The sequence below is a fragment of the Perca flavescens genome, chromosome 15, assembly GCF_004354835.1.
Source record: "Perca flavescens isolate YP-PL-M2 chromosome 15, PFLA_1.0, whole genome shotgun sequence".
NCBI classification, from domain to species: Eukaryota; Metazoa; Chordata; class Actinopteri; order Perciformes; family Percidae; genus Perca; species Perca flavescens.
Genome location: NC_041345.1, coordinates 21847985 through 21985713, shown reverse-complemented (window position 1 = coordinate 21985713; position 137729 = coordinate 21847985). Strand labels below are relative to the sequence as shown.

General features: G+C 39.8%; 2 protein-coding genes across 3 annotated transcripts; both read right to left on the bottom strand.

Annotated features, from left to right (window-relative positions):
- Positions 1–8586: 8586 nt before the first annotated feature.
- pirt (phosphoinositide interacting regulator of transient receptor potential channels) lies at positions 8587–8994 on the bottom strand. Its single transcript, XM_028600440.1, has one exon. It carries the CDS (start codon positions 8992–8994, stop codon positions 8587–8589), a length of 408 nt encoding a protein of 135 aa, XP_028456241.1.
- Positions 8995–45006: 36012 nt separating this feature from the next.
- LOC114570352 (shisa family member 6) lies at positions 45007–126557 on the bottom strand. Of its 2 annotated transcripts, XM_028600641.1 has the most exons (7): positions 126001–126557; positions 121478–121635; positions 113828–113923; positions 53803–53961; positions 49556–49563; positions 45638–45718; positions 45007–45604 (listed from the first exon to the last, which is right to left on the bottom strand). In XM_028600641.1, the coding sequence occupies exons 1-7, from the start codon at positions 126555–126557 to the stop codon at positions 45095–45097; spliced, it is 1569 nt and encodes a 522-aa protein (XP_028456442.1). In that variant the 3' UTR covers positions 45007–45094. The 2 variants fall into 2 exon arrangements, with proteins under 2 accessions (XP_028456442.1, XP_028456443.1); XM_028600642.1 differs by lacking the exon at positions 113828–113923.
- Positions 126558–137729: the final 11172 nt, after the last annotated feature.

Sequence of the window (137729 nt, the reverse complement as noted above, 5' to 3'; positions counted from 1 at the left end):
TTAGGTCCCGGAGCTTCATTGTTTTGTGAAAGGAACAGGTTTTCCGTCTCGCTACATATCTCAGTTGTTTTGCCTGCATGAGAGTGATGCATATTCTTCCTGTTGAACTCTGCACTGGGTGGATCTTACTAAAATAACCCACAGTACCTGTTTGGCCAGTTTTCTATTGAGGCTTCACAAAGAACACAACAAGAGTCATTTTAAAACATGTTTAGTCACTTATTTCAAAAGCGTTTCCATCTTTACACAAATGTGCATGGACATGTTGAAACAAAAATAACAACTCATAATGTCCATGTGTGATAATAATGATTTAAATAAGGCTTACAGTATTATGATGGTGCTTTTATTTTTTAAAAGCTTCCTCCAAATTAAAGTGCTGAGAAATACATTTTCCACTTCAACAACATCCAGGAATCACTGCTGTCCATACACAACATGACAAGTTGTTTTCACCCTGGGTGGAAGGGTGGAAAAGTGTTTTTTTTTTTATCTCCTAGGATTAGTCAAATGTGTTCCTGGTCGTGCCCGGATTTGGTCTTATCGCATATCCGTCACTGAGGCAAAACCCCAAGGAGAGCCACAGGTTCACAAATTCATGATTTTTGATGAAGCTTCTGCTTCAATCTGTCCTGCCAGTCCCCTCCCCATCACCATGTTGCTGGGTTGAAGGAGTCCAGTAGCTCGGCCAAGCGCTGACTCCAGTCCAGCTTCCCTCATACTGTAGTTACAGTATGTCATGTTTGGTCAGGTTCAGCTCCTCCTCAGGCACAACGAGGTTCCCCATGTACCAGAATATCCAGAACACCAGGCTGAAGAAAATCAGCAAAGGTCCGGACAGCACAAAAAAGTCCCAGAAACTCAAAGGTGCGAAGATCCCGAGGAAGAAGAGGATGAGGCCGACGATGTCAAAAACCACAGCCAGCGTCAGGAAGACGATGGTGTTCTTCCTTTGCTCCATAGTTGGGGCTGGGTAAGACGGACAGGTGGCTGTCGGCTGAAGGTCTGACAGGATTGGCAGCAAGTCTCTCCAGAAAAGTGATTCCTGTCTTCTGGATAATTGTGTGTTTCACCTCAGCACACCTTACATTTCTTTCATAGCACACGACTTTGTGGAAAGACTGGTATCCAACCACAACAATGGGTTGTCCTGCTCATTAGCAGCAGCTGAAAAACCCCACAGTCCATCTTCATTCCTTTGCACAGCTGACTGGTTCTGCAACTTCCATGCCATTAATGTGACACATCAACCCATTGTCTATGCACATATACTTCATAATCAGCCGACACTGAGCACACACAACAATAAGCCTGCTATAATTAATTGACTGTGAATGTGATTTGGGGCTGATTCAGTGTGTTGCATCTTCTGTCAGATTATTTAAAGCTTCCTCTTGACTTCAGAGATTTACCCCATTCACCCTTCATATTTAACTTGGGAGCAGCTCTTTAGGCCTTTAGTTTAAGTTTATTATAAGGATCCCCATTAGCTGACACGTTGACGACCAGCTAGTCTTCCTGGGGTCCGAAACAACATTAAATTGGACAATATTAAATCAGACAAAATTACAACATTTCATGACACATACAGGAAAATAAAATAAACATAACACACTCTAACAAGTATAAAACAAAACAAGGAAACAAAAGCCAAGAACAAAAAATATCTAGAAAATAAAATTACATTACACTATATTACAAAGCTAACATCCAGGTATCTCACAAAAAGGTGGATACATCGCATTCAAGCCTACCCTAAATATTTGATAATGCACAGTTCGTGCATCTCTATGATAATGACACCTATTGTAAGAGCGAATGTCCCAAAGAGGAAATACATGCAATGGAATATTCTTAGTGAGCAGCTTGTTTGACCAGTCATGCTGCCACTATTTGTCTCTGCTCTGCGGCTTTAAAGCACTGTCTGGCCTGTCACATAGCAGGTGTACACAGCACAGGATGAAGGATGTTTTATTGACTGTAACATTGTCGTGAGTTTGATTAAATGGCTTTAAGCTGTCAGTCATTCATTCAAATGCTGTTTCAGTTTAAAAAAAATAAAACCGTTCCGAGCCGTGACATTTGCATAAGGTGTGCCATTATTGGGACTCCAAGTTGTGGATCAGTCCCTGAGGCTAATGTTTACCAAATGAGGTTAGTAGACACTATGTACATCTCTTTGGATATGTAGTATGTTACACAGGGTCCCCAGTCACACACAATCCTCTGTTAAGGATTTTCAGGTTTGTTTAACCAACACCACACCACTAAGACAAACCAGTTTGACCGGTATTTATGTTGCTTTGACAGCAAATCACTTTACTCTAGTAGCAGCTACAACTTGTATACAATATAAAGTTAAATGTCTTTGGAACATGTGGCAAAAATACATAAAGCTCAAAATAATGGCGGACAATTAACACAGGGACATTTCACCTTTTTGGATGGACAAAAGAGACTTTCTGAAAAGGCAAACTATTTAGTTGATTCATTATATATCAATATATGTTTGGACCCAAGAAAAATGAAATAAAAGCGACAGTATGTGGAATTATATTCCTGCAGCATGGCCGGATCAACCTAGCCTGGTCCTACCAGACTCTGGTACATTTCATTTGTACAGAGAGTCTGGCCTTTCTCCATTGACAAGTGTTAACTTCCTTGAAGGCGGCTACTCTGTTGAAGTTTAAAACTATTGGCTCTGCCCAGAGCCACTCTGGTAGCCTGGCTCCGCCCTCCTACGTACTGTCTGGTAGGACCAGGCTAACAAGACGGGAGACGACAACAACTATCGGTTTAGCATCGCTAGCATTAGCCTTAGCCAAATCCTTCACCACTAACGGAGCGAGCTAGAAAATCAAACTGTTCCTGAACCCCGTGAGGAGGAAGGCCACAACATCATGGCCACCAATACAAGTCAGCAAAGATTGTTCTTGTTTGGGCTTTAACTTCTGGATTTTCGGCAGCGTTGCTACAACGGACCGCATCTTTCTCCGCCGCCATTACAGAACTACAACTCAAACTAGCGCACGTCACAACCTCAACGTCATCGTTCTCAGCCACTCCCTCTGTTCGCTGATTGGACCGCCAAATATTTGGTCGGAGAAAACCCAAGAATATACCGCAAACCCAGACGGAGTACTGAAGGAAAATTTAAATTGAGCAGAAGTACGTAGGAGGGCGGAGCCAGGCTAGGATCAACCAGCCCTGCACTGACAAAAAGCTGTTGACCCCCATTTTTCTCCCATTCTCGTTGTTTGGGTTTGTATTTAGAAATTATTTAAGTTACATGCACCACATAAGCACAATACAAACTGAAACAATTTAAGCCGTGAAACTAGGTTTTAACCTGGGACTCCTTTAAAATATGACCTCATGTTTAGGTAGTAATGAAGGTGTTGCCTTTAGCTCCTTCTCATTAAAGTTTAGAATGTGCTTCAGTGGAAAGTACTATATTTACTGTATTTGCAATTAATGAAATAACCTGGACATTTAAGAGTCTGGGGCTCCAATCGCCCACTTTGGTAATCTGGTTGGTAACCCAGCCTTGAAATAATTTGGAAATTGATGTTTAGAAATAAAATATTCATAAAATACAACTAAATAGTTCAATAAATAAAATAAAATACAAAAAATAGTGATGCTTTTTTTCAGGTGCAGACTTTCTAAAGTTTCTTAGAGAGAACTATGAAATGTAGTTGTAATTTAAGGGAAAAGAGGAATTTCCTCAACTGCTCCATTTAAAACAGTAAATATTCATTCAAATATAATTGTTAATGGAAACGTATTAAAATTGTTAATGTGTGTTGCATTGTATGTTTGTCTGTGGACCAATTTCACATTTTTGCATGCTTAGGTGACCTGCTGCGCACTGACTAACACTAACACTTAATAGGAAATGAGTCATTGAGATAGAGAGAACTCTCTATTTGTTTTTCCTATCAGTAGTCTACCACACTTTCCAAGAAATGTACAGATCTGTGAGACAAAGTGTTACTGAAAATGAAAACAATTACAGAAATGTAGAGAGCTATTTTTCGTGTCAGCTCCAAATGTCCTGAGGGGTGTGGGGAGTGCATTAAGGTGCCTTGGATCTCAGTATTATACAGTCTACAGCACGTGTCAAACTCAAGGCCTGCGGGCCAAACCAGGCACCTGTTGTGAGTCGGCTGTGTGGTAGCCTGCTTTAAAGAAAATGTAATCATTATTTTGCTTGATTTGCTCAACTCTTTGATGGGCTTTATGTCGACCAATCTGTAAGTGAGGAGACTATATGAGACATACAGTAATACAGTCAAAGATATTTTACTTTTTGCTTAGATAAAAGCATGTCAATAAACTATACACATTGTATACACTATACGTTGTGATTTTCATTTGAGTTTGAAACCCCTGGTCTCCAGCCTATGAACACCTTTTCTAACGTTATATCAGAGTGCACTTCTTTATCTATTTAGTTTTGGCCGAGAAAGCTGCCCACACCCATAATATTATTTGCAGTATATCATCCATAAAGTCCCTGCTGCAGCAAATAATCAAATATATCACAGCTGACATGACCACATTTTAAACTATTTTTTTTTATACTAAGGTATCCATTCATGGCATCAGATGGAAGTTCACATCTCTGTTTTTTCCTCTGGTCCTATCTTCACTTTCTTCTCCCTAGAAGGAGGGTTCCAGGCAGTCTTCATAGCCTTTATTGTGGTATTCTACCCACAACCCAAAATGTACTACTTAAATGAATGTGCTAACTTAAAACAATTAAAAATGATTACAGTGGTCATAACCTAATTTTAATAGAGATATACATATTTTCTCCACATAAAAAAAACGTTCAAATTTACTTTAAATATGATGGGTTTAGTTTGTTGATATTGACTGTGCAGGCTCATGCACACCTCCAATTTCTGAAATGTATCACAGAAGACATGACCACAAAACTATTTGTTTAGGGTACCCATTCGTGGCATCAGGTGGAAGTTCACATCTCTGTTTTTTCCTCTGGTTCTAGCTCCACTTTCTTCTCCATAGAAGGGGAGTCCAGGCAGTCGTCGTAGCCTTTATTATGGTATGCTGTGGACCGGCCCCATGTCACCCGGCTGGCCTTGTGCGGTCCCACCTGGCTGCCGTCTTCATCATCCTCAACACATTTTACGCGTGGCTCTCCTTTCAGTTTCTGGCTTAACCTCTCGGATAGTTTCCTGGCCAGCTGCACGATACTGCTGCTCTTCTTCAAGTTGCCCTCGTCGTCCTCCGACACCTGGACGTTCCCCACGTACCACATTAACCAGAAGGCCAGGCTGAAGAAAATGATCAGAGAGCCGGAGTAGATCAAGAAGTCGCCGTAAAAGCGGTCGCCGATGCGCACGTTGGCGAATATGCCGACGAAAACCAGAATCAGACCGAGGACATCAAATAGAAAGGCGATGAGAAATGGAGTCACGCATCCTCCTATACACCTTTTCAGCTCCATGGTGGGAACATTACAGCTGCTTGCTTTAAGCTTGTATAACGGGAGGATGATACTTTATTCTTTGTAGGCTACCTGAGCTGAGGCAGCGCACCTGGAGAGAAACGCCCCACCCCTAAAGTGAAGATAAACAATGTCGCCTATTTCCCCAGGCGTGGTATCCAGTGTAGGCTACAGTATACAGTGTACACACCCTGACTGTCGTGTCATTATTGTGTTGTCCTTCTTTAAAAACAACCGGACCGTCCCACAACTCAAGCTAAAGTCCACCGTAATGCTCTGGCTGCCATAATGCAAAGGATACAGAACTTGCAGGATCTTTTAACATATCATTTGCCATTCAAATTGATATTTAGGTGAACAGAGCTCAGCTCATCATGACTCAGCCTTTTTTTATGTGATGCATTTATTCTGTTTGTTCAGACAAATATAGGCTCTTATAAACAACTCTTTATTTGTTAATTGATGGTTATTTGGGAGCTTAACCGTTTTATTTTCCACTTTCTTTCTTTTATTTCTTCTTTCTATTTTTCAATTGAGGCTTAATCAACATTTCTACATAAACTTGTGTCTTTATTACATGTTTTCCTTTTTTTGCATGCCCACTCAAATGGATGTTTTGACTGAGGCTGTCACATGTCTTAAGGGGAGACAGAACAGGCAAAAACATAACTTTTCAATTTTGAGGTTTTGGATTTTGCTTTCAGACTAGTGAAAACATTTTGGATGTTCTGGATGTTATTTTATAGTTTATTTTACTACTCTTTGTCTATTTGCGTCTGTAGATTGGTCCTAAATTTAGATGATGCCTCATTTGCATTAATAGACATACACATTTCTAGAATAATTGTCTTAATGTAATGTCTAGCAAAGTGTACGGAATTTTACAATTCATGTATTTATAGGCTGTTTTCAAACGTTTTTTCCTCATACTTTCTCATACTCTGAGCCAGAAATCTCCACTTCAGTAGCACTTACATACAACACACCTTCCAGTTTCATTCCTATCTATATTCTGAACGTTTTTGCAGCAGGCTTTGTTCATATATCATTCACAGCCTGATTTATGTAACATTCTATACCTAAAAAGGGGGCATTGTTTCATATTTTCAATATTAACTTAAACATGAATTTGAATATTGACTTGAAATAATCTAACATTTGTATTTCATGTTAAAAAAAACTAACTTTAAACATTAAAACAGATTACAGTTGTCATAAGCCAATTTTATATCCTAATGTCCATGGGGATGGACATTCAATTTAAAAAAATAATCCTTAGTTCTCCACATAAAACATTTTTAATATGATGGATTTAGTGAGTTGATATTGACTGTGCATGCTCATGCACACCTTCAATTTCTTGTAGGCTACAGTAGACAAGTGCGTATAGGAGGAAATGTCCATAGACAAGAGAAGAGAGAATTCACACACACTGTCCTTGTACTTGCAATAAATGTTTTATTTCTCAATAAAGTTAATGCAAGTAAAAGGACAGTGTGCAGTAACTTTCTCTTCTCCTGCCTACAGTTTGTTGATATGAAGGTTAAAAAGTTGCTGGTGTTGTGTCACCTCACTACTTTACATTTACTTAGTCTCGCATTGCCAGACCTTCCTCCACAGCGCTGCGGAGGAGGGTCTGGCTAATCCACACAGCATTCCGGGATGGGAGAAAAACATGCTCAGGTTTATTGGCATTTCTTTAAACCAATCACAATTGGTATTGACTGTGCATGCTAAGCGCCGAGTGGAGCCACGGAGATGCTGCAAAATAAGGAAGGAACTTGTACGTAAAGGTGTTTTTAGTCGTGCAACAGAAAACTCAGATTTGACAGATAGTCTAGCTAGCTGTCTGGATTTACCCTGCAGAGATCTGAGGAGCAGTTAACCACAGTCCTCATAAATCCACCAGAGTTTAGAATGCCAACACAAAGGAAGCGGAAGGTAACGGGACATCCGAAAACGAACATAGGGCAAAATTTCCAGCAGAACGAGAGCAATCCCAGAAGTGGAACATGGATATAGACTAACATTTACATAAATCTGCATTAACTTTTTTTTTTTGGCCACTTGGGGGCAGGAGAAACAAGCTTTAAACACCAACACTGACATATTAAGTTGACAGTTGCCTAATTACACATCTAGCAGATACAGAGCAACATTTGCATTGATTTAGCATCATGTTTGTGTCTACCTGATGCATGTAAGTCAAATAACTCTCCTTTTAGCTCTGCTTTGTTCTGTTATTTTGTTTTCTTGTGTAAAACGTAATAATCCAACAATATGTAGTCTAATTCAACAATAATCTTTCATTAACTTTAACATTCATGCGAATAAAGCTTATTTGAATTTGAGACACAAGTTCATGTGATCCATTACATATTGATTATTTTAGCTGCTTTAACTTTAAATACAAGCTGCTTAGTTGCTCGGCCAAAGTCTAATTTTAATTGCATATTAAATGGCAATAAATATTTCCTTTCCATTTTAATATAGACGCTGGGTCTGAAGGGGTGAATTAAAAATGTTGTGCCACATAATATTTAAATCCTATGAAAATGTGTTTTCAGGTCACAGCAGTCAAATGTTTGTTCTTTACATATATTTGAGGATGAATGCAGATTCAAAGTCTCCTTCCACATGCAGGACTTCAGCAAATGCAACGAAACAAAGTAAACCCCGGGAACTGACAATTATAAGCTTTCACAACCTTTAATTATTCATGAATTGGCATATACTGTACCACACAGCATTAGGAAATCCCCCTTGTCTACTTAACCCTCATGAACATTCATGAGGACAGTTTGCTTTCTAGTATCCTTCTTGCAAAATTGTGTGTGGATAATTGCAATTTATACAGCACATTGTTGTCCTTGTGCTCTCACCTTCTTTTTCCACAGCCATGGCCATAAATGCAAATGTCGTCATGCACACTTGAGACTGAGATAAGAGCTTAGTGTTGCCAATCCTCGTAAAAACAAAAATAAATGTCACCACGCAGAGTCTTTTTAATAATTCACTCCCATGCTGAAAAGGTTCCTTTCAATCCAGTGTGCTCTGAAAACTTAAAAATTTCTCAAGATAAATTACTTCCAAACAATGACGATTTGTGATCACAGGTTGAACATCGGAGGCCTGTAGTTGCTGAGAGGCTTCTTCTTATTCGACTGCTGCCTGTTCTCCTTGGTGATGGGGACCAGGACCAAGCCCACCACAAAAACCATCAGCCCAATGGACACTAGGGCCGGTCCCAGGATGTTGGTCCACATCCTGCAGTGGCCCGCGAAGTACATGCCGCTGATGATGATGCCGCATGCCAGGAAGCTGCCCCCGGTGGACATGAGGTGGATGGCGAACCAGAATTCTTCACACTTGCTGCGAGGGGTCTCTGCGGTCCAGAGGGACTCGCTGCGGGACAGGCTGAACACGGTGCTCTCTGTGCGGCTCGGGGGCGTCAGCTGGTCCCTGGACTGGGAGAGGGTGCACTCTCCCAGGGGGATGTTCTCTGGGCTGCCGTGCATGGCCGGGATGACTCTGTGAAAGCAACGCAGAATAATAATCTATCATAGAAGACATGGCTCTCTGAGGTCTCTATTTCTAATCCAGAAAGTACTAATGGATACAATCCTTTTCTGTAAATAGAGTGAACTATGTCATAAAAAGTGCAAAACTGTGGTCAGGAAGACAATTTTTAACACTTTAGTCATACTGATGTTAGAAGGACAACAAATATTTCCAAATTAGTGTTTTTAAAATGGGGACTTTTTCCCCTCAAATCAGCATTATGGAATAACACATTTTCTATCTGATAAAGTCAGGGCTGCATTTGTTAGTTTTCTTGAAGCACCTGGCTCCAACAGAAATTGCTGCTACTTCCACTGGAAAACCATTCAAACCAGACAAATAGAAGTAAACAAGTAGACAAACACCCACCTTTGAATCTGGATCAAGTTTCTGTCTGAATTTTTGAAGAGAATCAACAATAAGTTTACATCTAACCATCAGAAAACATCCAGAAATCTGAAAGAGACGCTGACAAAGATTTCCGCCCACTGTGCGACCAGAGAAACCACTCAAATGCAGTGCTACAGATTCCCACTAAACAACCATCTACCCACCCTCCTTTTCTATCTCCACCTCCTCAAGAGAATCCTGTGACCACCACCATTCCCTTACCATCATCTACCATCGCAGGCGCTCACTCCTGATGTTGCATCCATGGCGAGAAGCTTGCCTTCCGGTCCCCAGAGGATAACCAACAGCCCAAACCACTCAGGCTGAAGCCTTCATTGGCCTGTGAAATGATTTTCAAAAAACTTCTACCAACAGCTCGGGTGTTGCCTTTTGTTTAAAAAATGCCTGAAAGGACTGGACAATGAAAGGGAAATTTCTGCCTCAATTGGCTCGTACTCTTCCCACACAAAGAGCAGCAGGGCAGGGCAGCAACTAGGAAATGGCTCTCTGTTATAGCCGGATTGATGTAGCAAGCAATCACCCATACAGAGACTTTCCAATACAGCCTGATATGTTGGAACAGTATTGATCCCAAAGTACCCCAGAGCAATTATCTGCAAGTTGTAGTTTTGTCCGCTGAACATGAGATCAATGAAATGCGTGCAGCATTATTAACCCTCAGAAAGTGAAGGAAGTCATATAGAATTTTGGTCAAATTGTATTTTGTTATTCAGATTCTAAAATGTCATGCTTCAGATTCACAGGGGTGGGGGGGATGTTTCTGCAACGTGACACTCCTGCTTCCATTAAACAGCCTTGATATTACATTTGTGTCTTGTGTTGCTTTGTGTGCTCTTTGGGGAAGACACAAGTGTCAGTATGTCGCCATTGATCTGAACATGATCTCACCCTTTAACACAATTACACTCGGCACGTCAGCACTGCCACTTGTACTTACTTAGTAAACACTCAAGATCTTGCATGAAGTCATTACCTTATACGGCAGTATATGTTTAAAATGCACCACTGTACCATCCTGTGGTCAGCGGCGGACTGTAACTATAAATACATTTACCCAAGTACTGTGGCATACTTAAGTACAATTTTGCATTTACTTGAGTATTTTCATTTTATGCTACTTCTACTCCACTGCATTTTGGAGGCAAATATTTTACTTTTTACTCCAATAAATTTGTGTGACAGTTTAAGTTACTTTGCAGATTCAGATTAATAATACAACTAATACAATCATGATATATTATTATGGGTTAAGTTACCCAGCAGTATATAAACTAATTAAATTAGCTCCACCTTTACAAGCACACATTAATGCATCAATAATTATAATCCAATAATATAGGCTAATATACTTTCTGAAATGGGCCCTTCTGCATAATGAGTACTTGGACTTTTTGTAAGTAAATTGTGATACTAATACTTTTATACTTTCACTTGAATAAGTAGTAATAATAAGTACTTCTACTTAAGTAAAATATCTGAGTACCTCTGCCTGTGGTGCAACACTGATATGATGAAAACCTGTTATTGCCTGCGAGGAGTCACTCAATCCAACAGAGGGCAGTACCAGCATGTGTTTTGGTGCATGGGGCAAACGATTGACTTCAGTTAAATTGTATCATTATCTTTTGCTGAAATATTTCCGGATTAGTTAATTAATCTGTTACTTCAGTATTTTTGTAATCACCATAGACTTCATTTCATTCTGACGTGCCTCATGGATTAAAGTATTTTTATTTTACATCCACATGTGAGAAATTAATTAACCATTCCATGTAATGTGCTGCAGTATCTTGCGATTATGATGTGCCTAATTCTCTTTAATGATCCATTTAAGTGAGTTGTATCCCATTCACTTGATCATAGTCATCTGAGGGTATTTAATACTGCTGAGTAAACCCGCCAAAGGATGAGGTGGAGCTGCAGAACTCCATATAAATGTGTGTTTGATCCAGATCAGACATAGACATCAGACATCAAGGGTGTTACATCAGGGGAAAGACTTATAAACACATTGAAGTGTTTTTGGTAACATGCAGGACGCCATTTTGTAGGCTACCTTAAACATGACACATGCACTATAAGGTTTGATTGATATGGCGATTTAAAGAAGAGCTCAAACAATGTGTCGATTAAGTGACCAGACAATGGACAGCAAAGGTGCGTGAAAAGCCAAATATTTCCACGTTTCATCTACTCAATTATGAAGATTTGACACTTTTCTGTCTTCTGTCTGTGATTATAAAATACTCATGACTAAACATTGTGCTTTAGCAAACTGTGACTGATACCTATAGTTTAAGTGACCAAAAGATGAATCAAATAATTGTGAAAACAATCTGCAGATTAATCAATAATGAAAACAAAAATGTTATTGCTGCCCTAATAAGAAGACTGATGCTAATATTGATATTTTTGAAGCCATCTCATTGTTGATATTTTATGCTCATTTATTCAATTCACTATCCAATATCATCTACTAAATGGTCAGGACAAAGTCTAACATACAATAAGTCTTTAAGAAAAGAATTCAAAAATGTAAAATCTATGTGCAAAGTCAATTAAAATGCAGTTGCATGTTTCACAGATGTAGTCAAAGAGAAAAAAAAGCTTTTACATCACAGGTGGATTATTTGACTTGTCGGAGTTATAAAGTTAAAAGTGAAGCCAATATATTGGTAAATGAACATACACGTATCAGTTTAATCCTATTTGATAATACAAACACAGAGGGTTGCCAAGGATTAGAGCTAATAAGCCTCGTCTTGAGTCGGCATGCTGAGTTTGTTGGGTTGGCAGGGGTTTAGGACCGGATTCAAATGAACTGTGGACTTTGAGGTGCAGTGAGCACACCCTCCGGTTAAAGCCACCAGAACTAAGATGCTCTAACAACTCCAACCTTTGCGGTTTTTCGAGGCGGTGGATTAAACAGAAATACTTTTTGGCCAAATGAAGCCTCGCACAGAGCCTCGTTAACTCCTGAGCAAATATCAATACAATCCGTGCAGCAACTCATCTGCAGATATTCACCCGTCTGCAGACAAATCACATATTAACGCATGGAGCCCTTTTCTGTACAGGTGACTTTGAGAAACTAATTAATCTGCTTTGCATATTTACAGCTTTTTTGTTGAGTAATCCCAGGGGGAAAATCATGCAATCAACCATAGCATAAAGGTTCTTTGACCCATGGAAATGCAGAGAGATGTGTGATGTTCATAGTTCTCTTTTAGCCCTCAAACTATAACTCTAAGAGGAAAACATTGATACTTTTACTCTGCTCAATACCATTGGTCGGTCAGTTTTTCCTAAGGTTACTTTCACGATTTGGAAATATCAGGTTTGGACCCAAAATGCAGACTGTAGAGATGAGGAGGCAGCAGAAAGAACTTCAAGATTTATTAACAAAAAAATGGCTTCAACAGAAGGTATCCTGAGGCAAGCAGGTAATCATGCAAAAGTAACTAGGAGATCTATCAGAAAATCCAACACTGGAAACACTAGAAAAGCTAAACCACAAGAAAGAGATTACACAGAGAGAGATGGTGATCTGACACTAGACAAAGGGAGCACACAGACTAAATCCACAGGCAGTGAGGGTAGTAACTAGGAACACACAAGGCAGGAACAGAGACTTCAAAATATAACAGGAAACTAAACAAAACCCAGGATCGTGACAGTGGTAACAAGACAACACAAAGGCAGGCTGGCGAGACACAAAACAGGTGTACAAGGGAAGACGTACAGGGCAAGGCTACTGGGACACATAACGTAAGCACAAGCACAGAAAACTCAAACAATGAATGAAACAAGGAACAGAAAACCCCAAAACACCAAATCATCAAGAAACTAAAGAAATACTGTCACATGGTCTAAAATAGTTACATAAACAGCAAAAAGTCTGAAGGCTTCTGGCCATAGTGCAGGTCCGTGAAAGTTAATACTTTGTGAGTGTTTCCACTTGCCCTTAACAAACACCTACTTTTCTTTGACTATGTTTTCATGTGCTCATCATTAAATATGAGACATCATCCTCCTTTTCAAAGGGCATGTATGACAAAAATAGCTACAGTCAAACTGGGGCATGTCTGTGCCAAAAGGTATCCGCCAGTGTTGTAGTACCCGAGATCAGGTCTTGGTCTCAACACCTTAAGACTTAAAAAAAAAACATGACCAAATGACGGGAGGATGTCAGGGTGGATGGCTGGGTCATAACGGGCTTTCAAACAGTGGAGTACTACTTAAGGGGACCGGTGTTTTAACCCAAACCTAAATCTTTTTTCTAATCTTAACAACCTTTTGTTCCCTAAACTTTACTGCAATGGCCGCTTAAACGAGCGGGTCCTCACGGTGCTCCGTGCCCAGCTCAAAGTCGCCTTTTGTCAGCTAAACTTAACGGCAACGGGCGCTAAAAATGGCAAATATTCACCAATTTTTTTTTCCCCGCTTGCCGTTCAGCATTGCTATATTTACGTTTTTCGGTGTAGTATCCACCATTTTCTTAGCTTCCCCTTGGATGTGTGCTTACAACACCTGATCACTACGTTTTTTTTTTTTTTTTTTTAGAGATCGATGCCAGAACACAGCAAAATAAGAAATGCAGGCAGAGTGCAGGGTCTCTGCAGATACACACACCGCCATAGACTTCTAGTGGGTCATAAGTGATGAATAAGAGGGATTACTTTTTGTATTAGTCTATACATTGTTTTTTAGAAATATCCTTCATATTATACCTTTTAACTAAAAAGGAAGGGGGCAGAGTAATAACAATACTATTATGGTCTATGGACTTTGGAATAAATAATGTGGAATTATAAGGTGCCTTACATGAAGTGTGAGAAACAGAACATTCATTGATTTTTCTGGCAGAGAGAATATGTTAAGGTGGATGTTTCAGCCATGCTTTCACCTCGTGCATTTCCCTACTTTGATGATCACGTCTGCATTTATTAATATACATGTCCTCAGCACACTGGAATAAAAACAGAGCATATAATATATGCTTTCAGCAGGTAGAGCAAAGTTGTCTATAGTCCGCTGGTGATGGCCCTTGGTCTTTCATGACGTCAATGGCCTGCACTGCTCCAGCGTTGCTATGACATGTCAAAGACAGAGAAAAACAGAGAAAAGCAGGCAGTGCTAATAGATGCTGCTGGAGAAGGAAAAGATGTGGATTGCGTAAACAGATCAATAACTAAGCCACATCTCGTTTCTGACATATTTGTTTATAATTGGGCAAATAACAAAGTGTGCCACACTGCTGTGTATGTGATGGTTCACCGTCTCTGTATTGCTGTATCTTTGTCAACATGGGGTTGATAGGAGGTGTTAATAGACTGAAACTGAGCAGTGGACACACAGGTAAGAGTTTTGCCAAATATTGCCCTGACTATTGTTGGGTATTGGGGAAAGTATTTTTTCCCCTCCACAATTAATTGGAAATCCTCTTTCATAGACATGGGCGGAGCTAGATGTTGTCGTGGCTCAGCTCAAACCTAGGAGGGTCTGTGGGCATTTATTTCCCGTTTACGGCAGCTATTTGAACTATTTTTTCAAGCCATTTGAAAACAGAATGCCTAAAAATCTGTACATCCTTTGGGAAAATCATGATAACTGCCGAGTAAAAACTGCATGGGATTATCATACAGTGGGTATGTCTGTAATGAGGAGACTCGTAGGTAGCCATAGAACCCTTTTCTTTCAGATATCTGGAGGTGGGAGGTCAAGGAACCCCTTTGAAAATGACCATGCCAGTTTTTCCCTCAACATAATTTAGCCTAACTTTAGAGCGTTATTTAGCCCCCTTCCCAACAAGCTAGCATGACATGGTTGGTACTAATGGATACCTTAGATTGTCTAGTTTTATATGATACCAATATCTTCTTTGTCTTCTTTCTAGCTTCAAAACGGACCCGCTACAGCTTCTGAAAGACAATATAGGTGTAAAAGATTCAGGGCTTTTTAAGTAAACATTCTGGGTTGGAGCCCGAAAAAGCCTAACGCTCCGCCCTTGCTCATAGAGTCTGGTCACTGGCTAAATGTCATCCTTAATTGTTCAGCCAGAAGTGTTTATGATTGTCACTCATTCTCCATTTTGTTAGAAGCCCACATGCAGTAAGAAAATGCCTCATACAATGAACCAGATAAATACACACAGTATGGAGATATGTTTAATAGACTCACAGCCTCTCACATAAATAAGCCAACGTGTTCAGATAAATAATGGTTAGCTGGCTAGTTCCTTCTGATTGGTTGAAACACAAGCATTTGAAATTATTCATGTAAAATGTAAGTTTGAGGAGGCTGGTGCTGCCTCCCAGTTACATTAATTATGGCAGAGTTGTGTTTCCCAAGTTTCCTAAAGAGTATTGTGAGTTTATAGTTAACATGCATAGTCAGAATGGCCATATTTATAAGAATGAGACCCAAAAAATCCTGGAGTGTTCAATACTGTGAGGTTGCTGGCTAATTCGACTTCAGGGAAGTTACTAATACAACTAAGTAATAACTCCATTTAAAACCACAATGTGTCGTTTTAACATTTCTGTTTTTGTACAGATTAAACAAAGAAGATGTATCTTTCAAGTCAGTAAACTTAAGAGGAGCTGCTGGGTGGATATTGTTACTTTTGGACAAAGCAAGGCTAGCTGTTTCCCCCTGCTTCCAGTCTATGTGCTAAGCTAAGCTAACCAGCTGCTGGCTGTAGCTTCATGTTTAACATACAGACATGGGAGTGGTATCAATCTTTTCATTTTAGTCTGTGGAAGAAAGCAAATTAGCTTATTTCCCAAAATCTTGAACTTTTTCTTTAAACTGGAGCAGTGTCCAGTGACTTCATGAGCTTTTGGAAAAACTCAAACATATATCTCGCAATCATCTATGGCCTCTAAAGTGCAACAGTGCAGCTTTACCAAATCTCAACTACAAGTGCATCAACATTTTCTTCCCTATCTTACCCGCTGGATTGCATTTTATTTTCAAAAAAGACCAATTGATCAAGCGAGACATGAACCTTAATGCAAACTGTAAAAAGAAAGCTTTGAAAGAATATCTTTGTATTCAGCCAAAAGAAAAAAAATAAGAAATAGCAGGCATTTCAAATAGCCTCTTAGGGTAAAAGTGGGGTATGTGACCGGGAGGTGTCTGCTCCCTTCCAGGACTGTCACTGCAAGTCTGCATGAACACGGTGCTTTAGGTGAGAAATCAGCCAGAATTAACAGGACACTGTCTTTGATGACAGAGCCTGTCTCAGTGGGTGAGCACACTGGCCGGAAGAGTACACTCAAAGGGCAATTTTCACACTTGAAACGAATAATTTGATGGCTTTTCTAAAATGTTATCTAACAATAACAATTAGTCTGTGATGAGTCATGTATTTGGCCCATTTTTGGATTAGAAAAAAGCAGTGAAGAGAGGGCCATCAGCCTTTTGACAGAACCACAGCAGAGAAAAACCCTTTATTCAGGGAATGGGAAGTTTGACATGTTGAGTGCATGGGAACCAAACATATTTTTGTATTTGTGGTTGATTTCTATACATTTGTATCCCACAGATCACTGGGTTATATATATAAAAAAAAAGAAAAAAAGAAAGAAAAAAAACCCCTCTCCATTGCTATTCAGTCTTTCACCTTGAAATCCAGACAACTTTCATGAAAGAGCATCAGATGTGTTTTATGTATGGAAGAGATACAGCACTAAACGTAAAAGTCTTGCTATATGCACTTATAGCTCGAGCCATGGTGTACTCCAGGTGGATTCGCCTTTAATATGGGCTATATGAAGGGTCTTTTTGGTCCTTCTTTTAATATATACAGCTTGAACAATGTCTAAGAGAGCATAAGTGTGGTATAAATTGTGTTGTTGCTCTTTATGAGAGCCTAAATCATGCATACTGCGAGATATATAAGAATTATCAGCATTAAGATAACTTAACACATGGAAAAGTGTGTTTTGCTACTCGTCCTCGACTAATGTAACACAACAGTGATCTAATGGAATATGACATTTACACCCATGGTAGAAGTTTTCTTCAAAAAATACCTGTACTTCATGTACTTTGTACCTGAGCACAAAAACTTGTTGCTACAGCAGTACAATGCACAGGGGCATAACAAGACCCTTTCTTAGTCATTTTTTGCATGCCAACCCTATAAAAAGTGCAATCACGTACACCAAGTTACAAAAATGTACCTATAAATATTCAAGACTAAATTAATTGTTGTTGCTAATGCCCGTTGTGGAGACAAAGGAGATGGTGGGACAGACCAGATATTGAGGTTGTCACTATAGTGCTGTGACAATGATATGATCCCTCACCGACTTCCCACTGTAAACACTGCCTGTGTTTAGTGGCTGTGCATTCCCCCCCAGTCCTGAACGCCCCATATAATTTGCTGCCTTATGGCGTTTTCATGCCACCTCGGAATAAAAGGGACCGCCCCCGTGGTTACGTTGTTTTTCTGACTGGCAGCGATCAAATGGTCGGGATGCGTGTTCTTCTTCTTCTGTTATATTGCCGTTTGGCTTAACAACTTTTTGCATGACTGCCACCAACAGTCGGCCGTAGCCTAGAGCATCAGGTGTGTGAAAACATGGAGGCCACAATAACAAAAGATTTTCTACTGTTTTCCTATGCAAGCATCCAAACAGCACATCGCCAGGTGTTTGTTTGTGTTATCTGCAGGACAACGAACGGGAAAGGACACGGATAAGGTGTTTTTTTTTTTATACATGGGCCTATTTATGAATAAATTTAAACATGTGATGTCTGTGCATGTTTCTTGGCAGAGGCATTTGTCCACAATAAACAGTTTATTATCATTGAAAAATGTTCAGTGAACCAAAGTCGCCTCCATCAAACGTCAGTTGTCAACAACGCGTCACCAACTGGGAAACTCGTTTAGCAAAATCCAGCCCGAGTTTCCCACCTCTGATTCCCACAGGACGTTACGTGAATGGTGACGTTTTCACCCTGGAAAACGTTTTTCCGATGTCCATGAACGCACGGTCAACCAACTACAGTATGGCTGACTTGGTACACAGTTGTACCATAAATTATCGGAAACCAATTTACAATAATGGCTTTAAAGTGTCTATACTCAATATATTTCTATTAACAATAGATCACACACTTGTATGTGAAAGGGTGGCTTGCAGTGACAAACCCACAGAGAATTATCACTCTGCAATTTACAGCTTTATAGCTTCTTTCTTTCATCGTTTTGGTGTTAAGGCCCACAGCTCCAATAACCAATAACATGGTGCCATCTTCAAACGCAGTAAGCAGAAAAGTTCTGCTGCTCAGCAGCAAACAACAGACAGTTAGAGACTAGCTGATAGTGGAGCATTTAGCAGCTAAAGAAAGAGATAATTCCTACAGAAGTTGGTGAAGACCAGAAGCTAAAAGAGAGAGAATATTGGCTTACATTTATCAGGTGGACACAAACACGACTCCAAAGGAATGATCACGTTGCTCTGTAACTGCTGGATGTGTTTGCCGTATCAACTTAAAAGGTGATAACGTGTCAGTGTTGTGTTCACTATGTTTCTGCTGGCCAAAACATCAGTTATTGCAAGTTTAACCGAGCCTGTGTCATGTTTATTTTCTATTCTTGCATTGATGTAAAAAAGAACCCAACATACCCTGTAAATAGATGAGTCAAGGTCAAAAAGGGTGCACTTCTTTTCACTCAAGGCCTGATTATGTCTCTGTTATGGTATATCTGTGAAAGCGTGTAGTTTTCAATAAAAAAATGAACATTATTGAGAGAGCAATAAATTATGCCTTTTACTCTTCAATTCTTTTTTGGTATATGAATGAGATTTAGGTTTAGAATGAGGTAGAAGGTAGTTACCAAGATTTGGAACAGTTTTAGCTGAATGGCTGACCAAGGCTCTGTTCAGACCTGGCACCTCAGGTAATCACACCTGGCAGTGGAATGCGTCTACACATGCCTCTTGAGCGTTTGTGATCAGATCTCACTTCCCTGCTCTTTATACAAAGAAACAGGTACATCATTTCCATTTGCAAAGACCAAATGGGTTGTTGTTTTTAACCGGTGGGACGCAGCAATGCACCTCCGCTGCCTAGTCTGCCAAAAAATGAAAAGAAGAAATCAAAATAATACAGACTGCTTCTATTCCTTGAGGTGTTCCACGCAAACCAAATCACCCAAGATGTCTGACACACTCATAATATCTCTACGGTCTTTTCGAAATGTTAACACATTGTGGACAAAGCCAGCTTATGTGATTTGAGAATTCTACAACTTACACAGTCGGTCCCTCAATGTGGCCCAGGACACATTTGCATACACACAGCTTAAAGAATGTGGCCATACGTGGCCCAGAACATCTCTGAATGTGGTCTGAACAATCGGATCTCAATGCGTGCTAAATACGTACTGGGTATATTCACACCTATACTTGCTATACTTACAAGCTGTCCACTTGTGATCAGATCACCCAAGACGCATGTTAATGCCAGGTCTGAACAGGGCCAAAGACAAAGTAAACGGAGCAGATACAGGAACAAGCGCCACCCACATCAAATCAAACGTCATCAAGAGAAAATTATGACAATTATGTCACAGGTCTGGACAGTAACTGATTCAGAGGTGTCCTCTGCGAACTGGAGGGAGCTACCTAAAGTCTATATAAAGAATTTCAAGTCTGTATGGAAGACTATGAGTGCTACTGGATGTTGTGTGTCAGAAATAAAAAAGGGAATGGCAGCTGACAGGTGAACCTGTGCTGTGAATATCATATTTTCAAGTTGTCATCTAAGATCATGTCAGTTTTTAAGGGTGTGAAAGCTCATTCTCTATCAGCTAGGAGGGATAATGCTATTCAGATGTTTGCCAGGTGACAGCCATCGCTCACTTCAGAATGATTATTGATTAAACACAAAGAAAGAGAAAGAAAAGAAAAGAAACTCCAGTCCATGAACAAAGTTTCAGAAACACCTATGTGATTAACCAATGTTTGTTGTCTAAAAAACATCTAGCGGGCCATCTTCAGTTCTGTGATCCTCTTAGAAGCAATAAAACTCTAATGGTGTCAGCTCTGAAACGAGAGCTTTTGGTCGAGGTTATAAACCAAGTGAAGCAATATACAGAGAGTTATGACTCTGCTTCACAAGAGAGACTGACATCTAATTTCAGATATCAAGAGGGGCCTGGCTTCCTGAACCATGGCAAATAAGAGCATTCTAGCCAGGGTCAAAGGGATAAAGGCATTTTAGCCGCACCACTATTCCTGCCTGTGTATATGACTCAGATTTCACAACCAGTACTCCATAATGCAGAGGTTTCCATGGCGACCAGGCTTTACAGCTGCAGTTTTTGGTACAGCCTGCCTTTGCTAAAGCACAGAACTCTCAGGTCAAGGCTTAGACATCACCTTTGATGGAGAAACCCTGCGGTCGATGTTATTTCACAGTTGTAGCTGAAGTTCCTTTTGAAATGCTAATTCCCCTCAGAGCAGCGGGGGCCAATCAATGATATTGATCCACATGGCCATCAGCAGAGAGAAGAAGATCCTGCAGTCATAAAACTAAGGATATTACATCCTCGCAGACCTCCATATTTTGTGTGTATGAAAACTCACCACAACTCACGCTCAATGACGCTTTGATGGCCGGGGCTGTACAGATGTTCACGCCTAATCAAGATAAATGGGAGCCCTTTGTTACATGTTGCACAAGTCAATATAGTGGTCCCACTGAGTTACCTGGAGAAACTCCCTGTGGAGCTCAGAGGCCAGGCAGACTTTAGATGACTCAGAGGAAACCGTTCAGGACTTTCACAATGAACAAGCAATTAGCAAGTTTCCCTCTCCTGTACTCTAAACTCTGCAGTTTCAGCTTAAAGCCCAAGAATTTAGGACACAATTCAACATTTATAACAATTTATAAGTAATGTGAAGTAAATGTGCATTTGTTCATGTTTGCCCTTTGAGAACTTATTTCACACAAGATCAGTTCTCATGTAGTCTATATCCACGACGATCCACAGTTTCGTAGGTGTTTGGTGTTTTAAGGCCCCAACGTCATCTTCCAGGCAGCGCTGCCTGGAAGGCACTAGGATTAGGCAATGGTTAGGGTTAGGATTAGGTGCCTTGAAGTCGACGTTGGGGGTTTAAAACACCATTGAGCGGTTCCGTAACCCCTAGAGGGTCCTCCAAAGTTAATGCAAGGTGGCCGCCAAATTATTGTTTATTTATTTGAAAGTTTGTTTTCAAAAATGTCTGAAAATATACATTAACATGAATCCAACATATAAAGTGCAAAGATAAATCGGCTTATTAGTGAAAAAACACTGATCATACGCTTACTAAGTAAGGTAAAGTAGCCACCTTACATCCACAGATACTGTTAAGCTTAGGGACTCACTTTGCCATCCACATGTATGTTTAACATTAAAACATGATGTATAATAATATATGAATATCCATCCATTTATTTTCATCCATCTGGCCCAGTTTAATATGCAACTACATTTTTATACAATATATTTAGTAGGGGGTCCCAACTCTGACTCTCTTTCAGCTAAGGGGTCCTTGGCCTAAAAAAAAATTTAAAACCACGTGCTAACACATACACCATGTTGAGAAAACATGTAGTTCATCTACATTCATTCACATTTTTCTGTATTTTGGCCTAAAACAGGAAACCAGGGCTTTGAGTCCTTGTTGTCTCTGCTGCACTTTAGAATAGCTGGCAAGGAAACTCCATCCGTTTAGTGCAACCTCTCACCACCAAGAAATAGAAATAAAAACATTTTCTGTGGATCTTTATGCCATATTATTTATTCCAAACTGCACATTTTGCTGAAAGGGGATGGGTGTGCAGGTCAGATTTAGTTGCATGTGGTTTTCAGATATTTGACATGTGAAATGTAGCCTAAAACATCTCACATGTAAAAACATATTATTCACATGTGCCTTCTAGTAAGTTACAAATACATAATTAATAGTAATTACACATGTAATACATTTTACATGTGATAACTTCAAACAAAGCTAGGCGTTATACGTGAATTCAGATTAGAAAAGTGATGAAAACATTATGATGATTTCACATTTGAAATGTCTGTAAACAGAAAGAAAATTAAAGTTTGTATCGTTTCCCTTTTGTTAAAAAAAGCCCATCACTATTCCACTATTTGAAAAGACGACGGAATAAGCTTTTATTTTCAATTAGGATCAGCTGAGAAACCCAGACATGCACATTGCTTTATAAGTTTGATGCCAAACATTCCTGTGATTTACTACAGATTGCACCTCAACCAAACCTTTGACATGGACTATGCAGCCTACGACTACAACTACAGTGATATGCACAATGTACAATGTACATAGTATGTAAAACTGTGTTCTTAAAAAGGAATACAAAAGCCCGGTTTAGTTTTATAAGCATCTTAGCGCCCAAGATAGACATTTCCTTGGTGAAAGATAATGTTCTGTTGTTGCTGTTTATCACTGAGGGTTTATCTTATACTATACATATCAGGGATCACATTATCCTAATTTTTCAAAGCCATGATGTAAAATCCCCATTTGTTGGTGCGACCACAGGGACGAGCTCTCACAAACACTCAGCATGACGAGCTGCTCCGGCCTCTTGTGCCTTTATGAGGCCATTTCATTACTTTCTCCCTCAGCGTGGAGATGGCACAGTGTTAGATGAAGTTAGACCTCCTGTTCAACTCGGTCCGTTCATGTGTCAGTCTAAGGAATGCATAAATTGCTTTTATGCACGTTTGCTGATTGTGTTGTTATTTCTGTATTGCTTGTTATGCAGGGTAACATTTGGACAAAGCAAGGAGAAATGTTTGTGAGTTTGTGTAACCCTCTCTTTTCCAGAAAGATTGTAAAACAGAAAACCATCTCATTCACTATAAACTGTTAATCAGGCAGACTATCAGAATCTAATTATAATACCTGTCATTGATCATAAAGGGACGTGTTTATGAAATTTATGTGAGCAGAGGTTAGCATTTAATGTTAGTTCAGGACAAATGTATGGATATAACGTTATGATGGCTTCTGAATGTTCATTCTTGGCCTTAGACAGTTTGGCAAAAGAATTCTCAACTAAAGTCCCACTAACACTCCAATATTTTATAATTTTTTTTATGTAAAAAAAACAACCTTTTAAAAAAAATTAAACACTCTTCAAAAATTAAGTTTCACTTTAGTTTCCAACAGAATAGTGAAACATAAAACTGATTAAAGAGTAAATTATAGACTGTTTAGAAAGACACATCTGCTGTTTTTATCCTGTGAAATCCAAAAGGCTTTTCAGCTTAATAGTTGTCTAATAATGTGAATGGCTTGTTACAAATGACACAGAGGAAGAAGATATACCAGGCTATTTGTTAGTTGGATCAACTCACTGTTGGTTTGGGATCTGTAGACAATAATAACAATAAAGAATAACAGTTGACTTTAACATTTGTGTCCTGATGTTTAAATGGCTTAACAAGAAAGCTTCATTTGATTTTTGTACATTTCTTAACCAACCAGAGCATGTGGTAGATCTTTGAATACGAAGTTGGAAAGTGAAATCACTGTCAAGCTGTTTGGTTACCACTGTGACCATTTCATCAGTTTGGATGATGCAATTTGTTGATGGAATTCCCCTCTGATGATAGAAATCTCACTTCCTCTTCGCTGTTTGAGCTTTAAAGATTTCGTTCAGGTTTTAAGATTTCATTCAGCTCTTCTCTGACAAGCCGAAGAACACTAACTCCCTCAGATTATGTCCAAACAATTGATTTCTCCCCCTTCATTTTCATCTCTCCATCGAGACAGCCATTGATTTATTTTACTTCATTTCAAAAGAGGAAGAGGAAAAATAATTACAGCAGCTCCTCAGTGTCTGACGTTTGAAAACAAGCCATTTTTTCCCCTGATTGCTTGGTTGCTTTTCTGAAAACTTTTATCATGCCAAGTTACTCAAAGCGTATATCCGATTGTATTTGTCACCACGTTCACACTTGACATTGTCAGTATCAACACGTTCATGGCAGATTTATTTACTTACACTCATAATTCTTTATAAAGTGGTGTTTGCTGAGAGACTATATAACACTTTGAATTATTCATGAGTGTTTGTGAGTCTTTTTCTCCCGAATCTGTTTTTGTTTACTCCAAACTGTCATGCTGCATTTTAATTATTCCGCTGCCTCCCCAGACTTACAGTATAGAGAGAACACAATGAGGTTTGACCTTAACGGGGCAATCTTTTTACCATTTTAGATCAAAACATGTATGAGTTTCTTTATTTTGTCTTTAGCAGATTACTCGCAGTGGCTGGCAGGACAGTTTAAGGCCAGATAAATGGAATTCACAAAAATCGACTGCTCATTCTCTCACTGTTTCTTTCTCCCTGCAGTTAAGGTCAACAGTGTTTTTTATCAGGCTGGCCCATAAACCACTGAGAGCCACACGTTTAAGAATTTCTTGATGTTATTCCTGCACTCTCGTACACTCAAATCAATACTTGTCACTGAAGGATTCTCCCAAAGCCAGAAACCAAAGACTCAAACTTGTGATAGCATCAGGTATAGTGAGCCTGGAGCCAGCCCACAGACATTGAAGAGAGTGATTTAGAAAAGATAGTGGAGTTGAGTGGTGGTGGAGCTTCCAGGGATAGTTTCTGCTGATATAGGAGTACAGCTGACAATGCAACTTAAGAATGAAGCAGAAGAAGTAAAACCTGAACACACAAAACAATGGGGTCACAAAGTCTTACATTCATTTTCCAATTTTATATGGATCTGATACTTTAAATGTAATTAAAGGTGGGGCACATTAAATCACAATATATTGGGATAGTCTATGTTGTATCATGTGTTAAGCCTTCCTCTAATTGGAACTAAGGGGGATAACCCAAACCATGGAATGTGTCCACATACTTGACCTCAGACAGTCTCACTGTATGTAGATTAAGAATGTGTAGGATTGTTGTTCTGGCCTGTATTATATGCTACAGATGTTTCTGTTACTATTACTGTGTCTACCCCCTTGAAGCCAAATTATCTAAATTAAACCTCATACTACCAAAACTACTGCCTATGGGTCTCTGAAAGTCTTTGCACTCTGAACTGTATAAAGTTGAATGTCAAACAATCTTTTAAAGCCTCATGCTCATTGGATTTTTCCTGGATTTTAAAAAGCAAACTTTACACATAAAATGGACTCTTATCTCAAACTTGCTTCTTCTTAGAAAAAGCACTGGGCATCACTGGAGCATGTCAATAAACACAGCTGTTACTTGATAGCAAGCTAACACTTTTTCTAGGCTTTAGGTAGCTTGTGCATTGCTGGGTGAAATTAGCACTCTCTGATTTGGCAAATCACAGGAGGGAAGCCACGTTAATTAGGTTAGCAGTTAGCCTGGTTTCCACATCCAAGGAATCGAATGTGGCACTTTTCATTTAGCAATTCATGGAGTTTGGTTGTGCCCCTCTCTGAATTGATTTAACACAGTTTTTATGGCATGTGACCTCAGTTTTAGGTCCCAAAATTCTGATGACCCCAGCTGGAGAGATTTATAAAGGCGCCCAATGGCACAGCAGGGGATTGTTGTGAAAAGCTCCACTTTATGCAAATGTCGTCAAACGCAATTCGAGCAGACACAGCCTGGCCAGCCCGGGCAATATTGTTGTTTTAAAACAGATTCAACGACATGTACCACGTTGCAGAGAAACTATTCTGTACATGAGAAACTAAAGCCTCTAAATAACTTGGATTACTAGATCCCCTTTCACACATGAACTGCAACCCTGAACTTATCTAGACATTACCCAGAGGAGCCATATGTGAAAACGCAAATGTCCAAATCAGTTGGACCGGACATTAAACAGACCTTACCCTGCCATCTCCCTAGTGCAAAGTCAGTGTAATGTCAGATTGAGCCCATGTGTGAACAGAGCAGAGCGTTGTCCGGAGAATTCACAGCGAGCGTGTGGGCGTCATGCGGCTGGCACGAAACCGGAAGACCCGGAAGAATACAAATACCCGAGGGTGTAGAAGAAGGGTGATGTACACAACGCCAACAAAAAATTCTAATTTAAGAGACAATGAGATTCGAGAACTTCTGTCGGTAAGGGCCGGCGCCAAATCATCAGACAAATTTAAGGAACTGCAAGAGACTCTGTTGTTTATGACTTAATTATGAACCGGCAATGTGACCGCAATGTAATTACTGTTAAGGTCTGCCTCTTGCACGCTAAATTCAGAATATTCCTGATTTGCCAGACATGATCTGGCATTCAAAAAGAAAACGGTTTAGGTCTGGACTTGGAAAAATTGGTGGTACAGATTTCCCTGAATATCAATCCCAGCTCCCATTCACACATAACCCAATGCAGGAGATGTTAAGACTGCATGTGTGAAAGGGGCTTTACTGTACATTACAAGACATTTACTACGTCCGAACACAACTGTTCAGTCTGCAACGTAAGCGTTTTTACAGCTGAGATTCATTAGGATCCATGCAGAACCATTAGATCCTTCATTTAATCTTACACATACAATTATCACAGTGTTATTTCACTTTCAGAATCCAACACGTGTACTGTCAAAATCACTCCTCCATCACCAGTCTCTTGAACTCGATCACACTGCTCAAACGCAAGGTGCAGTTTTTCCTTTAGGCTTAAGGAAATAAATCAGTGCTCTGTAGGTTTCTCTCCTGTAGAAATCAAGGTCATACATTGTCTTTTAAATCTAGGACAGTCCTCCTCATGAGACAAGTTGTTCATCTACCTCATATTACCGGGGTGGCACAGCAACTGGCTCTACGGAGGCACACACAACTGCACCACAAGAACAAATGTCAGCGAACAGCTAGGCCGGTTTATCGTAATTTAACTGTATAACTACTCCTAAAATAAGTCGATCTAATGATATACTTGAATCCTTTGTACTCATGCAAATGCACATGTGTCTGCACTAACAGGACCTGGTGATCCATGGGCGTCATGTTGTGCACTCTGTAGCATCAGTGCCGTTGATTGATGAATTCGTGATGTGAACAGCCAGCCTGCTAGAAGCCCCTCAGAGCTGTTTACTGCTGAGAAATGTATGGACCGTGGCAAGTATTTTCTTTTCTTCTGTGTGCTTACTCTTTGCCCCTCCAGTAAATTCCTCTGAGAGACTTCAGCCTAGTTGCCCAGATTAAATATTTCTGCCTGTAGATGGTCGGTCTGTTTGAGCCGGCATACAACTTTTAGCGAAGTAGAAAAGTGAGTTTGCCTCACTGCAACTAAAAATATTCAGGCAGTATAAACCCCTCACTTAAAGTCTGAAAACTTGAACAATAGGAAATTCATTGTGAAAAACACACCTTGACACACTCATACAGACAAATGAGCACAGCAAACACATGCGCCCAAACACACACAAACGTCTCTGTAAACCAGCGCTCGTCTCTGTTGGTGGCTCCCTCTGTCAGATAGTTCTCAGCAGGATGCATTCTGATCAGCAGCATCTTGTTGACGGCTTGCGAACATCCTCGTTTCATCATGTTCGAACAGTAGGAAGCCTCACGCCTCACCTCAGCCTCCTCCTCACACAGAGGAAACAGGAGGTCCCACATCATATTCCTGTGTTGCCACTAGAAACCAGACCTAGACCAGCAACATTAAGTCAGTGTAAAGATATACACCATGAAACGTGTGGTTTTACTTAAGTGTCATGAGGTTTCATTACATCCCTCACATTATATATGCTGTCTAAACACAATGTCAACCCTGTCTCCTAAAAAATATCTGCATACCAAATATGTTTTTATAATGTAATTGCTGCCTGGATTAAGTTCACAGCCATGTTTTGTTTAGTCCTGGAAGTCTACATTCTTGCACCACACAGTTGGGTTTGGGGGAATGGTGGGTGAACCAAACCATAGGACTATTGAGGTTGTATATTTCTGCCCTTTAATATGACCCATAGGAGCGGTATATAAATTAACGCTCCCCTAGTGATGGCAAGAAATACGGCCTACAGAAGCGTTTTCCATCCTCCTATCTAAACGAGAACTTAACAGTTGCGGTTTTGAATTATCCCAGTCCCAGTCCACCATATGATTGGAAGTCCAATATTCATTCTCCTTTGTACCAGTTGATGAGAAAATATTTGGCTCTTTAGCTGCTAGCTACCACTTTCTTCACCTGCTAGTTTCTAACTGCGTCTGTCTGCTGTTTACCTCCAAAGCTTGTCCTGCTGCGTCTGCAAACTGGGATTTGAGTGCTGAGACTGAACCAAACAGCAAAACTGTTGGCTGTAAAAGTCAAAACAGTGCGCTAAAAGTGACTTAAAGTGATGGTTCGGAGTAATTTCACCCTAGGCTCCTTTGCAACATGACCTCGAGCCAAACACACCCCCCAGAAGCTTTTTTCAGCAGGGTCGAACATTGGGAGAGTTAGCATAGAGTAACGTTATCAGCTGAATAGCTTAGCGCATGGGCTAATGGACCCAGGTTTGTATTTCGTAAATGACCCCACTAATAATGCCCAAAATGATACCAAACTTCTACAGTAGTACAAATAGGTTATGCATTCATAAAACAATGGATTGGAAAGTTTGTAACTACACCAGAAGTTTATGTAAATAACACTTGCCTGCTGGCTTCTGCTCTCTGCTGTTGTTGTTGCTGCTGCTGCTGCTGCAGGCAGTAAGACAAGTGCTTAGGGACGTCTACAAATTACAACACCGAAAAGAGATATCACAAAAATATTTATTCATTTTTAAAGTAAGTGTTGTAGTATAACTAGCAAGAGACAAGTTATAATTAAGGTAAGTTTGGAGACATAACCTTATTTAATCATTAAATTAATAAATATTTTTGTTGTATCTCTTTTCGGTGTTGTAATTTGTAGACGGCCCTAAGTACGGTGGCCGACTATACAACAAAATAAGTGACCATTCTGTATTCATATTGTGGAGCAATACGTTCTTGAAATACAAAAAATAGACTATTTAAAATAGTCCCTCTCTGTTTAGTAAACCAGCCAATTTACCGTGGGATTTATCAAACTGAATAGCCTAAATCCGGCCTGCACATAAAGACAAAACTGCTTTGCTTGCTCCATTGTGTTGTAAGTAATACATCCCTGAAAAAGTTATTGTATTCATTAGCATGATTGCCGTACTGTTAAGTTCAAAAACATCCAAAACACCAAAGGAAGACGAGCCGACCAAACGCAAGCTTTTATTTTGAAAAGTCGAAGCTCAAGCACGGCACCAGCCTCCCAGCTGAGAGGGAGCAGAGACTGTATATTACTAATATATTATATTATGTTATTAATAAGGGCATGAGACAGGAGTTCTCTTTTTAATATGCAGCCATACCCGACTCTAATAAAAAGGCAGAAAAGGGGTCGAAAATTCAGCTGTTCCCCTTAGCTGCTCCCTCTAGAGGTCTGGAGAACTTCCGTTGTGGAATCTGGATGCAGCGTTTTTTTTTGCATTTGTTTTCGGGGTTTGTGTGCTTTTCTTTTTGCATTGTTTTTTATTTGCATCGCGTTTATGTATTTGGTTGTGTTTTGTGTATTTGCATCGCGTTTGCTGAATGCTGCGCATGTGTTGTCAAATTAAGGAAGTTGTTTTTCTTTTTGCATTGCTTCTTTTTTCGGGGTTTGCTTTTCTTTTTGCATCGTTTTTTTAATTGCAGCGGGTTTGTATATTTGGTTGTGTTGTGTGTATATGCAGCGCGTTTGCTGAATGCTGCACATGTGTTGTCAAATTAATGAAGTTGTTTTCTTTCTTTGCTTGCGTTTTGTCTATTTGCATGTGTTTTCTGAAGTCAATGTTCGACCCAGCTGAAAAAAACTTCTGGGGGAGTGTTTGGCTCGAAGTCATGGTGCAAAGGACCCTAGGGTGAAATTACTCTGAACCATCACTTTAATCTCTTAACTTTTTTGTTGATAATAAGTTGTGAACATATTTTGTTCAGTTATGGCAGAGCAAAATTTCATGTTGCATTCCCTCATTGGAGAGGGTTGAGAGAAAATTCAACAAGTTGACAGTCTTGTGTGGTTATAACCTGAGAGGCAAGTTCAACTTTTAACCAACAAGTCTGCTTAACGCAGAGCTCATGTTTTTACAGCATATAAACTGTAAGAAGTTTGATAAACCCTGGAGCTTTTTCATATTGTGACGAGGTGCGAAATGTGTTCTCTCAGATCTCTCTCTCTATATCTATCTATCTATCTATCTATCTATCTATCTATCTATCTATCTATCTATCTATATATATATATATATATATATTCTACTGGCATTTGATCAAACGAACATGAGGGTCTGATCTCTTGCGTGCTGCACATGGATCGGGTCTGTACCCTGAACCTGTCTGAAGTCTGGAATCTCTGCTTGGCTTCATGACTTACAAGTCCAGACCTGGACAAAAAAAAACTGTGACATTGACCAGAAGATGGAAGAAAAAAGAAAACTCAAGATGAAGAGAGGGAGGAAGGAGGCAGATAGTGACAGAGAGGAGAAAATAAACCAGTGTGTGGAGAATTTAGCTAACCGCTGCCATTGTTATCTTGGTAGCAGACGGAGACTGAATTGGGTGTATGTTCTGTGATTAATGAAAGTGCTTGTCAATAAGGCGATGCAGGCGGGATATTAATTCATCAGTCTGGCAGGAGGCTCGGACTATAATTGAAGAATATTTTCTCTAGATGTCAAGCACATAGAAATAGGACTTTTTTTATAGCTGGAAATATCTGAGAGTTGTGTTCAATGTCATAATGTAACATAGAAAAATTTATTTGACATAAGAATCTCACCTCAAGGTCCATTTAGCAGCTTTCTGTCCTATATAGTGTTCAGCTGTAAAAGGTGTCCCAGTTGACATGGAAGTGTAGAGATTTTCATTTTCTGATCATCAACCTAAAAACCCCAATTCCAATGAAGTTGGGACGTTGTGTAAAACGTGAATAAAAACAGAATACAATGATTTGCAAATCCTTTCAACATATATTCAATTGAATACACTACAAAGACAATATATTTAATGTTCAAACTGATACATTTTATTGTTTTTTTTGTCAAATATTCACTCATTTTGAATTTGATGCCTGAAACATGTTCCAAAAAAGCTGGGATGGTTACGTCACAGCTTCATTGGAATTGGCGTTTGTAATCAAGTCTTTTTTTTAAAGCCTTTTTTGAGTTAATAGCTGCCTGTGTTTAATTTGTGAAATGTGAACAATATGAAATATAGGTCTTAGATAATTTAACGAGAATCTTGAAGTCGTTTATACATTGCATTCATTTGGCAAAATACTTTTAGCATGGCAATGACATGGCAAGTCGGACAATCCTAGTCTATACAATATCTTCATTCATCTAACATTCATAGTTTCCACACAACGTATTCAACTGACGTTGGTGATACCTTGACTTTTACTCTAGCGTCAGCATGAGGTAGACATTTTTGGTTCGGAGTAAAATATTTAAAAAGAATTGGAATGATTGTCGTAAAATTTGGTATAAACATTCACATTAGCAGCCCTGTCTCCTAAGAATTACGTTCCCATACAACAAAACTGCATTCTCAATTACGTTTTGAGGGAAACCTGATTACGTTTGTTTTAGACATCTTTTGTATCACAAATACTATTCTAATCAAAGTCCATGAAAGTCCGCATGGAAAAGTCAAACAAATGAAGGACTTTCTCCCAGGAAACCTTGGTTTGTGTCCCGTCAACGCTGACTTGTTTATGTACATCACGTATGTAAGGTACTTAACGTAACTGATGTACATACATGAAACGCAGGCTACTTTATTTACCCAAACCATGATCTTTTTCTAAACTGAACCAAGTAGTTTTGTTTCACTTCACAACGCCAAGCACGTTTGCAGTCTCACAATCAATAAGAGAGTCCTCATCAAATCTCTAATGCAAAAAAATGGCTAGTCACAACCCAAAGATGTCAACATTGATCCAACTGATATTTTTCATGTTAATTTTGTATGTCTATATATATATATGTTATTTAATTATGTTGATGTTTTTTAAACTACAATGAAATGTGATTTTAGGTGTTGTCAAGACAAGAATGTAATGCGATTTTATCTAGTGTACATGTATTTATATATTTATTTTTAATGTTAAGGTTAGGGGTTCTCCTGTAAGGATGCCTATCATTGCTTTTTAGGGAGACTATTGTAACATCCAGGGACTGCAGATGTAAACTAGCCTTTTGGCTAATTCTGGCATATTTAAATAATTTTTTATTAATATGCACTGTTGCACAGTTTCACTACGTGCGCCGGTCGCTGGAAAATACGTTGCCCTCGAAACTTAATTGAGAATGCAGTTTTGTTGTATGCAAACGTAATTTTGTTTATTTAATTAGACAGGGTTGCCCACAGAATTAATAATTTTGGTGGAAATTCAAAACCAATAACATTCCCATCACCTTGGCTGTTCTTTGTGTTTAGTGCTAATTAGCAAATGTCAGCATGCCAATATGCTAAACTTAGATGGAATACATTGTACCTGCTAAAAATCAGCATGTTAAATTGTCATTGTGAGCAAGTCTATATCCTTCGCGTTCCACTTCCAGGATTGCTCCGGTGCTGCAGGAAATTCCGCCAGATGCATGTATTTTCCGTTTCCATCTGCTTTCTTTGTGTTGGAATTTTAAATTTGGTGGATTTATGAGGACTATGGTTAACTGCTCCTCAGATCTCTGCATAGTAAATTGAGACAGCTAGCTAGACTATCTGTCCAATTTCTCTCGCACGATTATGGCCCTTTTTCACAGCAGACATTTTGACTTGTCATAGTAGGAAAAGCACAGCTGAAATTGATAACCTTAACGATGGCTCAATTCCATCCAGTGTCCCAGTAAGATATTTCAGTGAGTCAGCATGCACAATGCCAGGGCCTCTCCTAAGTGGAATGCAGCCATCATTAATTGTTTTGAATGTGCTTTTCCTAGGACTATGACATGTCAACATGTCTGCTGTGAAAAAGGTCTATTTTGCAGCGGTCTGTGCAGAGTTTAGCACCGCCCATGACGATTCGGATTGGTTTAAAGAAATGCCATTTAACCAGAGCATGTTTTCCTCCCATCCCTGACTGCTGTGTGGAGTAGCCAGACCCTCATTCAGCGCACTTTGGAGGAGGGTCTGGCAAAGCAAAACTATTGAGAGCATAATAGCATACTGAAAAGAGCATTTAGCTCAAAGCACTGCTGTGTCTAAGTACAGTGTGACAGACCTTATGGTTTAGGGCGTACTCACACTTGGTCCAGCTGCCTTGAACCGTGCCCGAGCACAATTGTTCCTCCCTCCCCACTCCCCCGCTGACCTGCACTCACACTGCAAAAAACATTCAAGTCCAGTGCATGCTTACGGCATTACATTGCGGGACTCGCCAACTACAATTCCCGTTCATCTGTAAGGTAACCCGGGCACGTTTAGTGATCACACTGATGCGTAACATGCCCGATTCCAACCGAACCGTTTAGCATGCCATGCCTGGCCACGGTACGGAGCAATCACACTAGTCAAACAAACCGGACTTTGTGGTCAAACCTGCTCGGCTACGGTTTATCTGGGTCAAGTGTGAGTACGCCCTTAGTTTTGTTCCTTTTTTAACAAAATTAAACAGCTGAGGGAGTTTATTCCCAACATTTTAATTTGCTTTTACTTTTTTACTTATTTGTTCTCATTGCAAATACATTTTTCCAAGGAATTTTCTTTGCTTTCTTGGCTCCAGTGTAACAATTGACCTTATTCCGGACACTGAGACTTGCTCGACTGAATGTTCTTTCTTTCTTTCTTTCTTTCTTTCTTTCTGTTCTCAATTTCTTTTGAACGCAGTGTCCATAATGAGGATATGTCCATGATATTTGAAGAGGGATTTAATAATGAATCCTATAATTGTTGTGATTGCAATTATGATGGTGATCATCATCATCATTTCCTGGACAGAGTCCTCGTCCCTGATGCTTTGCATGGCTCAGCGGGCAAGTAACTCCAATCGGTGGGTAAAACTGAGTTGATAGGACCGAGGTGATGAAGCCTGAGCCCATTCAGGGTATTCAGCCGATCATCTGTGCTCCGGTGGTGCTTTGCCAAGCCTCATTAAGAAATTGCTCAAATCATATCCAAGTTATGGATTATTACCTACAGGTAGCCACTTCATAAATCATTAACATCTTAATTCGTAATGGATCTGGGTTATAAAAACAGTGTTAATGTGAGGACTCAGCCTCAGCAATTAGCCATTTTAAAGGAGTATACTGTGAATAATATACAGTATGTGAAGTTTTCCCTTCTCTATCAGTGATTGGTGTCCCCAAACATCCAGCATCTGGTGGGATATTCACTGGTTTGGAGGTGGTGAGTTTAACGTTTCCAGTTTGAATAAAATACAGATCTGAATGGTAGCTCATCAAGACCAACAGCAAGAAAAAAAAAAAAAAGGCTTACTACAATTCCCACTTTATTTCTCAAAGTTAAGAGAACAACACCAAGTGCAATGTCTGATTAATTCCTTTGCCAGTGATGTAAAAAGATGCAGATGACTAGCGTTTGGAAGTCACTGTTTTAAATTTTCTTTCAGAACACTAATAAAACTCCTAAAAGCTTGAGGCGCTCATAAAAACAAAAAACTATTATGTCATTAAAATTGTCAGCGTTTGCAGAATAGAAACAGCAATCAATGCTTGTGGATTTTCCTCTTTAGGCTGTAGTTACACAATTTTCCTCTTTAAAAATAAAAATAGTTCCTTCCATCCTCATTCAACAACTATCCATTCCACTGCAGACACTCAGGGCCATCTCAGAGACAGCTCTGCTATTGACTGCTCTCATTTAAGCAGTGGTGAAGCAGTAAGTTGGAGGGGTCGATACCAGCAGCCTATGTGTGTGTGTGTGTGTGTGTGTGTGTGTGTGTGTGTGTGTGTGTGTGTGTGTGTGTGTGTGTGTGCGTGTGTGTATATATGAGGGTGACTGGTTCAATGAGAACTGCCTCGGCCTATTAGCTAAATTCATCATCACACTCCCCTGGTGGTATGTATGGTCACCGGTGAATGCAGTGATGTTTACACACTCAGACTCCTTAAGCACCCCGCTCTATTAACTCTCTGCATTTACATGATGCCTGCATCCATTCGGTTCTCCCCAGAGGTGAGGAGCTCGAGCTGTGGACCATAAATACCATGAATTGTTCAATTTCTGCTCGGGTTGGACGCTGTTGATATTATTTCAGCTCAGATAATGGTTTCTATTTCTATCCAGGTGGTTGGTCAGCAGTGGAAAGTACATTTACTATTTGACAATTTCCCTTTTTATGTGGAAATGTTATGCTACGTTCAGTCCACTGCATTTATCTGAAAACAATAGGTAATGTTATGACCTGGCTCTTAGACTACAACAAATAGGTGACACACCATAGTAATTATGCTTCTGCCCAAAATCTACGCCGTGGCTATGTACGTAGGTACGTGGAGACACAGACCTATGCCGAACCCTATGCCGTAGCCTGACCTCTCGAAAAATGTAACTAAATTTCGCTTGGCCGTGACTTGGTAGCGTTGCATTTCCCCCCCTGCATTTCGTGGTTCTCCTTCTCCATAAACAACATGAAATCAAGGAGAGGGTTAACTTTCCCTGCTACAGATTTCCCACCGTGGTCAGAAAGCACAGAGGAGACACTTTGTTTCTCCCACTATGCCTCTAGAGTCGGTACTAGCTCTGAAGTTAATCACCGTCACTCTCTCACTCGCACTACCACACACACCCTTCGCACTACCACACGCACCCTTCGCACACACACAAGCCGGCCCTGCTATTCTCTTAAAGAGATCGACGCACACACCAACGCACAAGTAAAAACTTCAGGCACTTACATAGGCTATGGTGAAAGCTTTGCGTGGAGCCTGCTCACAACCATAAATCACGCTTCAGTGTGCATGTGTGAGTGTAATCTGGGAACACTCAGGTGTTCCAGGTTAACCTAACGAGCACCTGCAGAGTCAGCAGAGACAAAGGTGAATCATATAAATAGTGCAGGGATCATCGTTTAGGTTTTACATACAATATATGAGGTATGTTTAATATGATGCATTGCTGTAGATTCAACTTGCAGGGGTTTAGGAAATAATGAATGGGAAAATTAAATAAAAACATGAGAAGATGGATTTAAGTTTAAGAAAACTGCATGAAAGTTTGATAATATTGAATTAAAGAATCCCTTAAAAATTAAGCTATGTTGACAGAAATCTGGTATAGAGAATAAAAGTTAGGGAGTATTGCATGAAAGTATGAAAATATGGGATGACAATTTTAAATTAAACATATTATGAGTTTGTATTAACCATGTTGCAAAAAAATGGGAGAATGTGTGTACATACAGAGTCATTTTTGTCTATGTAAATGTGTGTGTATTTCAATGGTGTGTTAACCATGAAGTAACCAATAATGATAGATTATAAATAAGGATATTGATATTCGGCTGTATAATCAATGTATTTTATTTGCATAAAGTTGCATTAGTGTTTGTTGGCCACATAGGGGTGAAGAACAAGTTGTAAACTTGAACTATCGTCTCGTCATAAATAGCTAATGTCTTATCTTGCCTGGATAGCAGCAATTCTGTCTCCTAAAAAATATGTTCAACTAAACTGCATTCTCAATTACGTTTTGAGGGAAACCTATTTTATCAATACTTCGGTTCCAGCCCCAAGTGCATGTAGTCAAATGGTTGCAGTTTTCACGTGCTTAACGTTCATTGAATAAAAACTACTTGGTAAAGTTTACGAAAAGGTCATGGTTTGAGTTAAAATTAGTATGTTTGTTCCATAACAATAGTAACGTATGTACATTATTTATGTGACACAAGTAAAATAAAGTATGTTGTACGGGACATAAGTTAAGTACCTTTCATAAATTGACCCATCCATCCACCCCAACCTCCTTTCAAATTAGATAAAAAACGCAATCCGTTTCCCATGGAATGTATTTGAGAATGCAGTTTAGTTATATGGGAACGTTTTTTAGGAGACAGGACTGCTAGCAGACAGAGTACCATTAGAGTGCTCTGTTTTTGATCTCTACCAACTCCTGAGGGAATTATCTGTCTCTTTAGCTGCTAAATGCTCCACTATGTTTACCAGCTAGTCTCTAACTGTCTGTCTGTTGTTTGCTGCTGAGCAGGTAGTGTACAGTGGGTTTCTTTTACCGAATAGCCTACTATGAGAGCGGTGAGAGTGAACCATAACTGCAAATGTGTTGGTTGTGATACCAAAATAATGAGCTGAAAGACACATAAAGCTCCTGAGGGGAACTGCATAGTTGGGTGATATTTCTCTGTGTGTTCATTAAATGGGAAGTTAGGGTTAGGGTTTATACTTGAGACCATGCAGCGCATCCATTGCCGTACTTCCTGATGTTGGACAAATTGCGATGTTTCATGACATTTGCCTAGACGCCGTCATGCTTTAGATTACACACTTGTGGACTTCGTGGGTCATGGAGGAAACTCCCGCCGGGGAGGCTTGGACCCCCTCATTACTGCTTGCAGTTCTAGTTACAATTGACTCCTTTCACATTCTCAACATAGTAATTTGAGCCTTTCTTAACATAACATTATTGGTTAGCGCAGCTTTAAATGATCTCAACAACCCCTGTTGGTCAGACATTTGTTTGTGTCGTATTGTGTATAGTTCTGTTCCCCCCGGCTTGCTTCTGTCCTGCTATCCTTTGTTAGGCACATCAATCACTCGGAGCAGAGCTTGTCCCTCATTGTGCTGATCGGATCAGGTCGGCGGTGATATATAAGGTCAACTGCAGCCTTTTGACAACCCTCACTCTTGCCAGTCAACTCGCCAAACAAATTTAAAAAATAATAAAATAAAGTGAAATAAAGGCAGTAAGTTCAGACTTCACCCTGGAAGCGGGCATTTGTTTTCTTCCATACAAAATGGAAAGGTCATCCCATCAGAGCAAGAATTCAGTGATACACAATGACTTATGATTTATGGGCTAATGTGGGTATTTTACATTGTTGGCAGTGGCATTTGTTTTGAATAGACAGTCGTTTTCCTATAGGCACAGACCAACTCATAATAATCTTAATACATGTTACAATATAAACAACATCACCTTTTTTTTAGATGGTGAATAGATGTCAATGGGCGTTTCTGATGATTCAGCGAACTGAATTAATTTACCTGATAAGGATACCCAGAGAACATAATTAAATTGTTTAATGGTCAAATGTTTGACCATTGCTCCTCCATTTGGGCCACAGTTGTCCAAATAACCTTGTTGCTTTTTCCATCTAAATGCAAATAGTAGGGTATTGAAGGAAGTGGGAAACCATTCCCATTAGCTATCTACCCGTTTGTGTGTACACTTGTGTAACCATAAGGTTTTGTGTTCTGGTATTGTGAGAAATGCATTGCCCACTCACTCTTCTATGAATTTCAAAAAGGTTTCAGACTGCCCAGGAAGTGATGGGAACAGTAAGTATTAATACATGTGTCAGAAATGTAATACGAGTCTCAATACTTTTTGTTGATGGTGTCAGTGACCAGATGTACAACACACTTTTGAGTTTGTGTGGCAAAGGCAGGTTGGAACATGTTTTTGATGCAGTTTTTGTGCAGTTTAAAAAGTATTTTTGTATTGCTAGAAAACAAATGCATGTGGGGATAGAATTGTTTTATTGTTATTTACCACTAATTAAGGTATGCAGTACTGAAGAAACCTGTTCTGACCTTTTTAACAAAAAAATTGCTTCCAGCATCAAGAAAATGTATTGTATTTAAAATAAAAATATCCTATAAAAGTGAGTGCAAATCTCCACTAGGTGTGTTTCGCTCTTCCCACCCAAAGAAGGGGAGGGGGTAACAAAAACTGGGATTTAATAATTTCGTATTGTGCCTACTTTTAGTGGATCATAACATAACGGGGAATTAATCTGCAGATGCTCTGGTTCAAAATGACACCAAACTTTAAGTTTTTGAGCCACGAGAAAGGCCAAAATGTGACCTTTAGGCTGATGGGTCCAGTAGTATGCAAGATTAACTGTCGACAGACAGAAACATAGAAGTTGCCTTTTGACCACATATTTTAACCTACTAGAAGATAAACTAGACTAGAGATAAAACCTTAGAAAGACTGCCATTAAGTAAATGGTTGTTCAATCACAGTATGGGATTGCTTTGTCAGTCTTTTGATATTGTGAGAACTGAAAACACCACTTCTCAAGTGCCCCATTTGATTACATGTTTACAGATGCTTAAACCTGAGACAAACACTAAAAACTAGGCTATTCCATCTGTTGCTTTCTTTTTGTTCTGTGTTACTGGGCATTATTGTGAATAATTGACTGTGGTGCAAAATAATACTGCAAACATCTGTGCCTTCTTCAGTGGAAGGCAAAAGGGAATGTGGGTTGGAAGAGGCAAAGCAACAGAAAGAGTTAAAAAGACTGAGAATACAGGAAACTCAAGTCTCCTCTCCACAAGCCAAAGGAGTTAAAAGCCTCATAAATTCATTTTAAAGGTTCAGTACCATGAACAAGTAAGAGAAGTGCAACTGGAACTTTAGGGTTCTGTTCCAGAGGTAAGAAAACCTCATTCAAGTTAAGTAGAGTGAACAGTGGAATATCATTGTGCAAGTGCTTGAGTACTTCTACCCAGTTTCATCTTACTGATGACATGTTCAAATTCAGAAAGATATGTTGGGAGTAAGCAACATTTCTATATTTCCTTCAGCACATTGCCATTTTAACACCAGTATTAAATGGAACAAAGATAATGAGTACATGCCAGCTGAGAAAATGAGGTCTTACCTCATGAAACTAGGTCTTTAGTCAGCTTGTTTAAAAAAAAACAAAAAATACAGGACCTCTTCTGGGTCATTAACTTTTCTGTGTTTTAAGAACAATGTTAGTCTAATGTTAATATTAATTATGCTGTTAACATCAATTTCTGATAGCTCTTAATCTAATTTTAGCTTTCTTTCTTTTTGTAGTTTTCTCATGTGAACTCCGGACAATGTGCATCAAATCATGTCCAGACATAGTCTGAAGTTGCTCTTTCACACATGTAGCACACAACAGGAGATTGTCTGTGTCACACGCGTTATTACTCACTGAAAATACTCCCTTTGGTTTAGATGAGGGGTGGTAGAGCGTGCAGGCGACAGGACACAACGGGGTTTACACCTCAGCCACACTGGTGGTGGTGATGGCGCAGTGGGTATGACCCCTGCATTTGGTGTGGGAGACCTGGGTTCAATTCCCACTGTGATACATGAACCAACATGTCCCTGAGCAAGACACTTAACCCCTAGTTGCTCCAGAGGTGTGTGACCTCTGACATATATAGCAGTTGTAAGTCACTTCCAAAGTGTCAGCTAAATGACATGTAATGTAATGTTGCCATTTCATAATTTGGTCATAAACAACTCAGTTTCTTGCGTTTCTTGAATTTGTCTGATGATTATGGCATCGGCCCTTAGCGACAGAAGTTTAAGTAATCTCATCGCCTCTCCAGTTAGACATTTTCTTTTGCCATCTTTGTGTTTAACTGACAATGAGCTGCTCTATTCACACATGGGCTCAATCGGACATTACACTGACTTTGTATGAGGGAGCTGGCAGTCTAAAGTCTGTTTACTGTCCAGTCTAACTGATTTGGGCTCTCACATAGAGCTGAAGTTAAAGGTGGCACTGCATGTGTGAAAGGGGCTTTAGCAAGCTAGTTATTTAGACTGACGTTTTAGGCAAACACACAAGTGTAAATGATTGTGAAAAGGTGTGTTAGCTGAGCCACAGGAATGGTAACAAATCTATACTCAAACCCGTAAAAACTGCCTCCTTAGCTTAGCGACGAATATCACCTGCTGTTAGCTTAACACATACCCCATAATGAGTTTCACAGTCACAATGATCACTATCATTAAAAAATGTAAGTCATCGCATTCAAATTTGTGTGTCAATAGCTTAAAACAACCACTCATTTCATAGATATGAAAATGATTAAATCAATGTATACAACACACATGATGTGCTTTAATAGTTTGTAAACAAACAGAAAATGCACAAGAACAGTCATATTTTGTTGTTATGAAGCCTTTAAATTAGTCTCATGTTATTTGTGCAATTACACAGACACATGTTTCATTCATACCACATTTAGCTGTATGATAATAAAAAAAAAACTCAGCAATAGCCTGAGCTGAACAGCCCTAAATGAAAAGGACAACAATGCATTCATGGCAGGAAATGAACTTCACAACATTTTAAAAGTGGCTATAGAGTTATGGTGCATGAATAGGAAATATTGCACATAGATAAAAGGCTCTTGGGATGACATCATTATTAATTAAGTGAAAAGAAGTTTGTGAAGATTAGTTGAGCGTAGGGGAAGGTTACATATATCTGTCTGAAGCAGTCTACTGAACAATTAACACCCCCCCACCCATAGCTATCAAATTTTCTTCATTACCTGCAAGCGCTCTCCAAGAAAAGGAAAAAAGAAAATCATATAATATGTACATACAATTTTGAAAAAACACAGTCTCTAATTGACATCCTTTAATACAGCACATACATTTTGAAATAAGTTAAATAAATTAATTTGTTGAATTAATTTGGCCAACTTTCCACATCCCTACAAGATAATCAATCATTAAAAAAAACACAAGACAGTCAACTTCAGAAAAAAATTTGTTTTTCAACATAATCATGGATTTACAATGAGACATTGCTTTCCTACCATTGAAAAAAGATATATATCACAAATAACATCATATTCAAGCGTACATCTCAAATATCTGAACAACAATGTTCCTGATGTTTTACTTCACGTCAATTTGTAATCTGATTGTTACGTGTATGAGACACCCACAAATATCATAATTCCGTGCAGCATATACAAAGATTTTTATACTGCAGACACTCCAGCTATTTGACAATAAACATACATATTGTCAAAGCCTTTGGACTCATCAGTAGAGATCTTCATGAGTCAGTTTTGGACACAATTGGAAATGTGTCTATGTAAAATCTACCCAAACCAGAACATATATATATATATATATATATATATATATATATATATATATATATATATATATATATATATATATATATATATAATGGGTCTTCATTGTCTTAACTTGGGATATAATTGTCTGCACATGGGACTTTATTTCCATAATTTGGGACTTTGGGATATCGTCTTGATTTGGGACTTAAATCAGGACCTATAGCCAAGACTTGAGATTAACTTGCAACTTTCAAAACATTTGCACAATGTTTCACCAATTCACTCACAGTTGCGGTTAAGAAAGAGCAGTGATAGGCATGTGTGTCATTTTTCCTGCACTTTAAAATTCACACTATCCATCTGCCTTGAAAAATATGTTTTTCTCCTGCAATGATTATAAGCCACCGTTGGAGCAGAGCTGAGAGTGTCCATTTGGATGCATTCTGGTGTTAGGCATTGTGACAAACAGGCCCGACGAGACCCAGCTGATTATACAGAATATAAGTCCAGGACCCAGTCCAACTCTGGTCCTGGTTTGTGCCTTGATCTGTAGGAACCAAGTGAACCTTAGCCTGGCATTGCCAGACTGATTTGCAAATACGAATTAGTCTGGAACTTCTCAGTAAATTTTTCGATTTCCAAGGGGCATTCAACTGTGCAGACTAAAATGCCTCTGGACTCAATTGATTAGACCTACATCCAATCCAAGCATCAAAATGTATTGATGTAGCACTGATTAACATGTAGTGAAGGGTAGTGCGTGGTCCATTTTTAAGCAGGACAAAAATGGCAGCTGGGTTACAAACTTTCTTAAATGACAGATAAACAGTACACTAAAATGTGTTTCTCAAAACATTAAGGGGGGGATATGCAATAACAGAATCTTGATTCATATTTGATCAGCACTCCCTAGTTTGACAGTTTGATCTGAGTTTCGTGAGCCTGGTGCATTCACTGTAAGGATGGTCAAACCCACGTCTTCTTAAACCCGCCCCATATGAGATACACGGTTGTGATTGGTCCGCCCAAGGCCAGGCCGGTTGGAAATCTGTCTAAATAGGATGGAAGTCTGGCTCCCAGGCTAAGTGAACACATGAAGACCTCTACTCTCCAGTTCATCTAACTGAACAGCTGACAACAAAAGCCCTACTAATTCAGTTAATGGGATTAGTGTAACACATTTTAGAAAAACCTTTTAGTATGTACTGATTTAGGTTTGAGACTCCTTTAATTGAATTTAGTCTTTTTGAGGTAACATACTGCATCATCTATTACTGTCCAAGTGTTTACTGCTGGTTCTGCTGGTAAACTATAATCAATAATATTGCACAAGAAAGCTAAGACAATGAGACGTGTGACAAAAGCATGATCGTTCAATAAGAGCACATGGGATTCCATACAATAAGGCATTGCTTTAATGAAAACATCTGGACAAACAGGTCACAGTTTTAATTAATGCTTGATTGACTAGCGACTATGACGTCCTCTTCGGTACTGATTGTTTCAGTCAAAACTATGACTCGACCTATGAGCTCCTCAGCTCCGCCACAATGAGTACCTGATATGTAGAGATGGAAGCAGCTGGCCAATCACAAACCCAGCAGAGTGGGCGGGGGAGGGTCAGCCTCATGGATGACAAAGCAAAGGAAATGATGTGTGAACAAAAATGAAGCTAATTCAAACAACCATCAGGCTCTGTTGTCACCTGTGGATTCACGTCTGCAGACTGAAGCTGCTTGTTGACCGTGGTAAAAGGTTGTTTCATACACAATCATTCTATCCTACAAGCACACCTAAAAAAGAAATAAATACTCCCCATGTACATATTACATCCACATATTTGCAGACATCTGTGGAAATAATATTCATTTGGGATCTTTGCCTTATCTAAAATTAAAATTATTAATTGGGAATATAGATTCCAGGTGGGAGAAAACCAAACCAAACAATAATGCCAAAGGGCCAGCTTTTCTTGTTTTAATGCTGCTAATATAGCTTATTTACAATCATCGTATGCAACAGAAGCCTCTGTTTTCACTAATAAGCTGATATGGTCTGGCCGTTTACCAAAGAAGAAGAGTAAAATAAACCAAACAAAAAAAGGGAATTCATTAATTGTGCTTTTTAACCCACAAATCCACTTTGTTGAAGTGGGACAATTTTAAGAGGCACCACTTGAAGTGCTTCCATCAGTCAATGAGAATCTCTAAAGCTATAACAAGGACTGAAAATACAAATAGTAAATATCAGTATATTTATATATTTAGAAAGTTAATACAATTCCCTTTCCAGTCCCATGTCCAGTTTAAAAAATATTTTCTTCAGGCTGTCAAACATCCATCTGACATGAAGGATCCTTCTTTGTGTCAACGCGCAAAGCCCTTATGATGCTCTGAGAGAGAGAGATGTCTTTGCCGGGGTTGATTCTGGATGACACAGGAGGCTTGTGCTAAAAAGCAGGAAGAGTTTTTTTTTTGTTTCTTTTCAATGGAGGAGGTTGTTTTAATAAGAAGACAGAACACCTCTGCTGAGGAGACTTGCTGATTTTCGAGATTTCTGTCGACGTCCGTGGCGTGTCTCAGGAATCCTTCAGCTGACCGCTCTGCGGCTAAACAGTTACCTCGTTCTTACTGGCAGTGCGGTATGTGTGGTGGTGGCCCGGAATGTACTGTAGGTGGTCCACCGTGTGTGTTCGTCGGGAGGCAAACGCCTGCCTCTTAGACGTGCTCGCTTGGTTGTTGACCGTCAGCGTGTTGTAGGAGTCGTTAGAGGCAGTGGGTTGAGAGTGCATCTTGGTCATCTTGTGGCGGTCCATGACGGGCGTGATGGGCATTAGCATGTCGCCGTGCGACATTGCCCGAGCCATCGCCTTCTCCCGGAACTTGTCACGCCTCATCGCAGGGGACAGCAAGGGATCCTGGGAGTGGAGGCGCTCTGCCGACAGCAGCTGCTCCTCTGAGAGGTGTCGGCTGCTGCTGTACGCGGCCGCCGCCATGACGCCGTACGAAGACAAGCCATAGTCCCCGCGACGTGGTGTCCGGGGAGGAGACAGGACGTGGTCCTGGGACATGGCCCTCTGGACTCGGCGGGGACGCTGCCGCTGCTGGTGCTGCTGGTGCTGCTGGTGCTGCTGGTGCTGGTGGGGATCTGCGTTCAGCTTCACCATGTGGGTCGGCCCCCGGCCGCCGAAGTCAGGATGATGATGCTTCCTCGCGTAGTAGTCATCTACGTCCTCACCTGAGAAGTAGAACACAAAGAGAAATAACAGTATTAAGACTACCGACCTTTGCTTTGGAAAAAGACCCTTGGATACCTGTACCTTTGTATTTAGCATATACAATTTGTTATTTTGTAATGATGTTATGTAATACTTAGCTGTAACAAATGTATTTTAGTGCATTCTACTCTACTGTAGTTAGTGATTCCCACATTTCCTAGAATGCCATCCAAGAACACTCACAGCCTCAGTGCATTCAAAACAAAACTATACTTACAGAATATATAAATTAGTATAGTACACACTTAGGGATTTTTTTTTCTCACAGTGGGGCAGCAAGACCACGACATATTTGAACCGAACCACATTTACAACATGCAAGTTGCAATTTGCAGTATGAGATAATTTCCTCTTGTTTATTTTGACACATTTCATTAAGCAAATAATAATAATTATTGCAACCCATGCATGAGCATGCAAGAGCCCTGTATGATTTGCCAAGTTATCTGCAATTTGCAAGCACCGATAATTTGTGATGCTGCCACTATTTGAAATCTGCATGCAAGGGGTGCTCACAAATCACTTTTGTGAAATGCGGCCCTAGGACTATAAGGGCCACGAGTGGTTGAAAAGCATTGACACATTAGTCTCCATTATATTTGTCATACACCAAATCTGTTCATGAATGAATATATGTTTGTGTCTCTACAGATTTAGGGAGTCTAAGCAGCTGTCTGATAAGGGAATGTTTTTTTGTTTTTCTTTTGGAGGTCGATGGAAACAGGCTAAAGGACCTGACACACTTTAGCATACTTCCCAACTAGGTTTTAGGTGAGCATCTTTTGTTTTGGCGCCATCAATATCTTGGCATAACAAACTTGACAGCTGAGCGAGAGATATATGCATCTGGAGGAGACAGAGGGACCTCAGAGTTGGTTAAACTGTACGGTTTGCCTTCATTTCTCCTCAATCAAGTTCAATAAATGCTTCTGTATAAGTCATCAAAGTCTCCGGAACCTTCATGTATCCAGAAGTCAAGCTGCAAGTGTTTCTATACCAGAGGTGATAATGGTAATCAACAAAGTAGTTAGAGAGTCTGATTCAAACTGTTTTGAATAGTTCTGTCCTTTTTCTTAATGAAAAACCAAACAGCGGACTCATCAGTGTAGTTGTCCTTCAGTGTGTAGAGGGCTCATCAGCATACCACAATACTCAACAGATCATGAGCTGGTCGTGCCTGAGCAGGCAGCCAGTTGTTCAATTCCACTACCAGAAAGCAGGTCGGTCTCTCCACTGAGGAGTCCTAATGGTAAAGTCATTTATGGCTGCATTAGGCTGCAATCAGCTCTCAGCAGACTTTTATCTACCTGTTTTTGGCAGTGATGGCACACAGGGGGACGCTACCACAGAAGCTCTCTGATTAACTGTAGTGGCTGAGGGGTCGTTACCTCTGCAGTAGGTAATTATCGCAGAACAGAGAGGTCGAATGGCCGTTTTAGGACCGTAGCACAGAGTCGTGGAGGAGAGGGATGATGGGAATTGTTTGTCTGGATGCTCGGCTGTCTAGGAGAGATGTCATGCCTGGATACAGAAGGTCACCTTATTGTCCCTCCATGAGGGGTTTCATGTCCACTGCTCTGTGCATTCCTAATGAAGGAGGCTCAACTTCGGCCTGTGGCGATGTGCTCCAGCATTTTTCCCTGAAGGCTTGGTTTAGATGTGACATTATGGCAGAAAATGTCAACCAAACTCAACCAGAGGCTACACGTATACAGACAATCGAAAAGCGGTGGCCCATAGCTCCATTAATAGGTCACACTCCAGTCACTGTGAATGATCTGTAGCGATTATACACTCACTTGTTAATGTGGCAGGAATGTATTATGTCCTGCTATGACAAGAAAAAAGCATGAATTCTCAAATAAAAGGTGAGTCTCCAATAATAGCCAAGGGCATGGCTGACACCAACCAATGAAGACCAAGGAAAAAACAACGGCCAGGTGGGTCATGTCATACTGATTGACATCAGACATCAGATTGTCTTTTTTTAAACTCAAATACTGTTTTCATTCACTAGGTATTTGCTTCGATTGTGATATTTTCCCCAAAGAATTTAAGTTAGCATCAATAAAAGTTGGGTAAAGTTGCAGGGCAAAAAGAATATTTATAAAAGAAAATGAAAGGCATGCTGCTTTTTGTTCACATGGGTTCTGTGCTGAAAAGTGTTAATGACCATTAAGACACAATTAAAAAAAACCAGTCCGTACACTGTGAACACTTAAAACCAGTGAACACTTAAAACCAGTCCGTACCGTTTCAAGTAAATTCTATATTTTTTTGTGTTAAATACATAATGTAAATATCCGTCAAACATACACTGTAAACTGTCATATCCTCCTACCTTCTTATTTATCATTCTATATGTATTCCGGCACTCACCATTGCACTGCTGTCTTACTGTTTATACAATATTCATAGGGCTGTTGTTTACATTTACGTGTATGTGCATACATATTTATATATCAAATGTGTAAGTTTACCTTTGTTCAGCTTGCTGCTCTTGTTTAAGCCGTATTCTATGCAGGTACATTGAAGCCAACATAAAACCTGAGTCCAATTCCTTGTGTGTGTACACGTACTTGGCCATTAAAGCGGATTCTAATTCCCATCTGATTCTGATTATGACGTATTTGTGATAGAATTAGCTCTGTAGAAATATTCTGAATAAATTATGACAACAAGTAAACATGGAGGCAGTGTTGATTTTGCAGTAATTAAGCGCAAATGAAAACAGGGAGACTAAAATATAATAAAATAAACTTAAATCCGGAGGAATCCAACCTCTCTCTACCTTTGAGGTAGATAAACAATACACAAAACTATTTGAGAATTCACTGTAATATTAATTTCAGTAGAAGGTTTATTGGCTACCTTAAAATGGACAACTACAAATGCACGTCCTCTTCCTTTAAAGCTGCCTTTTCCGCCACTTAATTTAAGATTGATTGTACATGTTACACTGTTTACACTTTAAGTCAGTGAAATGATTTAAGTGGGTCGATGCCCATTGCGTCTTCTCATCTCTGCACTGTTGATAACATGCAGCACTTTACAATTAACATAATTGCGAGAGGCTAAAAGGGTGCCAAACGTGGGGCGGAGCTGCAAACACATGGAATAGCTAACAATGGCTAATTAAAGCCCAGCTCCCACTCTGCTAGATTAGATCCAATATAAGCAGTATATTTACGTTTCAGCTATTGATCACCGAAGACGATAATCGTATAATGCACCAACACTCGTGAAACTGGAGCAACATCAATTATAAAGTGATCTTTAGAGAGGTTTGGAGCAGAAGCGGTAAAATGCAGCAATTTAATTTCTTTTTCTCTTTTTGGGAGGATTAAAGGCGGCTTTTTTTTGGTTTTGTCAAAATGTGTTTTAATTCATTTTAGGGTGATTAAGGTGATAAACAGAGCCAAACAAGATTTTTTTCCTCCTCTTTTCTGCAGCCCTTTTTGAAAGAGCTGATTGGGTTACTTTAGAGCAGCGTCTTCAATCTCTGCCTTGTTGACATCACTGAAGGACGGGCGGGATGGAAGAGCAGTCACACACACACACACACACACACACACACACACACACACACACACACACACACACACACACACACCATTTAAAATAGCAAATAAACTGTACTAATTTAATTTAGTCATCATCATCTCTCCAGATGGTTTAATTAAAATCACAACTAATTATGTTATTTTTAAGCTTGTTTCCAAAGACCTCACTCATGCTCGAACCCACAAATTAATTTTTTCAGAGTGGAAGGGCTTTTCTTCAAGGGACAACTTTGCTTGCTCGTTTGACAAATTCCGCAGGGTTCCTGTCTCAAATCTGAAAAGCCTGTTTGTAGTTCGACGTGATTCATCTCTGTGATTTTCTGTGTGTGTACAAGGCTCCGGCGAGATAAGAGCAAAGCCCACAGTTGATAAGGGAGAGAGAGAGAGAGAGAGAGAGAGAAGGCAAACGTATAAAAGACAAATGTTGAATGTGCTTAAAACAAGATTGCGCGGAAGCATGTTTTCATATCACAACCAAAGACACATTTAAATGGCTTTCTCTCAGTTTGTAATGTCTCTTAAGATTCAAGGTTGCTTGACAAGCTGCTTGCTTGGTCTCAAATAGAGCTGCATCAGGCCAAAAATGTTATTATGGTGAATGAGACGAATAATAAATACTCAAGCAGCAAGCTGATGAAGATCAGCCTCTTTCCTTAGCAGTGGCGATTTTTGCATGGAAATCCTGCTGGGGCCACACAATAGTCATACAAAGAAATTCAATTATGGAATCCAAAACATACCACAGAGATATATTATATTATATTGAATCATATGGGCACAACCAATAAAGTAAAGTAAAGAGTGAAACTGCGATTGCTGTAGTCTATATCCACGATGTTCCACTTCCGGGATTGCTCCGGTGCCTCCGGAAATTCCGTTGGATGTCCTTCTTTTCGGCCGCATGTCCGTTACCTTCTACTTTCTATGGGTTGTAATTTTAAACTATGAGGACTATGGTTAACTGCTCCTCAGGTCTCTGCAGGGTAAATCCAGACAGCTAGCTAGACTATTTGTCCAATCTGAGTTTTCTGTTGCACGACTTATGGCAGTTACACACCAACCAGACGTCCAACCGTCGGCAGAAAAGCCAGTCGGACTACAGTCTCTCGGAGTTGGTCCAAAAAGTGCCACAGAACACACCAAAGAGACGAGACGTAATACGTCTCCATAACAGCAGGCGGCGCTAATCTGTATTGTTACCCCAAAAATGAAAACCGGCAGGTGATTGGACGAACGTGTCACATGGGTTTGTTTTCATTCAAAGCCAGACTGTCATGGCGGCTTGTTCAGAATACGATCTCATATTGTACTAAAAAAGTTCACTGAAACATGTTTCTGAAAACATTTTAAGCAAGAAATAGGCCATGCAGTTGCTGAATCTGTCTTCATTTCAGATCAACAAAGGTCAGTTTAAAAGATTTTTGTCAGATTTTGAGAGACTCTAGTCACGCTCATTCTGCTCGCCATTTCCGGGTGAGTCCTGACTGCCCTGCCTCCGACTGAACATGTCAGGTCAGCCACAATAAAGGCCGACAGCCCCTCAGACGGACAACGGCATGGAACACACTGAACAGAGTAGAGTCACTGACCTCACCAGACTGTCCAACGGCCGATTATCACCCGATAGTGTGTTAGCGCCTTCAAACAACCTTTGAACGTACACATGTTCAATAAAAACAAGTTCCTTCCTGAGGCTTTTTTACAGAGGAACTGGGGCTATGTCCGGCGTTTATCGCCGCCCAAGTCGATTGTGATTGGTTTAGAGAAATGACAACAAACCAGAGCACATTTTTCTCCCATCCCGGAATGCTATGTGGACTAGTCAGACCCTCCTCCGCAGCGCTGTATATATAAGAGTTTTAAGCCTGGAACCAAGCCAACCAGCTACAAGATGAATCATGTCCATAAAACATTTGATTCATTTTGAAAACGGCAAAAAAAGGTAAAGGTACAACACTGTGTACAGAAACAATCGTAAACTTCAATGGTAGGAGCTCGCTATAGCCGTTCATGGGTTTGCAGGTGCGGTAAACATTTCCTTGGTAACAGCAAGCTTTAAAAAGCAGAGACGCTGTGACGTTTAGGATTGTGGGTAGTGTAGTACTTCTCCATGATATCGCAAATTAAACAAGATTAATATCATACGGACTTATGGCTTCTACAGGAGTATAAATCTTCGTTTCACAATCTAATAATCAAAAGCCTTAAGCCGCCTACACATGATCCGTGGTAACCGCTCTGCTCTGGTCGTTTCATTGTTTACCTATGGGGGAGCAGTGCCGCCCAACTTGGCGCTACCCTTGGCGTCCTGCAGCGCTCGGGAATTGACGCCGATCACTGCGCTCAAAGTTCAAATTATTTCAACTTTGACCTTGTTGCCGCTGACCTTTCAAGGTGCAACCAATTCCAGAACGTTCTTGTGCTGCGCTTTGCCTCTCTGGCAGCCGGCTTCATGAAAAAAAAAAAAAAAAGAGTAGTGCATTCAACTGTGCTATGCATTGAATTCAGTCCTGCAAATAATGCCTTAAAGAAAAAGTAAGACACGTAAGTAATGCTCTGCAGTGTTTTCACAGACAAATCACTGTGAACACAGAATAGCTCACTGAGTCTAAAGGAAATGTTTGTAAGAAAAGATTTACTGGCAACAAATTGGTTAAATGTGATAACTCACAACATAATACACTAGCTAGCATACAGTGTGTTTTCACGGTTGTGCTTGCATCAATGGACTGCCAAAAAGGAAACGTGATGGGACACTTAGAGTAGAAGCACATATTCCATGTCTGCTTACTTGAGTGTATTAAAATAAGTCTGAAGGTAAAAGCTGTGAGAAGAAAATGTGCTGTGCCATGAGTTAAAAGGAGGTTTCATGCTCAGACGAGATCAGCTGCAACCGCATCATCCCCCTTCGATGATCTCATCGCTCTAATTCAAAATGTTTAGCTCATCTGAAAGAGGTTCATCCAAAAAAACTGATGCATGAAAAATAGATGGTCTCAAGTGGAGGATCTGATCAGTGTAAGTAGTCAACTCAAAATGGTAGACTTTGTACAATATTTTTGTTCCTGGTGCTTTTCAAAGTTTCAATTTGAACCACATTTGCTAAATCCTCTAGAGCTCTGCATCAGTTTGAAACAGAAAAGAGATAAATGCATCCAGAATTCTGCTTTTTATACACCTTGGTATTATCTAAACAGAACATACAGATTAAAGAAATGAGTTACGGTATCTGTATAACACATTTTCACTCCACTATATTGCAAACCAGGATACAACAGAACATCAGGCCCACTGCATTTGTTACCCATCTCCAAGCTGCCTTTTACAAACTTCAGTTAGCAATTAAATCTAACCTTGAACACCCCCAAAAACTAATTTACAACCAACTAAATCCCATTCCGTAGACCTGTCAAAAAATGGATACCTAATTTTTTAGTTTGATAGTTACTATGTGGTCGCTACGCTCTACTCACTTTTTAATGAGGAACTTAACCTTAAGGCCATTATTGGTGAATGCACCATCTACTTCTGCAAAATGCTTTTTCCAGTTTCAAACAGTTATCAGACCAAAAGTTAGACATTAATAATCTTTAATATCCCAGGAGTCTGTTCTGAAAACTGTTTTTTATTAAATACCACCCTGGGTTTGGAATCATTCACAAGATAAACTTATATTGTAAACTTCCTTCCAATCAGGCATTCAAAGGCCACATTCAAAACATGTTTCATGAAGAATGACAACAGTCAAGCCTTCTTTCATACCTTATGTCCTATCTTACTGTATTCCCGTTGTGAAAAAGAAATGGGAAATTTGTTGTGCTATAATTGGTTAGGTTTGTTTTATAGAAGATAAAATATATCTCAAGAAAAAGAAGATAATAAATAAAAAAAAATCTAGATCGACATAGGAAACATGCAACAAATGTAAAGAATACTGGGCATGCACTGGTCATTAGGTTGCATCCACGTCATCATCCAGCTGAAGATAAATGAACTGTAGCATTGCTGGAACATTAAAGCGCCATCTTGTTGCCGTATAGATGCCATTCAGCTAAACAAAAAAAAAAAAAAAAAAAAAAAAAAAAAAAAACTTAATATGTCATCAAGAGACATTAGCAACATGACATGAGCTGCAGATGGAGCCAAATTACACGCCAATTAGATGTCAGTGGATGGGCCGATAGATAGAGTCGATGGGAATGGTTATGGAGGCTGCAGAGCGATGCCATGCATTTTATTTCCCTAAAAGGTGAAAAAGTGAGCGGATTATCTGCATAATGAGCCACCAAACATCTGGAGATACTTATCATGATGCATGTCTCTGTAATGGACATTTTAGATGTTTCATCAGGCCAGACGCAGTGAATGTGGCAACCCTTTAATGCACAGGGCATGAGGGCGATGTCATTCCCTGTCTTTGCTTTAGTGCATCAGGCAATAAACACAGGGATGAAGGACGAATGAAGGACCACCTACTTAATCTGTGGAGAGAGGAGGAGTATTTACTTAAGTCAGACTTGAGGGCCACCTCGTAGGAGGGCGGCAGATGGCTGAGGTTCTGGAAGGATCTGGACAGGGACACGTCGTAGGGCTCCGTGGCTGAGGTCAGGATGTTGTTCATCCGCTGGGGTCTCTCTACAGGGGACAGGGGAGGAAGCGGTGCGGTGCAGTCAGAGAACAGTCAGTCAGAAAGACGAGTTATACACTGGGAGTATTTACTGGAGAAGACAAAAGGGAGGCATGTAGATAGAGAGGGCAAGGTGTGATCTGGTAGGAAGTGTGGATTGAAGACTTGTGTTCGGAGGTCTTTAGCTTTTGCAAAAGAATGCGTGAAAAGGTCTGGTTGCATTTGAGATGTACAACAGTTTGATTTTGCTGGAGCTATTTCCTCAGTAATAGCTTGTTGGGTTATTAATTACGTTATATCATCAGGTGCATTCAGAACAAATGTGTCACTTTATTTGAGCACTAGAATTTGCTTGCACTTTGTGTATATTATGTGCTATGACTAATTTAAATACTTGAAAGAAATTTTTTTTTTTTCTGTTATTTTACTTCAGACATGGCCCTTTTACCATTGTTTGTACATTTAAATAGAGTCATTTGCGAAATGGAGCCATGTCATCAACAGCACTGGGATCCCAGCCTTACACTAGTCATGTTTCCGTTCTATTGTCAAGCAAATTTTAAGCGAACTTTTGAAATGCAAAGAAATGCAAATTAAACTGGTTTGGAGTGAATATAATAGGCAACAGTGTAGTTTTATCAGAAGTTGGCACTATAGTCTGTGGATGGCTTTAATCCAACAGTAAACAGAGTGGAAGTAGAGGTTTCCAACTTGAAACAAAACAAGTGGCCCTCGCCATCTAACCCATCTATGCTGTCCGGAGAAGAAGACACGTTACAGGAATATCTAACAGCTGCAACAGCTAATCACTCACTTTGCTATGTCAGAACCTATGCAGCAATGGTGTTTCCATATCCCATTTAGAGCATCAACTCTTTTTCCACAAAGGCAAAAACAAAAATAAATTTCGTTTTATGAAATTTTACCATTTCCATTCAACTTTTCTAATGAAATACTTAAAAATGTGCATGAAAATATGTAAAAAGGAAACGGGGCTACTGACAGTTTTTTGGTGGGGGTACACTACTCTATGGACCTTTAACTAAAATGTAGAAAACCTGTTTAAAAAAAGAGGTAACATGCTTGTATGATGAACTGATGAAGTAGGTCAGAACACCCTAACAATTAAGAAGTGGTTATCAACAGCATTTTAGAAACTATAGTGTTTCCACTAGTAAGGCAAACTAAACTCCTTGATTTTTGAAGAGTGTCTGATGACTTTCCCTTTGAGCATTAAAAGGTTATTGTTTACTGAATGTTGATGAGTTGTAGCATCAATAAAGTGTACCAATCTGTGCTTCTTTGCCCATCACACATTCTGAGCAAGCTGCAAATCTGTTTACTAAGCAGCTCAAGTGATGCTTGATTCATTGTGGAATGCCCTCAACAGTTCTGTTTTGGGTATCAGCGATATGTGCGGCAGCATGCAGGCTCCTTGCACTGCATGGAGCTCCTGTGGCTTCAGTATTTGGGACGCCAAGTCATGGGTCAGGAGGCGCAGTGCATGGGGGGGGGGGGGGGCTGGGATACGGGCAGGGACTCTGATGCGGGATTTAAAAATAGGACTGAGTGACTACTGCAGCAAGGAGGACAGGGACGGACAATACCAAGGAACATATGGTGTAGAGGGGTGACATTCACTGAGTTGTGTGCAGGCTTTTTAGGGAAGATCGAGCCGGTTAGGTGAAGTGAAAGAGCCGGTTAGGTGAAGTGAAAGAGTAAAGATAATGTGTGAAAAAGAGATTTTGAGATCCGATTAAAAGGTCATGGACTGTAATGCAGTGGGGTGACATTTTTGTGACTGCAAAAAATACACAAGCATTTAAAAAAAAAAATGATCCCCAGTGTGCAGGTATACAAATTTTGATCTCTACATGATAAAGAAAAGGTGAAGAAAAAATACACATAAACACGTATGTGTATTACTTACCGTATCTCATTTGTCTGTGGGCTAACAAGTGAGAAAGAAAGCATCAATAACATTGTAAAACAATATGTTTCAACCAAACCTCCCCAGAGGTTGCCCTTGGTCAAAGCCAATATTGCAAGAATGTTGCCAACACAAAGAATTGGAATTATGCATAACAGCTCCCATCCCTCATCAGAAGCTAAATAGACTTCAAAAAGCGCTGTTTGAAGAGTTTTATTTGGTGCTGAAAGTACATTTGCAACCCATTCTCCCAGCAAAAAAAAGGCTGCCCTGTTCAAGAGGCAGAAAAGCACCTGCAGAATGGGGACCACAGCGCTTCATTAATGGTGGAAAAGTTGTATAATAACTCATCGACACTGACACAGAATGTCGGCCTCTGCAGTTTATAGAATATCATAGAGGGACATTTTTTTTAATAACTTGTAAGGCCGGATTCCCTCTTTAATTACACAGCGTTTCATTTCATTGCCGTTTAGATGCAGGATCATTCAGTAACTCCACACTAAAAGCTGCTCTCCTTTCACAGAAAATCACATTTAAAGAAATAGATAGGATGCAATAACAGTAATTGCGTTTTCAATAACTGCAGCAACTGCACAGATGATCCTTTGATAATCAAACACTTTATGCTTCTCATTTTCTTCAGAGGACTTCTTTATCAGTTCCTCAGATTTTAATTTCCTTGTGAAAGATATACTTCTGTCCCTGAAATTGAAAAATAGTCCATCACAAGAATTGTTTGGCTTACTTTCCTTTAGAGACGGATAATAATGCGTCATTTGGGAAAGTCAAGTTGGGTCAATCACCACATTAAAAAGATACAGCATGATGAGATTTTGTGAGTGACATTTCTAGCATGCATTCCAAATGGACATTTTCATTATAGGTGCACACAGTGATGTTTTACACAACATGAAATAATCTCACATCATCCAGTTACAGTAAGGACTTTTCTTACCCAGTTTAGGTGTCAGCGCAGTGAGATCCAGGTGGCTGTGCTGGTAGTCATGGTGGTGGTTTCCTATTGTGAGAAGAAGAGTTAACACTTAATTTCAACATTGTAGGTTCCAGTGACAAGAAGAAAATCAGGCATGTCATCAGACTTTGTCCTTAGTCCTTACTAGTGTTGTCATGAATATCAATTTTAGATACATATGGATTCTGATCATTTGAAACGGTTTCAATTCTCATTTTCCATACCCCCTCATCTCTCCATCAGCGAGTTGAAACACACACACATACATGCGCATGCACACACACACACACACACACACACACACACACACTGCTGCAGTGTGCACATAGCGACTGGTTTTGGTTGACAAAAAAAACAGCAGGAGTGCTGTTTTGAAATACAAGCCCATATAGTATCCCCATGGTATAGAAAATTATGAATGTATATCAATATTTTTTAAGGTAGTGCGTGAAATTCCAATATCGTGACATCACAAGTTCTTACCCTTGATGTAACATCAGTTCAATCAAATTGAAAAAAAAGAAAAACCTGCATATTTTCCCCTTGACCTTTGTGGTATGTAGTCTAGAGTCTACTTATTCAATACATTGGAATTGATGGGTCTTTGTAAATTATAGAGTGTGGTCTAGACCTACTCTATCTGTAAAGTGTCTTGAGATAACTCTTGTTATGATTTGGTACTATAAATAAAATTGAATTGAATTATACAAACCCTTTGAATTGAACATGTGTAGATACTGTAGTGCGCTATATGAATAACATTGTCTTGCCTTAATAATCTTCACACCTCGTGGATGATCTAGATACTGCAGGCACGGCATTATGGGTGGGCCTGACGGGCCTAGGCCCACCCACTTTTCAACAGGCCCACCCAAAACATTTCCTCAAAAAACATTAATTAATTAATATATTATAATTTGGTGAAGAATTATTAAAAATCGGCAAATAATCTCATAATTTGTGCTAAAATTGTCTAAATGTTTAGTTTTCAAAAAACAATTTAAAAAAACTGGTCATGTCTATTTTTATGTTTCTGCGCAAGTTCAGCAGACAGTGAGGTTCGGATCGGATGTAGCTTGTAGGTATGCTAGGCTAGCTCCCAGTGATCTGAGAGTGTAAAAATCATTTCCAGTAAAGGACAAGGTTGCAACAGTCATTGTTTACAACGCCACACAACGCCTAGCACATCTTTGTCTTGGACACCGCAGGATGCTAACTAGGCTAGCGCGGCTAGCGCGGCCAGCGCGACCAGCGCCGGTGCTAATGCCTTTGCGTCTGCCTCGCGAGTGGATGATATAGCCCCTATGGATATAGCCCTGTGGATCGGTCTTCCGTGGATGAGCCCGCAACTCAACCAGTGCTAAAGTATCCGGTCACTTCTTCTGCTGTGTTTAATTGTGTAGGACCGCCAGAGGATAACAGTAAGGTATGTGAAGGCTACTCTGCCTGTATTGTATTATGTCGTTATATGAGATATATGGATTAAAATAATCAATTCATAACCCGCTACAGAAGCTGCATGCGCAGTTCTATTTCTATAACAGCTTGTTACTGTTGTCAAGTTGTTTTTTCCCTCATGGTTTTCTCTTGTTATGGCCAATAATGCTTTAGGGCTAAAAATGCGATTTATTTATTTTTGTTAAACATGTTTTTAACATGAATCATCACACTAAAGTAAGGAAATAACTTGAGTCTTGTTTTACATGACAGATGACGTTGTCAATGAACACGTTCTGTGGCCGAGTATTGATTGAAACTGTCGGGCAGTGTTGTTGATCTGTATATTGTTGAAAACTTAAAACAGTTAAAAAGAATTGTGAAATATTCGGCCTCATGTTATACGAGCAGAACTAAACTATGTTTTGGGGAAATATTAGATTCCTGACCACTTTTACAGTCTATAGGCCTTAGGAGAGAGGCGCTATAGTGCAGCCAGGTATGGTGCGTAATGGAGATTCCAAAGCGCTCTTCTTTTGGGCAGAATCAAGGAGAGCGATCGCGTATAGGTCCGTCCTTTGCACCAAAACCTTTTACAATGCAACAACATATAAATAGCATCAAGCTATTACAATCTTTATTATGTAAGCACATATAATATATATAATATAACAGTATATTAGCCAGTCATTTTTATTAGGTTAAACAGGGATTTGATAACGTTTTTAATTTAAGGCCCACCCACAATTGGTCTGGCCCATCCAAAACTGGAATCCTGGCGCCGTGCCTGAGATACTGTGTAAGAGGGGGAAAATATGTTCTTGTGGTGGTGGCACTTAATGTGTTAAAAATGCCAATGGAAAGTAAATAAGGATCTATTGTTGTGGTGTCACACATATGCCCTGGTTCAGAGTAGCCCTGTGTCAAAGTAAGACGAGGTATAAAGAGTGACAAAGTGTTGGGAGGATGTTGTGGTGAATCACCCAGGAGATGGCTGATCTCTGTTCGTGTAAAACCAAAAGTGACTGACCAAAACTCAACGTTGATTTTTTTAATACATAAGTTACACACATAAGTTAAAATACCTAACATACTTAACCCTATCCCTACTTACATCATGTTGCCTGCGTAATGTACATTGTATGTAACTTACTTATTTTTTACTTTATTGTATGCAAACCCAAACCCCAATCCTTTCCTAAACCTAACCAACTAGTTTTGTTGCCTAAACCTAAATTGTTTCTGTGCCACCACCACGTAATGCGGTGTTAAGAGGTTGTGGTAATTTCACGTATTTGTGTGAGATCAGGTTGTTGAAGAATATCTCTCCGTGAGTTCAGCACGACAGGCAGTCTGACGAATGTTATCCTCCTGGTCGAAAGAGTATCAGTGTGATCCAGTCTAGTCATATACTTTTCCCCCAGATACGAGAGCTTTGATTGGTTCAGTGTATCTCAAGTGAGCAGTAAACTGTTACGGCTCGCTTATGGGAATGTGAGTGTTTCTTCCATTTGATTGAATCCACGCTGCTTTGCCAAAATGATTGATTACAGCCTCTTTATACAGGAACATGGAAGCAGCTACACCTCATGGTGATCCATCTTCGCTGTAAGTGAATCATTTGATGTTGCACTAATATCGTTATGTGTTGTTTGAGTGGTTAAAGAACAAAGCAACATCATCTGAGACCTCCATCGTTGAGCGGCTATGGGAGTTTAAATAATTTCAGAGTGAAAATATTGCCTTTATTCAATTATGCTTTGTGTTTCTGAACAGCAGAACAAACAAAACATGGATATATAATAGTTGTACCCTATTTGCATTTAATTATGTTCATCTATCATTCTATAAGAGTGCTAAACACAATAAAAACACCTCTGACAGCTTAGACCACACACATAGCAAGCTTGGAACTGATGACAGGGGGGAGGTGTTCGGCTTTTATTAAAGATCATTGCCTGTATTTCAATGATAATGCTTTTCCCAGCGGGTGCATGTGACATTGCTGACAAATGTTATTTGGCTTTTGCTAAGATCTAAGCCAGTGTTAAGATTCATCTTTCTTGTTTGAATGTGGTATTGGAATGTCTTGCTTATCTCAACTGAAATTGATATTCAGTTCAGGAAAAGAAGGAATATAAAGACTGGTTAAATGTTTATTAAGCTGTGTACCATAATCATAAAGAAAGTCTTTGGTCTGTTCTCCCTGCAGCTCGTACTCTGCTTTTCTAATCGCACAGGTTTGATTGAGGGACCAATTATAGCGGCCACAGAGAGCTCAGCTAAATTATCCTGTTATGAACTTAAAACGAAAGCAGTTTTGCACCAAATAAATAACAACCTCCTACTATCTGAGTAATTGCAGAAACAGTTTTTTTTCTCACAGCAGAGAAGACCAACTGTCACATAAAATTCACACATTAAAATGTACGAGTGTTTAACTATGGTTCAAAAGTTTATCACCCAAAGGGGATGGTTTTTCTTTGAGGTAATCTCCGGTTCCGCTTTATAGGAGGTATTTGACTTATTAATTTATTTATAGCTTTTGCTACTATTGTGCAGCAACTCTGCCGCAAAACTGAGCACACATTGTAAAAACTATTATATAATTTGTTTATGAAGAGGGTGGCTTTCACGGAGAAGTCTGATTAGAGCACTCGATAGATGCAGCCGGGAATGAATCGGCCCTGGAAAAGTGAGCAATCACACGACATAGAACAGTCAGAGAAACACATTCACCCTAAATGCAGTCATTTCTGAGGCTGGAGTGTTTGATGCTTTAGTGCAGTTTGGTCAGTGGAGAACAATAGGTGCGTTTAGACACAGGTTCAGGGTCTTTTTAAGTCCCCACAACTATTTCGAAGGAACTAGAAGGTTCTTTCAGTCCATTGCTGTGTATTTCCACGGCGGGCCAAAGACCCGTGAAGATTAAGAAAATTTGTCCGTTGACTATAACATGACGGGATGAGGGCTGCTGGTGGTCAGCAGGGGTGAACACACTCTGCAGCCTGAAGTTCAGTGTCCCCACTAGCTTGTGCAAATCTCTTTCTTTCTGTGTCTTTTTTAAAATGAGTCGGGAGGCCGACAGCAAAGCCTAACTTTTACTGTGCTTTCAAACACAGAGAAATGTTATCCCATCGTCCTACAATGGTCATAAATGGATATGAGAGTACTTCCTCGTTTCATTAATTAAGCGGTCAGCGAGTTAAGACAACCGTGCTGTGTGTGTTTGACCAATCAGTGACGGTCATCCCTGCAAACCCCACCACAAAGGTTCCTGAAAGAACTACCTTTCAATCAGGGTCTTTTTAAGGAGAGAAATAAATCCCCCCAAAACCTAATTTTAAACCCTGGTCCCTGCGGTTGAAACACAATGAGTTGCTCAGAAGGTTCCCAGTGACCCAATGACCCCCAATTCTATCTGAAAACTGCAGCAAGATGCCTGAAAAAGCGAGTCCGTATCCTCAAGTAACCTGAACAACTAAACATCGTCTTCCACCAAAAGTCAATGAAATTCAGTACGCTGCTGTTGCAATAACCTACAGTCCATTGCAACAGGCGCAATGGAAGGTTTCTCTTTCCATTTGCACTTTCTACAAAGACTTGACACATTCAGATATTCTGATGTTTAGAGCACACAATATGTAACTTTACTGTTTACTTAATTGAAACAGTGAAGACATGAAAAATCCATGACATGAAAAGCTGGTATAGGAACATAATTAACTATAATATATGTAGAAAAGTATGTGGACACCGGAAGATCATATGTGACTATTAAACATGTAGTTCAATAGGCAATAATGTGCTGCTTTAACAGCCTCCATTCTATTAGTTTCATTTTTTTTTCACCAGATGTTTGAACCTAGCGGCAGGCATTTGCTCCCATTCAGCCACAAGAGCACGAGTGAACACTGATGGTGGGTGATATTGTCTGGCTCTCAGTCGGCGTTCCAGTTCATCTCAGAGGTGTTGGATGGGGTTGAGGTAAGGGCTCTGTACAGGCCAGTCATGTTTGAAGTTGGAAAACCATTTATTTTTCACTTCTTAAGAATATTTTTTTGGACTTTCACCTTTTTGGGATAATTAACAGTAGAGAGACAGACAGGAACAGGGGAGGGAGGACGGCATAACATGCAACAACCAGGGAAAAACACTTCTCTATGGACCTTTCTTTGTGCACAGGGGCATCACCAAAGGAAATGGTCTGCACCAAGTTTAAAGCACATTATTGTCAAAATAACATTGTATACTGTGACATTAAGATATGCCTTAAATGGAACCAAGGGGCCTATATAGTATAGTCCAAACCACTGAAAAGAGCTACATCACTAACAACATTTCAAGACATGTAAACATAGAATACATTACATGTTAACAGGAGGAAATGGAAGTACATTTCCAGGATAATTGCTTGAAACGTGCTGGATGGCAAGCTACACACTGAAATGGCAAGTTTTGAAGACAATTTGGAACGTGCAATAAGACAGGCCTGCTTGGTTCTTTTTCGCAGAATCATTGTAAAGATTTACAAAGAATATGTTTACTGCATTTACTTTTTAACTGGGACATTTAGGGACCAATTGGGGGACAAAGTACACACAGCGATACACATGTGAGAGGAAACTACGTTAAACCATGTATCAAGCTAATTTAAATAGCTCACGCTACTGTGTTGTGTGAGCAGTTAACTTTATTTAATATTTTATGGTGCAAATGTTCCACAAAAACAAGTTCCTTCCAGAGACTATTTTGCAGAGCCACCGTTGCTGCGTCTGCACCCAAGACGATTGTGATTGTTTTAAAGAAATGCAAACAACTGAGTTTTTTTTTCTCCTGTCCCAGAATGTATGTGTGGTGTAGCCAGATCTTACTCCACAGCGCTGTGGAGATAGGTCTGACAATAAGAGAGTAGTGCTCCAGTGAGTATTTGGGGCAGCAGGACGTTGTACGTGGGCTGGAGTTGACAAATCTTCAAATGATCTCAATAGAAAACTGTGATTGCAATAATGAGCAGAATACTCTTACCATTGTGCAGCCCCGAATATGAATGTAATGTGTTGACACATCTGGAGCCAAAGGCCCTCATTTTCTTTACAGATGATGTTTAAACTGTTGCTGCAGCACTAATACCACAACTGACTGAGAAAGTGGAGCAAATGTAAGGGGATTTCTTTTAAATATATCGATTTTGTCATTCACACTAAAACCAGCTGACAGAGCTCAGGACTATGTGAAGTGTATAGAAGAGAACACACCTTCTCAGTGTTAATACATAATGCAGCAGCTCTCACTGCCAGTTAAGTGTGTCACATGGATTGGCTGTAGTAATTCAGGTGGTTCTGTCACAAATAAATTGAATGCTTCCAGGTTCCAGAGGGTGGACAGAGGGTATCCCACTGTGACCCAGATCCATTTTAAACGGCTCGCTCTGGGGAAGCTGATGGACTGACGCTGGCTGTGGAGAGAGCCCATGCTATGTCATTATGCTGGCAGAGTGTGGAGGACCATGTGGACCTGGTGGGACAGATCACCTCGTTTTGCCCTTGTGCATATGAATGTGTGTGTGTGATGGAGAGTCAGAGTGACACGAGAGAGAGAGCAAGATGGGAGCTTTCATTTCAAGCGTCTTTACCTTCAAACTACTCAGGACTTTAACCTCTAATGGGCCAATGATGGGCAACAAACCACAATGGAGAAATTTACGGAAATACCAAAATCTGAACCTACAGTAGAATAAGGAAAGAATAGGCAGTTCATTCTGTCCAAATTCTGTGCTGTTGGCAACAGCTACAATTTATCATCATCACTTTGAAGTGAACCTTCAGCCAAAACCCCTTTTAGAAAGCCTTCTTGAACAAATAGTCCCTGAAACCACCCCAGGGACCAACCAGTCAGTGCCTATTAGGGAAATTTAAGTTCCTTCGATGTATTTGTTTTTGAACTCCCACTGCTTCTGCACAACGGCAAATTTTAGACTGATCTGAACTGATTAAAATGTACAGTATTGTTTGAGGTCTCATTATCGCACATGACAAGACAAAACAGGCATTGTGTTGTTCTCTGATGTTGGAAAGAAGGAGGTTATAGTAGCTTGGTCTCACATTTTTATATTATTATGTATCATATTATGTATGTCTTCTAATAATTCTATGACTATTATAGTGAATTACACATCTGAAAAATCTAAGTACTTCACCACATTGATATGGAAATTCTGTAAATCCAAGACTGCCATGTTTGTTTCATGTATTCATTTGGAGCGAAGAGAAATTGTTCCCTTCCTCACAGATCTGATGTTTCCGTCTCTTCGGTGGACGTTTACATCATGTGTATTGTGTACATCATCATTCGTCAAGTCTGTTTTGTCGCATTCTGTTTTTATCAATACAGAAATGTTTCCACGTTGGCCAAGCGTGAAACCTTTTTTTGTGATATTTAATTTTGTCATTTCCAATCAGGTGTTTTTCTGCACAAATTGTAAAATTGCAAAATGTGCATTAAGCTGGACTGCGAAACTTTAGTCTTTGCCCTCTGGCAGTGAGAGAAACACTAAAAAAGTGACGTATGCCTGCAGGAGAGCCAGGAGCGCTTTTTTAAACTAAATAAACTCCAAGTAAATTTTTTATCAGGAGCATCCACTACAGAAACTTTGCTCCTGCCATACTCCTAGCTGCTGCTCAGTCACTATGGTCTCTACCTCCTTCCTGCCTCTTTTAGTTTTGGCTGGGTGACGTTGAACGCATCACTTCCGGTGCGCCAGCATGTCGCTGCAGACAACAGACAATACAGAGATCTTTCCTTGGTGGCTAAAAGCTGCAGTGGATAGAATGCAAAAAATATATGTATTTGAAGAAAGAATTTGAATTACAGTGAGACCTCTTCCTGCAGCTTTCCCTTTCCCCTCTCTGTCGCACGGGCAATGCATGCGCAGAACAGCCAATAGGAACGCTCTCACTCTCTGAAATGACCAAATAACTCCCGTCACGTCTAGATTTTCTAAAGCCTCGAAACAGAGCCAAGAGGAGGTGCACACGTCTAGTTTTCTGTCAGACCACTTGAATTACAATTTGCTCAAAGATTTTCATGGAACTTTTGCCCAACAATGCCAAAACTAAAGTGCCTACCTCAGCTTTAATCAGCATTGTGTGCGTTTGGCAAGGTCTTGAATGTAACAGACTCATATATATATGTAAAAGCACTCCAGCTTCAAACAATATGTGTGTGGAATGGAAATGCACTTACTGATTAAAGAAAAAGTTTTCATCCAAATGGCTAATATTAAATACAAGTAACAAAAAGGCATAAGTGGCATTTGTTGTGGATTTCTTTTCTTTTAGAAATCCAGTGTCTGTACTGCTGAAGCAAAGTGAAGTGAAATGAATACATGTTGTGCATGCAGCTCATGCCTTAATTTATTGGCTGTAACTCATCTTTGATGACATGTTGGCATCTTGTTTACACCACATCTGCCACCTTTTAATCAACAAAACCCCCCACAGCCTTTTAATTGAACATCTGAATATACTGGGTATATACAATTTCAACTTTCCCACTAGCATTTTTTACTTTGTGCACTTAACTCAATTATGGTATTTTTTTCTCTGCGCATGAATGAATCTTAATTCTGTCTTCAAGTGAACTTCTCAATATCATGACATCTTGTAAAGACTGGGCTTTTTTTTTTTTTTTTTTTTTTTTTACAAGCAACACACTTTTGCTGACGACAAATCAATTCATTTTCCATCTCACAAGCAGCAGCTGTGAAAGAGACAGTGAATCTATCCTGCTTATTTCACTGCTGCCAAAGCATTTTCTTCCATTAGCACAAACACAAAAGTCTCTCAGCCTTACCCACACAGCGTCACGAGCTGGACCGACGGCGTCTCAGGGAGTCTGTGAATTACTAACAAGGATAAGCACAGATTTATCTGATGTCTTCTCCGATATGTCAGAAGTAACATCATACAAAGCTGCCGTTATTCTTGCCGTTGAATATAGGACTCCATGAAGTAAGAGGACGGGGACAAAAAGAGTCAGGATGCAGGATCCATGTTGACAGCTGTTGCTGGAATGATGTCTGGGTCTTGAGAGAAAACCTGCAGATTCTAAAAAACATAACACTATATGGCAAAAGTATAGGGACACTGCATTAAGGGAAATCTTTATGCTACAACATGCAATGCTAAATGTACTTGTAACTTTTTTCATGTTGAAATGGGAAAGGGACAAACACAAAGTCCCCCGTGCACAAAGCCAGTTACAGAAATAGTTTTTCTGGTGAGAAGTGGACTGGCCTACACAGGGTCCAACAGCTTTGGGATGAACTGGAACAGCGACTGTGAGCCACGCTTTTCTGGGCGCTCAGTCCAAAAGCAGCACTGCATTAAAGTCGAGGTGCTGTGCTGACATGTTGATTCAGGAACCGGAAATTTATTGAAATGAAGGAGTGCTCATGTCAATCTGAACCAGCCTAGTATCCCTAAATCCAACAATATTTCTCCAACCTTAACCAAGTTTTTTTTCTTTAGTTGCCTAACCCTAAGAATAGTTTCCTGTCTATAATAGTAATATTTCTTAAACTTCAACTGTCTAGTAATTGCCATGTGAAGATACTGTAGAAAGAAATACAGTTTTGAATTATCCAATATTGAAGCTCTGGTCTGGTCTGGTGAACCAGTCGGTTGTTTCTAACTCTCCCACCACTGAATAACAAAATGTTCCACCTCATTTAAACTATAGGACATAAAAAGAAATCCACTGTTTCATTGAAGTTATTAAAGAGAACTTCTAGTTCCTTTTCTTTTTGTTGAACTCATTTGGCAAAGAGTGAAATTAGTTTTTAGCTTGCATCTGTACATAGAGAACATCTACGGAATGGAGCTCTTGTTGGAAAAAGTTTCATGTTGAAACTTTGATGACTCAAAGCTAAATAAGCTGAATTAAATAAGACTCATGGCACAAAACACAAGACAATGTATTTCAGAAGTAATTAAGTGAAGACACACCGAGCATTTTCAGACTTTCTTATCAGGTTCGGTGGGAAGGAAAGGAAGCAGAGTATTCAAAAAATGAATTATCCACTAAGTTATTTTCCATAATTACGCTCCATGTTTTCCTGTAATTAGGTTGGTAGTTTGGCACAAAGCAACTGTTGATAAGCAGGCTGATGAAATGATTAAATGAAGGAGGAAAGGCAGGCTTTGTGAAGACAACACAAACTGGAAAATTACAACAGAGATCTTTTAATGACTTTGCAATTATGAGCCGAGGATGGCTGCTCGCTGGCAGAAGAGTGCGCAGAATCCTAAATCTAAATGTTTACATCAATTTAGGAACGCGTTTCAGTTGAGACGCGGCTAATTTGGGTTGACGCGAGTTTACACTTTGATCAGACACGATTGTGCAGTCATGCACCATGTGAGTGAACTAGAAAGTCACCCTGAACAAATGACTGTTGTTTAGCTTTCGATGTGTACTTCAACTTTTCGATGTGTACTTCAACACCTCAGACCTGCAGGAGAGAGGAGGCGGTTTCCATTCCATGAGTTCCTACTTGAGTCTGTCACCATGTCTATTCAGTCCCATCTATAATTCTGACAGGTGTGTGTGTGTGTGTGTGTGTGTGTGTGTGTGTGTGTGTGTGTGTGTGTGTGCGTGGGTGCGTGTTTCAGCCCTCCCTCCTCTCTAAAAAGAACAGAGACAGGAGAACCGAGGCGACCGGCTAGGCATTACGCAAGACGGCTTCCCACCATGGGCCCCTGGGGCCGAGGATCTTTGTTTCTCCGTTATTGATTAGGGATTGTGTGTCGCAGCTCCTGGGTGCATCATGCGCTCCTGACATGCTTTTTCCAGTCAAGAGAAGGCACATCCTGTTGTTTCCCCTCCCTCAGGCTGACCTTGTGTGACTCCTTAAAGGTCCCATGACATGGTGCTCTTTGGATGCTTTTATATAGGCCTTAGTGGTCCCCTAATACTGTATCTGAAGTCTCTTTCCTGAAATTCAGCCTTGGTGCAGAATTACAGCAACTAGAGCCAGTCCCACAATGAGCTTTCCTTATTTTGTGCCATTTTTGTGTGTAGCTATTGAGGAGGAGGGGGTGGGGGGGTGGGGGGCAAGGTGGAGGGTGGGGGGGTGGGGGGCAAGGTGGAGGGTGGGGGTGTGGCCTTGACCAACTGCCACTTTGCTCGTTTTGAAAGCCGTGATGTCTCTCTCTTTCTCATGGGTGGGCAAAGCAGAGAAAGGGGAGGTAACCTTGCTCCTTATGACCTCATAAGGAGCAAGATTCCAGATTGGCCCATCTGAGCTTTCATTTTCTCAAAGGCAGAGCAGGATACCCAGGGCTCGGCATTTCTAGCCACTGTGGGGCCATAGGCAGGCTGGGGGAACGCATATTAATGTTAGAAAAACCTCATAAAGTGACATTTTCATGCCATGGGCCTTTAACAGAAGTACGAAATGCCTGCAGACAAACTCTTGAGCTCTCCAGAGCCTGAAGGCCACAGGATAGGAATGAGGAAGGAAAGAAAGCCAGGATGTGTTTTTCAAATACACACTGTGAAAAATCTCCATTTTATCCAGAACTGTAGTTACCATAGAGGAGACAGGTCATGTTTTTTTTTTTGTATTTTGTAATTTATGGGTTTTGGTAAGTAGATGTAGGACAAGGATACTCAATTCGCTGTGTTTGATAAAGAAGCTCCATTTATATGTTTTTTTTTATGCACTTTGGCACCATATTTACATTTAAAGTACAAAAATAAATCCCAGTGTGAATCAATTTATTTTAATGTGAATTACAAAATAATTGGCCGGCCACCTGGCACTCTCTTGCGAGGCTGTAAGTTGAGGAACACTGTTTTAGCACAACAAAATAATAGTAAAAAGGTTTCAGTATCTCTCTCCCAGCATTTTATTCCTGGCAGTTTGGAGAAGGTCTTATATACTGTGGTCAAGTTTTCTGTGAGGTGTCAGACACTGTGTTTAGAATAAAATCCTATAACTATTAATTGGGCAACAGAAAAAAAAAATCTGCCAGAGAAGTAAGAATTTGTTAAACTGTTTCCAATAGAAATCAACTTAATCCAATGTTGAAGCAGGATTGAATAACGAAACACAAAAAAACTAAACTTAAGACAAGTCGAAAAAAAAACAAGTCTACAGAAATGCTCACGATTATTTTCTCTGTATATTTCATTTGTCTCACATTGGTTTACATTTTGTTTTTTTTGACAAATGGAAATTCACACAAAATTTTAAAGATACTTTCAAACAATAACAAAATAATTCTTAACAACACCAAATGTAATGTGTGTCTGCCAAATGGGTTTAAGAAAATTGAGTCTAAAGGCCTCAAATTACAGACAAAAAGACTTGGTAGGGCGCTGTCTTTGCAGTGCATGAAGATCGGTGACATGGGTGGATGAGAAAAGAATGGAAACACGATATTAGAAGCTGCATCCAAGTCTGTGAGTATTATGAAATCCTAGCAGGAGATTTTCTCTGAAGATGTGTTAACTTTCTTTTTTCCAAAGCAGGCTTACCTAACCTTGATGATGCTGGAGGAAAACAGAAAAGAACTAGCATCTGTGGCTTGCTGTTTAGTAACTTCTCAGAGAATCCTTTACTGGGAGGCTTTTGAGTAAGTGGGTGTTTATTTTTTAGCCCTTTCCATCATTGGAGCATTTCTTTGCTCGGTGCTTTTGAGTGGCTTGGTCTCCTTCACACTTCTGCCACTTTCACAGAATCTAAGCAACAAGCGCCCTTCTCTACCCTGCCTCATGAGTAATGTGTGATGATTAGAACAGATAATTACATCTATTTACATATAAATGTGATTGATACTTGTCCTACAGAGTTAAGCTTCCTTAAGCCGCTGCAGGAGCCGCTTGCCACTGATCTTGTGATAATACATCCATAATATTTGGATCCTCCATCTGAACTTCCCTAATTAAATGATCACTCGCCACGAGTAAACAATCGGGGATAATGATGCTAATTAACGATGGCTGAACACTGTGAGGCGGTATGTGTTGAGAGACGCCACTAGTGCATTTTAATGGTGTTCATTATTCATAGACTTAAGATTAACACAATTTTGTAAAGAGACGTTTTTTTTCCAGGAACAGAGATGGAGCGACAGCAGCGTCGCACAGTACCTGAAGGGCCGCGGGTGTAATTGATTAGCTGCTGTCATCCACAATACCCACAGCCTTCATAAGAATCTCAAATGAACACTCCAGTGATAATGCCAGCACTTAAAATGGGAGCACAGTGGGACTTTTTTGGAAATGTCAAGACAAACCCAAATGCTTTCCAAGACAGGAGGACCTTTTTAAATAGATGCCACAAATTCCATTTTCATAACAGCTAGCAACAAGGTCTTGATTGTGTATTCATAAATTTAAGATACAGTCAAGTGTCTGTTCCTTCTCCCTGCTGTGCTTTTTAATTTTTGTATTGGACCTGCCTGCCTGAAGCCCCTTGGTGAAGGTTTTAAGAACATTTGCTCACCCTGAGTAGCCTGGTTTCAAACATGCCCTCTAGTCAGGTTGCGCCTCAACAGGTACACAGTCAGGCTGCTTATTAAAACGTTGGCTTCAAGCCCAAATAGCCTCAGGGTTCTTTTGAACTGGTAACGGGCCTGCAGCTTGCTGGTGGACTGCAGGTGCAAAGTGTTCACCAAAAGGTGTCTGGCTGGAGGTTTGACCCCCCCAGGTCACACTGAGCCTCTATCTCCTTTGACATGCTGTAATAATTCTGACACACTTGGGAACTTTCACTTGTACTGCGTGTCTCAAGTGGCACTGTGACGTTTCAAGTGGTGCCACATGTAACGGTATGAAGGCTGAGTTCCAAATTGCATACATTTTCTTTTCTTTTACTTTTAGTATGCACTGCAGCTGCCCTTACAAAGTACACAATGCAGCATGCATACAATTGGGACATAATACTTCTTCATAACACTGCACCTTAAACTTTGACACTGTTGCTCATATATGCAAAGGATTGTGGGTCAGAGTAGCCAGAAAAGCATGCTGGCTTGCGTACTGCAAAATCAGACCAGATGCAGTAGGACATCCTGGTATTTCTGCATTTGACATACTATTTATTGGGACATACTAAATATTTCTCTGGCATACTAAATAGTATGGTAGTATGGGTATTGGAACACAGGGACCATCACCTAGACATTATGGGTATATATTAAAATGTTTTCCCAAATATGATGTGTAAAGAAATGTAATCATCACCTGGATTTTGTTCAGAGACATTGTGATGCTGCTCGCCAATATAATACATGTTTTAAGGTTTTAAACCAATGCTGTCATTTTTCTGAGGGCAAGCTAAACTTATTGGGACTAAACATCTGAAAAAAAGAACAGACACTGTCCTAGTTTAAGCAGTAATGACCTTCTCCTCACTTGTGATGACCTGGCTTGGATGTCATCCTACATTGGTTCCAATAACACTGCTCTAACAGGACGTGGACACCTGCTGTCCCCCAGAGGTCAGTCCTTCGCCCAATGCTGTTCTCAGTGTTCATATGCTTTCCCCTAGTCTAATTACCTTCCACAGTAGCTTCACTGCTGCACTGGTGACACCTTTTGTGCGCTTGTTTAGTCTATTTGTACTTGTTGAGGAGTGTCTGTTTGTTCACAGAGCCGATTATGTGTCCATCTTTTGTATTCCTGTCTGTTTTGATGGACAGAGACGTAAACCTCACATGGTAAGGTTTAGGGCCAATGGAATCAAGACTTTGATGCTATCCCTGGAAACGTATAAAATGTATTCAAATGGGCAGCGACAGCAACAAGAATCATTTTTTCTTTCAGCAAAGAAAATCCATGTCAAATCAGTCTTATAAGCAAACTGCAAATCAAGACGCATTCCCAGTACTAGACCATACAAAACTGTGTTGTTCTGTTCATTTATTTTCCCTTTGAAGCAGAAAAAGGACTACAACTTGCATTTTGTTGTGCACCTGTGTTGTAGAATGACAATACATGAACCTTGAGGTCTTTCAGGTCTGTGAATTTTGATTTTTGAAATGAAATGAGCAGTTTTCCTCCAATGTGTGTTTACATTCCTTTCAAAGGCCAACTTATTAAATCTTCAAGGTAGCAAAGCAATGCGAGGCCTTTTTGTCACCGTGTTTAGTTGTTATTCATCTGGGATTGTAAGAGTCAAAACTTGACAAGACTTGTAAGTAAATCCAGTTTCCCCAAGTCACATCTCAGGTCCACATTTTCGTGAGTTGAACCCAAACAAAACTTTCCACAAATGAAATGTTTTGTGGATCAATATAACAGCAGCCTTACAGCAGCACACACCGGCAGCGTATGAATGGCGTAAACTTCATTACGATGCCATTACCTACATGCCTTTTTTCCACCAGTGTTTGTACACCAGCACCTTGTTGTCTTCCCACTACTAAAGGTGACACATATACAGAATACAATTAACAACAACCAAACATTCACAGTGAAAAGAAACAACACAGCAGTTCTTTAAAGAAGCGAGTTAATTGACTCACTTCTCAGCGAGGTGTTTTTGCACTCGCTGTGTGGCCACAGTTTGGTTGTCTCCCCGGAGCTCCCATTGTCCTGACTGCGGATAGACCACTAATTATACAACAGCCGGGAAGAGTATTGTTAAAAGGCAACTTACCTGCTGCGACATGGAGAATTTACTGTTAAAAATATTTTTTCTCCTGCACAATCTTCTGCTTTAAAAAATGATGTTGACTTAAGGCAGGTGTGTGTTGAAGATATGAAAGAAATGAAGCCTGATCTGATGCTGTGTTGTTTAATGTAGTCTTGCGGCAAAGAAGTGAGGGGAGATCAGATTATCACGACAGGAGAAAAGGATTTATTTCGATCAAAAACAAGTGAGACAATATTTTGGGGACATTATGTATGTGAATGTATCTATGTGTATATGTATGTATGTGTGTATGTATCTATGTATGAATGCATGTATGTATGTATGTATGTACAGTATGCATGCATGTATGTATGTATGTATGTATGTGTGTGTGTGTATGTTACTATGTGTGTATGTATGTACAGTATGTATGCATGTATACATGTACTGTATGTATGTATGTATCCATGTATCTATGTATGTATGTATATGAATTTGTCTGTTGTATTGCTTGTTTCATGTTGGACCCTCTTGAAAACGAGATGGTTCATCTCAAGGGGCCATCAATAAACTTTCAAACTTACCGAAGGAATACAAAAAAAAATCTGAATAGTTGCTTCATAACTGATGGCAACCTTTCTGATTCAAAGGAAACAATGGGGAGATAAGGTGAGAGGCTGGACATGAAAGAGAGGACTGAAAGAGAATGAATGTGTATGAAACAGTGAAGGGATTGTGGGGTTTTTGTATGGCAGCTTTTGAAGAGGCGTCTGGTTTGTACAAAAGGAAGAGGTCAGTGAACAGATAAGGGTAGAATAGGTGGTGTGTCACACGCACAGGTGAATAAATCCCACAATGCCAAACAAAGAGGAGAAACACAGGTGATAGTAGAGGATGGATGCAACCCTCCCAAGGGATGCAAGGCATTTTCTGACCTAAGCAACATCAAAGAGGGGATGATGATGAACGACAAGAAAGAGTGAAAATGCAAACCTGTTCCATGATAGAGAGGTTTCGAAAAGCCACATCTTATATCCTAAACCTACATGTTGACACTTAAACAATGGGCGCAGTGGGATAGGAGTTAAAGCCACTAGATATAGTTGTTATCTAAATATAGTATCTTTCTGATTATTCGGATAGAATACGTTTGTTTTTGTAGAGACATTAGTGTTGCAGTCATGTTGCAGACTACTACCATTGTGGACACACAGAAACCTAAAAGTTATTCTAATTAAAGAAAAAGCAATATCATATTTTTCGTAAATAAATCCCATGAAAACCAACAATGTGTTTGTCTCTACTGTGTCTTTAACGTTCAGGCCAAAGCCCATTGGTTCGTACTGAAGATGTAAATCACATATTAAAAAAACAACAACACAAAAATCAAGTATTTTCCTAAAACAGCTGTTCACTGAAACATTACTCAAAAAGAAGAAAATTATGAATTTGTTGGGGACTATTTTCCATGGTGGAATAGTCCAAGTTTGGTGCTCTGGTGAGTAATTCTGGCAGCAGGATGGTGTATGTGGGATTGAGAAAAAATAAATGACATTGTGTTGCAGTGTTCTTTCATCATTAGGTAACCTTTTCTTTTTCCTGGTACACATGCTTTTTCAGAAATGCTGTACATTTCTTTAAATGTGTGAAGTCTCGTTTTAAGTATTTCCCCTCTTCCACCTCACAAACATACTACCTGGTGAATGGGAGCAGACTTAAAACAGGCTTGCACAGACCTCTAGTCACTGTGTCAGATAGTCAATTATATCAGTTCCACGTTGACATAACCATTCAACCTCAGTCTTGGAGTTTGCAAAGTTGTCATGCAGATTGATGGAGAAGTTGAAAGCTAGTGAGTGGACCTTGAAATGAGACTGAGTCAAACTACTATTCACAAGATAAAAAATTAACTTTCAAATTATCATTGACAAATGTGTTAAATATTATTTTTTTGGGCTAATAGATTAGCCCAAAAAGTTGAGTCTTAGTGAAACAATGTGTCCCAGAGCACAATGTGACATTTTCAAATTGATTTTCTGTCCTACCAACTGTTCAAAACTAAAAGATATTCAAAGAACATGAAAAAAAGAAAAGCAGCAAATACTCAAAGCTCAGAAGCTAGAGGCAATAAATGTTAAGCATTGTTTCCCGATGAATGAGATTAATTAATTATCAAACATCCACCTTTTCACCTCAGAAGAAAGCATTACCTTAATGTAGACTGCTTTGGATTTTCTGGCCTTAGACAAAATTGCTAAAACATGAAAACAAAACTATGATTCCCATTTCCATTTTTAGCTCCAACATTTACACCTCCTGCTGTGCTGACATTTGTAAACACCATTACTAACCCCTATTTTCCACCGGGTGCGTCTGCGCAAGGTTCTGGAGGGCGCCGCAAACCCCCGCAAGCAATCGCTGCCATTTAAGTCAATGCTTGATATGGTTGATATTCCACCAGCCACGGCTCGTCCCAGAAACCCCGCAGCCGGGCAGGAAGTGAAACAGCGAGAGCATCCAGTCAGTTTACACCCCCCCTCATCCCCCAATATCGTTTGTGTCCTCTACAACACCACGGACAATGGGAGATTCATCTTGGAGGTTGAAAAACATAATACAACGATATAAGGACGACACCAGAAAAGAGAAGGAATGTAGGATTGTAGGACTAGATACTAGCTTAATAAATAAAATAATAATAATAATAATAATAATAATAATAATAATAATAATAATAATAATAATAATAATGATTCTTCTGTAAAGTACTAGAGACTAGAGATTGTTCAGTAAAGTACTAGAGACAATCAAATCTGCGAGTCTGCAGGCAAGCCGCTCCACTTCTGTGACGCTCCCGGTGTGGTATGGCTCGTGGCGGAGGACAGAACAAAACCGGAACGCAGCACAGAAGCGCCCAGTGGAGAATCAGAGGAAGTCATGCTACCTTTACTCCTCTAGCTTTAGAAATGCTGCTTTCTTTCTCTCATTGAAGCAAAGTTTCAGCCTTAAAAAGCCAGAGGAACACTCTTGATAGATCCTGCTATTAATGCCCGGGATCAGGCATCCTGCAGGTATCAAAAGAAGCCTCACATCTTAACAAAAGCTGCACAATAAAACAGAGAAAAAGTCAAAAAAAAGAAAACAGCTACTTGTGATTTGCATTCCTCTGTATGTAGAGAATGTACACTGGGAGACCTTAGGGTGTTAATTTACAGTTGGAGATGAAGAGGAGAAATCAAACAACAACTTGTGAGATTGATTTGTTCAGAGACGCGTTGTGCCTTCAAGTGTCTCGCACGATGGAGCAAATGAACTTCCTGCTACCTCGTGTCTTCCATCTAAAGACTCCTGCTGCCAGTGAGCCTCCACCAGTCCCATTTTGATCTTTGCTTTCATGTCTCTCACTCTTTTCTGCCCCTCTAACCAAACATCTCGCGTTTTAATTAGACCCAGGAAGAGGCTGCGTCACCTTTCATGTGCATCTTCTTTCTTAACCTATTATTCAGTGTGAAAGGAGATTGCATTAACTGAGGCACGGATGCACAGTGCTTACTGCAAATACGGGCCTGTGGCTAATACACCGTGACGATCACACAGACAGCACTTTATATATGTTGAAGTGACAAAAAAACAGGAAATTGCACTTCTAAGACCTGATAGATGAAAACTAAATAAATACTGAACCTAGCCAAAAGTGAGAGATGAAAATGCTGGAGGGACCGGGGTGCAAGGGAGTTAAAAAACACACACCTCTGCGACTACTGGAACAAAAAACATCCAGGCATTTCTCCCAAGACAGAGTGATGCACTAACAAACCCTCAGAGTGGCTCGTTTTTTCCACCTCTTGCTGTGTCTGTTCATTTTGGGTGCCAGACACATCTGTCTTTGGGTTTGCCGGGATTATGACTGCTTGGAGATGAAATCCTAGGGGGCGTTGCATGACAGGAATACATGGAGTGATTTGGGGCAGCTGTCTGTCGGCTGTTGCTCCTGACCAGTGTTGGGCAAGTTACTTCCAAAATGTAATACATTATAGATTACTAGTTACTGTCATTTGAGAGTAATTCGTTATATTACAATATTACTGTCTCTGAATTGTAATGCTTTACACTAGTTTTGCATTACTTTTGAGTTACTTTCACCAAAATAACAGTGGAAGTTTGACTTGGCAGGAAGCTTGTGAATTTCACCACGGGATCAACAAAGTCTCATCTTTATCCACTTTAATACATGATTGATTATTTATAATATTTTTTATAATTAATATGAATATGCAAATTAACTAAAGCTATACAAATAGAGAAGTAAAATGTATAATAGGCAAGTAGGAGAAAATGAAAATACTCAATTAAAAGTACCTTACAGTATTGAAGTACGGCATAGGTACTTTCCACCGCTGATAAAATGCAATGATATTACGTGTAGCAAGCCTAAACATTAATTCCCAACATGTTTCTATCTGTCAGCAGCTCGGACACGCTGCTGTCTGCGTTGATGTACCGTCACCTGTTGGGACACAGATGTTGTCCGTACTGTCTCTGGTTCTGGTGCTGACCACGGGAACAGTGACGGGACAGCTCGCTTCAACGCAGCGTAATAACTCCTGAAAATAATATCCATCTCGCAAATGTATCTGTCTCTGCAGTCATCTCAACCATCGAATACAGCAACAGGAAATAATACTCACAGCTTTTATTTTTTTCCTGTGAAGAAATGTTTAGCGGTGTTGGTGAATTCTTAAAAAAAAAAAAACACCACTATATGTTACTGAGATTGTAACGGATATAATATTACCGAAATTGAATTAGTAATGCGTTATATTACTGCGTTACAGCAAAAAGGAATACATCACTGTAATTGCGTTACTTCTGTAATGCGTTACTCCCAACACTGCTTCTGACAAGGAAACATGATGTCGAAACAGGAGCTTTGAAGGATAGCAAAGAGAGGCTGAAGATAGTGTTTTTGAAAGAGGTACCGATGTGCTGCACCACAAAACAAAATATATAGGCTGTAAATAAGTATCAAAACTAGTAATGAATCCCTGCCAAAGTCTTGCATTTTCAACTGCTCAGCGATGATGTGCAGTTCTATGAGTGAGCAGTACGGTGCTCTATTTCAGCCATAAAGATAAACTATACAACCAAAAGTATTAATAAAAAACCCTGTCCATATACTTTTGTATACTTTTGCCCTGGAGCTGTGTTTCACTGTTTGTAGGCAGATTGCAAATGGCGGAAGTCTCACATTTCACACATGATTGTCCCTCACAAATTGCAGATAAACTGGTAAATCCTACAGCTCTTTTGCCCACCATGTCTCCTAAAAAAATACCATACACCTAAACTGCATTCTCAATTACGTTTTAAGGGAAACCTATTTGTTTCAAAACATCCTCGTACCAGCGACAGGTGCACGTTGTGAAATGGTCGCAGTGTGGTTAACATTGTGAACTGAAACAAAATTACTTGGTTAGGTTTAGCAAAAGATCATGGTTTTCGGATAAAATAAGTACGTCTGATACGTAACTAAACTCAGATATTTTACCTAACTTAGTTAAGTACGTAATTCAAGACATGAGTCAATGTCGAATTTTGGTTTGGAAAAGTAATTTTAAAGGTGCAATATAGAATATTGTGTGTAATACTGGCAGCTAGCGGTTAAAATAGTTACTGCACTACCAATTCAAAATACCCCCCCGCCCCCTCCTGCCCAGACTCGAAGTTCACGGGGGTTGCCAGGCTGAGACCGCAGCATTCACAACAATGTTGCTGGACGCTTTTCTCACATAGCCAGACATTACTCCACAGCACAGCCGAGTAGCTAACGTTAGATGCTGGCTATATTGACAGTCATAAAAGCCCGTGCTCACGTGGAGCTCTGTAACCAACTAACAGACACACTTTTTCGGCTTAAAATTACAGTATGAACCGCTAAAAACACAACAACCTCACTGTTCTCTCCAGACGCCAGTCAGGCACACTTCCTCGGCTTAGAATTACAATACGAAACGCTAAAAATACCACTACCTTGCCGACGGAACACACTTCATTGGCTTAGAATTATGGCAACAATCGCTAAACACACTGCAAACTCATAGTTTCCTCTTTCGGATTTACAGCCTCCCTCTCGTGGCTTAAAATAACTCACCGTTGTCGGCTCCAGCCGCTGAACTACACATTGTAAACAGCCATGGGCTGCTTGCCTGGTCCTCCCAGTAACGTTAACAGTTAGCAGGGTTAGCATGGCGGCGTTAGCCAGTACCAGTCGGGATCACTTTACTGGCTGTCTCAATTGTTTTTGCGAGTAACCAACTCGGTTACTCTAGCTATATAATTCAATGTGAGTACACAAATGTTGAAATGACAAAAAATGCCCATCCCTAGTAGCTGTGATAAATTAGCGTGGAGCTAATGCTTACCGGTTCAGGAGAAAATAAGCCAACTCTGCGTCCTTTTGGGCTCTAAGCTGTCTCCATCTTTCAAATACATCTCCAATATTTACCAGGGGGTTGTTACAGTACGTCTCTGGTCACGCAACTGTTAGAAACATGCTGTTTTCATTTTTTTATGTCATGTAGAATCTATCTCCGTTGATCCTGTTCGTTTGTTTGCTGCTTTCATGGCTGTACTAACGTTACAGCTGTAGCGCGCTGGGTTTACGTTTTTACAGGTATATCTGGCAACCCGGCCTGCATGTCAAACTGGGCCGTTGATAACAACACACAGATCAAAACATAAACATAAATTCCGTCACGGAATGTAAATTTCAAAAAGAAAAAATGCTGAAATTAGCATTGTTGTCAGAAAAGATAGTATTTCAGTTTAACATGTTTCCTTAATATCTGATGAGGCATTGGTGTCATTTTTGGATTTATTACAGTACAAATATTACATATTGGACCTTTAAGGAGACAGGACTGCTCTTGCATGCTCATAGATGGAGTAAAAATGAGAGAATGATCTCATGTTGCAAGTCTTCTTCTTATTTATTTTCTTCGCTTGAAATTGTTGTTAGATCTGTTGCTGTGCAATAAACGGTTAATTAACTCTTCCACCCTGGTAAAATATTCATGTCAGTGGGCTCTGTCAGAGAAGTTGTAATTAGTATTGCAGAGGTTGATCGTGGTCATAGATTAACTTTAAAACGATCTGGTTGACAAATCAAGATCGAAGCTCTTCAAATAATTGAAGGAGGAGGACATTTAATTACAAAAGGTCTCCACCAACGTCCCAGAAATGCTGATCAGGAGTATGTGAAGTAATGAGCCTCCGTTATGAACTGCCGGGCGCCTCCTTTACTGCTGACACAGCTAGAAACCCATAATCACCTTGGCAGATTAAAACAATTGAGTGCAAACATTTCATATCAAATTCATGATTCATCTCCAGCGTGATGAATAAAGCCAGACTGGAGATCATCGTTTGAAAGAAGAAGCCAGTCTAAGAAAAGGAGTGTAAGTTAACACATCAGGTCATGGAGTGGAGCACAAATAACTCAGCGCAGCGGGAAAGACCATTTCAAATCATATCTTGCTAATTAAGTTTCTGCAAAAAGTCACGCAAAAGCCATTTAAAAGACCCCAGTGCTGTTTGAGTGGAGCGTTATTGAAATTGCATTAATCTGAAGCACATCAAAAGATAAAAATGGTGATATGAGGAAAAACATTAACTGAGATGCTGCTGGGCCACATCATTAAATCAATGTTTCGCTGAAAGTATTGCTTTTTACACGGTACATGGTCCAAATGTTAGTGTGAATAGGTGCCTATTCATAGTCTTCAAACATAACTTCACTACATAATCACAAACATACTGTATAGATAACAGAGTAAACCACATATATAGGGCCATGAACCACAATGTCTCCCTGTACCCTTCCAGTCTACAGGTTGTTCGTCATCTCTGTCTACTCTCATTCCCTGTCAGTGGTCTACTCTCGCATTGCCAGAACTTCCTCCACAGCGCTGCCTAGGAGGGTCTGGCTAGTCCACACAGCATTCCGGGATGGGAGAAAAATGTGCTCTGGTTTATTGGCATTTCTTTAAACCAAGACACAATCATCTTGGGCGGCGTTAAGCACCAGACGGAGCCACGGTGCCGCTGCAAAATAGCCTGAGGAAGGAACTTGTTTTGGTGGAACGTGCTCGTTTAAAAGTTGTTTTAGTCGTGCAACAGAAAACTCAGATTGGACAGATAGTCTAGCTAGCTGTCTGGATTTACCCTGCAGAGATCTGAGAAGCAGTTAACCATAATTAACTAAGAAAGCGGAAGGTAACGGAAATCCAACCAAAAAGAGTGACATCCGGCGGAATTTCCGGCGGCACCTGAACAATCCCAGAAGTGGAACGTTGTGAATATAGACAGTCCAATACTGGCATCAAATGTGCAATTAGGAGGTGGTCACCACATGCATACGACTTTAGAGTTGTCAGTTCTCGTGTGATGCGGTACAGAAGACACCATTTTGTAAACATAGCCGTACTGTGCAATACAGAGACATTTGTTTGGAGCTGATAGGCTTAATTAGCTTTGTATCAACTCATTTGGCAATGGCTTTAATGTAACAGACGTTTATTAATATAAAATAGTTGCGCACTAGCTTTAACACAAGTTTGTAAACTAAAATTATTCTCCTCCTAACTTTTGATGACAATAATTGAGTTACAGCATCACTCAGGTAAATGTAATTAATAATAATACAAAAAAAACATACGTAATGGCAGTTCTCACAATTGGCTGTTCTGGCGCTGTTGGACAGCCTCACCAATGCGATCAGCCCATAGGGGCTCTAAGACATATGCTTTAAGTTACTTTTTGGATGAGAGTTATTGCAGTATACCAAGAATCACATGTCATTAAATATTTGCCATGTACAGCTTTATTCACTGCAACAAGACGACGGTGTGACAATCGTCTTGGTCTCCTCTCTCCGGTCTGATATTAAAGGATGCTTCAGGAGGAAAACAGGCTGAACTTGAGAAGGAGACGAGGGCAAATGAACCCGTGTGGGAACTCTTAAAATACTCCTTTAAGTAGGGCAGAACTCGAGGCTCGGGGTGTAGCACGCTGCACGGCAAACCTGTCCACGCAGACGGGACAGGAGTTACATAAAGCAGCATGAGACAGCGCAGGATCCCGCTAACTGGAGGTTCTGATTATAAAAAGGCGTGGTGAGGGCCTGCGTGTGATCAGGATTGGAATGGCATCATCTCACCTGCTGCATGGCGACTCAGATGACTGAGCAGACATGGGGGATTAACTCCCAGGCTTCTACTTTGAATTTTAGCACTGCCAGCAAAGCAACTTCTACAACTGGGGTGTTTTAAAACAACCGAATGGAGTGGGCGGTGGTTAAAGATTCATGGGTTGCATATTGCCAGCCATCCGTTTCACTGATGAGGTCTATAGCGAGGGATTAAGGGGAGCCATGCATATTGTTAAAAGTAAATTGGGGCATTTCAATTCTCGCAGCATTACCCTCTGTCTGTCCTGCACATATAATAAATTCCAGTAATGAACTGGCCTTATACAGGAGAGCACAATATAAACTATAAAGTGTTGCACAATGCAGACCACATTTGTCACCATTAAAGTCAATATTTGGTGACTGCCACAAGATGAATGCAGCCCTGGGGAAAAATGAAAGAAGCCTGTTGTAATCTAATGTGAGTCATGATAGTCTCTGTGGCTCCTGTAGGCCCAGGTAATGGTCTGCATTATACAATGCAACATCAGCTACTCTCTAGGACTTTACCTTGATGCTCTACTGTATGCATCACACTGTTAATATTACTTTGAGAAGAATAAAAATACAAGAATGAATGCAATAATACAACAAAAAGATTATTGGGCTCAAAGTGAGTTCTTGCCAATAGTTTAAGTTTTATTTTCAGAGTCGAGGCATGACTGACCCAAATATTCAAGACAAAATCACCTCCTTTTCTATTTGTGACGGTTGCCTCTGGTTAGTGAGTTTTACATGGAATCAATTTAACTCATTGGAGACTTTAAATGGAATTGTTTTTGCACAGCAACTGAATCGTTGCCAAAACTGCAGCCTTGTTCAACCAATGGAAAACAAATGATAGTGAATTGTCTATTAGCTCTGTTTTCGATTAACTTCTAAGTCTTGATTTTCTCTATAACTTTCTACGTAAATACTTTCTTAGTAAAGTAAAGACACCATCCTGCCAGCTTTTTAGCACACTCAAACATGCTTCTTCCTGCAAATCTGCAGAACCTGCCTGAGAATCATCCCGTTTTTAAGTTTACTTCAGTGTCAAAGTAATAGTTGTCTGCAAATCCATGGGTACACCGCAAACAGGAAATGCTAATAGCTAAATAGCATACTTTTAATAGTGCCAGAAGAAATGGAGCCACCAACAAGTTTCAAAAGTTAACAAGGTCCATAAGTGTCACTTTTTGGAAGTTGTTGGTTATTATTTGGACAAGTGTTGGGATCTCTGTCTTCTAAAATTGACCTTCTAGTCTGTAATTTGTTTTGCAGCAAACACTCCGCACACTTACTGTTGACAATGCATAAATCCCAGATTACAGACACGTCAAAAGAGGGGGGTCAATGCTACATTTGGATGTGTCATTGAAGGTGCAGACTTGGGCCAGTTTGGGCTGAAAAGCAGATCCAACAAGCAACACTCGGGTCAGGTTTGGGCCAGTTTCTGAACCAAGATTTAGATCAGATGGTCATATATCAATAGTCTTAATACCAAGTGCCAGATTCAGAGTTGTATTGAATCAAATTTGGTCAGGTCTTAAAAGTTAAGATCATTTAATGCCCCTTCATCCCAGATGTTATGAGAATGTTTTTCACATACTAAACCCTTTCAGCCAGCCCGACTCCTCTTGGAGAACAACCTCTTGCTCAGCAATTCTTACTGTAAGCTTTGATCCCCCCCTCCCCCGACCAGGTAAATCCAGTCACAAACAACCTGAAACTATCCGACCGTAAAGCCTTTATTTTCTCCAGCAGTGTTCAGGGAACCGTCCTCACCTCCCCACCTCTTTTTTTTACACTCTTGAGTCCTTTGGCTTTACAAGAATCTGACAGCCACTCCTGACAGGAAGCTTGTCAACAGACGGAGGGAGAAAGCCTCAGGGCGGCTCAGCGTCTCCAGCCGAGGACGGACATTAGCATGCACAGGACATGCAAGGCTTATGTCCACATCACTCCATGTGTGTGCATCATATCCAGTGTTGGGCAAGTTACTTCCAAAATGTAATACATTATAGATTACTAGTTACTGTCATTTGAGAGTAATTAGTTATATTACAATATTACTGTCTCTGAATTGTAATGCGTTACACTACTTTTGCATTACTTTTGAGTTACTTTCACCAAAATAAAAGCGGAAGTTTGACTTGGCAGCTAGCTTGTGAATTTCACCACTGGATCAATAAAGTCTCATCTTTATCCACTTTAATACATCACAGATTATTCATAATATTTTGTATAATTAATATGAATATGCAAAGTAACTAAAGCTATTAAAAATAGATAAGTAAAACGTACAATAGGCAAGTAGGAGAAAATGAAAATACTCAATTAAAAGTACCATACAGTTGTATTGAAGTACGGCATTGTTGTAAAATGTTTGTTTAAAGCACTTGAATAAGAAATTCATGTTGTTTAGTTTAAAACAGTCTAAAGGAAATTGTCAATTATAGTGTGATTAAAACTCACTAGTTACATTATTTACAGTACTTGATATACAGCTGATATGTGAAAAGGTACACAACCTTATTTGTTCAACAGTAATTTAGTTTTACTGCGAACCGTCACAGGAAGTGCTTTTATTTTGAAGTAGCCTACACGGAAGTTGTCTGTTGTGTACCTTGTGTACTCTTGCTAGCTTACTGAGATGTAACTGTTATGCATGTTGTTGATGCAACAAATACTGTCTATGGATGCAACCTATGGATGCAACATGTCCGTCAAGCTAAGTTGCTCACTTTCTTGTTTGTAAAACTGCAACTGTAATAATTATTACCGTTCATGACTGAAACACATTGAACAGTAAATGGTCACAGTAAAAGACAAGCGTTTTTTGTTCGCCAAGCCATTTCACTAGAGTTACTCTCCACGGCTGATAAACTGCAATGATTTACGTGTAAGCAAGCCTAAACATTAATTCTCGACATGTTTAAATCTGTCAGCGGCTCGGACACACTGCTGTCCGAGCTGACGTACCGTCACCTGTTGGGACACAGATGTTATGAAATAGGCTAATACTCACGGCTTTTTTTTCCTGTAAACAAATGCTTCGCGGTGTGGGGAAATTCTTAAAAAATGTTGCGTGAAAATGCATTGTAACTCGCGTTACTGAGATTGTAACGGGTAATAATATTACCGAAATTGAATTAGTAATGTGTTATATTACTGCGTTACAGCAAAAAGGAATACATTACTGTAATTACATTACCTTTGTAACGCGTTACTCCCAACACTGATCATATCTATCCTCCCTCCAGCCCTATAAACTACAGGCAACTTCATTAACAAAAGCTATGTTGCCATGGCTACCACATACACGTCACCATGCCAACCCTTCTCAAGACAGTAAAGATGCGTTTGATTTCCTACGATCTACAATCCTCATCATATTTGTGCAAATATAGCCTACACACAAATGTGATAGATGATTTCAACCTGCACTAATCAATATTTGTATATCAACAAATAGATCTGAAGACTGTAATGTTGAAAGAATCGCTCATGGTGAGAAACTCACAGAGAATTACCACCCGACTCTGCAGTTACCCTCCGGTGTATGGAGCGACTTGGTTTTACATTAGCAAAAGTTCTGGGTAGTACCCGGTACTTTTTTGGGTACCACCTCGTTGAGGTTCCAAGCGAGCTAAGCCGATACTAGAAGGTGGAGATAAAACACTGCAGACCACTGATTGGTCAGAGAGAACCATCACTAGGGCAACATTGGACTTCCAGCAAAAACCTGCCACTTTCCAGCAAATGTCGCAATGTCTCATGATAAGCTGCGAATCTCGCCTACACTGATTGCGTAGCCTACTATCTGTAGTGGATAAAAATAAAATCAAGAAGAGCACCTGGTACCAAAAGTGAGTTGAGTCAAACCATGCCGTGGAAATGAGGCCTTATAGAGAATAGCTGGTGAACATAACAGAGCATTTAGCCGCTTAAAAGCCAGATATTTCTTTCAGGAGTTAGTGAAGACCAAAACAGAGCTAAAAAGGAGAATTTAATGGAACATTTCTGCAGAGTGTGTTAGGGGCCCAGATGGCAAATGTTAGCCCCTGGGCCCCCTAACAGCTAAAGCTGTTGCGCAGCTAGATGGCAAAGGCATTTTCAGAAACTCTAAAGTCAGAATTTTGTAACATCACTGCATAACAATATTAATATAATGTTTAATATAAAGTTTCAGATTGAAAACTTGTAAAACATAGTCCTAGTTTTTTAAACCTTATTTTCTTAGCTAAGTTTCAGTTTTAACAATTGTGACTGATTATTTTTCATAAGCAAGGGAACAAATTTAACTAATGTTCATAGAATCAGTGAAGGGATGAAACTAGTTAAAAGAAGTTAATAGTTTTGAATAAGAGTTGAGGCAACATTTAAGAAATAATCTTGGAAAAGAAAACCTGTAATATAGGAGAAAGCAGAGAGTAGAGATTTAATAAGTATGCGAGTTATTAATTCAGTGTCTGATCTTGACAGTGTGGATATCACAGCAGAAAGTAGGCCGTGAATCCAAACCAAGGATCATGTAATTTTCTGAAATGAACATCGTCGGATCAAAGGCCAGCAAAGCAGAGACACACCTCTGTGCTCGCTCTCCATAATGGGGTCAAGTGTTAAATATGCCGCCTCTCGGAGTGAATTTCATTTCCTCTCTGCTCTCCATCCTACTGCCTGTCTGTGTTCTAAAGCCTTTTTTTCTCTCTTCCTGTGACATTTTAATTGCCACAATAACTGCAGAGTAAAAAATATTGCAAGTGCAACATCAGTTAGCAGATCATCACAATTCATGTTTATCATGACGCAAGAACATCAAAGTCATCTGCAAAGTAAAAAATGAATGAATAGTGACGTTACAGCAGCAGAGGTTGTCATCTTTAAACAGTAAAAGGAGTGAGAGCCAATCAAAAGCTGCACTTAGAAGACATCTTTCTTTCTGTCAACTGCACACATGTGAGTCTCTAACGCACAGTGAAGTGTTTGGCTGATCTCGTAAAACCCAGCAGAGCATGTGTTAACCTCCTCTAATCCCACTTCAAATATATATTTCATCACTCGGTGCCAGTGTTGTTTTGTTAAGCTGCATGTACACCAGTTGTTTGCCGAAGGGTTCCTCGGTCGTTGCACCACGTTCCCCTGAAATCTAATGAACTCATCAAAACTGGGATTTTTCATTCGAGATCCCCACTGACTGCTCGGCTAATTGCAATTCCCTCCATGAAAACATGTTTCCTACAAAAGGACTACTGTAAATCTCTTGGAGTGACGCGTCTGTGTGGGTTATGGAATCCCCTGAAAAAGATGTATTTCTTTAATGACTTAAATGTTCACAAACAGTGAAATCACTTTGCATTTCATTGGAATGTTCAAAATGCACATCTCGCAGCAGGAAGGAGATTCAGAGAGGCTGGTGTACAGCAGAGAGCCTTAATGATAACACATCTGATTTCATTGTAAAACATGCACCATACTGTTTAATGAAATGCTCATGAACACTTTACTTATTCCTAATTATATGTAAAGAATGAATGCTCTTTGTTAGAGTGTCTATTTATGGAGCTGTGTGTCTGGATTGTCCTGATGGGTTTACAGTATATGGAGAACACTATTCAGGAGCTTAGCTCAGTGCATCATTTTACCTCATTTTAGTATCTCAAATTCAAGCCGAGGAGGAATCTACACGAGAAATCTGAAAAACATTTAGGGTAGTAATTACGTGGATGACACTTGGTGGAAAGTAACTAAAGTACATTTAACGCAAATACTGCACATACGTTCATTTTTGAAGTTTTGAAGTACTTGTACTCATATACACACATTTCCATTTTATTTTACACAAAGTGACATGTATGACGATGAGAGTAGTGTTCCCTCAATAAATTATGAGAAAAAGAAAGCGTAAAACTAAGAAACAACCAAACATAAATGCTACACTACAACTGAAGAAAAACAAATCCGATGGATTACCCAGTGCAATGTTTACAAATGCATACATTCAAATAACATATGCAATGATGGAGTGCAGCAGCGAGTGTTCCTGTTCACATGGCTTCTGGGCACACAAAACCTTTATCACCTACATTGAGCCTTTTCTAAGAAAGTAATCACACTCTAAAAAGGTTGTGACACCTTTAATAAAAAACTTAATTATTGTGCTGGCTTTTTCAACAATCTCACCTTTTTCATTACTAGAAAGCATAATTTAACATAATAAGGGGTGGAGAGACTCGGTCATTAGCTCATAAGGTGTAGACGTCTCACTTTTAAAAGGTCCTATGTTATAAAACCTGAGATGTTCATGTATATTGATTATAAAGCAGGTCAAGGTGCCATATAAACACTTTTGAAAGTATCAAAACGCTCAATCAACAGAGAAATGCACATAGCCCGTTTTCAGAAACTGTCTTTAAACGAGCCGCCAGGACTTCTTTTTGGTTGTGATGTCACAACTAATACATGTAGGTAGAAAGAACTGCTACAGTGGCGTTACAATAATTCCCCGGCTGCAATGACGGTTCAGAGATGGCGAGAACGCAGATGTGGAAAACCCGTAAACCCTGACCAGTCAGAGTAAACTGGGCTTTTTCAGGAGTGGGGGTTTAAAGAGACAGGCGCTAAAACAGAGCGTTTCAGACAGTGAGTGAATACAGGTATATTCAGAAAGTAATAAAATAATGTGTTTTTTGAACATTAAAGCATATAAATGTGTTCTAATAGAAACCCAAATACAAGTATGAATCTGAAAAGTAGTACAATATGTCCCTTTTAAAAGCTTTGGGCTTAAAAACTTTGGGAACAAAAATTTATAGTTTGTTCCAAACACTTCCAATCTATCACTGAGTAATTATTTTCTTAATCCAAAAATCCCCACTTTTAAATACAAATTGTCCATAATTTTCCAGAATCAAGTGTGATTTCCTCGATTCTAATGGAAGCTGCCTGAACCGGACCCAAACAAATCACGCTGTCTTTTAGAAAATACCTAAAGAAAGGAAATGTCCATAAGATTCGCTAGAATGATTGATTTAATTTTATTATTAATTATTATTATTGCAATTGTTTAGTTTTTTTTAAACTTGTTTTAAGACGATATTCTTTCACAAAATCGACTTGCTAACATGGTTAGTTTTTTTTCAATGGACTGTGCTAGAAGCAACAGCAGCGTTCATACTCCAGTAGTTTCAACTTGTCACTGAAGTTCCCACTGCTCACCGGCAAAAATTTGGCAAAGTCCGACCGGCATCACGTCATGCTTCTTTTAAAAACACTCATTACCCAGTGTTCTGCCCCTCATCAGCCCAGTACTGCCCCCCTTGTGACTGAAGAGAATTTAATGGACGAGGTTAATAAAGAAGCCAGCGTGTTCATCTGCATTCAATGAGTCAGGCTGCAGCTGAAAGAGCAGGTGGAACTTGAATTTTCTACCATCACAAAGAACAAACCCGTTTTTCAAGCCAACAAGGATCCCTGAAGTGTCACAGAGAGGAACCACCATCTGTGCACAGCAGTCAAGCCCGCCAGGACTGCTGCCTTGTTCAGGGAGATCGTCAGATCAGGACATTTAGATTCTTTAACCAACAACAACAACAACAACAACAACGGATGTAACAATGAAGGAAGAATCTGATTAACACAACGCCGTGGGGTAAACACTGTAAGATAAGCCTTTACTGGAGAAAAGTTGAAACACTCTTCTCTATATCTGCAGGTTGCACTTTTATTTATTTTAATTTGACATGAAAGAGACATTATTGTGCTCGTGCTTTGTATCTGCTGCTCTGTAGAGAACTCAAGTGATGATAACGACGCGTTTTGATGGTGGCATTGAAAGTTCCCACGCCATTTCTAGTTTTAGCAAGTACTGAATAAATACATTTCCAAAACTAAAGTACTGCAGAAAACCAAAGCCGTTTAGGACCATACATTGTTTCAACTATTCATTAAAACTTCTGAGTGTGTACCTCACAAATACAAAGAAAATAGAAAAGTATTTTTCAAAACAAATCAGATTTCATCTCACAGTTGAGATATTGAAAGATGTGATTTATGTTACCGAATAATATGAAGGATTTGAGCTTTCTGCATGAATTAAAGGTTTTATAGGAAAAAGCATCAGAAATCTGTCAGAAATGGTTCACCTCTTGGTTTAGGATTGATTATGTTGTCCCCCACTAATGATGCCATTTCTTTCTCAAAGCATAGAAATACACCGATATGAGGCATAATGACAAATTAAGCATCATCAATGTTTGAGCAGCTGCCTCGAGTTTTGCGGACAAAATATTTTTTTGCACTGCACAGAAATGCCAGCAAACAGAAATGACATATCACATCACTGTCTGAGATTTTTGACTTGGGGGAATGAAAACAAAACAATGTGCTGCTTTTTCAAGAAAATTGTGAAGAATTTGATTGAAGTCAAAAGGACATTACAAGACTTAACTACAAGTAAGCCTCTTTGCTCACCACGCGACAAAAAGCACCAAAATCATCTCCATGGATCCTGACCATGCTGGTGGCAAACAACCATTCTGAATGCAGATCGCTAATGATCTCAATGGGAAACCTTGATGAGCTTTGAACGCGGTTGTCGACTCTGACGCTGCACCAGGTGCCACTGAGGTTATACCTCAAACTTCACTCTGCATCCTGAATGTGCTAACAGGACTGGGATGTGCCAAAAACCTGTCCAAGGTGTCACGTTTCCCACTGGTTGTCAATAAAGGCTGACATTGAAAACAGTATTCCTCTTTTAAATGTATGTTCAGTTTGAAACAAATAGCAGCATTTGTAGAGGAATTAAAATATCAGCTAATGGTTTAAGTGTCATTAAGATGAATGATTTTTCTCAAAATATTTTTCTGAAACATCTTAGTTTGGACTATTTGCTTTTTGACTTTTCTCTGCATTTAGCTTATGTGAAGAAGCATTACAACATACTCCGTGGCATGTTAGTTCTTAGTTGCATTAATTCATTTTGTGTGTGTATTTTTAGTACCTTGTAATTCTACATTGAGCTTCATGTCTGTTTCTCAGCATTGTATTTCTTTTACTGGTACTTTTCTTTCTACTCCACATTGCAAAAATCTTTGAACATTTTGTCCTGATTAACTTTTGTATCAAGAGTCAAAAGGCTAGAAGGCGTCACGATAAACTTGTCTTGACAAAAGGAGTCCTGGATCAAGTTAAACGAGCTTAGTCCTCGTTAGTGAGAATGCCTGCACACGGCATTGTCCTGAGGCTGCTCCTCAAAGCTGGGCTGGATCACACGTTTCCCCTACGTCAGTTGACTAAACTGAGTTGTCACAATTGTCGATAACGTAGGAAGTGTTTAATATGAGTAATTTGCAGATATGTTCAGTATGAACATTTTGTCTGTAAATTGATATTAAACCATAATCGAGCAGGTGCCATTGAATTTCCCCCGAATATACATTATGTGGCTAATTTAACACATGCATCTAAATGCCAAATGTCAAAAGAAAATATGGGATCATCATCTGATCAGAAAAACAGTTGCAAATCTCCAGCAGTGAAATGTCTTAATTGTTTTTTTTTTGTTTGACACGTGAAAGCGAGAAAACAACTCAATGACGGCGAGTTACGTCCTCATTTTAGTAGTTTTACGTGACTCATTATAAGCCAATCCCTGATGGATTTTCTAACCCTAACTATGTATTTTTGTAGCCTAAACATAGCTAGTTCCATTTTACGATGTTAGCTATGTGTTTAAAACAGTGCCTGTTACATTAAATAGAATGGTCACATGATTAAAATTTGCACGTGTGGCACGTGCATGTTACGGTCACATGTTGATAAAGGCCACCATGTTGGCAGTAAATAGAACGGTCATACATACGTTGTTTTGGGAGTCATTGACAATCAACCTCTTCTGTCGTTTGTGTATGAGGACGTGTCGGTGAAAGCGGTCTGGATCATCAGCATTACAATGTGTGTTGCTCTTTAATTAAACTCAAATTTAAAATCAGGACTTTTTCATGTCTGTGAAAATGTTTTTGAAGGGCACTGGCAACTGGCTCTTTATGATTACAGAAGACTAGATTGAATAAAGAGATGTGTCCTTTTTCTTTTTATCCACTCTGTTCTCAGTGCCTTTCACACCTCTGTTAGACATTCGGTCTGTTGGCTGGAGAAACATGTAAAAAACATGAATTACTTATCTGAGAAATACCTCCAAAGGCATTACATTTTGAAATATTGTGCTGAAAAAGGTGTGCATTTCTGAAAAAAAACAGCCTCTATTTAAGGCTCTGCTCGGGCCAGAGAGCCATCCAATTATCAAATAAAAACAGGGATATTGTCCTTTAACAGATAAACCACACACTGAAACCTTAACAGCAGAGAGAGATTCTGAAAGTCTAAGGAAACAGTGCAGGTTGAAAGAAAGCATGTCCAAGGCCTGATCTCTATTAAACAAAGGTCATCTTTTCTTTTTCCTTTTGGCAGCTGGCTTTTGTCAAGATGGCGGATAACATGTTTTATACCTAGAAGGAGAACATGTCTTTGAAAAAGGGGACTTTTCCTACACCTTGCAGTCTACCATGGGCAGATTGTACAGATGCCACATATGGTTGGATGTGTGTTCATGCCTGGAATGAATCAGACTGGTTTCAGATTCGCACAGTTTTCTGGTTTCTCTGGCACCGCTGTCTCCCACTCTGCTCTCCGCAATTGTTTTTTTGTTTTTTCTCCTCAGCCCCTCTGAAGGATAAATTACAAATGATAAAAGTGTGTTTTGCATCCAATCTCTCCAAACACAATGCTGACGCCTCCAGTAATGAGGTCATTACTATGCATATCACAGATATCAAGAGGAATGAGCTTAAAAGCTTACGCGTTTAATTGATTAAGGCAAGCAGGCAGCCATGGCGCTTTGTAACAAAGGAGATTGTTTTCTCAAAGGTTGTGATATTTGAAAGGCATATTCAAAGAGTTTTAATTAAATATTACTATACTTTGGCTTCTATAAACAAATGAATGTCATGCTGAGGTTCAACCCAGCTACATGTTGTTCTATCACAGCTTAAAAATGGACAAGATCAATGTTTCTGAAATTATTCAAGATGCTATCAAAAAGTCTGTTTGATTAAATGCAGCAGTTTCAATGCAGCAGTTATATTGGGATTTTAAAACAGCTTTTGGTAACAAACTGGTGGCTTTTTAACATGAATCTCAAAACCTTTGTGAGACACATTAGATTCCTCACTCTTTATGCTACAAACATGTTTCGTTCCTGTAACAATAGAAAATATGTTACGATATTTGGATGTTTTAGTTTTGATGCAATACTTGAATTCTAGTTCTATCTTTTAAATGTCTTCCTGTTTTTTTATACTAAAGACTCAAGACATGAAATTTCAGTCAGGCTTAAGTAACAAAAGTGAGGGCTTGGGACTTGATTGTTGTGAGCTTTGATATGAAATATCCCAAAAGAGCCTCACAGCTTGTATATTTAAATATTTAGCATCTGCTTTGATTTGGACCTGGTTGCAAGTGACTTGAGACGTGACTAGGACTCACCACAAAAAACTTAACACAGCTCTGCTTTTTTGTAATAATATTACAGAATCTTAAAATATGTTTCATTTCATGCGCAGGATATTAATCCTCTGCCATGACAAAGCCTCAGTGTTGAGACGGCTATCAGCGTTGTAGAAAAAGCCCCATTTTATTGCAAATTTTACAGATGCAGACAATATTTTTTGAACAGTAATCAGGGGGAAACATTCCTCCAATCGGAGCTGGACATCATGCCAGACATGTATATCATTTTTAATTAAAGATACATTTTTGATGGATTAAGATCCACGTGGAACCATTGTGTAATACAGCTGACCTGAAACACTTTGATCAACAGGCTCTTTGTCATGTACGCAGTGTTTCCTCCACCTGAGCAGCAGAGTCTTGGAAGCCCTGCTGCACTCTGCGGTGCAATGTGACCTGGATGAGAGCTGGAGGATACTTATCTAATGTGGGGCAGCGCAGATTGCATTGTATCCACGGGGCCGAGGAGCACAGAGTTGGGAAACTTCAGGGACACAATCTGCTTAAAGCAGATAGAGATGGCCTACTCTCTTCACTCTGAGAGCCTCCAGTCCGTTCAGCTCTGCCTCTGGTCGGAGGCCAAAAGGAAAATGAGAGAAAAGTAATTGATTCATTTACTCCCTGCTGATTAAATTTCATCAGACAGAGACTAGATGAGACATAGATGACAACAGTGTGGAGCATGCAGGCAGATGTTGCTTAACCTGATTATTTTTTTTAATGTTTCCATTAATTTACGTTACTCTTTTTGGCAATGATCAGGAGCTAATTAAATTTTTCAATAGTTAATCCTGATTTTAAGTGACTTTAATTGTTAATCTCAGATTTAAAAGTGGCCTTCGTATTTGTAATTGCGTAGGTGTGTTCGAAACCATTCCCTATCATGGATATAGTGCTCTATATAATGTGTTTACCATTTTGTAGTGGTGTTTGAATACTCAGCAGTTAATTTCATTCACTATATAGTCCACTATATAATACCCACAATGCACAACTAATGTGAGTGTACATCAAATGTACCCTACATTTTACTCCCATATACCACAATGCAACGCGGTCGGGTTTACCGGAGGAGAATAAGACTCAGAATGACCTGCGAAAGACTGAAAAGAAAAATGGACCAGACTTTTGTTTATAAATGTAAGTCATTTAAGTATGAGCATTTCCAATGTTTGACACGTTAGTTACTTAGCTTTACAACATTTTTTAAACTGTTGTAGGACGTATTATAAGTATTTTTGTTTTGGTTTGTTTACATGATGCTTAGCGCGACCGCTTCCGTCACACAAATATATAGCGCATCTATTAGCAACGATGTAGAGAAATGTTCAGTTTAGTGTCTGAAATCTTGTTTGTTCATTCCCAACATAGTTCACTATTAAATAAACACTATAGCAGAAATCTTCAGCAGGGGGTCCTCAGAGTCACTGCAGGGGGGCCTCCAAATTATTGTTCATTTTTGAAAGTTTTTTCAAAAATGAAAATGTTTTAACATGAATCCAACTTTTATTAGCAAATATAAATCCCCTGTGCTTACTGGCCTATAGGTAAGGTAGTCACTGAGGCAGCCATCCACAGATACAGTTAATAAGGATTCACTGTGCCACATGTATGTGTGTAAAAGATGATTTATAAAATCATGCCAACAATTATTATTTTAATAGCTTTGTATTCTATGCAAAAAAAGGTACGTATAAAGGCTGTAGGCCGCCCTTAATGTAGGCCCAGTATAAAGGTGCTTTAGGTAGGATTGCGAAGATCCAGGACTTAGCCAAAAAATTTGAACATCGACAACTTCTCAGTCCCTCCCCCCCTTTCTGCTAAAGCCCAAACGGTCTCCTAAGCAGTTAGACACCTCCCCCGGCCCTTATTGGAGCATCTGAACAGGGAGCGGTGGATTTTTGCAAATCACACTACAGGCTGTAGGTGGTGCCAGAGGAGACGGATTATTTTTTTTTTTTACTACCTGCTTCATGTAGTTCTATTCGAATATAGGGTCAGTTTCAGCAAATATGACAAAAAGTTAGTTTTATAAGTCTTACCTACTGCACCTTTTTAATATGCAACTTAATGGTATACAATATATGTAGTAGGGGGTCCCTGGTACATCTCTCTTTCAGTTAAGGGGTCCTTGGTTTAAAAAAAATGTTGAAGACCCCTGCTCTACAGGGCATAGTGAGTGACTGAGTTAGTGAGGGAACGGTTTCTTGATTCTGGAGAACTGACTGGAGTTTAACGAGATTCATTCCCTCCACCTGTGTTGGGCCTCGTTAGGTAAAGTACATGCACCTGTGTTGTCCTCATTAGTGAGACTAGATGCACACGGCACCGGCCCTCAGGCTGCTAGGAGCTGGGAAAGGAAATCACATAAAGCTTCATCACTTGGCGGAATTAGAGGAGTAAAAACAATATTTTCAAAAAGCTTAACATAATTAGGAAGCATCTATGAAAGTGGGTGCTCCAGGAGTAGAAATGATTATCTCCACTACATCTTTAAATGTGTGGAAACAGTCTGGTTACAGCTTTTCTGCCAGGGTACTCTTCTACCTGGTGTTTTTTTTTTTTTTTTTTTTTTTAAGTCTTCATTAAAGTAATCTAAACAATCCAGAAGAACTTCACTGACATACATTAAGCATTAATCTGAGGTTAAACCTGCCTGCTGGGAGGAGGAGGATTGTTTTAATTTTTTTTTTTAACCTTGATTTAGACCTGGAATAATTCTGATATTGATTAAGGAAAGCAAATGACATGATTTAACATGAGGATGAAACCTAACCCCTTTGGTACGCTCCAGTGTAAAGGCAAATATGTTTATTGCAGTTGTGACAGTCTGCTCTTTAAGGCGATCATGGTGTAGTACTCAAATAAAGTGACACAAGTATAGTTGTGTGAAGAATTACAAAAGAGAGCTTTTGAGGGAAGTTAAAACCGTCCCAATATACACACCTCAGAATACTTTGCCAGTTGCAGTTGGTGTGATGATGGAATTGTCTGTTTCATACATAATTTAATAATAATAATAATACGCCTCTCTAAATCCAATGTTCTAGCTGCTGTAAGAAGATCCAGCAATCACTTTGTTTTGAAGCATTCTGCTGTTAAAAGACTGCACCAAACCTCTTGTGAGAAAGTGGATTTAAGTTTCTGTTTTAAAGGACAAATCTTTTTTTTAATTAAAAAAATTTGTAGTTTATAAAAAAGGCAGACAGTTCAGTATCCAGAATATCTAAACTGCGTTTTGGAGGTAACAAAAGAAAGTAAGCACACCTGAATGTTTGTAATACTCACTCATTGTATGTATGAAAATTGCACACAACTACACCACATATGGTAGGTTAAAGCAGGACACAACAGATAGTTTGGGTGATAAATTTACCTTTTTGTTTTCTCTTCCAAATAAGCTTGGTTAACCTGGAGGTTGGTGTACAACTTGTCCGATTGATCCCGTTTCTTGCCATCTTTGACTTCTGTTTGGCAATGTCATTGCATTGCAATTTTACCAGATAGAAATGGTGGCCACAACTACTTTCAAAAATCATTACCAAATTGAAGTTAACTGGATAATCCCTTAAAACCCACTCTGGATCTTGGCTAGCAAGGCTTAATTCCTGGCCAGAAAACCTGTCCTGAACACTGAATCGTTATCACTAGAACAATCATCAGCTTGACATGATGGATCTGTGAAAAAAAATCCAATTTCTCTGCAAAATAATGCCTCTAACAAGAGCCAACAGCATGACAGCATGTCTCACACACTCCGCTGCAATGTCACGTAAGTCAAGTGAAGCTCAGCCATGTCCGGAGACATCTTGTCGAGGAAACTGACCACGGATCCAGTCGGCGCCTCTGGGCTTGGCTGTTCCTTTTGTCATGAGCTAATGTAAGCGCGGATGCACACTCGCCTCCCCGGGCCGGATGCTGGTCTCTACCCCTCGGATCACAAGTTCAATTAATTTCACAGTTGGCGGCACCCACAGTCATTTTGCCAGGGCCTGTTGTCTGGAACTGGAGAGAAATGAGGAAAAAAATGATGCACTCCGAGCCGCAGCCGCTCCTTTTCCTCCTCGTCTCCATCCTCTTCACCCATGAAGGCTCCACTCGCCCGGAGCCACATCTGATCTGATAGGGCCACAGCTCTGCAGCATATTAAAGCTCACATCATGACGATAAGGGAGAGATGAGTCGGCAGCATGCATCATTACTGATCCATAAAGAAATCTCTCTTCCATCCCGTTCAACAGAACATTTCAGAATTGATTTGAATTCATGAAAGAGATGAATTAATTGACAGTCTGCAGATCAATCACATCACTTAAATGTTGTCTTTTTTTGAAAGTTCATCTTCACATGATTGAGTAAAATGTATAAAATCTTCCTTGGACATTGGTTGAGTCTAATGCCGACATTATAAACTTGTGGTATGAACATTTCAAACATTTTCAAACATATAAATTGGAATGGCAGCACTCCAAAAGCTCAGAACAACTCAATATTCTGCCTCCGTTTACCATTTTATTTTCACAGGCTGATGTATTTTCTCAGAGAAGACACCACAGGAGTGGTATCGCCCTCTGATTAAGCAATGTTTCGCAGTTGTGTGGGTGAGGTGCTGACTTCCAATGAAGGAAATTCACTCGACTCTCAGTAAAAGTGCATTTTTGGTGGAACTAAAAATTGCAACATAAAAACCTATGTATGCAAACTTCAAATGTATGCACTTAAAACACAATTTAAAGCACCACTTTACTACAATCTTGAATGAATGAATCATGAATTCAAGCATTTCTGGATGTGATGTGAATATACTGTATACGCATATTTCAGAAGTGAAGCTTCATTGTATTGAGTATCTGTCAGATTATTTTACCTGATGGGAATTTTAGCAATTTTTCCACTGCAAAAATGCTATGGTTAAATTAGCCTATTTTTACAGATACCAACCCATTTTTGGTTGATCTTTTGGTATTAAACTTCTTAAAATTAAAAGGCTGTTTTCACTCCTTCTCAGACAGGTCAGACTACTTAGACAGACTGGGCACGTGAGGAGGGCTGTACGTGTTCTCGGATACATTTCATAACTTAATTGCATCCAGTTAGTAAAAGGGGTATGATAAGGTGTGTTTTGTATTTTGATGGCTTTGATAGCAGCAGCTAATGGCTAGTATTCTATCTATAATAGGTCTTTTGTATGGCATCATTCTCAACCCATCATTCCTTGTTTCAATGTCGAGTGTCATCAAATCTAACAAGCCACAACACCAGAATTGTTTTAGGCTTTATGTCGTTTTAGGAGGTATTAGAATGTGTTGGCTCTGGCAGGATGTATTACAAAACTATTATTAAAAGTGCAACAAATTACATCTTTGAACAAGAAGATTAGAGTTGTCTAAATATTCTTTAGAAATGCATTTGGACATCATTGTCTACAGTGTATCAGCACATACAGAGGATATTAAAATATAAAGTGAGACCACCAAAGTGAGTTGGCATGCCCAGATTTTGTAGAAATAACTAATGAAAAAATATTTGCATGAGATAAATGTTCAGTCATTGACCTTCTTCTTCTTGACACTGACTTAAGCCCTATTTGCACAGGATAAGTATCATCTGGGGACCTCGTGTGATTTAGAAATCCCCCTTGCCCCACATCTGAGTTTCATTTGAGTTTCGTGTGGCGCATTTGCACGGGATAGGCAAAGCCCGCTTTTTCTCGATTTAACTGCCATATCTGTACCCGAGAGTTGGATTCCCAACAGAGGACGGCCAGGGCGGAGGCCGCCGCACCCCACTTGGGTCGCGGTTCTGTATGTTTTTGGGCCAGGCCCAATAGAGGCTACCAGAGGCTCACACCCTATCATCCCCACCACGGTGGCACCCACACAGCATCACCGTCAGCCCACGGACAAAGCCGCGGAGAGCGCGTCAACTCAGGGACTTAGGTCTCCGGTCGGGTAGTGGTCCAGACTAGGATGGTCATGAAAAATCCCATATCAGTCTTTGCGAGAGGGACAAAAAAGTGCACAGGAAACAAAAACCTTGAAAAAATGATATACAACCCCGCCAAATCACAGACTTTCGCACAGGACTAGTATTATCACAGGACCTCGGTGTTCAGGGAAATACGATAGGTCATTTGCGGGGGAATTTTTACTTGACAAATTACAGACATGGCCGATTCGCACAGGATTAAGACCACAGACAACCTCCGTAATTATTACAAATGACCAGAGGTCACAAGGTAATACTAATCCCGTGTGAATAGGGCTTTAGTTTCAAGATTCCACTTCTGATCTGCATTCCTTTTTATTGCTGGCTAGGAAAGAAATACAGACACTGCCTCTAAACGTCTGCTGTCTGCAGTCATCCACCTATTCATTTTCTATACTGATTATCCTATTTGATGTCTTTGGAGCCTACCTTACCTGCTTTTGGGCTATCAGGAAACTACAGCACCCAGAGGAAGCCCAGAAAGAACCCAGCTCTCGATCCAAAACTTTTACAGTGTGAGGCAAAAGAGCTGCTGTGGGATGCACACCCAGCTCAGTGGTACGTACTTACAATAATACCTAATGCTGATGGCGCGCTGCAAACCACATTATACCTAGTGATGAATGAGAGCAAAATGGGTAAATATTATAATGAACCATTGTGCATTCCTGCAGGCACTCAGCTGGTGTTGACTGTTAATGAGCGCTAAAGAAAAGTGGCCACACTGCTTGTTGAAACATCTCTGATAGATGTTTCACATTATGTGCAAAAAAGGCCCCCATTAGATTATCCAAACCTCACAATTCAACCAGCTCCCCTTTGCTATGCTTTGCTTTCCTCTCCTTTTCCCTGACAACACACAAGGGAAGGTTCTAATCAGTGCCGCCCACTCTTACACAGCTCTAACACCTATGTCTTACTTCACAGATGTGCACAGTGGTGAGCCTGCAATCCCTGATCTTACAGCCGCAGCGTGCTGCTGTACGGATGCTGAATATTTCATGTTGGTACAAGCGAAGAGCTAGATTTATGAATGAAGCCTGGTGTGTTTAGGATGCATCACTCGAACGATTGCAGGTCTGCCCGAAGGGTCAGCGGAAACTGGTGGGTGGAGGAGCACTCGGCTTCTCCCATTCACAGAAAAACATTCGGAGGCAGGGACTAACGAAGCATTTAGAGGAGAAGACTCCACCGGTGTCGTCAACCTGCAGATGAGTTGCAATCGTAATTTCTGATGCCATTTTACATACAATTACCAGCCACTTGTGCCTGGAGCGAGAGCTCGGCGCAGCTCGCAATTTGACACTCGAGCAGCAGCAGCAGCAGCAGCAGCAGCAGCAGCAGCCGCGCTGTGTGGAGAGGAGTGGGAGGTTTGATGTGGAACAAAAATCACATCCCTCCCCAACTGGGCGCTGATTTGTTTGCATGGCAGTTTCCTGTCTCTGTGATGAGCTCATTGTGCCTTTACCAAGTCGTGTGTGTGTGTGTGTGTGTGTGTGTGTGTGTGTGTGTGTGTGTGTGTTCTGATTGTAGATGTGTGAGCACTCCAGATTAGATCACTGTCTATGTACACACTACAGTCAACAAAAGATGCATTTTGCTAAATTGGGAGATATAGTTTTTATCGGATGGCCATAATTTACAACCTAAAGAGTAACTCAACACTAAATCCACTTTTTGTGAGTTATTACATTACATGTATTATCACTTTCTAACATTACGTTTTGATCCTGGACTAAATTTATAGCGTTACGACAGAAGTTAAATCCTTTTTTACTCGAGAATAAACAGTAATTTTGTCCACTTGATGCCCCAAAATTAGAAAAATCTAGGACGTATCCCAGGACACTTCACCCTGAAACTATGAGGCAACGCAACATATACTGTAAATGGAAGTGAAGCTGTTCTATGCTCTCTTCAAAGCCACCAGACTCCTTTGACAAAAACTGTACTTTTACCTCACAGAACACAGAAAATGCTGATCTGCTGCCTCGATCGGTTAAGTGTTTTGAAGGGTTAGGAACTAACAAAATTATCAAACAAACTAACCGAATGAGGCAGCAGTAGACCAGAAATTGCTGCTTTTGTCAACGTTCTCTGGTGGCTTTACCGAGAGCATAATGGCTTCAGTTCCCCTCACATAAACTTAAACGGGGCTTTCTGACGGCAAGGTAAAGTGGGGAAATATTCTAAATAGCATAAACTTAAACTGACACAGATTTTTTTTAGGTGGGTCTTTTTAAAGGTTTCTAAGATATGTTTATCTGCTGCCCCCCATCCACAGCAGTACATTACTTAGCTTCTGTGTCGGCACTTCGACCGCCATATATTGTAGGTAATACACTGACTATGGATAAGTACCTCATACAACCCCACTTCAAAATATCCGAACTATCCCTTTAAGCTAAAAGGGAAATGTTAGGATTTTAATGCATTTTTTAATTTGTGAAGGGGGCGTGTTTAAGCTAAAACACGGTGTTAAGTTGCTCTTTCAAAATTTTCTGTTTTCTTTTCTCGGGTAGTAACCATGCTCATATTTAAAGATGAAAAACTATCAGTGTGTATGTGTTCTGCGTTTAAGCGTGTTCTGAAAAAAGAGCCCTCTTTGTTTTCCAAATGAGGACATTGTCCTTCACAACACAGCCATTAACACTCAGCCTCTTCTCGCCACTCGAAGGCTTTTTCTCGTCCTTGGTTGTCAGCTTTTTTCTTGAATTATTCTGTCCTTCTGGCAGCTTTCTGGTTTGAATGCACTCCCTCGTTACTGTAAACAGAGAATACATCCCCTATGATAAAACAACGCTGCCTTGGGCAGGCCTGCCTACTGTATCACAGCTAATTCCTTGCATACCAAGCTGTCCTCTTTTAGGTATTGGTATTTGGTTGTGGCCACTGTGCTGACAGAAGCATTTCCATGTCCAGATTTGCCCTGTCATTGCCCTCCACTCATAATAGATATTGACAGGTGCAGTGCAGATAACGCTAATCTGCATCCTAACAGGATTTCACATGTCATTTAATGCTTTCTCATCGCTGGCGCATTCAATTCACAACTTTGTTATGCTGCTAATAGCATTTCAGCATGGCACAGCCCACGGCCTTCAGAGGGAAGGATGTGAAAGTGGAGCCTGACTCGTTCACAGGTTTGATGTCTGGGCTGAGCATGTGAAATGATGCTTATTGGACTCTTGGCATAATGAAAATGAAAATTATATATCACTAAACTGCAACAGTTATAGATTCAGTCAACAAACAATTGGGTTAAAAAATTCTTTATAATAGGACTTTAATTTAGATTTCACACATTAAGATCAATTTACAGTTTGGAGACTACAGATTTGTTACGATAAGTCTCTCTTACAAACTGGACGTGGAGTTATAAAAAAAACATGGGCATTTACCAGGCAGCAAGGCTCTAACAATAAGACCCAGATTAATGGGTGCATTATGGGAAATGTAGGTTCCAGGAGATTGACGCATACAAGGGACTAAAAGTCAGGATATCTTCGGTCATTTCTTTTCTAATCTGTCTTTTGTGAGTACCCCAAATTTATGGAATTTACATCGACAGAATGCCTGTTTTGCACTGTTGCCAGTTCCTAATATCTCCTGCCATTTCAGAATTAGTTATCCTCAGTGTTTCCTGACCTGACCTCCACACCCACCTGCACACCTGCTTGTGCAATAGGAATACATATGCATTGCTGTGTCTGTTATGTTTTAGGTTTTTTTTTACACTGCGTCAGAGAGATGTTAGTTTACTGAAGAATAAAATGCAATTTATTGCAACAACAACAAAAATGACAGCTTCAAAAACTGAAGATGAAGATACTGTCCAGACAGAAATGATCTCCTGAGTAAAAATACACACAAGGATCCTGCAGATCAATGCCTATGTTGAACAAATACATCATACTCACCACCACAACCTGATATATGAATTCACAGGAATATTCAGGAATATATTTTGAAATGACTGCAACAAATATGTGTGTGTATATATGTATGTGTGGTAGCCTCGGTATTAAAATGGAAGGATGATATATATTTCCAATTTGAGATAAAGAATGTTCGGAGAAGGTATATGGTACCTTAATAGATGAGATAGCGCATGTTGATGTTCCATCCGGTCAGCTCTTTAGATGTGACTTCAGTGTACAGACATGCACTACATAATGCATGAGAGGCTGGATCCAGTGTTAAGAGGCTATCTGTTTGTGTGTGTGTGTGTGTGTGTGTGTGTGTGTGTGTGTGTTTGTGTGCATGTGTGTGTGCGTGTGTGTTAGGACATGATGTATGAATCTCAGTATTCACTCTTTGCCATGCGGTAGTACGGCTTGTGGGATTCTCAGAGTGTGAGTTTCATCTAACCGACCCAATCAGGTTCATTAGCCTCCTATTTAATGGACAGGCAAGATAAGCAGAGGAATTAATTCATATGGTGCATTTGGCAGTTTGCAGATCTGTGCGCCGTGACAGGTTGGTCTCCTCGCTGCTTCGAATCACGCTCATTGAGAAAGAAGCGGAAATGACCACTCCGGGTTAACGCTGCGCTGACTTAAAATAACCTGATAAAGACCAATCAGAGTCTTAGTTCTGCCTGAAAACTGCCCGGCAACAGAATGAAGGTTTGGGGTTTTCATGGAGTTTCACACAGCGAAAGGTTAAACTTCTTACTCACCCGGGACTCATAACAAATACTGTAACCTCGATGTACACAATGATTGATGGTGAGTAGCAAAGTCTGTGACTCCAATGGAGGAGCTAATACAGAACACCAGCTTAAAAAATAAATAAAGATTACGATTTGTGCCTCTGAATGGAATGAAGACTTAATCCATAGTGAATATGTGTTGAACCTATTTGCATCCTGTTTGTCTCAGTTCTTGTATCACTCTCCTCCAAACACAACTTCCAGTGGAATTCTAACGTAACTACCGGTATTTTAATGGATTTTGTTGTTTGATTCTGTTTTTACTATTTGTGCATGATCAGACAATCTTCTCTGGACTTTGGTAATTTAAGTTCAGCATAAGTCAACACTTAACACACCAAGTGTCACTCTGAGCAGGCGTCTAATTAGCCACAACAACTGAAAACATCTGTACAGGTGTGCATGGCCTTGAAGAGTGGAACACATTTCATGAGACGGAATATAATTTTCAATTTTTCTAAATGTGCATACATTTGCCATTTTTTTATATATTTATATAGTCAGTGATTAAATTGGGATGTTATGTGGTGGAGATATACTGTAGCTACCAAAGTTACAGGGAACCTACCGCAAACTATCTTGTGTTCAAGTTATAGCACAATATCAGAGCAATTTACATTCTGTTATTAAACCTATTTTTCTCCCCATTTGCCATCCACCTACTGTCTATCTGTGCTGTCTGACTGACTGACAAGTGCACGGAGTTTGCTTCTTCTATTTTCCATTTCATTGCAGGTGGCAACCAGCTTTAAGTTGCATTACCGCCACCCAGACTGAGGTCGCTAATCTACTCAGTATCTTTTAAAGGTCCAGTGTGTAACGTGTTTAGTTGTTCATTATCAAAATCTGTGTCGCCAGTTCACAAACTTGTCCTTTTTCATGAATATTTACCACCACCATCAATTCCAAGTATTCCTTTTGGCTTGAAATTTTACATTTGCATTCGCATGAACTGGGGTAGATGCTCCATATTCATGCGCCATCTTGAAATACGTTAGCCGGTAAGGGACATACAGGTCATACTGCTCCGCCTTTCATGTTTTCGCTGTCACATGATAAACTCACAGGAGCTGCTAATGCTGCTAATAGGTATCGTAGCTTCCCAGCCCCGGCAAGTTTGAAGAAGGAAACATGGAGGACCACACGCAATTAAAATCCAAATTTCAGGAACAGGAGTCTTCTTCTTCGCCAAGAAAAAGGATATTGAAAAGAGCAAGAGACCAGCTTTTTGAAACGTGAAGGCTACCATAGCTGTATACGTAATACGTACTTTGAACTGAATTCCTACACATTGGACCTTTAAGGAAGCCCATTGACGGAGCAAAAGGAAACCCCATGAAGGTTCTGATGTGCGCACGTTTTGACATCACCTCATTTAGGACTATGTTCTCCACAGTTACAAAGAAAATGTGTTTTAGTCATTGTTTGAATTGCGAGAAAAGTGTAAAACTATATACATTGGTAAAGATGTGCTAAGTGTCTCCTGATTACATAGAAGAGAGTAGGCCTCTGTGCCGAGCCAGCATAATAATTAGCCACGGCCAAATTTATCCCATAGACAATTGTTTTAAATGGTTTCTTCTTTCAAAGCTAGATGAAGAAAATTGGGTTATATGAACTTCTACATTTGCCCAACAACTACAAAAAAATACACCAATTAGTGTTTGAAATAAACATACATTGATAATTGTGCCAGTGGCACAAAATGTAAAAAGTGTCTCATGTTAATCTTGTTGCCACCTGTTCCTTCAATATTAGTGAAGAAATGCCTCCTCTGCTATATTCTGGAGATAGTCTCCCCTACTTATTTTTCAACCTTTTTGGAGAAAAGAACTTCTACTGTATTTACTTCTGAGAGTTATGTCGTTTGGTCAAAATGCCCAGCTTTACACGATTTGTGTGCGTCTGGGTTCATATCTGGCCCAGCGTGGGCCGCGACAAGCTTCCACCTGTCACACATATCACCAGGATGAAAAGTTCACAGCTCGGTGACAGAAAGCTGAGGGGGTAAAGCTTTCACTGCTGTTTCACTCAGTGTGATGCCTTGTCTTTAAGTCTCAGCTCTGTGAATGCTTTGATCGTTTCAAGACGTAAAGCTGCTCTTTGGTATTTTATGTAGTGCTGTACGGATGTGGCCAGCTCTGAGAAGAGCTGTGTTCGTCAGCAGTAAAGGTTCAGCACAGCTTATAGTGTGGAAGATGAGAACTGTTCAAATCAAAATAACACCAGTATAGTTGTTCTTCTACTTTCTGATCACCACAGGGAACACCACTGTACTACCTTCATGGGCAGTGGACAGAAAGCTTGTGTTTTGCAAAATGGATGTAGATTCTGGGCTGTTATACAGGACACAGCCCTTGACTACAATGTCACAGCTGTAAACAGACAAAGCACTTTGCAATTGGCTTGTCATTCACCCATACTTAGGTTCCAGTGTATTGCCCAAGAAGACAGCCATGTGGACCGGAGGAGCCTGGGATTGAACCTCCAGCCCGCTCTACCTCCCAAGTCACAGCTGTCCCTTTTTATTCATAGCACTAAAAAACCAACTGAAATTTGAGCAAGACAAAGAAGGCAGCATGAAGCTGTACAAAAACGGATATTAAAAATAATTACAGTACATCTTATCAGCTCAAATTGTAAAGAGGCGCTGCAAAAGGAAAGAGCTGGGTGCAGTGGATATCCACCCAGAACTGAGACTATTTGCAACAAATAAAATCTTGTTGCTTCTGGTCCACACACAGTGAGACACTGACACTTTAGAGTGGATTTTAAAAAGCAGCAGTTGGCGAGCACTAGATCCAGAAAAAGCTGGACTCACCACTGTTCGATCTTTTTGAACCAATATAAAGCATCATAGTAAGAATCAAAATAAAGCATCATCGTCAGGTTGGAAAACATGAGTGTGCAGTGTGCTGATGATGTCACATTACGTGATTTATTGATCAACGATTCTCAAGTTTTCAGTTACCGCCTGCTCGAGTTCAGAGCCACTAACAGCAGCTTTGAGACGTCTGAAGATTCGGTAATGGAGGCAAACCGGGCAAGTGATACCTACTTGGCACACTCTAATCCCCGCCATTTGCACTCAGCTACGCAGTCATGCACAGACATACTGTAGGCCTGGAGGGACTACAGCGCAGGGAGGTGGGAGGACTGCAGCAGTGTGTCCCAATAAGACAAGGTCACCTTAAGTGGATTGGGATGAGGGGGGAAAAGCAATTCCCTCAGGACGAAAACAGGGAGCAACTCATGAAAAAGTAATTAAGCAGGTTGCACATCAGTGGATGCCACAGGCGGAGAAGGCAAGGAGAGAGATGAACAAGCCTAGAGGACAACGGGGAATGTTTGTACACAACATATCTGGGAGATGTTTGCTAAATGCACACAATGGGATCGTTTAACCTCGCACTTTTTTGGGGCATACGGTGTGGTTGTTTCAAAAATATTTCAAGCTAAAATTAAAACATTAAACATCATCTGCTCACATGTGAGGATTTGCTTTTCTCTGCTCTATTTATTATTGTTATTCTTTTTTTATTTAACCTTTATTTAACCAGGAAATAATCCCACTGAGATACAAACCCAGTTTCTCATACAACTTGCAATGATGTGTGCAGAAACCTGAGTCAGAGACAAAACGTAGCGCAGCATGGTATATGGAATCTAACATTTTCAGCGATGCCGAATTTGCATGTATATATAAAACATCAAGTGCTGATAAAAACGTTCCTTTAATTAATTTCTTCCTTGCAGTTTATGTGATTATAAACTAAATATCTTTTTGGGTTTTAGACTGTTGGTCAGGAATCAATTTCTCATTAAGAATACATACACACTCTGAGATAGACTTGTGATTTTGCGTTAACCCTAACCCCCTAACCCTTGACCTAAATTTACCTGGGGGTTAGGGTAAGGGTTAGGATTGTTCGGATTCCAGTGACTTCCCCATGCGTCCAGCGACTACGCAGTCGAAATGGAAGCCAAAGGCAATGCGTGGGCCGGCGCAGGGTTAGGGTTAGGATTAGGATAGGAGAAAAAGAATTCAAGGAGGTACATATGAATCTCAAAGATAAAGCATCCCAGCCATTTTTGATCAATGTACAGTTTCTCATTCAGGTTCAGGAATCTCATTCTGTTTGAACATGTACTGTGAAACAGCCGCTTGCCTTCCATCAGAATAAAATTGCTGTTGTCCAGAGCTGTTAAATGGTCACATCGCGACAGACAATCCATCACATGGAATAGAGATGGACCATGTGAAGGGGCCAGTGAACACACCCCCAACGCTCAGACATAAATCCATCCTTCACAGCCTTGGCAACGGCCCTCACACACGCCAACAGGTAGACCAGCGGTGTGCCTGTGTGGATCCACACAAAGCTCAGAGTGCCGTGTTACAACACGCATGCATGAATATTAATGACAGCATTACTTGGAGCTTTGTTCAGCAGTTTGTTAGCTCTGACGTACTGTACATTCAAATCTGCACTGTTTTTACTCTTTCAACACGACGCTCCCACGCAAACAATGAAAACACACAGTTGAGTTTGAGGTCACAGCCATTCATGCTCCAACGTGCTTTGTCTTGGAAAACAGTGGATTTCGAAGAAATAATTGTAATTGTTTTGTTTGAAATGCAAATACGAGAACAGGCTGCTGTTCAAAGCCTTTAATGTAAGTACATATGAACCACAATATCAAAATACCCTTTTACAAATTCATGTCGTGTTCAAATATTTATTTAACAAATACCAGCAGTAAAAGGCACTGTTTTACTGTTGGGTGGGAAAAAAACTCATATTTGTTGTTTTGTTTCTGAGCAGTTAAAGAAAAAAAGAAAGGGAAAGAATGAAAATAAAGAGGGCAGGGGGACAGGAGCAACAGAAGGGATAAAAGGATGAAAAGAAGAGAAGATAGAAGAGAGGAAGGAAGAACGCAAAGGGGTAAGAATGCATAGACAAAATAAGGAACGTATGTAAGGAAGGGAAAAGAAGGAAGGGTAAAAAGAAGTAGAGAAGGGTAAATGCAGACCAGTGAAGGGGGGGGGGGGGAGGGAAGAAAGGATGAAGCCAAGAAAGGAAGGAAATGAAGGAAGGGAGGAAAGAAAGGAGGGATTGAAGCAAAAAAGGTAGGAAAAAAGAAAGAAGGAACAGTACAAGATGAAGGTCAGCCATTAGATAAATGTAGTGGAGAGAAAAGTACAAAGATTTAAAAGGAATGAAGGATAAAAGAACAGAAGAAAAAAAAGAAATACTCCAGCAAAGAACAGGTACCTCAACACGGTGCTGAAATGCATTTAGTCTAGTACTGTACTGCAGTTAACCATTTTCCAGCTCTTCATATAAAAGCCGAGTGATGAACCCCGGGGGCAGGTGAGTCAGATGACCTGTGCAGATATGTTAGCTGCAGAAGTTATCTGCCGGAGAAATGAGATATGAGCAGTGTGTACAGCAGCGTTGGAGCGGGGGCAGGATGCGGTGACACGGTTCACATCTGTCAGTGGGGGGAGGGGTAGTTGTTAAACTAAGACATGTATGACGGAGGCTGACAGGACCTGCGCTTTTAATCAATCAATCAATTTTTATTCACATGAAATCGTAATGTATTCCTATCAGTTCCTTCAGTTTCTGCATGATGCATCATGAAGCAGAATGTTGCCATGAGATCAGCCCACAGAAAAAGAGTTAGCCGGTTGAATGGCACCGGCACTCCAGAATCGAGCGAAGGTCTCGATGAAAGGACACCACAGCTTCCGCCATCCCACTGGAAAAACCGACACTGGCACATAGGAACGGTTGGCCTGCCAGCTCGTCATCCGGCGCCTGCACACTGGCTAGCAGGATGCCCAGCCCACAAGGGGACAGTCTTTGTTCAATTCGTTGACACTTTGCTCGGTGGCCCCTCTGATGTAGGGATGGAGATGGACGCAGAGACGGTCTTGCTTGTCCATGTAGTCGTGATCGTAGCCATAGGTCGTAGCTGATAGCCATCTTCACCTTTTCCTGTGTGTTTACTCTGATGTTAACATTTGAAAACCTCGACCGGCCAGGCCAGCAGGGCCTATCGCAGCCTTCCCTATCCTGTTGAGCGAATTGGTGCCACATGCGATCCCCGTCCAAAGTCAACCACATGAGCTGGTGTAGCTACTGCTAGCTTGAGCTCATGTTCTCCACCTATTCCATCTTTGTTTACCTTGTTTACTATTTACATTTAAAAACTTGACCGACCAGCTGGCCGTCTAGCCCAGGCTAGCAGAGTTAGCAGAAGGCTAGCAGAGTCAGCAGGAGTCTGGCAAGGTGATTTCCCAATCCTGATGAGCGACTCATAGCCACATGCCATCGTTGTCCAACATCAACCACATAAAGCAGAGCTAATAATTCTGAAATAGACAATTCAGCATAAATTTAGGGAAGTTGACGGAGAGGCAACTGGAGAGGTCAACGCCTTCTAGAAGATCAATCTACATCAAAGACTGCTACCGCTATCAGGCCGCTAAAGCGTATCAGCTAATACATGCAGCAAGAGGGTGACGATTGCAGTTAGAAATAATTTCTAAAATATTAGTATTTCAACACCCATTTAGTTAAATCATACGAGAGGGATTTATGTGCTGTTTTCAAAACTGCCATAATAACATTTTAATTTTAATTGACTGGTTTCCCTGCTGCCTTTTCCAAATGTTAGCTGTTGTTGTTCTTGGCGTTAGTCCGGAAAATACAAGAAGAGTTTATATTTTTTAAATGTTCTGCAAAGGAGAATAAAACACACAGCAGTTCAGATATGCCTTCTGCAGTGTGTGATAGTCATTTGGCTTCAGGGTTGAGTCATTTTAACATGTCACCCACAATGAATGTCAGTCAATTCATCACCAGCAGCAGAACAGGTATTTTTAGGAAGATGTCGTCAGATTTGCCTCACTTGACAACAACTTGAATTTTTGACAATGATATAGGATGTACAGTATTCTACATTTTTTTATGTTACTTCTGCATTCTACATTTCTTTCATCCAAATTGAACCTGATATTTTTTTAACCAAAATGTCTTCTCACCTGCAAATAATCAATGGAGATTACACCTATTTGCTGTCCTGAGACAGTATTTGTGCGTCAGTGGGTTACAGCGTAGTAGTCTATATCCTTGACGTTCCACTTCCGGGATTGCTCCGGTGCCGCAGGAAATTCCACCAGATGCATGTATTTTCCGTTTTATTCTGCTTTCTTTGTGTTGGAATTTTAAATTTGGTGGATTCATGAGGACTAAGGTCAACTGCTCCTCAGATCTCTGCAAGGCAAATCCAGACAGCTAGTTATACTATCTGTCCAATCTGAGTTTTCTCTCGCACGACTATTTTGCAGCGGCTCTTAGCGCCACCAATGACGATTATGATTGGTCTAAAGAAATGCCAATAAACCAGAGCACGTTTTTCCCCCATACCGGAATGCTGTGTGGACTAGCCAGACCTTCCTCTGCTTCGCAGCGTGTGGATGGTTTGGCAAAGCGAGACTACAGCGTAGTAACAAAGCCGACACATGTAAATGTAGCTATAGGTTGGGGTTGCAGAGCCTTCAGAGACACTACACGGAGGCTGCACAAACTGGTCACTTTGAGCTGCTTGTGTTAACTACAGGTTATGTGTGCTGGTAGACATTGTTGATAGTTAAAGCAACATGGAGCAAGTTTGTGAAAGGCAAAATTTCTACTCGCAGCAATCGTCGCTGTACAGTATATCACAAAAACTCTAAAGTAAAGCTGTCAGGTTGCAATGATCGGTTCAATAAAATACACCTCTTAAGGAGAAACACCTTTTGACAAAGCATTCTCTGGGCATTTATGTCACTTACAGCAGCAACCGTACATTAACTTGTGTGCTGAAAACTAGAGGTCTAAAATAATGGACCTGATTTGAAACCGACCCATAAAAAAAGCTACACAAAACTGACAAGCCTTTTATATATTTTTTAAAGAGACCTGAGGGAAGTCAGGCCCAGTCAGAAATATTTACAGCTTTTTCTCTTCAATTGCAAGTGGATTGTATTTGTAAAAGAACCACAGTGACGAATCTTCTTGAGAGAAATGTGTCCTGATAATTGCAGTCATTGAAAACATTAATTAATATTATGTCAATAATTTAAGATGACCATTATATTAGTTGTTAATCATGGACTTCCAGTATTTGGATCAAGCGGCTCATGGACTCAGATTCAATAAAAATGCTTTCTAACTCAAATACCTCTAAAACAGACCAAACAACTCAGTGGAAAGCATAAGACGCACTGTCACACATGGCTGAGCAGAAACTATTTAAGCTCAAATTTCATTAAGGAAAAAGATATCAACTCATACTGTGATTGATGATTTCTGCAAAATACAGAGCAAAACCACCAAATAAATAAATAAAGGGATGGTCACTCTCAATCAGAAAAAAATGCGTCAAGTTTAGTGTTTTAAAATCAAACTTTCACTTACCTTGCAGACACCTAAGAAGTGTTTATCAGTTGTCGAGACTCACACGGTTAATGACAGCCGTGCCGTGTACAAGTCTGACACCCTCACCTGTCCATAAACGCCACATCCATAAACTCTGTGACTGTATGGCCATCGCTTTCATTCAAACCTGCTGTTAAACAACCACCGGTGGAATTATTGTGGCTCACAAAACCACCAACAGGAAAAAAAGTAATAAAATCTTACGACTCTGGCACTCTGCACCCAATGACTGTGCTGTGATTATCCGCCAAGGGCACTCGAATGGTCCGTGTGTGTGTGTGTGTGTGTGTGTGTATGTATGTGTGTTTGTGTGTATGAAGTGTGAGGAACTTTTCTTATCAGGTGCAAGCAGAAAGCAGGTTGTGTGGTTTTCTCTCCGGAAGAAAACAGAACATTTGGAGAACGTACCGTAGGATAGGGGGATGTCCAGATCGCCCTGCCAGGACATCTGCCCCGATTCGTCTATGGAGTGCTGCGCTGTAAAACACACAACAACAGGCCTCTTGTTTACAACTTATTCTCACTCCAACACTGCTTCAGACTCATTAAAACTCCAAAGGAAGACAATGGTCAGGAAATCTAATACTGTGCCATGCTGCATTCACACTCAAAATGTTACTTTGTCATTGGAAGTGTGGATTTAATCACAGATATGTGTGTGTGTGTGTGTGTGTGTGTGTGGACTTTGTAATTTGTCACTTCAAGCCATTATGTGTTATAATGTCCAACTTCCACCGAGCAGAAACAAAAGTCACAGTCAGACTTCTACTACATTCATTTGGCAGAAAGAGAACGACAGCATGACACAGTAGCTTTGTGAGTGAGATGATTATTATTCTGGTTTTCAGGGTACTGTGAAGTGAAAAACAGATAATGAGGATGGACTTTACCTTTCAAGTGGCCACGTCCGAGTGTCACAAACCCAGAGGAGATGAAGTTGTGCATGTCTTGGCCCCCGCCGCGCAGGTTTTCTTTCCCATAGTGTCCTAGTGAGACAAAAAAGTGTGTAAAATTATTATTTCAGCAAAAATATCTGAGGCCAGTAGGGCTTTGTTGTTCTCTGGTACCACCAGAAAGTGGTGCAGCCAAATTCATATGTCCTTGCGAAAGTGGCGCTAGAGGCCTGGGCGACATAGACTACAGCAGGTCTAGTTAGTGAACTACTATTAATAGCAGGGGCGCTAATTTATGAAACACTTCTATGGGTTGTATTAGAGGGTAACAATAAACAACACATATCGACGCATGATTTGGAGGACTTGTTGTGCTAGTCAGTCATAATCGCCTTGAAATTCCTTTTAATTTCGCTGTATTGGGTCCCCTGCTGGAGCTGCTCCCCCTGCGACCCGACACCGGATAAGCGGACGAAGATGGATGGATGGATGGATGTATTGGGTCGTTACAGAAATGAACTACAACTCCCAAGACGTAATTCAACACATCAAACAGTTCCAGTTACTTAGTTAAATGTTACGGTGGCTGGGTATTATAGTATTTAGACCAGTTTGTCATCAAAATGAAGGACAAAACAATATTTCTCAGGAACAATGTTGAGATAATTAAAACGGATGGCCATAACATAAGCCAATGTGATTGAAACCTACATCATCAGGCGGTGTCCTGTGCTTCTATGTGAGTTAACATTGAGAATATGGTTTAAAGAATAATCTGAAATGGTATCACAGAATGGGGAAAACACTTTAAGCCAACATCTCAGACAGTTTGCTAATGGTCAATATTACAAAGTTAACTCAATGCAAAGACGATTCAGCGCATCCACTGATCCATGGAATTGCATTTACAGAAATATTTTCAAATTCTGGTGTGACTGTGCCTTAATACTGAGGAGTATCTGTACTAAAAAATCCCCAGTCATATCTGCCATTTTATAAAGCAGTAGCCATAGATGACAAGAATACTAAACAGGTCTAAAATGGCACAACTGACAAAACCACCTCTCATGTGGGATCATCAGCTCGTCAATATGTATCGCCTAAGCATGGCAGAGATGCAATCTGCAAGTTTCAGGGCTTTCATATCACCCATGTATTAAACACTCCTCTTTCTCTACAGTATGTGAACTAGTACATTTAATTGAAAAATATAAATGCAGCTTTTGGTTCCTCAGAGGCAAGATGATTGGGGTTGGATACACTTGACTTTAGAAGGGATTTAAGCCCCCTTCTTTTAGGATGCCAGCACACTTTAGGTATACACTCTTGGATTTCCCCTGTGTTAAAAGAACACTCCGTAATGCAATTTGTACCACATTGCTGTTAACGCCGCTCCGAACTAGTGCTGTAATTGAGATTGCAGGGCCTGAACACAAAGGAGCAAGGCAAAGTGCCTGCTAGCACCCTGGCAACTTTCAATGGTCCTGTCAATCACACACAAGTCTTAGAAGAATGTAAAAGAATGTAGTGTCGACGAAAACAGCAAAAAGAACAAATAAAAACAAAAGTAAGTTGGTTTATCAAACCTCTCTTCTCTTTCTCTCTGTTACTCCCTGTCTACATTAACCAGCGAACAGTTAAATGCCTCTTTCTCCAAGGGAACCACTTCAAAGTCAATAACATCACTCAGACCTTTGGGCCTCAGGAAGCGGATATCGAACAGCATTTCAAATTATCATAATGAGAAGAAACACCTGGGACCATTCGGCCTGGTCTTCATCAGACTGAAGTTTGGCACTCAAGCCTGAGTACCACAGCTCGTTTGTTTATTTTTATCAAACCCAGAGGATGACTATAAACTGATTACTGACGCACGCTGACCAGCTCTGTTATTGTGGGACTTTCGGAAAAATCCATAAATATCCCACACCCCAAAAAAAAAAAAAAAAAATAAATATATATATATATATGTATATGTATGTATGTATGTATGTATGTATGTATGTGTATATATATATATATATATATATATATATATATATATATATATATATATATTTCCCTGCATCTAGTGATTTTAAACAGCACTGTGTTGTGTCTATGTAGATGATACAGTAGAGTATATGTGTACGTATAATGTCTCCCAGGGTGAAATGCTGGTGATTCATAACCTCGGCATGCTCCAAGGACAGCACCGTGGAGCTGAAAGGAGGTAGCTGGAGACACTGCCTGTGATATAAATTGCTCCCATGTGGCAGTATAAACCTATAGTCCCTTATTATCTCTGGAAATGTTCCTTAAAATTGCCTGCATAATGAAAAAAATATAACCTTTTCTTTTAGAGAATAACCAGACTATTAAAGTTTTTCATCATACATTCATGAATGAGCGGCAAAGTGTTTTATTTCAGAGATAAAAACTCAAATCTCCCAATGAAAGCGAAATTTGCAAAGTTATATTTGAATTGGTCATTAGGGAAAAGTAAACATTATCAAATTAGTGACGACAGTCATCAAATTTCTGCACTTTGACATAAACCCATTACCCCATTAAACACAAAAGGTTGATCTTAAATGAGTTGCTGTTAAATATTAACTCAATGTCTACTAAATATGCTATTTCAAGGCTGTTTTTCATGGCTGGGGCCCGTTAGTTCCAATAAAAGAATATTTTGACAGTTTTGGAAATGAAATGCTCATTCACTTTCTTGCTGAGATAGATGAGATGATTGATACCACTCTCATGTCCATTAAATAAATATAAAGCTATAGCCAGCAACTGACTTAGCTTAGCTTAGCATAAATACTTAAAAACAGGGAAAATAATTAGCCTGGCTCTGACCAGCTGTAACAAAATCCACCTAGCAGCACCTCTTAAAGGAACACGCCGACTTCTTGGGAATTTAGCTTATTCACCATAACCCCCAGAGTTAGACAAATCGATACATACCCTTCTCATCTCCGTGTGTGCTGTAACGCTGTCTGACGGCTCCAGCGGCATCAGGCCAGCACAGAACATGCAGGTGAATGGTTCCAGCAATCCTACTGCTCCGAATAAGTGACAAAATAACGCCAACATGTTGTGATTTATTGAGTCACAGCGTGTACAAAAAACAAAGTAACATGAGACACAGCCGTCTTCTAACTGTAAACAAACCGGGAACTATATTCTCAAGCGGAAGAATATAGTACTTGGGCGGAGTGATATGCTCGCAGCAAGCCTGTCTGAGAATATAGTTCCCGGTTTGTTTACTGTTAGAAGATGGCTGTGTCTCATGTTAAGTTATTTTTTGTACACGCTGTGACTATACAAATCACAACATGTAAATAGGAACATGTTGGCGTTATTTTGTCACTTTTGTCACAATTTGGAGCAGTAGGCTAGTTGGAACCAGTTACCTGCAGGATCTGTGCTGGGCTAAGCTAATGCTGGAACCGTCAGACAGCGTTACAGCACGCACGGAGAAGAGAAGGGTATGTATCAACTTTTCTAACTCTGGGGGTTACGGTGAATAAGCTAAATTCCCAATAAGTCGGCGTGTTCCTTTAAGATTTGTCCAGACATTGAGCAAAGCAAATTTGCATTGCATCATTTGTGCAAAATCTTGAACTATTCCTTTTTATTACTGCATGTAATAATTATTTTAGACAATAGTATTCTTCTAGCTTTGTGGCAACTTTGAATGCATATAAATGCGTTCATGTACAAAGTCAAGGCCATAAAGAAATGGTTTTCCCAGTTCTTTCAAAATTACTTGACTGGCCTGTAAAAAAACCTGACCTCATCCCCGTCCGAGACCTTTGGGATGAACTGGAACTCCGACTGTGAGCCAGAACTGATTACCCAACATCAGGGGGAACATTTCTGCAGCCAATTACCAAATCTAATGGAAGTTTTTTTTTGTTTTACAAAACTCAGATATGGGTAAAATATTCAGATATCCACATTCTTTGTGTGGGTGTCCAAATACTTTTGGCCATGAAGTGTGAATTATCAAGGTCAAGAAAAAAAAGTTGGAAGCAATTTACAGAGTGTAAATGGTTTCAGGTTTCCGTTGAATAAAAGCAGACACAGTCTAATTGTGACTCTACATGCAGACGGAGACATCCAGACCCACTAGCGTCAGCAACGTGACATCGTTCTTTGAAAATAGCATTCCAAAGTTGGTCTCATATCAATTTATAATCAACTATCTGCAGGGCTTTAAAACTGAAAATGAACCCAGTTGCTGTGAGTGTCCTTCTGAGATGATTCCATTCTCTGTCTGCACAGTGTGGAAGACATTTGTCTTCTATTTTTCACAGCCACATAGAAACTTTAGAGCACAAAACCGAGAGAACAGAATGGAACTCTGGGAAATTGAAGTGATAATGGCACTCAAGGACGGTTCAGGAGAAATACTATCCACATCCCAAAGACACACTTTATCAGCATCACACCAAGGTATAATATCCTTTCCGGAACATCAAATGGGATGACTTCACATCTCATACTGCTGATGTTTTCAGTTCAACGCTCAAAATCCACCATTGCTGAATGTCATTAGCCTCTTTTTAATGTTTTCCTCCTTGGATTAATACTTTACCTTTTGTTAGAAATGCTATAAAATTGCTTTCTTTTGCTTAATTGCAATTATTATTTTAATGACACTTTTTATCACTTATAGCTTATATATGAGCAGTAATAAAAATGGAATAAGGAGCTACTCAATAGTACACCATCAATGGAGTGTGGCTTCTGACAGCACCAATATATAATATACTCCTTTATGCTGCTACATCAAAAAATCTATTCAAATCTTTATTCTCTGACCCATTAAATATGATTTTTCTGTGAACCAGGGGATGTTTTTTAGACCAAATAATCACTGTAGCTGCTGGCTTCCCTTATAAAGGCCATCTTATAAACCAAATGTTGATCATTTTTATTTTCCAAACCACTTATCCTCCACCTCCAACATCATGAAGAGAATTTGTAAAGAAAATATAACCACTGCTCCCAGTGAGGTGAACTGCACCTTTCACAAAGCGAAGTAAACATAATAGTAGTAATATTGATTGGTAACACTTTCTTTATAAATATAAACCCTTTTATTAACTAACCTCAAAGGTAAAAGTAACTACTGAAAGCATGAAACCTTGTATTAACCTTGATTTCTTCAATAATGTAGGGTCATACAAAGAATTTTCTAGGTGCCAAATTGCCAGCTATATATCATTTATGTAGCTAAAAAGTAGAAGAAGTAAGCACTTAAAACGAAAAAGTAAAAAGTGTACTATTAATCTATTTTGCTTTTACAATATAACTTTTTATAAAAACAGTAGTCTCGCATTGCCAGACCTATCTCCAGTATGGTCTGGCTACACCGCTTATCTATTCTGGCATAGGGTGGAAAAAAAATGCTCTGGTTTGTTTGTATTTGTTTAAACCAGTCACAACTGTCTTTGGTGGCTCCAAGCCCTGATAGAAAGCAGATGTCAGGCTTTATCACAGCAATGTATATTGAGCCAGACAATAAAAGCATAGACATCATCTGCATATTGTAACTTCCTTTAATCATTTTAAAAATGTGAGGTTAACTCTTTAGCTTTGAGTATGGAAAATGTTTCCAAAATAACTACATCTTAATAAAAACTATTTTTTTTCTTTTGTCACCAGTCCTTGGTTTAACCTCAATCTCAGAACCCATCGGCCAGCAGTCTGATAATGATTTAGCCTCTGGGGAAAACGGTCAATATTTCTGACATTTCGGTGTAGTCCACGGATATCCAGATAATGGATAACAAACATCCGGGCCAAAACATCGTCTTCCTCCTCAGTGTGCCCGGTCTGATTAGCACAACAATATAGTTGGACTTCAGAGACGACATCTTTATTAACAGAAATCTGCATATAAATGCAGATAAGTAAACCAAAATAAAACCAGAACGCGTACAATACCAAAATATTGCCCCATTGCCTACAGATTCTGCATTTAGTAGTATGTTCCAGGGCGAAGAGTTCCTACTAGAAAATGTACTAAGAGAAGCCCAACAATGGCTTGAGCTAAATGTATATAATATCTAGAAGTTTCATTATAAACACAGCTTTGACTACCTTCACACTGAAAAAAGAACAAAGACATATTTTTCCTTAAAGTCACATCACTGTCATGAATTTGTCATAAAATCAGTCATGTCTTGCCTGAAACGCCTCCATCCCAGTTTGGACACCCTCCACCCTTCTCTCTGATGCCTTCTCCAGCATGTCTGACGCACTGCTACTGTTCAAGCACCAAACAATAGCAAGCGGATATGACACAAGTTGGACAACTAAGACATCGTTTCTGTGGGCACTACATAGTACGAACAAAATAACAATGTGTGGCTTTGTGAATCACACTGAAGATAATTACTACAGCCATGACTGGTTGTTGCTTAACAAGAAACTTAATTGTCTGCTTGCATAATTGACTTATACGGTAGTTTTCTGGGTGAGGATGGGTTGGATTGACACACAAAGTGGGAGTGATGTGGGTTACCATTAGAATGAAAACAAATTGAATTACAATATATACTTTATACACACACACACACACACACACACATATATATATATATATATATATATATATATATATATGTGTGTATATATATATATATATATATATATATGTGTGTGTGTGTGTGTGTGTGTGTGTGTATATATATATATATATATATATATATATATATATATATATATATATATATATATACACCTTAAATTGAGTTCTTCAGACTCTAACTTAGGGTCTCTCTAGCCTACAAGATTGGGTCTTAACAACAAGTAATAATATACTGTAATGCAGATGTGACGAAAAGAAGATTATTTAAGACCGGATTGGTGACCAAGCGCTAATTAAACTCCACTTATTTGGTAGAACAAGAAAATAGGCAAAAGCAGCTTCTCCTTATGGCGGGGCAGCATGTTTACACAAGTTTAAAAAGTAATTCTGCTGCAGAAAAGTTGCTCACATCCTGCAGTACAGTCTGTTCAGCTCTCCTCCGACACATTCACTCCATGTTGGGTGGTGTTGGTGGTGGTAGCAGAGAGAAGGGTGGGGGCAGGGTGACTCAAGAGTGAAACACAACACTGTTGAATCTGGGACGAAATACTAGGGCACTTAGCAAACGAGCTGATCCCTGGAGCAGGGATCTGGAGACCGACTGGATAAAAGTAGGAGGAACAGCATTGCAAGACAGAATTATCTCTGGACAAAAAGCTTGCGTCTCCCGCAGAAAATGATAATTTGCATCTCAATTTTGAGCCAATGCTGAGTAGGCTTATGGGACGTGAGCGTCAGGGAGACAAGAATTCAGCCAAGGCCTTGCATTTAATTCCCTATATATTTCCTTATGTGGTTCCTCTTAAGAAAGATTGAGGGGGAAAGCTTTAGATCCATCCGTCCATCTATTTCAGTGGATGTCAATCAAAGAATTTTTTGGCAGATTAAGGACAGCGAAGGGTGTCTTTTTTTACATTGCTTAAGCTTTACCATCGTAATAACATAAAGTTGGATTTTTTCAAATAAACATGCAGAGACAGCTACACATACACGTTTCTCCTTCAAACATGCTCAATTTTACACTCAAAGCTATGGATCTGTATATGAGCAGTGTCACCTACCGTGGTTCGATGCCTTGGTGTGAACAGGTGTGTAGTGACTCTTCGAGGATCTGACCGGCGTCTCGTCTTTGGGTGACCCATCAATTGCTGCAAGGTTTTCATGTTCATACTGAGATATTGGAACTGGTCCTTGTTGCTTCAGAATGTCTGCCAGGGCTCTGGAATGAAATCACAAAACCGTTTCCCTTTCCCAATTACCAAAACCTTTTTTTTCTTGTTGCAATCCCCCTAAAGGTCTTCCTAATTTATTTAGATACAGCTCCAATTTAAATCATAGAGGTATGGTGCAAGCATAGAGGAAACCCTAATTACACGCGTAGTCACAAAGGAGTTTGATTTTTAATAGCGTGGTACACAAGGTACAGGCAAGTCCTATTATGTGTGCCGGACCAGAGTTCAAGGCACATTTATTAAAAGTTAAGTCAGTGCCTCTTCTTTGAAGCCACAAATTAAAAGCAATACTTTACCAACACCATTTCCAACTTTTGGAGGCACAGTGTCAGCCTGTGAGATGGAGTGCAGGCTCTGAGTTTTCTTAAAGAAAATGAAAGGGCAATTTAACTGTGTCAATGTCAACCTAAAGCAACCACACATTCCACTCTCCCATAACTCTGTGACTTTGGAAGACATACCATATATTAATAGAATTTCCCTTCCAGGAGAAGCACACTTTAGCAGGTTTCTTTTTCACAGACAGAGGCGACCTGATTTTGCATTGTCCCAGTTGGCTGCTATGTCATGTGCAGCAGGATCTACAGTAATTTGTAGGAACAGGGCCGAATTTTAACATATCTTTTAATAGGAAAGAATAACATTTCAAGATGCCAGACTGATATTGGCCAATTCAAATTCTATTTTTACACACTATATATCCTAAAACCCTTTTGATAAAAAGTGTGTAAACTAAAACCAACAGTGAGCCAAGAATGGACCCTTGGAGAACGCCAAAATTAAACTGATTTACAGAGTCTGCTATTGCAACTTAAGGTTGCGTAAGGTCTTACATCTTCAGTTAGAACCAATGGGTTTGGGCCTGAGGGCTGCAGACAGTAGGGGAAATTGGACAGAAACTGATTAATAAATTGTTGGTTTTACTTTTTTTTTGGGGATATATTGACAGTATCAAAAATATAGAATACAACCAGCCTTATCCTTTTAACATAAGGCCAACAGAGTTATCAATCTAATCAAAAGCAGAACAAAACTAAAGCTCTCATCGTTTGTCATTGTTCTCTCGTAAAAAAATATGTTTTGACGTTGATGACCTAGAACATATCTTTGGGGTCTATGCAATCTGTTGTGTTTTATTGTCCAACACACATATATATATATATATATATATATATATATATATATATATATATATATATATATATATATATATATATATATATATATTTGCTGATACCAGTATTTCTGTGATAATCTTAAATCAACTGACAATAAATCCTAATAGCAGACTTTTTATACAAACTTTGGGCTTTTTCTTATCCTTTTGCATCAAACCTAAAGTTATTCTGCTGCAATTTATGCTCATTCAGTTGTCTTGCCTTTTAATTCACATTCTCAGTCCTGCATCGAAGAACAGAGCATTATTCTTACCACCTAAACGGCAAACATTGCATCTCGGTTTGCCCTGAAGAATGTGATCAATACAGTCTGTTTAAACCACTGGCTTTAGCTCTCCCTCTGCATTTCTTGTGTTTCGGTGAAGGTCACAGACCAAACAGCAAAGGTCTGCCAACAGCTCAGTATTCTGCTCACAGTCCACCCTCAGTCGCAGAAGTAAGATTCTAAATTACATCAGAGAAGCACCCACATTTTAGCAGCAGACCCTTGCCAAATATAAAGCTAATCCCATGTTCTACTACTTCTTTTTGGTCACGGCTGTCAGAATGAATGTCTGCTGCCAGCCTTTGAGGTCTATTCCAGCAGAAATCATTACGACAGTTCTATGTGCCAAATGGTTGGCGAAAAAAAACAAATCATAAAAAGATAAAAGAAAACACTATTGAGCACCCAGCAAACCATGCCTCCTTATTTAATCGACCTCTCTCTAAACCCTCATGGCTCCTGCTCATATTAAAGTTGTGGCATTTTAAGCAGATCCACTTGAAAGTACGCCCCATGGCTGGGATACAAGTGCAGTTAGAAGACATAAACTTCATCATCTCTTCATTTCTCAGAGCAGAGATGCAAAAAACTGCGGCGTCATGAGCTTTGTTGTTCTTTTTATTGTTTCAAATGAAATACTCTCATGAGTCCATATGGATATTAAAAGCTGACTGTGCCAGCTTTTGAAAAGACACTTACAGTGATCACTGGAGCTTAAATTAAATCTACTGATCTACTGAAAGAGCTCCTTTGTGTTGTTGTCAGTGCTAGAATTTGGACATTTTTAATCACCCAAGAAATTGTCATTGCATTTCTAAGAAAGCTGAGTAATCCTCTTTGACATTTTCAAAGCAGCAGGCGCTAAAGTTACGTGACCGAGGCATAACAATGATCAATTATCTTCATGTTGTTAAATTATCACAATTACGTCCTCCTCTGCTCTGTCCAGAATGGACTCTGGCAAAAGGCAGGTGACTCCAGTGACTTTTGGATAAGGGCAATGACTAAGTGACTACAAGTGTGTGGAAAACATGCAGCTTTAGTCAGACCTAACCCCAATTAAAACCCCACTTATACTTTTTATACTAATACTTGTTTCAGTGTGGATGGAGAGTACCCCAGCATGCACCACCACAAGACAACCTGGACAGTTATAAACCAGTCTTGCATACCATAGAGAGACAGCTGCAGGTCTTTGAACTGTGGGTGGAAATCCAAGTGAACAGGACGAAAACGTGCATACTGACCACTGAGCCAGTTAAGACCACCAAATGTTTGGCAAAAAAATTCCTGTGGATAAATTAATCGAATCATTTCAACTCTTACATGATTCATCTATCTTTAAGGCCATAATGACATATTTAAATTCATTTTTGTGTTTTTCACTGGTTTGAAGTGGGCGGGGCTCAGTTGGAAAAGTGTGATGTCACATTATTCTGTGTACCAATCAGAATTTATCAAAATCAAATTCTATTGACAGCTATGGGGTTGTTTGCTTATGTTGTAGTCATGAATACAACAATTTGAAACCAAGTTTTAGGAAAGCTGTCTGAATGTAAATGGACTGTATTTAAATGTGCGTTTCTCATCTATTGACCTTTCAAAATGTTTTACAACACCTGCCAACATTCACCCATTCACACACACGTTCATACACTCATGGCAGAGGCTGCCATTCAAGGTGCCAAGCTGCTCATCAGGAGCAGTGAGGGGTTCAGTGTTTTGCTCAGCGACACTTCAACACTCTCTCTGGAGGAGCTGGGAATCAAACCAGGAAACGTCTGATCGCTCTACCTCCATTTTGCACCATTTGAAGCATATAACATACTCAACCTGACCATGTAGCTTATCAAAACAGCAGGTGTCTTTCAAATGGCAAATTCTGCCCATAATTTGGTCATTTGAGTTATTTTTGGACCAACAATCAAAGATTCAATGTAAATCTGACAACTGACAAGGATCCCTGGTAGGTGTGTTTCAGGACACAGATGTAAATAACAGCAGTTCCCTGTGTGAAACAATACTGTATATATTGAATTGCCAACATTAAGAATGCGTTTGGTGCTCTGATGATAGTTGTAAAAATGTTGCCTTGCATCTGCTCCCGAAAAAAACATACATTGATTTGTTCATCTGGTGACCGATATGGCCACAGGGTGAGTTTTTATGTTGCTTTAACACTCATCGAGCAATTCAGTGACCACTACTGGTGCCTTGAGGATTTAAAAATATAGTCACTGTAGAAGAGACTACTCCCATCAAGATGAACGTGATCACTCATAATGGCTTTCAGTGGCATTTACTTCATCCCTCTGGGGTTGAACAGATAGAGAATATCACATGCTCCCCCTTCTGGGATAGGCACAGAATGGGATGTGTACAATGAAAAGGCATACAATCTTGACATTTTTTGATGTGAAACTCTGGGGAGGAGAGTAATGGCACATGCTGAAGGTCATGAGCCTAGTTTGAACCCATGATATTGAGGCTGTAAGTTATGTAGGCTGCTGTAAGTCAGTTGAGTCACCAGAATAGATTTTCCCTTTAAGGCTATTGGACGGAAATGACGGTAATGCTTTTACACTTTACTGAGAAAAATGTGTTCAACTCAATGTTCAAATGAATGCCAGACAATAGATATAGTGTTATGTGATGGTATTTTTCTACAGTTTATGCCAGTGTAACTATAGGCAAACTGAAGATGATTTCGACTTTTTTTTTTTACAAAAATGATACATGCACTTGACACACAGCTGCAGGAATATATGGGTAGGTTAATCCGCAAAGCCTGTTTGCCCACTTAAGGCTGACATCATGTTAACGTTTAAGGTGTGAAATTACATGCTCTTTACACATTTTATAATGTTTTTTCAGCTTTTTCATCATTTATGAAACAAGGAAAGTCTTACCTGTGCACATTCATTTCCTGAGGGGGCTTGGTGGCTTTATCATAGGCAACTTTAACACATATCCCAATGGCAATGACGAGCGCTATGACCCCGCAGGTGATGTACACCGTGGTGTTGGTCTGGTCCAGCTCCGGGTCATAGGTATCACCTGTGGGCCCCGGTGAAGGGGGCTGGGTTTTGATCCAGTCCGGTGTGTTGTAGTTGGTACAGCTCTTCTGCTCCAGGCGCTTCCCCCGGTCCGCGCAGCAGAAGCGCAAGAAGCAGCTGCCGCAACAGAAGCGGTGATCGGTGTTGTTGCAGCTGAACTCTTTGTCGTACGTCCCGCTCACGTCGTAGTAGCCCAGACAGGTGTCGTGCTGCACCCTGGGAGCCTGGACCTGCGTGATCTTCCCCGGGACGGCCACGGACAGCGGGACCGCGGTGGTGCTGCCGTTGACCTCCTTCACCTTTGGGTTCCTCCTCGGCGGGATTTTGTTCTTTTTGTTGGTGGTGGCGGCGCACAGGACATTCAGCGGGTCTAAGTAAATCAAAAGAAGCAGAAGGTGCTTAATCCCCATCATTTGAGGACGCGCTGGTGTTTGTTCTTTGGCCTCCACACTCTTCTGTCTGGTCTTTCTCTGTGAATATTACTCTTCCACTTCTTACCGCGTGGAGCTTCTTGCGGGTTTCTTCATCGCAGGTACTCCTTTATGTGCCAAGCTTTGATTCGCGGACTTTGACTGGCAGATTTTGCGCTCACCAGACACACAAAGCATCTTCTTACTTTGCTGTCGTCCAGTATAAATGTCTGTTTTCTTATCAAAGTTCGCTTTGGCCAAATGTCCTGTTATGATTTCGGCTGCAGACACGCGATAAAGACGCGATGTTCTCCGGGGAAATCTTTAGCTGTTGGTCTGGAGTATGATCGAAGCTCGTAGTTACACTGTGGAGAAGAGAGGCATGTACAGAGGGATTTAGTCGGTAAAATAGGACTTTACGTTAGGCCAAATATCCACGGGAAACTTTATTAATAAGCAGGCATCATAGAAAGAAGAATTTGGATCGATAATTTGCAAGAACTGGACTGATTGTAAACCTGCGATCACTTTCAGCACCGCGGACAGCGCCCAAGTTTCCATCTGGGTGTTTAAGCGCTTCAGTATCAAAAAGTACAAATATTTGACCTTTCATTCTTTCAATTTTACTTCAAACCGGGTTATTTAACAAGAGAATAGATACAATCCGTGTTCCGGTATTGCGCATGGATTATAAATATGCCGCCGGGGAACGTTTTATTTTGCCCCATTCGCCTTTATTTTACGCATAAACTTTCTTTTATTGGACTTCCTAAGTGGAAACGGAGCATTGCCTTCTATTTTTTCTAATGAGAGATACAGAATTGAAGATACAGTTTTAAAAAAGAAAGAGAGAAGGAGAAGATGAGGAGGACTTACCGGGTTTACGGTGGCCGGTAACGGGGTTGTCTCAGTCACTGCCACTGAATCAAAGAGCCTCAGCAAGACAAGAGGCAAGACCTCTCTCTCCTCTCCGGCCCGCAAAATTACGAATCCCACTATGGCCACGCCAAGGCACGCCCTACGAAGCAGCTCGATTGGTTGGGGTTAGGCATTTCTCCTCGAGTGGTTAAGGTTAGGGTTAGGGGATTGGTCAGGGGATAGGACCTGTACATGTAAGCATGGAAGCCAATTGTAGTGTGTGAACGCTATTGAAGGGCGGGTCTTGGCGTGGCCATAGTGGGATTCGTAATATCGCCTCCGGCCCGCGCCCCTCCTCTCTCTCTCTCTCTCTCTCTCTCTCTCTCTCTCTCTCTCTCTCTCTCTCTCTCTCGTCACCCCCTACTCTCCACCTACGTCACCGATTCAGGTACCTCAGTTAATTATCAATCGACATCTCCCCCCAGTGTTTTGGTCATATGCCTCCAGACTTCACTCGATAACTCGCAGAGGTGGAAAAAGAGAAACAGAAAGATAACAGTGTATTAAAAGTTGTCTGTAAGAGGCGAAGCGCTGCTGTTGGTGTTCAGGCATCAGTGCACATGCAAGCTGCGTCCACTCACAAGTCACCAATCATGTCCTCTGTGTGTGTGTGTGTGTGTGTGTGTGTGTGTGTGTGTGTGTGTGTGCGTGTGTGTGTGTGTGTGTGTGTGTGTGTGTGTGTGTGTGTGTGTGTGTGTGCGTGTGTGTGTGTGTGTGTGTGTGTGTGTGTGTGTGTGCAAATGCGAATACATGCCTGAGCTGGTTTACTTTAGAATTATAAATCAAATGCCATGCAGATGGGGAGGTGGAGAGGATTTGGATGCTTAAAAAATGTCTGGTGCCAATTTAGATTTGTTTTTTATTTTTACTTTCAAAGTAAAAGTAGTTAGTAATGGATGTTTGTAAAGGGCTATATGGGTGGAAAGTGATATTAACTGGTATTAAGTACTAGCACAACATTCTGACTTTTACTATTTGAAATTTGACTTAGAAAAATGTATCTAGAAATGTCTACTTTATTTCAAGCAACCACTTCAATCTCAGAATTACTATTCTTAAAAATCTTACTTGAATGTCAGACTCAAAAGTCTTTTAGGGAAATTTAGTATATATAGAAATATGACTTCATTCTGACATTTTCTAATATCACGTTTTTCCAAAAAATTCAACTTTTTTCTCAGAATTCCCTTAACCCTCAGATTCGTGACTTTATTTTGACTTTGATCTGAGATTTATAACTTTTAGTCTGAAATTTAATGTTATGAATTAGTTGTCATTGTCTTGGATCCACTTTACCTTTAACAGAATTCGTAATTCGGGGGGCTGGTGCGCGGTCATAGAAGGCTTGTATCATGTGGACGCGCCGACAGGTTTGTATACTACATTATTTAGAATTCCTCATGGGGGGAATGCACTATAGCTTTAACATCCTGAGTTTGATTCCGACTATCTGACAGAAAAATTTCAAATTCTATTTCCATTTTCCCTACACAGACTGAAAGGCACATTAAACATGTCTTCTTATTTCATCCAACTTGAAGATTCAGCTCAAACAGATCAATTCATTTATTATTTCCTTCCATAATGCAACAGTCTATCTCCAAAAAGGCATTGAAACCAGAAAATAGGGATTGGAAGACAGTTATTAATAAGGTACAGTCTTTTTCATTTGGATGGAAGTTTAATTGTATTCACAAATGTGTTTGAATCTGGTAAATCAGGTTGTACCAGATGGTGAAAATGAGCACATTAAAACCTCCCAGACAGGTAATTTGACAGCGAAAGGAAACCATATCATATTGACTTTCAAATACTGTGCTGTCATTGCCTCAACTCTACTGTCCTCATTTACTTGGTTATTATCCAGCGTGTCAAAGCTGATCCATCTGGTGTGCAGACTAAAACCACTGCCAAGATTTGTTGGTCTTAGTCAACTTGAGTGCTATTTGATCAAGGTGAATGCTGTTTGACCAAGGTCTGCTGTTATCACTTTTAGAACAGAGAGGTGTCATGCAGCCCCCAGTGGGGCAAGGTGAAATATGTTTTATTCTCCGACATTTAACTACAGTGAATTTATAACACTGATAGTCTAACCAGCCAATTTATTGGAATATTGCTTAACTTGTCATGAGTGGAAACTGCCCAAATGCTACAAAGAGTAGCCCAAATGATCAAACTAGACCAAAACAATTTTTACTTATCTCATTCTAGCCCTCATTTTTTCTATAAAAATAAAAGTTATACACTTTTTTTAAATTAATTTACTTGCCCAGTTTGATTAAAAAGTAGCCCAACGTGGCAACAATTAGATCTGGTATCAGCTGTTGAGATTGCTTGCTCAAGAGGAAGGGGGCATGTGATTGGCTGAATGATGAGAATTTTTATCACTATATTTGACATCTTGACATATGCTGTACATACAGTTTCCCCTTTAGTATTATTATTCTCAATTCCACACTATCTCAAACTGTCATTTACACTCACTTTTATCTTGTTTCAGGTCCAGGTCGAAGTTACATGTACATGATGTTTACACTGAAATATTCAACCCAAGAACTCATGATTTTTATGACTGCACCATTTCAACGTAAGACATTTTGTTGATGTCTTGTGCATTTTTAAACACATTTTACCAAATATCGAGCCTGCCATTTTTCGTATCTTTGGAAGCTTTTGCATCTGCACCAATGTTAGGATGGACAACACAAGATTATCCTAGTTTGTCCTCGAGCCAGATCCATCTGTGGAAGAAATGTGGTTAAAAGCTCAGAAAAAAGGAAGAGGAAGTGGGACATTGACTTAAGATTAATTTGTCACAAGCCTATAATTCTGCATGTTACTATTGATGATGACTATGACGTCAATGGGTGACAATAAGGACGATTATGATGATAATGACAATATGTCGATAGCAATGGCAACAATTATACATTATGTAAAGATGATAAAAGTAAGAGAGAAGAACAGCAGGATGGGATGGGGGAACGCACACCAGTGTTGGCTACCTGATTAATATTTCATTCATTCCATTAAAAAAAAACACATTGCAAAAGCAGTTTGATCGACATACCAAAGAACATTTTAATGCAAATATTTAAATATAGCTAAACATTGGAAAGGCACAATACATTTCATGAAAGGTTAGGTTATACAATGTCGGAAAAAAAGAATAGAAGGAAAGGAAAAGAATGAAAGAAATCTGCTCCATAGGCAGTGATGTTTCCTGTTTACTATATGGGACTGTCAAATGGACTGACAAGTCTGATCGTTGGTTACGTTATAAGCTAGGCCTATCTCCATAGCGCTGTGAAGTAAATTCAGGTCACACAACACTTACATTCTGGGATAGGAGAAAAAAAACGCATTTCTTTAAACCAACCACAATCGCCTTGGGCGGTACTAAGCTCCGGACCCAGCGACGGTGGCTCTGCAAAATGTTCTCGGAAAGGAACTTGTGTTAGTAGAACATTTGCACCCTGCAAAAGGAAACGCCACATACAATATTAAATGAAGTTAACTGTTCACACAATACAGTAACGTGAGCTATATAAATTGTGTTGTGCTACAGACCACTGCAGATTTGTCTTGCCATCCCCATGTGGCCCCCACTGCCGCAGCCTAAATGCACTACCCCCTTTCAAAAAGAATGGAAAGACTTGCGTTTTTGCCGCGCCGCCTGAGGACAGCTGCAGTCTATGCGAACGCGGCGTAAGAAATAAAGTGTGATCAACTTCCTGGCGCCCCTGACAGCGTAGCAGATAATATGACACGGATACATGAAAAAAGGACATGGAGCTTTTGATGAATGTCTTTCCACACTGGATGCTCTGGAAGTCAGCGTTAGTAAATTGGGCCTCCATTCCTCTGTCAGTCAAAATGGCACATCAGATGGCATGTTGAGCACAAAGGGAAGAGCGATTGTCCATTAGTGTTTAACAGCTCTGAGTGCGCAAAGCTGGCCTCAGCAAAAAGCTCTGACAGGTAACGACGGGGTCGACATTGGCTGAAGATTAATGAGACCATATTTCCACAGAAGAATGAAATAATGAATGACAGAAAGACCTCGGCTTTTCGAGGCAAGAGTACAAAACAATCACACAGGGAAATTAATACAGCTCTTTACGCCACTGTTGGAAGGCTCTTGAAAACACTCGCCTTGGTAATTATCACGTTGATTCGTATCACGGATATTCGCCCCACATTCTCTCTCTAGTATCTAGTTGGTCTATATTTTGTCTTTCAATCAGGGGTTTTATGTGGGTCTTGATTTGGCTTAGCTCAGAGCACCAACCAAAATGTCTGCCCCAGTTATGGTGCAGAGGGGAATAGCTCTCCTCTGACACCGGCCCTGTTCAAGGGTCCGTTCCGTCGCCTTTGTTAATGAGCCAGGCAGTCTCGACATTCAACACTCAATGCAAAGTGAATCTTAACACCATTTTGGTATGGCTATGCATCATTAAAGGGGCCACACTGCTCATATCCTTTCAACCTTGCAGGTGTCTGATACTCCATACAGTGCCTCTTGACCTAAAGTGGTTCCATAATAATAATCTATACTACATCAAGCACATATAGGCCTGCAGAAATAGCCCTCCATTTTGAAGTTATTTGCATACAAAGCATACCATGCTGTTAAAACTATGAGCAACAGACAAAGTGGATGATAAGTGAAGAGGTACATTTGGGGATATAAAAGTTGAGCCCAAAGTGAATAAAATGAAGAAAAAAAATTAAATATGAAAATTAAACAATAACTTTAATTTTTATTTATTTAAGAACTTATTAAAAGTCAACTCATTTATATCCAATGTAATTCTATTATTTTTACTTTTAAAGGACTTAAAAAGGAATCCTAAAAACATTTTATATCAGTGATGGCTTCTTCCATGAAATATGCACACATATTCCAGAGTTACTACAGATTTTTTCTCAGTGGTGAAAAAAAAGAGGTTTTGATTGACAAATTTACTTATTTATTAATTACAAGACTCTCTTGAGGCAGAACCAAACATTGCAGTTAATAGATAATAATATTCAAAGTGATGACATGGTGCCTGTGCACTCTGAATGAGCTTGTTCAACTCTACCAGCTCACCTGTCACAAAGACTTTTATTCCCATGTGGAAGAGATCCTGATGATCTGATGAATTATGTACCAAATATTATGTAAATGAGAAAAAAAAATCTCTTTATTGCCCTTATTTTCATAGAGACTGTTCCTCTCATCCTCGAGGGTATACTTTAAGTCAATTTGAGAAAACTAATGTGGAAGTTTTCTTGCTGTAGTTGATGCAACTGCTAGATGAACACGTAAATTAACCATTAATCTTTGTTTCCAAAGATGATTATTTGATTTAGCATACTATGTGACATCTTAACCACAAACTTTGAACATACATTGCTGTATTAAAACAGTTTCAACATTATTCAAGGCAGCAAGCAAAGATATTCTGTAATTGGAAACAGAAAATGAATTACTTTGTCATACGTAATACTAAATCAGAAAAGAACAGTCCAATCAGAGTGCAGTTCTGTATGTAAATTACATACTCCATTCAAAATACCCACAGAGCTACAGATTCATGGGAGGCCTTGGAGGAGGAGGGCCTGGCTAGTCCACACAGCATTCAGGGGTGGAAGAAAAACCTCCTCTTGTTTATTGGCATTTCTTTAAACCAATCACAATCGTCTTGGGCGGCGCTAGGCACCACACGGAGCAACGGCGCCTCTGCAAAACAGCCTTGGGAAGGAACTTGTTTTGGTGGAAAATGGGGACGTTCAAAAGTTGTTTTAGTCGTGCAACAGAAAGCTCAGATTGGACAGATAGTCTAGCTAGCTGTCTGGATTTACCCTGCAGAGATCTGTGGAGCAGTTTTTTTTATTTATTTTTTATTAGTTTATTTATCAAGGACAATGCAGTGCACATTATTACATCCAATTATCATAGTCAAGCCATAACAATGTGAGTAGATGTGTTGCATAAAAGGTTTCTAGCCAATTGGCTAATTTGCAACCCCAGTCCTTGGTCAGGCCTTTCTAAAAAGTTAATCCAAATATAATTTTTTTAAAAGAACTACATAGTGTGAGTTACACAATAATGCTGCTAATACGTTGTATACTAATATATTACATCAACATTTCACAGAGTCGTGACCACATTACACAGAACAGCATATCACGTTACAACACAAACCCAAAACACCCGGACACTCACGCTCACTCACCTATACCCTAATCATAACCTTGGCAACCATTTACACACAGCCATGCATCCACAGACATTACTACAACACAACTGACTGATATTAAATGTTTTCAGTTCACTTTGTGTTTTTATTTCGATTGATAAATTATTCCAGAAATGGGTCCCTTTCACTGAAAAACTTGACTGGCCGAAAGTAGTTTTGCGCCCCTCTGCTATGCAGTTGCCACCCACTGCTCCCCTAGTGGCCACGCTCCTTGTATTTGTTTTTGTCACAAAAGGACAGACTACGGCTGGAGCTAAATTATTTGCACATTTGAAAGTCAGTTTAAGAAAAGAAAACTTAATAAAGCTATCAAAATTTAAAAGCTTGTATTTCTGTACTATCAAACAGTGGTGCCACATTGTTGGTTTCCGATCCATTATTTTCAGTGCCTGTTTATATAATGATATGATGGGTTTGACTGTTGTCTGGGAAGCTTGGCCCAATACAGTAACACAATAGGATAAGTGAGAGAGTATCATTGCATGAAAAAACAATAAAGCTGCCTTAACAGGCCTCATCATTCTAAAACAGTTCACCATAGTCCTTGTAAATCCACAAAGAAAGCGGAAGGTCTGGAAATCCGGACGAATTTCCGGCGTCACCTGAACGATCCCGGAAGTGGAACTTTGTGGATATAGACTGGTGAGGACCCAACAGAGATAGGGGGACTGTGAAGGAGAGTGAGAGCAAAAAAAAGACAGGATCTATGACAGAATAAGACGTTGAGACAGTAATCTTATTATTTGTAAGTATATGATCCTGTCCTTCCTTAGGTTAAAGAGATGCAAGTAAAGGCGATGAAAGTCTGAAGGAACCATTGGTAACGGAGTCAGGCTGCCAGTAAATTCCGTCAGAGCTACTCATCAGGTCATATAGTTTCAGAAAACCGACAATTACCGAGAAGCCTAGTTGCTACACTTTGCATCAGCCTACATCCTGGACTAAACACCTGCCCATTGCACATACATATATATTTTTTGCACACTCTGCACTCAATCCATTCAGTCTCTTTTTTTCTTTTTTCTTATGTTAAACAGCTATTTTGTAAATATTTGTTTCTGTATTTATTTGTTACTTCATATTAGTGTTCAATATTTTTGTTTGTTTATGTATGCACCAACCACCACGGCAAATTCCTTGTAAGTGTTACTTACTTGGCAATAAACCCATTTCTGATTCTGATTCAATGTCTGTAACTTTTAGAAACCCACAATATGTTATTCACACCCACCCCAGAATGTATCTACACACAATGATAGTCTCACACATTGAGTACTGTTTTACAAGTTGGTCACTAACTAACATGACAACGCTTAAGCCTATTGAAGTACTCTTCAAGAGAGCCATTAAAATCTTGGATAAAAAAGCGTTATCATTTCATCACTGTAGCATACTGGAAAAACACAAACTATTGAATTTTGAGAATTAAAAAAATGTTAAGTATGCCTGTTTTGTATATAAGGCTATACATCATCGTGCCCCTCCCCCACTGAATTAATTCTTTCAAAGAATTGAGAGTGGTGGTAGTACAAGGGCCTCCACCAAAGGGGACTGTGTAATACCTTTTAGGCGCGCCACATTTGGACAAACTGTTTTGTCAGTAAAGGGAAATAAATATTGGAATAGCCTTCCCCCCCACAATAAGGGACCGTCCCACATACATCACAACTCATTTAAAAATCTGGCTTTTAGAAAACCAAAGCTGCACTCACTTTTAACTGCCTCACACATTTCACTGTGTGACAATCACATGTTCTGTTGTATTTTGTCTTGACTGTTGTTGTTAGTGTTGGTCTTGCCTTTCAAACTATGAGGGTGTTGCATGCTTGTTACTGTTTTTATGTTTTTCTTTTTATGTATCTGCCTAGGGACAATAGTAAAATTAGCTATGGTGCTAACTCTAGCATATTTACATTGTGTACTTGTACTGATGTCCAATAATATGCACTGTCCCTATCTAAATAAACAATTAAATAAATTTTAAAAACTTCACACTGTGATTGATCAGCTGCGTGGAGGTGAGAAAGGAGCCTAGGTTTGATCTCCTCTCCCAAGCTCTCTCTTCTTCCATTAGTTAGACTACTATTTCTATCACTTTGTGTGAACAACTGAGTGCAACGCCATAATTGTCTTACTGTAGAGCTTTCTAAAAATGTGTGCCAAACTTTAAAAAAAAAAACACCACTTTTCAAAAAGCTTTAACATTATGATACAGAATCAATAAAGGAAAAAACACGCCATCAGAAGCAATACAATCAAAGGTTAGATAATAATAAAAATAAAAAATAAAAATAGTTTAATAAATAAAATGAAAAAATAATCATCAACTCCTAAAATATGTTGTAAATTGCAGTAATGTAGTAAAGTAGTTTACCCTGGTGAGATGCAGCTGAGACGCAATCCTGCACAGAGCCGGTGTAGACAGCTGTAGAGATTAAAATGAGAGCGTATCTGTTGCGTGTGATGTGTAAGGAAAACGCCCGTCTGACATGCTTGCAATCTAGACTAGGGGTTAATCAAAACAAATACACTGCTGTTTTCTCTAAAGAGGCAGACAAAAAGCATTTCATTAGCATACATTTCTTACACCTATCCCAGTTTTGGAGATACGACTGAGCATTAGGACCACATCAAAGGAAAAAAAAACTTTTTCGAAAATAAAGTCGAAATGTCTAGAATAAAGTCAACATGATGAGAATAAAGTCGACATGTCGAGATAAAACTTGATATTTCAAGAATCAAGTCGGACTTTTGAGAAGAAACCAAACTACTAACTTTACCTAAAGTCTTCTACAAAATGCCTTGTGAAGGCCTATATGAACTTGTGAAATTATACTTCAGAATCAGTTTTAATAACAAGGAAATTCTTTCTCTTTTAGTTCATAAACACAGTATGGTGATAAGTAGTAGGACTTTGAAGAGATTGTGCCAAAAATTGTGTCTGTTCAGAAGGAGAAACCACACAAACTTGGAAGAGGTGGCCGCATTCTTGCAAACTGAAATAGCTTGTAATGGACAGATGCAAGGGTATCGATGGTTACACCTATGCATATGTTGTATCACAAGACACAATAAGACTATTGATCAAATTGGTTGATCCTAAAGGAGTGGGGCTCAGGAGAGCGCGGCACACCAAGGACGTTACCCATATCTATGATGTTGCCTACGAGGCAGCTGGCATGGCGGACCGTCGCTCTAATGTGATTAAGTGATAAAGGACTTGAATTTATTCTCGTCATTTCAATGCAATCAATTTGGATGTTAAAGTTGTTACGGACTTATTACAATGTTGGATGTACACATTGCTTTGAAGATACAGAAAAAGAGACACCATATTGTTAAGGTCTTAGTTGTATACCTTGCAGTGCATTGTATCTGTTTTCTTTTGAGAAGGCATTCTTTTTAAGAATGACCACATTGACCACATTGACCAAAATGACGAAGGACTAATCTTTTAACACATGTATTACCTGTTGATTATCAAAGTACTTGTCATACTACTGGCATACTTACCACTACAGTGTGTGGTTAAATGGTTGTGTTATGATGTGGAAAAACTGAATTAAAGAAATAAAAGCTCTACGTTTTGAATGTTTGTCTGTAAAGATGTTCAGTCTGAGGGGATCAGGAGCATCCATCAGACCGGATAAATAAAACAAAAGTTCCAGAAGCCCATCTCTGTCTTTTATCAAACTCGGTAAAGCTGAGCAGCCAGAGAGACCCGGTTGGTGCATTGATTTCTGTAATCTGTCTTTATTTGACATGCCTCACTGCTCTGTGATGCAGAGAAGGGAATTATAAAATACACTTAAACTTATAATTTGGACCTGAGTGACCGGATGAGCTGCACCTTAAATAATACATAATGCATTCTTAAAGAATCTAAAGGAGGGTCAAGGGAAATTAAAACTTTTAGCATGTTTGTTTCAATGTCTGTTTTTGAGATTGTCTGCATAAACTGTGCAGGAGGGAAGGAGTAACACAATGCAGAGATGTTCTCAAAGGA

What these genes read in the sequence shown, in the direction of transcription:
- LOC114570352 (XM_028600641.1), bottom strand. Translation starts at nt 126,557, where the DNA reads ATGGGGATTAAGCACCTTCTGCTTCTTTTGATTTACTTAGACCCGCTG. An exon ending in CACCAAGGCATCGAACCACG is followed by an intron (nt 113,924 to 121,477) that starts GTAGGTGACACT and finishes TTGTCTCACTAG; the next exon opens with GACACTATGGGAAAGAAAAC. An exon ending in CGGACGTGGCCACTTGAAAG is followed by an intron (nt 53,962 to 113,827) that starts GTAAAGTCCATC and finishes TGTCCCCTGTAG; the next exon opens with AGAGACCCCAGCGGATGAAC.
- pirt (XM_028600440.1), bottom strand. Translation starts at nt 8,994, where the DNA reads ATGCACGGCAGCCCAGAGAACATCCCCCTGGGAGAGTGCACCCTCTCC.